Source organism: Mchenga conophoros, linkage group LG4 (assembly GCF_057382185.1).
Source record: "Mchenga conophoros isolate Kocher_MC1m ecotype Shallow Benthic linkage group LG4, M_conophoros_male_GT1.1, whole genome shotgun sequence".
NCBI classification, from domain to species: Eukaryota; Metazoa; Chordata; class Actinopteri; order Cichliformes; family Cichlidae; genus Mchenga; species Mchenga conophoros.
The window spans coordinates 4,568,411-4,711,312 of record NC_140529.1 but is presented as its reverse complement, the minus strand read 5'-3'; the positions used below and the strand labels follow the sequence as shown (position 1 = coordinate 4,711,312).

The 142,902-nt window shown below is 45.3% G+C and overlaps 3 protein-coding genes across 9 annotated transcripts; 1 reads left to right on the top strand and 2 right to left on the bottom strand.

Moving 5' to 3' along the window:
- Positions 1 to 24,325: 24,325 nt before the first annotated feature.
- On the bottom strand, positions 24,326 to 25,771 carry tmem187 (transmembrane protein 187). The gene has a single exon (XM_085269996.1). The coding sequence runs from the start codon at positions 25,597 to 25,599 to the stop codon at positions 24,814 to 24,816; it is 786 nt and encodes a 261-aa protein (XP_085126122.1). The 5' UTR covers positions 25,600 to 25,771; the 3' UTR covers positions 24,326 to 24,813.
- Positions 25,772 to 52,665: 26,894 nt separating this feature from the next.
- On the top strand, positions 52,666 to 135,058 carry LOC146575343 (syntaxin-binding protein 4). Of its 6 annotated transcripts, none has more exons than XM_085269992.1 (22): positions 72,652 to 72,776; positions 74,166 to 74,377; positions 81,468 to 81,541; positions 87,321 to 87,416; positions 89,605 to 89,674; positions 89,761 to 89,835; positions 104,970 to 105,049; positions 109,374 to 109,497; positions 110,593 to 110,734; positions 116,145 to 116,251; positions 117,494 to 117,635; positions 119,134 to 119,206; positions 121,407 to 121,495; positions 123,203 to 123,299; positions 125,230 to 125,357; positions 125,732 to 125,824; positions 128,807 to 128,872; positions 129,267 to 129,458; positions 129,743 to 129,859; positions 131,523 to 131,569; positions 131,667 to 131,794; positions 132,688 to 135,058. In XM_085269992.1, the coding sequence occupies exons 2-22, from the start codon at positions 74,331 to 74,333 to the stop codon at positions 132,741 to 132,743; spliced, it is 2,043 nt and encodes a 680-aa protein (XP_085126118.1). In that variant the 5' UTR covers positions 72,652 to 72,776; positions 74,166 to 74,330; the 3' UTR covers positions 132,744 to 135,058. The 6 variants fall into 6 exon arrangements, with proteins under 6 accessions (XP_085126116.1, XP_085126114.1, XP_085126119.1 ...); XM_085269994.1 differs by lacking the exon at positions 74,166 to 74,377 and adding an exon at positions 73,530 to 73,596 and having other exon boundaries at positions 72,726 to 72,776; XM_085269990.1 differs by lacking the exons at positions 72,652 to 72,776; positions 74,166 to 74,377 and adding an exon at positions 52,666 to 52,823 and having other exon boundaries at positions 128,819 to 128,872.
- LOC146575344 (uncharacterized) lies at positions 68,508 to 71,364 on the bottom strand. Of its 2 annotated transcripts, XR_014892114.1 has the most exons (3): positions 69,318 to 71,364; positions 68,744 to 68,910; positions 68,508 to 68,662 (listed from the first exon to the last, which is right to left on the bottom strand). XR_014892114.1 is itself a non-coding variant. In XM_085269995.1 (2 exons), the coding sequence occupies exons 1-2, from the start codon at positions 71,236 to 71,238 to the stop codon at positions 68,876 to 68,878; spliced, it is 1,956 nt and encodes a 651-aa protein (XP_085126121.1). In that variant the 5' UTR covers positions 71,239 to 71,364; the 3' UTR covers positions 68,702 to 68,875. The 2 variants fall into 2 exon arrangements, 1 of the variants encoding a protein (XP_085126121.1); XM_085269995.1 differs by lacking the exon at positions 68,508 to 68,662 and having other exon boundaries at positions 68,702 to 68,910.
- Positions 135,059 to 142,902: the final 7,844 nt, after the last annotated feature.

Below are 142,902 nucleotides of genomic sequence, written 5' to 3'. Positions count from 1 at the left end.
TTCTGCAGATCTCTGGCCAAGTGGCATGTGCAGGTTTGATCATTGGCTCCAGCTGCTACAGGTCGTTTCAGTGACCTTAGTATTGGGGTCACTGCGAATCAGAGCCAGTTTCAGACAGCTGGATCTCTGTTCACTGCCTTTTCCTGCAGAGTATGTATCTGAAAATACAACCTGTCCTGTGTGCATGACTGGCTCTGGGTGTGGCAGCTAGGACAGCTCTGGCTGAACCAGTCAGACTTGACACTGTGCTCTGTGTGATTGCTGTGTTGTGTTTGTGTGTGCGACAGTGACAGTGTGACTGCAGGAATTCAGATACAGAGTAAAGGCATTTCAACATCCACACTTTAGTTTTCGACTTTTTGATTCAGCTCACTTTATTTGTTAGTTTGTTTTCTGTTTGACATCCAGTTTTATAGAAAAAAGTGCACCTTTCCCTTTTCCTGAATACAACCTCCAGTGAGTTGTTGGAGGTTTGTAGGTGTTTATTTATGGACAGCTGTCTGCAGTCAGCTTGACGTCTGGACTGCTGCCAAACCCTGACTTTTTTCAGTCGGTTTGCTGTTGAGCTCAGGATCGTCGTCCTGTTGGTGACCTAGGTTGGTCCGAGCTTTGGCTGTGGGACAGAATACTTTGTTATACAGAGGAGTTCATGGTCCACTCAGTTACTGCTTTCCCAGGTCCTGTGGCTGCACCTCCTCCATCATGGTGACAGGTGGTGTTAGGTAATAATAATAATACATTTTATTTGAGGGTGCCTTTCAAAAACCCCAAGGTCACCTTACAAAGAGAAAAAGACATCAATAAATCAGTAGATTAAAATAGATTCTAATACATTAAAATACAAAAAACAACAAATTAAAAAGAAAAAAACAAATAAACAAGATTTGACAGCGAGTACGATCTGTATTAAAGCAAGTAAGCCAGTTTAAACAAGTAGGTTTTGAGCTGTGACTTAAATAAGGGAATCTATATTTCTTAAGACTGAAGGAAGCGAGCTCCAGCCGAGGAGCAAAGCGAGTGAGAGCTCGGCGCCCCACAGTGACGAGACGAGCAGAAGGAACAACAAGATGAGTGAAAGACTTGAGAGAGCAGGAAACAGCGGAGATAGAGGGCCAAGGTTATGGATGCAAACGTGAGAACTAAGATTTTAAAGTTGATCCTGGTTTCTATGGGCAACCAGTGAAGCAGTCTGAGTTTCTCTCTGTGCATCAGAGACTAACAATTCCACTTTGGTGTCCAGGTTTGTGCATAGCAAAGGTAATCCTGCTGCCACCTTTCAGAGGGAAGAGGCTTTTTCCTGGAAGCCCTTCCAAACAGCTGTACTTGTTTGGTATCTTTCTAATCATACTGTCATGAACTTTAACCTTTAGGCATTAAGACTGTGACATGCAGCTTTTGGATTTTGGCCTTTTCTCCGAGCATTGTACAGCCTTAGTTTTTCACACACTCGTTTTGCCTTAAAGTGGTTAAAAGTAAAAGTCGCTGTTAAGGTGCTGTTGTTCATTTGATGTTGCGTCATTGTAAAGCCCACTAAGGAATAAAGGGTTGTCATTATGTCCTGTACTTTCTTTTTACGTGACTGTACGTTTGGCTCATTTTTTGGAAAACTGAACTAACCCAACAAGACAGATGCTAGATGTTCCCAGAGTGTTACCACTGTGTACATGGACGATACGTTTGTACCCTAACTGAGCGCTCAAAGTACCAATCACACGCATACATACAAGTGCTTTTTCTACACTTAAGCAACTTATCTATCTGTCAGTAGACAACCCACTGAGGCACAACCACCCCAGATGCACTCTGTGGCTGAAGCTAATATTCAATTGCACTACAATAAAGTTCTGGGAGTTAAGTGAAAGATTAAAATAACTGAAAACCTGGAAAAGGCTGAAGCAGCAGTTTTGACCCTTAATAATAATAATACTCCTTAATAATGGAGTACAATGTGGGAGGTGTGCTCAGGTGTAAGAGCAGGTCACCTACTAATTGGAAAGTTGGTGGGTTGATCCCTGTCTGCTCCAGTCTGCGTGCCAAATATCCGTGGGCAAGGTGCTAACCCACGTTTCTCCCTGATGCATCCATCGTGCTATGAGTGTGTGTGAATGTGAGATAGGAAGCACTATAGATGACAGCTCTTGTGTGATTGAGGCATGTTGTGTAAAGTGCTTTGAGTGCTCAGAGTAGAAAAGTGATCATTAAGAACCAGTACAATGTTGTCTTAGTCTTTAGCATAGTTCTGCTTTGCATTACATGTTCAAAAGAGCCAGTAAAGTAGCTGTAATGGTTTGTGCAGGATTATTTGAAACAAAGTATCGTTCCCTTCATAGTTTGGCTGTAAAAGCTCAGAGGTTTGATAACGTGTTCTCATCTGTTGTAGTGTAAGTTTGTAACTTTTGTGTGGTAACAGGAACATTAGCATGGCCTTAGCCTTTACATTGATTCAAGTTTCACTGGCCAGGAACCAAAGGTGTTCTCAGATGGAAAGCTTTATCAGCTCATCAGTAACATGCACCTTTTTAGTACATTACAGTTTGCACCCAGAGAGCAAAAGACGTTTGCTTTCACTTACACATGTGATCTAGAACCTGCAGTAACTCACCTGAAATAGCAAGTATTATTTTACCTGGGATTATGGACAGTCTGCCTTGTGAAGATCAGCTGAATGTAGTCCTGGCCTGTGTTAACACTGTCACTTTAGTCTTTTCCTGTTTAAAGCTTTGTAAGGATTGCACAGTGTTCAAACACAGTCGGTGTTTCCATCCTTCTGGAATCAAGACGTGTCGTTCCTCTGCTGGGCTGGAAAATAAAAGCTGTTATCAATAAAAATGAGTATGTGGTCCTAAACAAGTGTGTGTGTGTGTGTGTGTGTGTGTAGGTGTGTGTGTGTGTGTGTAGGTGTGTGTGTGTAGGTGTGTGTGTGTGTGTGTAGGTGTGTGTGTGTGTGTGTGTGTGTGTGTGTGTAGGTGTGTGTGTGTGTGTGTGTGTGTGTGTGTGTGTGTGTGTGTGTAGGTGTGTGTGTGTGTGTGTGTAGGTGTGTGTGTGTGTAGGTGTGTGTGTGTGTAGGTGTGTGTGTGTGTGTGTGTGTGTAGGTGTGTGTCATTTTCCTCAACACTTCTTCCCTTTCATGAAAACTGCCAAATTTCTCTTGATGTGGCAAATGACCCACAGGTGTCACACTGACATGTTGGGAAATCCACTGGACAGTAAACATGACCCGACACACCTCCTCTCTCTCTCCAGCATCAGTCCCACAATCCTTAAAACAAAAGAACTCATAATGGACCCCACCCTCATAATCAGGCCCCACACCACACACTCACAAGCAGGGCCGTTTAGATTCTTAACAAACACGATGGCCCCACAGCCCACCGCTGCCCACCCATGAGTCTGAGCCATGGCCTCAGTAACCCCTATCATTCAGGCCACTCACACATAGACTTGCCTCAGACCAAATCCTTTCAACCTGTTCTTCTATTGTGGGCCTTTCTCTTGTTTTGTACATATTCCCCGTGTTTTGTATATATTCCTGCTGTCTTACTATTTATAGCTTATTCCTGTACAGTTGGTGTGGAGTGCCCACAATTTCCTTGTACAGGTATAGTGACAATAAAGGATTATTCTATTCTATTCTATTCTATTCTATTTTACATAAACTCGGAGTTCCAGTTCCAGAATACTTCAAGTAAGATGAAATCATTTGTATGTTTACAATCATATTTTCTTGACTCTTGATGTTTTACAGCCTTTTTTTCCTCTTTTCACCTCCACTCATGTTACAGATGAAATTAATCATGAATTACTTATCAGTTTCCATCCAGTATTTTCACAGGGCTAACACAGAGAGACCCGTCACCCTCGCTCCATAAATGACAAGCATGAGCATCAGGTGCAAAGGCAGAGCCTTCATGCTACGGGGCAGTACTGCTACATGTTTTGTAATATCATTTGTTAGATGCAAAGTTATCATTTGAACCTTCCCTAGATTATTTATTTCTGCGTGACCCATTGTCTTTCTTGCACTGTAGTTTCTTTTCAGTCGCTCAATGCCAGGTAGATTACATGTGTAACAAAAATGTATGACCTCATTCATGGCTATGGCTGTAATTTCATAATGATGTTACTGAGGTGTGAACATTTTTAGTCCAGCAGGGATTGCCCCACCCCTGGGTGGAGCCTGGACCTCCCACATTTCAGTCAGACCACCTGCACCTCACCATCCTCAGCAGCAGCCAGTACGTAAGGACAGCTCCAGGACTCAGTTTTGACCAGACTGTCTGCTCTATGTTACTCCTGTGAGCCCATTTCCTGTCTGGGACCTCACCAACTCACTGGCTCCCCACCCTCTGACAACTTCCTCCACACCTGACTAACTAACTACTAACTAACCCGTCTGACACCCCGTCACCACAGCATTCCTCTGCTGACAGGGTGAGAGTTAGAGACAGAGACGCTTAAACATGAACAACATGTCAAGCTCTTCCTGCAACTACACCTCTAGTGCAAAATGCAACCTGGAAGCACTCTGACAGCTGGGTGGATCTCATTAATTTGTCCATTTCAAGCAGCCTTCTGAGCATGTTTTATTGTAAACCAAGAAAAAGGGTGAACGACCACACTTGGCATTATTTCAGATGCTCCAGTAAGAGTTTCTTCTTCTTGTCCTTAGCGGGCGACCAGCGGCGGTGGTCTGCCGCGCAACCACTACGCTGCTGTAGGTGCCGTAGGTTCTCTTGCTTGACCAACGATTATCTTCCAAGCTTTTCGATCTAAGGCGATGGTTCTTGCCTGCTCGAGGTCAAGTCGAAGGGCCTTCAAATCATCCTGGATTTGTTTCATCCATGTCTTCTTTGGTGCATTTCGATGCACCCTCCAATCGGTGGGGTGGGTCAACCAGAGTAGGCCATGGGGGTAGCGGCTCGGGTCCATTCGACAAATGTGGCCAAACCAACGGAGTTGGCAGTGCTGGATTAGGTCGCCGATCGTCGGTTGGCTGCCGCAGCTGGTGAGGATGGTATCATTCGAATGACGGTCACGAAGGGAAACGCTGAGAATGCATCTAAGGCAACGCATTTGGAAAACTTCGAGCTTGCTCAGGTCGTGTTTGAGCATTGTCCACGTTTCTGCGCCGTAAAGTAGAATGGGCAGGATCAGGGTTCGGTAAAGGTGGATCTTTGTCGCCAATGAGATGTTGTTCTTCTTCCAAACGCACCAGCGCAGGGAAGCGAATGCTGCCGCCGCCTGCCCAATTCTGGAGTGTATCTCTACTGATGATGCCACTTTCTTCTCCTCGACGAAGGACCCCAGATATTGAAATTGTTGGACTTGTTTGATCTGCACAACGTCGAGGTGGACGATCGTTGGTGAGCTGTCGGTGGTCAGGACTTTGGTCTTCTCGGCGTTAACCTTGAGGCCGTACAGTTTGGAGTGCCGGGCGATGTCATAGAGGATGTGAGTTGCCTCGGTGTCATCTTCGGCAAAAATGGCGCTATCGTCAGTGAACATTAGATCGGTGATAAATCGATCGGTCGAGGCTTGGACTCCGCGGCGGCCCTTGAATGCTTTGCGCATTATCGCATTGATGACGATGTTGAACAACAGTAGTGACACCACATCGCCCTGCCGGACCCCTGTCATGATGGGGAATTCTTCGGACACTTCGTCATGAATACGTACCTGGCTGGTCGAGCCATCGTAGGCGGTTTGTAGTAGCTCGATGATCTTCACGGGTATGTGTTCGGCTGCCAAAGCCCTCCACAAGGCTGGCCGGTCGATGCAATCAAACGCAGACTTGAAATCAATGAAGATGATGACTGTTCGGCGTCCACATCTGATCCGTTCCTCCATGAGTCGACGTAGGGTGAAGATCTGGTTGCTGCAGCCTCGTCCGGGTCGGAACCCGGCCTGTTCTTCCCGGCTGGTCATCTCACAGTGCTTTTGAAGGCGTGATTGAATTATTTTCATAAGGACCTTGCCGACGATGGACAGTAAGCTGATGCCCGGTAGTTTTTACATTCTCGGTTGTCGCCTTTCTTTAGGATAGGAATGACAGCCGCCTTCTTCCAATTTGCTGGTATCATATTTGATGTCCAGATCAGTTTGAATAATGAGTGTAGATGTATGACGAGGACTTCTACTCCAGCTTTGAGGGCTTCTGCCGCCACATGATCAAGGCCAGCGGCCTTGTTGTTCTTTAGCGAATGGATTGCGAGTTTGACTTCTTCTACCGTTGGTTCTGCATCAGACATCGGCACCTTAGGAGGGTCGATGATGGGCGGCGCTGCAGCCGGACCTTGGGGCGGATCTTGATTGTAGAGTTCATTGAAGTATTCTTTCCACCGTTGCAGTTGACTTTACAAACGAGCCATCCACCTTCCTGATGTTATCATTCATCGTCTTGCACTTGCCACTGAGACTACGTATTGTCTGGTACAACACCCTGTAGTCTTGTCGTTCAGCCGTATTTTCAAGTTCCTCGGTGACTTTGTTCCAGTACGCCTCACGGTCTGCTTTCATCTTCAGCCGCACCTCACAGTTTAGCCGATGATACTTTTCAAAGTTAGTTAGCTTGGCCTTCTTGCATTCAACGACCAGGTCGAGACACTTGTCCGAGATCCACGGTTGTGTGCGACGCCGGGCGGGTGGGCACAGCGGCTTGGCGCAGTCCAAGATGGCTTCCGATATTGTTTGCTCTTCTTTGTTGGCATCGTCGCTCAGGGGGAGGAGGGCGAAGCGGTTCGATAATGCGATCTGGAATTCTTGACAGCGGTCATTGTTGTTGAGGTGATGCCAGCCCAGCCTGGGCAGTTTGGGTGTCGGCTTCTTCGCTCGTTGGAGCTTCAGGCGCACTCTGGCACGGACAAGATAGTGATCAGAGCCGCAGTCGGGTCCGCGCATCGCCCGGACATCTTGCAAGGATGATCGGAACCGGGTGTTGATGAGCACATAGTCGAGTAGCGCCGAGTCGTTTCCTCTTGGGTTGCGCCATGTCAGACGGTACTTGAGCGAGTGTTGGAATTGCGTGCTCCCGAGGACCAGTCTGTTGGCGGCGGCGAATGACAGCAATCGTAGCCCTTTGTTGTTCATTTTTGCATGGCCGAACTTTCCCATCGTCGATTTCCAGCCAGTGCGGTCTTCTCCGACGTGGGCGTTCATGTCGCCGGCGATCATGATCATGCCGGTTTGAGGTAGGGAGTCCAGGACGTCTTGCAGGCGATCATAGAAATCATCTTTAGATGCGTCGGAGTTCATTTCGGTCGGTGCATAGACCGCAATGATGTGTAGCTTGATTGTACCGTTGACAGTTAGGACGGCGATACGGTCAGATATGGGTTGGAAGGCCACGACGCTCGCAGAGAACCGATGGTGTACCATGAAGCCGACTCCGGTTTCTCTTTTGTCGCCGCCCGAGTAATACAACGTCATCTTTTCGTCCATGGCTGGCACTTCGAAGGAGACAGTGCCAGTTCCAGTCAGCCGAAGTTCCGATAGGGCCGTTATTGAGACGTTGAGTTTTGAAAGTTCACGGGCGATGATCTCCTTCTGCCCAACATGGTGACCAGTTCTGACATTCCACGCTGCAATGTCGATCGGCGTCTTGGGCGTGAGATGATGGAATTGATGGCCAGTAGTCCATTTCCCACCAGCGCCCTGGGTCCCCACCACACTTGCATACAGTAGCTTCTCTCAGAGTCTTCAGATAAAGACCAGCAGTTTTCAGGTTTCAGTCGTAGAGGGTTCCAAGTAGAAGATGGCGAGTCGGGTCAGCAATTTGACTAGAAGCAAATGTATTTTGACCTTTTTCCTGTGTGTGAATTTAACCCCCAGTGTGAGACTGAAAATGAGTTATACTGTGACTTTGTTATACTGTGACTTTGCCAGATTTGCCATCATGTGAGTTCTTGTTCTTCCATAAAATGAGCCTCAGTTTAAAGGATGCTTTGACTGAAGGAGGCTCAAATTCTCAAAGATTCAATTCAGTTTTATTTATGTAGAGCTAAATCACACCAATATCCACCTCAAGGTGCCTCATTGTAAGGTAAACCCTACAATATAGAGAAAGCACCAACAAGAGCAAGCACTTTGGTGACAGTGGGAAGGAAAAACTCCCTTTTAACTGGAAGAAACCTCCGGCAGAACCAGGCTCAGGGAGGGGCGGGGCCATCTGCTGCAGTTGGGCATGAAGGGAGGACAACAGGACAAGTCATGCAGTGGATAAGAGGAGTGTTTAGGACATCTTGAGAGTAACAAATGACAGCAGTGCAGCCTCGAAGTAAATGAACTAGTTTTCTGAGCTCGCTGTGAGAGGATATTCCTTATTAGAGACATCGCACAAACATATTTGCCTTACGCACATTGAAGGACATATGCCTGTTGACTCCGAGACACAGATTAAGAGTTGCACTGATTAATGTAAAATAAGAGCCATATTCATAACTTTGGGAGTATGAGTTGAACTCACAGTATCTTCAGTCTTCCCTTCAGTAATTAAATTTTTCATTAATTTTTGCTGAGTTTATTTGGTTTCTTTTTGTTTCTTTTTTCACTTTCATTTCAGTTTGATTTTATTGTTCTTGAAATGTTCAGTGTGTTTTGTTAAAGTTTCTTTGTAAAAAAAAAAAAAACCCTTACAGTGTCACTTTTCATGACTTATGACAGATTTCCTAGATGGAAAGTTTCCATTTTCACCACCATCCTCCAGTTCAGGGCTGAGTGTGAAGCAGCAGGAATGAGAATTAGTATGTCCAAGACCACAGTCCTGCTCCTGTCATATCTCAAAGACCTCATAGTACCATATTATCTAAAACAGAGCCCTTCTCTCTCAGACTGCTGGTTTATTTGTGGTTCCTAGACAAGGCAGAGCCTTCAGCTGTTAGGCCAGTCTGTCCAGTTCATTTGATCTTTTTTCTTTATCAGAATGTGACCTTCAGCATGGCTTTTTGCATATCTGTCAAACTTACATGTTTGGGATCATCGTTGCACAAAGACAACCCAAATTAATGATGTCATTCATTAAGGGACAGAAGCTTGTCCCACACAAACCTCCTGTCCTGTGTGGAACAAAGAATTCCCCCATTTGTTAAATCATGAATTGTGTGAGATTAACCACATTTTTTTGGAAAGCTAAATTCAGTCACACCCAGGCCAGATTCCTGCCAGATGAATCATGAAATCACCTAAACAGACCTAAAAGGCTAAAAGATTTCTAAAAGCAGCACATCATGCCACTATCTGAAGAAAAGTCTAGAATAAAGTGACTGACATCTGTAAGGGTAGAAAGAATTACAAAGCCCTTTGTAAAGCTTTAAGAATCCAGGAAACCACAGGAGAGCCGTTATCCACACAAGAAGAAAAGTTGGGACAGTGGTGGACCTCTTCAGCGAAGTCCGGACTAACAAGATGACTCCAAGAGTCAATCAACGATTCATCCGAATGTTTCTACGTTTCTTAGTATTGTTTAGTTTGCTTGTTCTTCCTGGTTTCATCATTCCTGGTTGTGAGGTCTTGTTCATTCCAGTCTGCGTGGTCCATCATGTATGGTTGTTTCTGTCTCCCTGATCTTTCTCCCGGGCTCCATGTTTCTCAGTTAGTTATTCTGGTCTCGTGCTGATGTCATGGCACACAGCAGCAGGTCTCCCCAGCCTTGGGAAGTGAAGTAAAAATGTAAATGTTCTCTTCAGAGATGTTTGAAAGATAAATGATAGAGTAACAGTTCTGAAGTTGCAATTTTCATAGTTTGCTTGTAAAAGCATTGACACGTGATGCATTGTGTTGTTATCAGGTGTGTTTTGTTAACGAGCATCTGTGCAGCATTACACATCTTATTTCAGAGGTCTCGTCCTTTATTTCTGTCGTGGTTTGATTATGTTCACCGTACGTCCTTGAAAATGACCCGTAGCTTTTGCTAAAGTATCCAAAGAGTTGCAGGATCCCAGCAGGGCGTAATGCTGTAGTATCCCACGACTGGAATGTCTGTCTAAGCTGCTGGACTGGGACAACGGCATTCTGATCATATGCACAGGCATGAGTCAGGAGAGACGTGTGACTGAGCACCGGGGAAACACTAAGCTTCAGGGTCAGCTTAGCCGCATGTATTTGCTTAGCTGCTAAACGGGGGTCGCCCCCTGAGCCACGGTCACCCCCTGAGCCACGGGGGCGACCGTGGCTCAGGGGGTTGGGAATCGCATCTGTAACCGGAAGGTCGCTGGTTCGATCCCTGGGCTCTCTGTCCTGGTCGTTGTGTCCTTGGGCAAGACACTTTACCCTACTTGCCTACCGGTGTTGGCCAGAGGGGCCGATGGCGCGATATGGCAGCCTCGCTTCTGTCAGTCTGCCCCAGGGCAGCTGTGGCTACAACTGTAGCTGCCTCCACCAGTGTGTGAATGTGAGAGTGAATGAATAGTGGCATTGTAAAGCGCTTTGGGTGCCTTGAAAAGCGTTATATAAATCCAATCCATTATTATTATTATTAAAGGCTAGGTGAGGAAAGAGACCACACCCCCATGCCAGCAGGTTTTCAGCTACATCAGGTTTCTGACTACTGAATCACCTGATTATCTGACCTTTGACCTTTGTGAGGAAGGAGAGAATAAAACAGCTGCTTCTCTCATATTCTACAGAGCAGTCCACACAGTGTCCTCCATCCATCCTGCTTTTCTGTCGCCACCTCAGCCAGGTGACAGATGTTTGTACGGTTCCTCATCTCAGGCCGGCTGCGAGAGAGCAGCTCTCGTCCAAGTCTGCTGAGGACGAGAAGCTAGTTTGGGACTCTTTACCATTTATTGAGAGAGCAGAAGTAAAAACTGAAGCTTTTTAATATATGGAGTCTCATCAAAAGTCTCATTAAAAGTAATGCAAATGGTATATAAACACTGAAAGCACAAAGTAAATATACCAGCCGCCTGAGGGTCTCCGTTTCCGTCGCCAGTCTTCATTCAAGCTTCGATCTCCAGCAGTGTGACTCTGAAGTGCTGCACCGTATGTTTGTATGTTTCCTCCCCAACAAACAACAATGTTGACCAAAAGTTTTGCACCGTCAAAGGCAACAGCTCATGCCTTTGCTTTCATTCTATAATACTGGACTTATTTTTCTACAACGGTTTGAACTTTAAGAGTTTAAACAAGAGAGAAAAGTGTGAAAATGTTCACGCCTGTCTGAGAAAAGTGTATAAAGTGTGTAGTGAGGGGTTTTACAGCCTAAAACATCTATAATAGTTGTAAAAAAAAAACAAAAAAACGTTGTCTACTGTGCAGGTTTCAGCTATCGCAGGTTACTTTGAGAACATAACTGTGGCGAGGGACCGCTGTAGTGCAGTTTTTTTATTATGAATTCTACAGCTGGTTGGTGTTTGGATGGTTTGTCGTAGTCTTTTTCTGTTATACACAGACATATATCTTCCCTCAGTGCTCGCTGTCCTCCTGTGTCTAGTGTCCTGTTAATGGTTCATTTGTTTGCTCTGTTTATTCCCTCTCTGTCTCATGTTTGTTTTGCTTCCTTTTCGTGTCTGCCTCTGTCGTTCTCTTCCTGTCCCTCACTTTCTCTTACTGCTCTCGGTCTCTTGGCTCGGTCTGCCAAATGTGCTATTGTCTTCCCACGTAAAGTCGTGTGTCTGAGTCTCAGTGTGTGTTTCTTGTACTTCCTGTTTTATTCTGATAGCCATTTGTCCTCTGTGCATCATGCTGTTTTGCTTCTGCTGTCTCATCAGTTAGATTATGTCCAGCCGTGTTCCCCTGGCGTTTCCTCTCTGCCCTGATTTCCTGTGTGCATATATTGTCTGCAGCTTTAGTTCTATATTATTCTGGAAGTTTAGCAACAAAGCTGCAGTGAGTTCAGCCCTGCATCTGTTTGTATTGCGGGTCCTACCCTGCTGCCTCACACAGCACAACCTGATTCACAGGATTCTAATACATACGTCTTGCATATATAAAGACATTTGGTTCAGTTCTGCTGACTATAGCGAGGAAAAAGAGGATGTGTCCATGTACAGGAATAAATAAACTGGTCACAGAAATGCAGGTGTAAGTCATGAGCCCAACTATGCTGCTACATAGAACTGAATGCTCTTCAACACTGCTGTAACAGACAGAGGAGGGCCAGGCCTTATTAAATGAGCATGACAAACCAAGATGACAAAGCATGCACGGTTAAGTCAAGTGAGATTTGAGAAGAAAGCAGAAACCTGACCCGCTGAATGATAAAACAGTTTATATTGCAGTCACACTGCACTGCAGGTATGAGGAGGAAAAACATCCATGCCTTTGTCAGGCCCACAGTCCACATTCCCCAGAGAGGTGTGACACTTTCAGGTGTGTATGGCTGTCACATTCAGGAAGGGTGGTGCTCTGCTGGAATGACAGGTATGACACCAACAGAGTTTCAAATGCGTGGGTGAAGCCAGGTGTGGTGCCATGCAGTGGTGAGGTGTTCTTTTTAAGAAGTGTAGACTGTGGTTTTATCATTTTGATAGTTTTTAAAGGCTGCTTTATAAATTATTTGTTGTATATTTTATTGTTTATTTGCTTTTTTCATTATGACATCAGTGCTTTGCTGCTCAGAGGTACATGGCGATCATGACGGAGCCAGCAGCACAGGTGAAGTTGTCCTTGGGGCCCAACCCTGCGTCTCATGAGTCCTGCTGTCTTCCCGTGGACAACGACATGGGTAATAAAGTTGGACTCACCACTCGTAGTAGTGCAAATGAATGAATTCATTCCTAAAACAATTCCACTGAATAAACCAGCGGATGGCGGTGAACCTGTGTCTTCTGGGAGCACCCTGGGGTCTAGGGTCCAGGCACCTGGCTACTTCAGCTTCCACCCTGCACGGATAACCAGGAGGCTTTTTCAGTCAGGAACCTGTAAACTGAGGGTGTGGGTGTTACTTCAGAAGTACGTCACAACTCAGGTGTGGAAAACACAGACGGATCGAGAACACAGCACAGTAGAGAAATGGTGATAAATTCTGGTAATGTTGGTAAATTGGTAGTAGTCAGCACATTACAGTAAAAGGCAAATGTTTTCTCTGTACTCATGTCAATATTTCCACCACTGTCAAGGTTTGGTTTCACATAATAATGATAAAGCAGAACATTTGAAAACAATCACCGTGTTTGCCTTCATGTAACACCTGCTTTGGGAGCTTTTTAATCTGAGCCCTGTTGTCACAGATCTAGGAGAAGGACCTTTTATGGTCATTGTGTTTTCTATACTGAAGGGTGCACTTGTCATGGTTCTGGGTCATTTTGAGCCAATATTTAGAGTTTTGTGCCTTTTTTGTATTATGTTCTAATTTATATAATTATATATCTTAGGATTCAGTTAGCTCTGTGTTTAAGTTTGGTTTCCCTGTTTAGTTCTTGTCGGTTTAGCTTGTTGTTGTCTATGCCATGTCTTCAGTGTGTGAGTCGGTCGTGTCTGTCGTGCTTAAGTCTCCCTCGTTCTTTGTGTGTCTTAGTCGTGTCTTTGTCTCCCGTGTCCCCTCGACCCCTCTGTCAACCTCGTGTTGTCACAGTCTACGTCTCACTGCGTTTCCTGTTTTATTTTGACAGTCTCGTGTTCCATGTTCAGTGTGTTTAGTTTTGCTTCCCTGTGGTGTTGTGTTGATTTGTGTCAGCCAGAGATGGGCAGTAACGCGTTACTGTAATCTGATTACTTTTTTCAGGTAACGAGTAAAGTAAAGGATTACTATTACAAAAATGGTAATTAGATTACCGTTACTTTCCCGTAGGAACGCTGCGTTACTGCGTTACTAAAACCGTGATTTTTTTTGCGAGAATGTCTCATGACAGTGACGTAAGCGAGTGCGCCGTTAGTGACAACAGCTGTGTGCAGATCAACAATGGATCACATATCGAGTGCGGGAGAGAGTATGAGCGTGCAGCGTTTAAAGCGTGGAAGTACTGACCTTACTTTGAGTTTGATTCCATAAAAAGGGACAAAAACATTAGTGTCCGCTGTGCGTGGGAAGAAAACTTCTTTTTACAGCGAAAAAACCCCTAAACTTCCAACAAGCACCGAGTAGCTACGACGTAATGGGAACCTTACAGAGAAACTCGCGGATTCTTCCACTGACCGCGGCACACCTGCACCAGGGTAACCCTCCGCCTGCCCCACTCCTGCTTTACAGGTGAAAATAGAGCAACAGGACCGCTGAGTCTTTGACTTTATTTATTTTCTGCTGTGTTTTACTTGCATCTATTTGAAAGACTGAGTGTAAACACACAAAATATTTTATTTTATGTGCTGGAATGTGCAGAAAATAGGTTTAAATGTTAAACAAACTTCTTCCAATCAGAGAATGTTGCATATAATTAAATTTTTGCTTGATGCATAAAGTTAAAAGATTAAAACTAATAAAACTATAAAAGTTTTAAAAAGAGACTTTTCCATTTGATTACATTTTGTATGATGGATTATGTAGAAAAAGTAGAATTGGGCTGAAAGATCTATCGCTTTATCACCTACTCAGGTTGTAAATCATGTTTTTAAAAAGTAACGAAGTAACTAAGTAATTAATTACTTTTGAAAATAAGTAATCAGTAAAGTAATGGGATTACTTTTTTGGGGGAGTAATCGGTAATTAGTTACTGATTATTTTTTTCAAGTAACTTGACCAACACGGTGTCAGCTGTGTTCCCCATGTGTTTTCACTTCCCTCGTTTCCCTTCTGTCTATTTAAGTCCTCTGTCTCTCAATGTCAGGTTGTGTGTTTCCCATGACTAATGTTCCAGGAGTCCGTGTCTCAGGTCCAGGATTCACATTCAGGGTGTTTCTGTGTTTAATTTTAGTTTATCCACTTTAGGGTTTTGTTTAGTTTTGCCTTTGCACTTTGTTTTGTATTTTTTTCTACCAGCCTTATTAGATTCCATCTCACCTCCACACAGTCTGCATCCACAGACCGTGACAGCACTACCGAAGTAGCATGTACCCATCAACTGTTATAAGAATAAGAATGGGTGAAGTGGACAAGGACAAGGACCCAACGACACAAGGACAAGGGCACAACGACCAAGACTGTCCAAGCTGGGGCTCGAACCAGCAACCTTCCGAGGCAAACTCCCAACTCTGTACTCCCTATATATATATATATATATATATATATATATATATATATATATATATATATACACACACCAGTTAAGTAAACTTTTTATTAAATCATATCAGGGGTTACAAATGCATCAAAAATGAAATAAAAGTGCAAAAAGTGGGACCTCACCCTGTCCCGATACTCAGAGAGATGAAACCACACCCATCTGAATTCCAGAATGGGACACAGACAGAGAAACTTTGTGACACTTTCTGCTGTCTGCTGTCTCTGACACACACACACACACACACACACACACACACACACACACACACACACACACACACACACACAGTGATGGGCGTGTGCAGCTACAGCTCATCAGGGACAGGGGTGTGCCACTTTTCAGGTTTAAGCAAACATGCTCACTTACACATCTATTCCTATTGTCACAGACACACTGAAGCACTTCAAAACTCTGCTCCACCCTTTGCTGCTTCGCATTATTCAAATAGTCTGTTGGGAACCAGGTGACTCCACCCTGCCCTTAAATATGTGGTCCTCTCTGTAAACATTCCTCCTGTCTCCATTAGTGTAATGATCAGCATCAGATTAGCACATCAGGCAACATAGCAACACAATGACAAATATGTGTTTTATTAATGTGATGAGACTATATTAGTAAATGGTAATATAAACTGTGACTCCCTTACTCCCTTTATGCTCCTCCTCTGTGGGGCAAGCTGCAGTGCTGTGACAGCTTATGGACATCTACATTCGTACTGGTGTTGTGCCAAAAAGGCACTGGTGGTGCTGCATAAATGACATGTTTTTGCCTCTTTCATCACTTTGTATGTAATAACACCTGGTGATTGATGCACTTTTAGGACTGCCTTTCACATGTTACCTTTTAGGCTTAGATTGATGTGACTTGGAATAATGACTCCTCTCGAATGTGTCAAAGCAAAGGTAACGAGCATGTTTGGAGTAGAAATGATAGATATTTGTGTTAAAATGTGGGGAGTAAATGTATCTGTACACTTAAGAAAAGTACAGATACCTGAAAATTTGACTGTACAGTAACAAAGTATTTGTACTTCATCACTTCCCACCTCTACACTTGCCCAAGGATACTTTGGCAGGCCAACTGATGCAGCCAAGGATTGAACTGCCAACCTCCTGAGCAGCAGATGGCCCTCTCAAACTAAAGCTACTCAGCTCTCATTTTAAACATACAACAGTGAAAGTCTCTTTCCTTTCACCTCAAAGCTACACACCAATTTGCATCCATCTTTTACTTTACTGCCATCTTGTGGCTGCAAGCAGTGCTTAGAAGTAAAGCTGCGTCTGTGAAGCTTCTCAAGCTGACTTTGGTTTGTAATCCTCTGGTCTCTGACAGGGGCTGATGGGAGACTACTGTGCAGTGCATGACAAGCTGGCACTGGCTCTACTTTCACAGCTCTGAGATCAGTTATTATCTGTGCTTTGTGTGCAAACAGGACTAGCATTAGCAAAGAAACAAGCTTCACTGTAGCCAAAGTTTACGTATTAGCCTTGGCCAACATGTGTGATGTAGAGGAGTGACAGTGCAGTGTAAAAACTTTATTTGTTTAGCACATTAACAAAGAAAGCCTTGATGATGGAGACGGGCACTCCTGTTTACTCACACAGACAAAGGTGAGCAGGGACGCCTGTAGCAGCGCTTCCAGATTAGCCTCTATGACAAATCACTCGACTGACTGAATGTACGCCACTGCCTTTAACCAGCGTTTGTGCTAATATACCACCTTCATTTTGAATTAATATTTTGAATCATCCACTTTTTTACAGTTAGCCATGTCACACAGTGCCCAGCTTTGTGTTGTTAATGTATCTCAATATGCTTTAAAAGTGAAGAAAGAGGCCATTTGTGTGTCTGCTCAGCTTTCTGTCAGACTCACCACATACTCCCAGTCTGCTCTCAGTCAAAACACAAGTCTTTATAGGATTTCTCATATTTCTTCACATTCTGTTGATAATTGCAGCTGTTTTTTAACTGACTCTAAGAACCTCATATAACTTTTAATAAGACAGTGTAATGAAGGAAACAGTTTGCTTACTTGTATTTCAGCTGCTGTCCTACTGCCGTAAATCCTTTAGGTGTCACGAACAGGTCATCTGCCACCATCTCACCCTATCCCAGCATCCTCTGTCACACCAGCCCTCTGAATGTCCTCCTTCATTACATCCATGAGTCTTATCTGAGATTTTCTTCCTGCCTAGCAGCTCCATCTTCATCATCCTTTGTCTGATGTACCCCCTCTCCCCCCTCTTCACACGTCCAAACTATCTCAGCCTCGCCATTCTAACTTTGCCTCGAAATATCTCAACCTGAGCTGTCCCTCTGATGGACTCATTTCTAATCCTATCCATCATGCTCACTCCCGCCTCTTACCTTCCCTTTCCTTCTTGCTGCTATCCTTTAGCCATCTCCACCCACTCCACCCTGCCTACGTTCCCTTATTCACGTCTCTTGTGCACTGTCTGTTGCTTTGGATTATCTCAGGCTTTTAAACGTATTCAAATTATTCACTACCTGTGCTCTTTGCTGGTACATCTGTCTCCCTCTCATGTATTCTGTCTTGCTTCTACGGACCTTCAACTAGTTTTATTCACTCAAACACAGGGCGAGGGAGTGAGCGTGGTAAGCTGTGAACAGAGGGAGAGTGTGGTTAGAGATGATGCAGGGGGAGCTAGACTGGAGAGGTGATATTGGAGTCTTACTTGGCAGGTGAAGCGTAAAAGGCTCTGGGGCAGGTGAATAGCCAGGTGAGCTCCTAGAGTGCTGAGCAAGTGAGAAGATTCCATCCTTGTTTTTCCAGAGATCCACAAGAGACGGTGTCAGGAGGACATGCAGGTGGAAATGGTGAATGGTGTGAACCTGAGAGGTGAAGAATCAGCAACAAAACCAGAGCCCTGCTGTGGACACCAGCATTCAGAGGATCTTGAGCTGCAGGTGAGTGGTGATGGTAGGACGAGGTGACTAAAAGCACAAAGAAACTGAGGTAAGTACGAGACTTTAACGAGGAGCATGAACCGATGAGGCCTTTTACAAGTGATGCAACGTCTGACACTGAAGCCCAGAGGCCTGTGTAGAGTAAAGGGGTTCATACGTATGGTTCTTCATATTGTTCTACTATCTGTAGTGTTCTTTCTCAGCATGAAGCCATACTGCTGCTTACTGATCATGACTTGTGTTCTGAACTGCCTCTCCCAGATCGCAGATGCAATTCCACTCACTCCATCTGTCCTTTTGCATTTCTTGTCCTTGATACAATGCCTCTTCATCTCTGCTCTCTTCACCAGTCCATTGAAGTCTGCTCCAATCATCACTGACCACTCCCCCTTAGAATATATAGGCTTGTGGGCCCTCCATGGCTGGGAATATCGGGAAAAACACTTGGAACACACAGCGCAACACAACAAGGAACACATCCAAACAGAGGCTTTTAAGATACAGCATGACCTAAACAGGGAAATGAGACAAAAGCATTAAATAGGGAGTGCTGAGGGAACAGACTAAAAATGCAACTGCAATAGGAAACAACATACAAAACTCAAACAATAAACTAGAGAACTTCTGGGAAAGTATAAAAAAGCAAGGAATACAAACAGCCTCATATATAAAAAAGTTTTCAGTTTCATTCAACTTTATTTACACAGCGCCAAATCACAACAACAGTCGCTTCAAGGTGCTTTATATTGTACAGTAAACCCTACAATAACACATACTGAGAAAAACCCAACAATCATATGACCCCCTATGAGCAGCACTTTGGCGACAGTGGGAAGGAAAAACTCCCTTTTAACAGGAAGAAACCTCCAGCAGAACCAGGCTCAGGGAGGGGCGGGGCCATCTGCTGTGATTGGTTGGGGTGAGAGAAGGAAGACAGGATAAAGACATGCTGTGGAAGAGAGACAGAGGTTAATAACAGATATGATTCAATGCAGAGAGGTCTGTTAACACATAGTGAGTGAGAAAGGTGACTGGAAAGGAAAAACTCAATGCATCATGGGAATCCTCGGCAGCCTACGTCTATTGCAGCATAACTAAGGGAGGATTCAGGGTCACCTGGTCCAGCCCTAACTATATGCTTTAGCAAAAAGGAAAGTTTGAAGCCTAATCTTAAAAGCAGAAAAGAGCTGAGGAAAGCCCCAGGCCCCGCCAAGCAGCCCCCGGGAGTGAGCCAGTACAAACCCGAACATCCAGCCCTGGACACCGAGAACCATCAATGCACCAACGGGTGAGGGCATCTGATTATTTAAGACCTTGTATGTGAGTAGCAGGATTTTGAATTCTGGATTTAACAGGAAGCCAAAACAGGAGAAATCTGCTCTCTCTTTCTAGTCCCTGTCAGGAAGACAGGAACAAAGCAGTCTTACATATTTGTTTAATATGTGCGTTGAAGGACATGTCCTGGTCAACAATGACTCCAAGGTTCCTCACAGCGTTACTGGAGGCCAAGGTAATGCCATCCAGAGTAAGAATCTGGTTAGATACCATATTTCTAAGATTTTCAGGGCCGAGTACAATAACCTCAGTTTGATCTGAATTAAGAAGCAGAAAGTTAGCGGCCATCCAGGTCTTTATGTCTTTAAGACATTCCTGCAGTTTAACTCATTGGTGTGTGTTATCTGGCTTCATGGACAGATAGAGCTGGGTGTCATCTGCATAGCAGTGTAAATGTATGCTATGTCTTCTAATGATGCTGCCTAAGGGAAGCATGTATAATGTAAACAGAATTGGTCCTAGCACTGAACCCTGTGGAACTCCAAAAAAGAAACATATCAATTTGCAGCCCCTGTTTCTTTCAGTCAAAACTAAAATGGAGCATGACTGCAAGAGACACATCAAGAAAATATCAAGGCGCCTTCTCAGGAAATACAAACTGGATATAGATATTTGTGTGTGTGTGTGTGAGAGAGAGGCTGAGAGAACGAGACCCCTAAAGCCCTGCTAGCATGGGTAAATCCCTGCAGTCAGGAAACTGCTGCTCTGTCAGTTCACAGCACTAAGCCTTGCAGAGCCATTAGTGCTCACAGTCACAGTGTGTGTCCAAACCAGCACACACACACACACACACACACACACACACACACACACACACACACATCTCATGGTGCATTCTCATCAATAAAAAGCTTCACTTTGCATTAGTTCTGTTTCTGTTACCAAATACTCACATTACTAATTACAGCACAAAAACCAATGAGGTTACTTTTTAAAGATAACAAAATGTAAAAACAGAACAACAAATGCAGCTGGAGTCCTAATGCAAACACGCGTTATCAGTGGTTCTCCCCTGAGTCACCCTGCAGTCTAAAGGCCTACAGACCTACTCACCAACCAAACACAGGGTCACCAAACAAAGCAGCATCAACAATGAGGTGCTCGCTTTGTAATGCATGCTGTGAGTAACTCGCTCTCGCAGGTTTAATCCATATCAATACTGAGTTTCTGTGTCTTACTATTAATTTGTGAAATAAACAAGCTTTGTTAAATAAATCTGTACAATTCTTTTTGTAAGACTAGCTCATTAAGTTTTATTTGATGCTGCACGAGGGCAGGCCTGCAAATCTCACTGCTCTTTTTCCAACTCTGGGGACAGACAGAAGGAAGAAATCTTGGAACCAAAGACAAAACTTCCCACACGTTTTAAAGAGCCAGCAGGTAGAATGGGAGCAGAGCAGGAGCATCCTTATAATAAGAAAGTACCAGTGACCAAGTCTATGAAATGACAAAGCAGAACATCCATACATCTTTTAATGGTAAATGGACTGACTCTTATGCAGCACTTTTCTACTCTCCAGGAGAAATCAAAGTGCTTTACACAACAAGCCTCGCTCATACAAGCACGCTGCACGCTGATCAGGTGTGAAAGCTGCGCTCTCTCTGGGATTTTACTCACCATGGGGCTTTTTGGACGCTTCATCAATGTTTCTTTTTTGTTACAATGTCTTATATTTTAGAGTGATTTCATTAAATGTTGCCATTGTTGTGCTTCAAGTTGTAAGCCTTGTCCTAAACAGCATGATCGAAGACATTCCCTTGTTTCTGTTCCCCTCCCCAGCATGTCAGATGGTATAGTGATGTTTAACTTCCTGCCCTTTATGACCTCAACTGTGCTACTCGTTCTTGAGTGAGTGTCTGTTTATCCAGCAGTTTCAGGAATATCTCTCTGACATTAAACTGCACTGACCATGTCTCCCAGTACGAGTCTTTAACAGAGTAATGAATGACTTTGCCTTTGTAGGTTTGATGTGGCACAATAGAGCTTCTAATTTACAGTAAATTCTCTGTAGAAATAACTTTGGAACTGTTATTAGGATAGTATGCAACTATAAAAATGGACAGTAGACACACGTATTTGATGGGCTGTCAGTTTAAGAAAATGACAGTAAAAGAAGAATTTAGAAAGATGTTGCAGCTAACTGCACTTTGTGCTAGAGGAACAAGAGGGAACCCAAAGTTACCTCTAAATCTGCGCTGTCATCAACAGAAACCTGACTTTTCAGGTTAAGCCTCTGGGGTCCAGGGTACCATTGGCCACTTTTCACTACTTTGTATTTCACCTTTAAATTTTCTTCTCGTGCCTTCTGTGGCATCATTCTTTTCAGCACAATCTCACGTCTGAACTTACAGTAATGTTTTCATTGACATACTGTACTAACACAATTGATCTGAAATCACATAAAAATATAAAAACCGAGTAGGAGAAAGTTCTATTTTTACTGTAAAAACCACAGACATGTTTATTGAATTATTTTCATAACTTGAAATGCAAATATAAATTGTAGATTAAGTTAGAAATAAAGTTATATTTAACCATTTACCTAAAAATAATACATCTGGCATTTTTTTGTACAGCTATTTAAAAATACTACTAACACTAAAATTAGAGAACAATTAGTTGTCACAATAAGGTGCCCCACAAATTATTTGTGCCAGTGCAAAAAATAGTTTGTCGGCCACAAGACAGAGGAGAACAGCACAGGAGTAAAGCTGCTGCATCAGTCCAGTGTTTCCACTGCCGTCTGCCTTTGGTGGCTTTCCTCATTGTTTTTGTGACAGGTATAAGGACTAGAGATGGCACGATACCACTTTTTTATGTCCGATACCGATATCATAAATTTGGATATCTGCCGATACCGATATGAATCCGATATAGTGTTTTTTAATCAACAAAACTGTTTTTTAAATATCTTGCTGCATTTTGTATAAGTTCATACTCAAGTTTAAAACAACAACTACACTAAAGCTATTCTGTTATACCTGTATACAAAAAAAATATTTCATAGTTCAGCAATACTGATCAATCTAATAAACTTAAACCTACACCATCCTCCCTATTCTGGTATTTTAAAGAGTACTTAGCGTAAATATTAAGCAACCTAACTAATAGGGTTCCAACTCCCAGCAACAACAAAAATAAATAAATAAAAAATAGGGAACCACCCCTCACGCTCCACCTCATGATGCTTAATCGACGTAATCAACCTTAATTTGATGCAGTGTGAAAAAAAATACACAGAAATCAATTATTTTTCAAGAAATATTAAATAGATTCAACATCTTTCTTCAACAAAATTGCAGACTGCACAGATGGTACCTTCCCAAAGGAAAAAGTACTATAGCTTACTAGGGTATATATATTAGACTTAATAGTCACTATATACAGTAATGGACTTCTATTCATTTTGCATCAAATTAAAACTTTGGGTGTCAGATAATTATTTATTAAAAGCTAGACATTTAAAATGAGAATAAGAAAGAAAAGTATGTCTTTGTGCCCCCTTTTCCCTGTTAATGCCCTATCGGCCCCCCTGGCTAAACTTTGCTAGATCCGCCCCTGCACAGTTACCAGCGTCAGCTACGTAGAAAAAGATCCTCGAGTAGAAAGTAATATTAAATAAATTCTAACAACAGCTGATCAAGCTTAAACGTGCTGCTGTTGTTCAGCCGCTGGTTTCCTCTTTCTGGTGCAAAGTGGGCCAAAAGCAAACAAGAGAGACTCACGACAGAAAAGCCGATCAGCTGATCGTTAAGCAGTTTCATGATTGAAGTAGCAGCCGGAGAGCGAGAGGCAGTCGCTCGTTAAGCTTAACGCAGGAATGCTTTACAAACATTCAGAGATGGACTTACACACTTGCTTTACTTCTCTCGGGGATAACTTTGTCGGAGATGAAATGCCGGGTTGCTAGCGAAGCTCCACATGCTATCCAGACCACCGACAGGTCCCGCATGCCACAGCCGCTCTATCACGTGATGCATACTGCTCCGAGTGCTAACGTCTTTCTGAGGCGAGTTACGGCGTGTTGCAAGTTTTGTGAGGTGCTTTCGTGATATTTAATGGATCGGATTACATTTTTTATTTTTCTCCGATATCCGATCCAGTAATTTAGGTCAGTATCGGACCGATACCGATACGTAATATCGGATCGGTCCATCTCTAATAAGGACTACTGCATATAAAACTATTCAGTTAATACTAATTCATATCTGTTGATATAAGGACGAAAATAATGTAAATATGGTAAGAAAATGATTAAGAGTTTATTATTTTTCATGTTATATTAATGGCTTTCATATTACTTAAGAGAAATACAATCTATACATCAGTGATCGGCTAGTAAGCCTTTTCTGGGATCGATTAGTAGTGTCTCTATTCTCCACTAGGGGGCTTTCGCGCGTTCTCCTCACTGCAATAAACGACTGCATGAGAGACGCAAGTCATAATCACTCTCGTGATTCTTTCCCCCTGTTTTCAGGGGTGTAACATTTTGACACACAAAGCTCATGACTACACTACACACTAACTACATGCTAAACGTCACAAATCTCTCACAACTCAAAAGTCGCTGTCGATATCGCTCTCTCGCCACTGTCCCAAAACTTTCCCCTCTTCCTAAATAACCAAATCACAGGTGCTGCCAAATCATGGTACATTTACACCAATAGCTGCCCCCGGAGGGTGAATAACACTCACGCAATCAATCCCCAGTGTAAGATGTGAAAAGGCTCTGGGCTGAACCATTTTAAGTGGTGGTGGGGGGTGCTATCTTATTTTAATGAACAACACTGACATATGCAAAACTAGGGTGGCACATGCTGCCCCTGTAGATCCGCCCCTGTGAGGAGGGGTGCCACATACTGTGACATAATGGGAAACCCTGAAAACTGAGCCGAACCATGCCGAGTCGATCTGAGTAGGTACTAATGGTCTGTAAGTCACAGTCAGACTAAACATCACACAGACATGTGTACTTTTCTTTATTTTAACTCAGATTGCACATGTGCACCACTGAACATTGTAAGTAAGCAGCAATCCTTCACCCCTCCTCCAGCAGAGCAGCCCTAAGGGGTGGTGAAGCTTAATGTCACATGTTTACTTCAGCTACACTGCAGTGGTCATCTTTGGTCTCAAGAGTCCACAAAAGTCCGGGGGGCTATCCTGGTGGTCCTTTTCCTGAGAGCAGCGGTTTTCTTTGTTCTGCCCTCCCACTGGCATCGTTCTGCTCATTTTTCTATTATTAGATACAGCTGATTGGAGCTGGAGCCACGTGGCTGGGGCACATCGAATGCTGCAGCTGCTCCTGTAGCTCAGGGAGAATCAATATTTATGTGGAACTAAAGTATTGAAGCTGAACAGAATCTAGAGTTATGCTAAGGTGAAGATGTGGTCTTGTGTGGAATGAGACAGAATGAACTCCCAGCTGGAGGATGCTGCGTGGATGCTGCGTGGCTGTCACTGCTGCTGCGGCTCAGTCTTGGCCCGCGCTCTGCTCGTCAGCCTGGTCAGGAAGCAGAAGCTGTAGTGGAACTGCAGCACGTCGCACACTTTGGACCAGAAGTGTCCGGTGAAGCGCTGGAACAGGCGGTACTGAGCCAGGTGGTGATCCAGCAGCTTCAGGAGCACGAAGCCTGCACACGACAGCAAAGCCAGCACGAGGTGTCTGCGCGTGCGCACATCTCCGTGCGTCCGCTGCACGTCAACCCCTTTGTACACCGCAAAGAGCACGTGACCTGCGAGCGCCGTGTCGAAGCCGCGTCGGTGTGCGATCGCCAGTCCGTAGCTGAGAACGGAGCCGAACTCGAGCGTCGCCGCGTGCGACGCGCGCCATTCGGTCCGCCTCTCGATAAAGTCGATCCACACCGGCACCCACGCGAAGATCGGTAAAGTCAGCCACTGGTCGAGAACGGCTGGAGCGCGCCGCAGCATGGCCAGGCGCGTCCACTGTACGGGGCCGTAAAAGACGGCCATGAGGGCGAACACGTGCCTCAGGTAGCGGGCGCGCTCCGACTCAGCGCCGTCCCCGCGCCACAGCAGCCAGTACAGCCCCACGCACACGTAACCCACATTGACCACGCAGTTACAGGGCATCGCCAAGAACGCGGGCAGACCGTCGACCCGCCTCTCCGCGTAGTGTTCGGAACTCAGGTCCACGTCAACGTCCGCGAACAGGCCGGTGTTCACCAGGCCGACACACAGCAGGAAGCCCACGGACACGTGCACCACGGCCCGCCTCATCATCTCCGGACCTCCGCTCCGAGACTGGAACCAAAGGTCTTAGGTGTTTTTCCGCGTTTCAAAATCACGTGGTACAGAAACTGAAGGCTTGGATTGGCTGCCTTGATCCGGGCATGAGGCCGGCAGCCTCGAAACAGACGTTTAACACTGTCACGAGCGTCAGAAGCGCAGATCTGGCAAACACTGCTCAAGGCGTGGGTCAAAACACCCAGGCCACGTGACCACGACCAGACAAGGGTTAGGTTCCTGCTTCTTGTAGAGCCAGGCGCAAGGATTCACTGTTTATTATCCGGAGTCATTTGGCCTCGTCAGCACTGAATGACAGCTTTGGAAGGAAAACAGTATCCTCAATATCTCATTATTAATTTTGATGTGGACTGTGAAGAGTCAATAAACATTATATAGATATATCAATACCAGATAAATATCTTATTCTAATGATTACTGCGAGAACGTGAGACAGACAGAGACTGCTGGGCGATCTCCATTCACTCCTATTAGCAGAGAGAGAGAGAGAGCCACACACTGCTTTCAACATCAAATGTTATTTGGTGCTCCAGCTAGTGGTGTGCAGATCAATACTGAAATATCGATTCCTCTGATACCAGTCATTTATGTTCTAGAATCGATTCTCACATTAAAATATCGATATTTTAGTAAATTTGTAGTTTATCATTAACAGGAACACAGCGGAAAGAAACTATAACATTCGGATTGTCTGCATTGGAAGGAACTACGTCCTCTTCCACCTTTCATAGTCATGTGTGAAACACGGCTGCATAAATGTGTTGCAGCCTCTGGCGTGCGCACTCACAACACTGGCTGAGTGTAAACGGAGTCATGTGTGGACGTGTTTTACCTCCACAAACAGCCGAGACGCGGTTTGTGATACATGTGGCAAGAAAGTGAAGTGTTGTGGCAACACCGCTGACCTCGTCAAACACCTCACAGTAAATCATATCACAGAATAAGACGAGCGTATGCTGAGGCGAACTGAAGAGGAGGACAGGGACAGGTGCTGCCAGGGCGAGACAGACGTCTCTCACGGAGTCCTTTAGTGCTGCAGGCAGGCAACGTGTTCAGATAGGCACAACTTCAGTTTTTTCATTTCTATATGATGAATTCTGCATTATTAAATGATAAGAACAAGTAATCTGATGTCCTGTAATCACAATGATTTGAGATACAATTAAAGATACAATAAATAAATAAATAAAATACGTTTTTGTACAAAGTATCGGTATTGGATCAGTATCGTCGATACCACCCTTATTTTTACTTGGTATCGGATCGGAAAGGAAATCAGTGGTATCGCTCATCACTAGCTCCAGCGACTTCATCCTCACTAGACCCCCGACACACACTGTGCCACCATAAGGAATACATGCATACTGTGAAAAGCTATAAAATTAATTAGACGCGACCCAATTCAATTCACATTACACATGTTTTACCATTTCCTTTTTATTCCCACTGATGCTTCTGGTGCGAGTATCTCACAAACAGCAGGAGTTATGCAGGTTCACTATGACCAAAACTCCAGACTCACAGTAAAACATCACGCCAGCGTTACAAGATACAAAATCCACAGCAGGATAAAATCAAGTTTCTTTATAGTTCAGAGGCTGCTCAGCAGAGGATCATTTAAACATGCATGCGATTGATCTGAATTTGCCCATAAATATGATAAACAGAAGGAAAACACATAGTCTTTTCATTTAAATATATATGTTTAAATTTATAAAAAATGAAGTCTTGTGATGGTGCTGTTTTTTATTATGTTGCTCTTTTTTTTGTTTGCTTTCTCTTCTGTTTTTTTTTCTCCATACAGGTGATCCAGGTGTTTTGTTTGTTTGTTTTCTTTCTTCCCCCCTTCTCACCGTCTCTTCTCCCCTTTGGTTTTCTTTCTCTCCCTCTCTTTCTTTCATTCTTTCTCCCTGTCCTATCCCCCAGTCACGTCTGTCCCGTTTGTAGCAACTGAAAATAAAATAAATTCATAATTATAATAAAGGTCAAACAAATGGACCAATATGGCAAGGCCATGATGATCCACTTGGTAAAATAAATCCGCTTGGCATCTTTCTTGGCCTCAAGACAACAATTCTGATGCTAAAGATCCAAACGGGACACAAATTAAAAAAAAAAAAAAAAAGAAGTCTTATTCTATGCCAGCTTCTAGCTTTGCTTGAGAAACTCCTAGAAAGCTTAAAAGTCAACCAAACACGTGCAAAGTTTCACATCTTTGAGCAAAAAACAAAGGTGAGTCCAACAACAGCTGTGTGGTTATTACAGTAAACCTTCCTCTGCATGCTTTGCCTTATACATCGGTTTGTTGTGAGCAACACAAATGTTAACAGAGATTTTTCTGAAGCACACTGAGCAGCACACTGCTGTCTTTAACAGTCTTTTTACTTTTCTTTCCTTGTTTGCACGACGATTTCTCCAAAACATGTGATGATTGACAGAATGATGTCATTAAGACTCATTGAGTGTGTTTAGTTTTGATCTTCATGAATCCCATGCGAGCCTCATCCTGTGCCCTCATAGGTTGAGGCTTAACTCCTAATCTTTGCAGATATAACAGAAGTACTGGACTTAAGCTTAGGTAAATGAATGGACAATAAGACAAACAGTCCAAGTTTAGTAACAATAGTTCATGTAAATACTGAGATCTGGAATCATGTGGTCAAACAAATAGGAGCATTGCGACAAAGTTGGGATTGTGTGCTGGTCTCAGGAAATATTAAACGGCCTGTATTTGTATAGCGCTTTTCTAGTCCCTAAGGACCCCAAAGCACTTTACGCATCCAGTCATCCACCCACTGGTGATGGCAGCTACATTGTAGCCACAGCCACCCTGGGGCGCACTGACAGAGGCGAGGCTGCCGGGCATTAGCGTCACCCTCTGTAGGCAACGGGTGAAGTGTCTTGCCCGAGGACACAACGACCGAGACTGTCAGAGCCGGGGCTCGAACCGGCAACCTTCTGATTACAAGACGAACTGCCAATTCTTGAGCCACGATCGCCCCAGAAAGGAAAGGAAAGTTTCAGAGTTTAAGTGGAATAGTGGTATATGCTCCATAGAAACAATAAACTTGTTGATGTAGAAAATTTATAAAGATTTTTATTTTCAGTTCTAATTTGCTGCCAGTGTGTTTTAAATAGCAGGAACTGCAACTGCTAGAAGAGAGACCAGGCTGATTTATCTTCAGGAAATATTCAGTCAATAAAATGTCTCTTTGATCTGGAAAAAAACAACTATATATCTCTGTCATTTGGCCATGGGACATATTTTGCACAGTAGTACACAGAACCAGTTAGAGGGCACATGGAAAATCAGAGCTACTGGCAGATTCCCTTGTCTCCGATGTCTGAGGAAAAGAACGGCCTACAGTTTGTACCAATTTGTCACACTTCCGTTCAGCTTGTTTAGAGGTCGAACCACATTTTAGCAAACCCGAGAAGTGTGTGGTTGGATGGAGGGAGGTACAGTGCCAGGGGTCCCTCTTTGGATGTGGGCAGGTGCACCCTCATATGAAGAAAACAACAGCCATTACATCCTATCCATCTCCTAAAGCCAAAAACTTCACAGCACTTACCAGCCCCTTGACTGCCCTCAGCTGAAATGGTGCCCCAGATCTGGTCCGGTGGACAGAGCAGAGCCAGGTGGCATTCGTGCAGGTGAAGAAACTCCCTGTGGGGAACCCCGGTGATATCTGGCCTTTTAAGTTCAAGGTGGTCCATAGGCCAGGGCTACAGATGGTCATGGCTGATTTCCTGTCCTGCTTGCGGGGGTGGGTAATAGGTTAGGTTGCATGGCTCTTTGGCCTGAGGGAGATGATGGGGGTATGTGGCAGGGTGTGATTTGTGGATCAGTTACAGGGGATGGGTGGAGCAGTGGGTTCAGGGGTGGTGTTGGGGGAGGCTGACCACCACAGGGGATCTCCATCATCTAAGCAAGAGAAGGCAGCTGACTAGCTACACTAAATCAAATCAAATCAAATCACTTTTTATTGTCACATCACATGTGCAGGCACACTGGCACAGCACATGCGAGTGAAATTCTTGTGTGCGAGCCCCACAAGCAACAGAGATGTGCAAACACAACAACACAAACGAGCAAAATACAAGAATGGCCAACCTGAAACTAATAAATATATGTACAATATATAATAGTGTATGCATTTCTGGATGTGTATACTAAATATTTTCCTACGTGTGTGTGTGTGTGTGTGTGTGTGTGTGTGTGTGTGTGTGTGTGTGTATACACATTTTTACAAATTAAATAGTAAAAAAATAAAATAATAATAATAATAAAATATATAAAATATACAGAGTTGGACATGTGCAAAACAGTGGCATTACTGTACAGTATGGAGTGCATAATGTTGAAGTTCCAGTAGTGAAGCTGAGGTGTCTATGACGTGTTCAGCAGTCTGATGGCCTGATGGAAGAAGCTGTCTCTCAGTCTGCTGGTACGGGACCGGATGCTGCAGAACCTCCTTCCTGATGGAAGCAGTCTGAACAGTTTATGGCTGGGGTGACTGGAGTCCTTGATGATCCTCCCCGCTTTCCTCAGGCAGCGCTTCCTGTAGATGTCTTGGAGGGAGGGAAGCTCACCTCCAATTATCCGTTCAGAGCACCGCACTACTCGCTGGAGAGCTTTGCAGTTGTAGGCGGTGCTGTTGCCATACCAGGTGGTGATGCATCCAGTGAGGATGCTCTCAATGGCACAGTGATAGAAGGTCCTGAGGATGCGGGGGCTCATGCCGAATCTTTTCAGTCTCCTGAGAAAGAAGAGGCGCTGCTGCGCCTTCTTCACTGTTTTGTTTGTGTGTACTGACCACGTAAGATCCTCAGCCAGGTGTACGCCAAGGAACCGGAAGCTGCTCACTCTCTCCACAGCAGCGCCGTTGATGGTGATGGGGGTGTGTACTTCTCTGCACCTCCGGAAGTCCACTATCAACTCCTTTGTCTTTGCGACGTTGAGGGTGAGATGGTTGTCTTGACACCAGTGGGTCAGGGCGCTGACCTCCTCCCTGTAAGCCGTCTCATCACCGTTGGTGATAAGACCCACCACTGTAGTGTCGTCCGCAAACTTCACAATGATGTTGGAGCTGTTAGTGGCTGTGCAGTCGTAGGTGTAGAGTGAGTACAGGAGAGGGCTCAGTACACACCCCTGTGGAGCACCAGTGTTCAGTGTGATGGGGGATGAGGTGATGCTGCCCAGTCTGACCACCTGGCGTCTGTCAGACAGGAAGCTAAGGATCCAGCTGCAGAGGGAGCTGCTCAGTCCTAGATCCTGCAGTTTCCTGTCCAGCTTCGAGGGAATGATGGTATTGAATGCTGAGCTAACAAAGACTGACAAAGAAATGGTGCAAATAAACATTCACTACTCTGCAATGCCGAGTTTGTCAGGTCCTTATGCTACATCTGCATTACTGTACATACATCATAATCAATCTAGTCCTTTTTTGTATGCTTCTAGAACTGTGATGTTTTTTACGCTTTCCTGCATCCCTCCATGCCGACAGAGCTGACAGGGCTCCATGTGCAAAACTCCCTCAGCCTTCCCAAAAGTTGATTCTGTTCTTCTGGACGTTTTCAGTGGGAGAAACATTTCGTCACTGTTCCAGGTGACTTCTTCAGTCTCAGCTAAATGGAAGGCTTCCAACCTTTTAAACAGTACATTTGCATAATGGTAATCATCTTCTAATATTGGCTTTTTTATCTTTCTCCATCTGTGTCAAAAGTTAGCTCTCTGTCTTTTCTCTCCCTGTGAAATACAGCAGCTGCGCCTTTAGCTGCAACACACTGTGTGACAAACTGCACACAAACAGTTTGTGTGTTTGCTGCATTTGAAATTACCTGCCACTGAAAAGGCATTATTGCCTGCATGGTTGCTTGTTTTCTGTAGGGCTAGCTAGATGCTGAAGTACTGCAACTGAAACTTATGGACACCTGCAGTTGTTCTGGTGTTACTGCAAGAAAAATAAAAAAACCCTTTTTATGCGACATCCCCTGGTCATTATTACACAAACAGAAATGATTTAGGATTGATACCTGAAAATTCTACTAAGTACAGTAACAAAGTATTTGTACTTTGTAACTTCCCACCTCTGTGCAACACTTTGCGAAGATGACAATATTTAGATGCTTGGGAGAGCGTCAGTCTGTGCCTAAAACGGTTGCCTACAGAAGAGTACTTCCGTTTGTAGCCATATGATCCTTGTGGCCACAAATGTAGTCGAGCCCTAGTGACTTTGATAGCATTCATAAAGAGGGACATTATTGTGAGACCTGAAAGCATCTGAGGGTTCAAAAACACTTTGTGTGAAAGCTCTTTCCACTCCGCCATAATGATCTTCGGGAGAGAGAAGCTCATAATGAGAAGAATGAGGACGATGATGGTGACTCTGAAGCTGAGGTAGCCAGCCTGACAATCATCCCTCCCCTACTGGCCTTAACCTTAAAGCAGAAAACTTACAAGCAGAAGTCTGGAAGCTTAAAAGTCTGCTTAGAAGAGTCACCGGAGCTGCAAAAGGGCTTTGAAGCAGCTGGATGATGGCAACTTCTTAGGGAGGGGCTGTATGATTAAGGCCTCTTTGACGATCCACATCCCCTGGAGAACCATAGACCGGAGGGGCAAGAGGACTGCACAGCCTGATCTGTTTGGCAAGGTAAATGCCATTATGGTCCTTTACTTACTAGCAGTGGCAGTCCTAGCCCGTTTGGCGCCCTGGGTGAACACTCCCTCTGTATCATAATGTTAGGTGTTTTCGTGTTTGTTGGTTTGTTTTTATTTTGTTTTATTGTGCGAGTTGGTTATTAGATGCTGCTCCAGCCAGCCAGAAAATCCCCCGCCGCCCTGCCCTCCCCTCCCTGTACCGCAAGCAGCAGGCGCACCTCGCAGATGGAGGGCTCCCTTACTGCCAGCAGATGGGTGATAGAAAACCGATCGGTGCCTATGCCATCCCCAGTATGCGCTGGCATGAGTACGAGCAATTTTATTTTAGTTTTTTTGCCGATGCCCGTGATGCCGCCCCCCACCACGATGCCGCCCCGGGCAACCGCCCGTGTCACCCGTATCAAAAACCGCTACTGCTTACTAGAACCTTTGCTGGAGCTGTGGAGGCAAACCTAGAAGCTAATCAAAAAGAAACAGTTGACCTCCTCAGACAGTTCAGGTTCGCTGGCCAATTAGGCTACATGTCCTTGACAGAGCATATTCATTCATTTTTCATTCATTTATTTGTTCATTTTCAGGCACAACAAATACCTATATTAAAATGCACAAAACAAAAAACAAAAATTGCCTGAAAAAGGAGTGGGACGAAGAAAACTTACTAAACTTATTAAATCCCACCCCTATACTCACTCATCAACAAAAAACCCCAATAAACTTCCCGCAGCTACGCTCATCATTGCATACAGACCCATCAAGAGCCCCGGGCACATACAAGCATCTAAACGGCAGCTCGCAAGCAACAATTAGAGCCTTCATAACTGAATACAGAATATATAAATTATAAATTGCATTACCACAGGTAACAGGCCCTTTTTGGGCCGGCCACGGCCCAAAAAGGGGGCATGGGCCCATCCTCCCGCAGGCCCACCACCCGCAGGAGGTGCCGTAGGGGTCGGGTGCATTGTGTGCCGGGCGGTGGCCAGGAGCGGAGGCCCTGGCGGACTGATCCACAGCTACCAAGACTGGCAATTGGGACATGGAATGTCACCTCTCTGGTGGAGAAGGAGCCTGAGTTTGTGCGTGAAGTTGAGAGGTACCGGCTAGATATAGTCGGGCTCACCTCTACGCATGGCTTGGGCTCTGGAACCAGTCTCCTGGAGAGGGGCTGGACTCTGTCTCAGTCTGGAGTTGCCCCTGGTGAGAGGTGGCGGGCTGGGGTGGGAATTCTAATATCCCCTCAGTTTGCTGCATGTACGTTGGGGTTCTTCCCGGTGGATGAGAGGGTTTGTTCCCTGCGCCTTAGGGTCGGGGAACGGGTCCTGACTGTCATCTGCGCTTATGCCCCGAGTGGCAGTTCAGAGTACCCAGCCTTCTTAGAGTCCCTGGGTGGGGTGCTGGAGGGTGCTCCACCTGGAGACTCTGTTGTCCTGCTGGGAGACTTCAACGCTCACGTGGGCAACGACAGCGAGACCTGGAGGGGCGTGATTGGGAGGAACGGCCTCCCTGATCTGAACCTGAGCGGTGCTTTGTTATTGGACTTCTGTGCTAATCACAGTTTGGCCATAACGAACACCTTGTTCGAACATAAGAGTTTCCATAAGTGCACGTGGCACCAGGACGCTCTAGGCCGTAGGTCGATGATCGATTTTGTAATCGTATCACCAGACTTGCGACCATATGTTCTGGACACTCAGGTAAAGAGAGGGACTGAGCTGTCAACTGATCACCACCTGGTGGTGAGTTGGATCAGGTGGCGGGGGAAGACGCTGGACAGACCTGGTGCACCTAAACGCGTAGTGAGGGTGTGCTGGGAACGTCTAGCAGAGGCCCCAGTCTGCGAGATCTTCAACATACACCTCCGGCAGAGCTTCAACAGCATTTCGAGGGAGACTGGGGACATTGAGTCTGAATGGACCATGTTCAGCATCTCCATTGCCGAAGCTGCTGCATTGAGCTGCGGCCGCAAGGTGGTTTGCGCCTGTCGTGGTGATAATCCCCAAACCAAATGGTGGACACCAGAGGTGAAGGGAGCCACCAGGCTGAAGAAGGAGTCCTATCGGGCTTGGTTAGCCTGTGGCACTCCGGAGGCAGCCGACAGGTATCGACAGGCCAAGCGGAATGTGGCTCGGGCAGTGGCTGAAGCAAAAACTCGGGTGTGGGAGGAGTTCGGAGAGGCCATGGAAAAAGACTTTCGGACTGCCTCAAAGAGATTCTGGCAAACTGTCAGGCGTCTCAGGAGGGGAAAGCGGTGCTCTACCTGCACTGTGTATAGTGCTGGCGGAGCGCTGCTGACGTCGACTGAGAAAATTGTCGGGCGGTGGAAGGAATACTTCGAGGACCTCCTTAATCCTACTGACATGTATTCCGAGGAGGAAGCAGAGTCTGGGGATGAGGGGAATGACCCGCCAATTTCTGGGGGCGAGGTCACTGAGGCAGTTAAACAATTTACCGGTTGATCTACATCCCTACCCTCACCTATGATCACGAGCTGTGGGTAGTGACCGAAAGAACGAGATCGCGGATACAAGCGGCAGAAATGAGCTTCCTCCGAAGGGTGGCTGTCCTCTCCCTTAGAGACAGGGTGAGAAATTCAGCATTCCGGGAGGGGCTCAGAGTAGAGCAGCTGCTGCTCCACATCGAAAGGAGCCAGCTGAGGTGGTTCAGCCGTCTGACAAGGATGCCTCCTGGGCGCCTCCTGGGTGAGGTGTTCCTGGCATGTCCCACTGGGAGGAGGTTCCGGGGCAGACCCAGGACACGCTGGAGAGATTATATCTCTTGGCTGGTCTGGGAACACCTTGGTGTTCCCCGGATAAGCTTGAGGAGGTGGCTGGGAAGAGGGAGGTCTGGGCTTCTCTGCTAAGGCTGCTGCCCCCGCGACCCGGGCCCGGATAAAGCGGAAGAAGATGGATGGATGGATGGATGGATGGAATTTAGCTTTAGCAGAATCAATTATACTGAACTAATTAGTTTACCCTGGGCTAATGCTGACCTTGTTCTGATCTCTGTGAGGAAAAAGGTCAGCGAGAGAACGAGCACACCCATGCCTGAAGACGTGCTTATTTCTGTGCTGAGTGGAAACCCAAATTTTTTGATTCTAAACTGTAACACAGCAAAAAAGAAGCAAAGAAAAATCCAAAACCAGTTTGCAGGTTCACGGTTTTAGCAGCACTTTGACCTTCTGGTGTCTCAACTGTGAACATCTTCTAAACCACTCATCTTGCAGAGGACAAAGGGAAGAACCCCATATTGTCAGGGGTCCTGGATCATTGACCCCGTGTTTGGTACTTTTGTACTTTGTTTATTGTTGTGATGTTTCTTGGTCTTTAGTTGGTATTGTTTAGGTTTCTTGTGAGTCATTCCACCAAATGGATGCCATTTCCGTTCCCTGGATATTATATTTGTAAGTTCTCATGAAGGTGAATGGGGTGGAGGCGATGTGGGAGGATGGAATCGAAGGGATCCGGGTGAGTAGTGATCTAGATAAAGTCGAGAAGGTACTTGGTCCAACAGCTCTGGCAGGGAGACAGGCAGGTGGAGGGCCACGATGAAGGGATAAAGGATGAAGGGTGAGTATTTTTCCCAATGTGAAGAGGTGACCGTGCCTTCGCTTCAGTCTCACCTAACCTCTGGAATAACCTCCCTCATACTATTCGCACGTCTGACTCGATCCAGACCTTTAATTCTCCATTGAAAACCCACCTTTTTAGCTTAGCCTTCCCAGCCTCCTAGAGCAGCGGTCCCCAACCTTTTTTGCGCCACGGACCGGTTTATGCCCGACGATATTTTCATGGACCGGCCTTTAAGGTGTCGCGGATAAATACAACAAAATAAAACTAGTACCATTACCGAAAAAAGAAGATTTATTCATAACACACGTGAAAAGACCCAGGAAAACCGAGTAAACGATAAAAACTGTCACGGTTCTGGGTCCGTTGGACCCAGTATTTTGAGTTTATTATGTTTTGGTTTAATTTTGCATCATGGATTGTTTTCTTGTTCTCTTGTTGTGGTTGTGATTATTATTATTAGAGTTTCATGTTTCTGTTATCCATGTTTTAGGAATTGGGGTTTCATGTATAGTTCAGTTCCATGTGTCATTTTCTGTCTCTCTGTGTTGAGTCCGTGTCTCTGAGTTGTGATTCATGTTTCCTGTTTTATTGTGAAAGTCTTTGTCTTATGTTAGTATGTGCAGCTTTGTTCCCCCTGTCTCGTTAGCCCCGATCTCTCCCAGCTGTGTCTCCCTCCTGTTGCTGATTCCCCCGTTACTACCCTGTGTATATAAGCCCTGTGTTTTCCCATGCTCGGTGTTGCGTCGTACCATCAGATTATGCCTGTGTGTTTGGTCTCAGTGTTCAGTCCTCACTTCATGTTTTGTTTTCTTGCCAGCAATAAAGCTGAGGTTTTTGAGTTGCATTCCGTTTTCCGAGTCCTGCATTTGGATCCTCATCTCTGCCTGCCCGCACACAGAGCCCTGACAGAACGACGCAACCAGTAACGGATCCAGCAGACTCCGTATGGTATCGGCGACCCACAGTTTCCACCTTCCTCAAGGAGAGGGAGAGGCAGGGGGCTAGGTGTGCCTGGGAGCACGAGTCACCATTCGATGGGTCTCGTTTGGCTCTGGGTGGGCCCCGCAGCTTCCAAACTGCGATGGCTACCGCCGTTCCATCAGCTGTTCCATCAGGGATGCGAGGGGCCAAGCGCTCTCCCTCGACGGCAGTAGCTCTTCAGTTTTTTGGTGTCACTCCACCGCTGCTCTCAGAATTCAGGCCCTGCAGGAGGGGCAAGCAGCGACGAAAGAAGGATTATGTGGTGGAGGACACTGGGCTTACTCCACTGCAATCCTTTGCTTTGTTTTTGAGACTTCCACGTTCAGAGCTACACAAACTTCCCGCCTCTTCGCCCCAGCCCGGCCCACCGAAAGACTTTCGGCCCGGTCTGCAGGAGGATTCGCAGTCTGGCTTACCTCCCTCTTCCCAGAGTGAGCGCCTCTCACGCAGCCGTCGCTCCGCTTCCTCTGGACAGTCAGCAGTGGTGAGCAACAAAGACTGTCTTTCTCATGCTCCTCCTGACCTCATGAACGTAACAAACAATAAATCCACCCCTAAGTTTCTGAAGACTACCTGCCATGCAAGTGAATCTAAATCTACTAACTTAAAGGTAGTTGAGTCTGTGTTTGTTAACCCTGTGAACCCCTGCTCTGAGGATTTAAGAACCTGTTTTCATTCTGCACAATCTGAACCCAGTGTTAAAATGACTAAGACTACTCCACTTAAATCTGGGGGGAGAAATGTTCGAACTGCTGTGAAATTTCCAGAGGCTGCAAGTTCTGTTTTCAAGTCAGCTGAAAGGGGGGTGGTTAATGTTTCTAAGCCAGCCTTTCAGCCATGTACTTTTCAGCAAGGGCGCAGGCAGTTGGTAGGGACAGAAATTGCAGGCTGTAACTTAGGCTCTCTGAAGGAAGAGGCTGTCTGTTCCCCAAGGACATTTAAGGACTCTAGTTGCACCTCTCTACAATCTATTAAGACTGTGGCTCTTCCCAGGGACTGTTCTGTGTCCCAGTTGAATGTTTCTGAGGTTGCCCACTCTGCTAAGACTATATGCCCAGACCCAGTTGGCAATATTGGGCATTTTGAGACCATTCCTGAGCTTCTCTCTCCTGTTTCTGCTCCTAGGGTAGCTCGGGCCCAGCGTTCCCCTCCACCCGTTTCAGTTCCTCGGGTGGGAGGGGTTGGTGTTCAGCTGGTGCCGGCACCCGTTCCTGTGTCAGCTGGAGGCTCAGGTGAGCCCTTCCAGCAGTTTTTCTCGTGTTCAGAAGGCTCAGGAGGATTAGCTCAGTCACCATCACAACCACCATCACTACAACCTTTATGGCAGTTCCCAGCTAAGTTTCCAGTATTTTCTGCTCAGCAGCCGCCTGTAGCTCAGTGTCCAGTGTTCCTTGCTCAGCAGCCGCCTGTAGCTCAGTGTCCAGTGTTCCCTGCTCAGCAGCCGCCTGTAGCTCAGTCACCAACTCCACCACCACCACTTTCACCTCAAGTTTATTTGAAGAGTTTCAGTCAGGTTTCAGAGCTCATCACAGCACAGAAACAGCTTTAGTGAAGGTTACAAATGATCTTCTTATGGCCTCTGACAGTGGACTCATCTCTGTGCTTGTCCTGCTAGACCTCAGTGCAGCGTTCGATACTGTCGACCATAATATCCTATTAGAGCGATTAGAACATGCTGTAGGTATTACAGGTACTGCACTGCAGTGGTTTGTATCATATCTATCTAATAGACTCCAGTTTGTGCATGTAAATGGAGAGTCCTCTTCACACACTGAGGTTAATTATGGAGTTCCACAGGGTTCAGTGCTAGGACCAATTCTGTTTACATTATACATGCTTCCCTTAGGCAGCATCATTAGAAGACATAGCATACATTTACACTGCTATGCAGATGACACCCAGCTCTATCTGTCCATGAAGCCAGATAACACACACCAATGAGTTAAACTGCAGGAATGTCTTAAAGACATAAAGACCTGGATGGCCGCTAACTTTCTGCTTCTTAATTCAGATCAAACTGAGGTTATTGTACTCGGCCCTGAAAAGCTTAGAAATATGGTATCTAAGCAGATTCTTACTCTGGATGGCATTACCTTGGCCTCCAGTAACACTGTGAGGAACCTTGGAGTCATTTTTGACCAGGACATGTCCTTCAATGCACATATTAAACAAATATGTAAGACTGCGTTCTTCCACTTGTGCAACATCTCTAAAGTTAGAAATATCCTGTCTCAGAGTGACGCTGAAAAACTAGTTCATGCATTTATTACTTCCAGGCTGGACGACTGTAATTCATTATTATCAGGAAGTCCTAAAACCTCCCTGAAAAGCCTTCAGCTGATCCAAAATGCTGCAACAAGAGTCCTGACAGGGACTAGAAAGAGAGAGCAGATTTCTCCTGTTTTGGCTTCCTGTTAAATCCAGAATTCAAAATCCTGCTCCTCACATACAAGGTCTTAAATAATCAGGCCCCATCTTATCTTAATGACCTTGTAGTACCATATCACCCTATTAGAGCACTTCACTCTCGCTCTGCAGGCCTACTTGTTGTTCCTAGAGTATTTAAAAGTACACAGCAAATCCAGCATGTCCAAATTAACACTGTCGGATTTGATTTCAACACTATTAAAGTGTCTATATGGGTCCACACCAGAGAGTGTTAATTTAACTCTTTTTGGAGAGTTGGTACGTTAACTCTGATTTAGTGTTAAACACCAAATCTGTCTGGAGTTGATAATTTAACACTTGGTGTTAAGAGTTTATCTATTAACTCTCAAAGAGTATTTTAGTTTAACTACGTAAGAGTTATCTTCTAATTCATTCTAAAAAGCAGGAATTTTACTGTTCTGAACACAATTTCAAAACATTTTCTGAAAGATGTAACAGTATACATGTTCTCACTTTCATTAGAACTTTGTTTATCAAAAGGTCTGACATGGTAAATGCAAATAACAGCATTCTCATCACTTATTTCTTCAATACAATATGCATGTCCTTCATTCATCACTTTGTGGAACTTCAACGGACTTCTGCTCTCCCCCATATTCCATCTTCACAAGCATATCCTGTGCGGAGATTGAATAAAAATTAGTTGACACTAATTAATGGCACAAATAATCCAGTAAACAATTGCAGCACAGTAAAAAAAAAAAAAAGGAATCCTCTTTGAGCCATTACTTGGGTAAAGTATTTTCCCAAAGGACAAAGACACAGGCAACAGGTAATACTGAACTAAATGTAAAACCTCAACCTTTTTCATTTTTACCTTGTGCACAAAACTCTGGAGGGATCTATGCTAACGTAGAACCCAGTCAGGACGTCAGCTACTGCTGTTTGCTCGTTTTTTTGTTTTTTTTTATGGGCGATCGTTTTCAAGCTTCAAGTAGCACCATTATACCAACATTTCACATTCTAGACATTGTTTTAGGCGTATTTGACCAAAAGTTTGACTGAAAATTCACATGCAAGCTTTTTTCAAGGCTGTGGTATTTGCCCGCAAACGATACCTTTCAGCTAACTAAAACAGAATATTATGCTATCAGCGAGCAACATGGCTAATGCCTTTCACACAGCTTTGTCTCAACTCCAAAGAGCCACAGAAGTAAAAGCTCATAATAATAATTGAAACAATCTTTGAAAAAATGACTTACCAAGCATGGCAAACAACTCAAATATGTAGAGCAAAATGTTCTGAAACGGCTTCACTTCAGCTTCGATTGGAGCCGTGCTGGGGGCGGAGTCTGTGAATTTACTCTGTTGGTGTCATAGCCCCTCTAGGAGTTCAGAGTTAAGAGGTCAAGAGTTAATGTTTCCATTGTAACACCTCCAGATTTGACATAGAAACACTCATTTTTAACACTCGATTTTAACTACTATCATTTTACACCTCAGAGTTACATTAAAAGAATGTGACTCTGCTTAGAGTAAAATTAACTCTACTTTTGCAAGAAGACTATTAACACCAAAACATTTAACGCTTTTGAATTTGCTGTGTAGAATGGGAGGCAGAGCCTTCAGTTTTCAGGCCCCTCTTCTGTGGAACCAGCTTCCAGTTTGGATTCAGGAGACAGACACTATCTCTACTTTCAAGATTAGGCTTCAAACTTTCCTTTTTGCTAAAGCATATAGTTAGGGCTGGACCAGGTGACCCTGAATCCTCCCTTAGTTATGCTGCAATAGACGTAGGATTCCCATGATGCATTGAGTTTTTCCTTTCCAGTCACCTTTCTCACTCACTATGTATTAACAGACCTCTCTGCATTGAATCATATCTGTTATTAACCTCTGTCTCTCTTCCACAGCATGTCTTTATCCTGTCTTCCTTCTCTCACCCCAACCGGTCGCAGCAGATGGCCCCACCCCTCCCTGAGCCTGGTTCTGCTGGAGTTTTCTTCCTGTTAAAAGGGAGTTTTTCCTTCCCACTGTTGCCAAAGTGCTTGCTCATAGGGGGTCATATGATTGTTGGGTTTTTCTCTGTATCTATGAAGCACCTTGAGGCGACTTATGTTGCGATTTGACGCTATATAAATAAAATTGAATTGAATTGAATTGAAAGTTCAGTCACCCATAGCTCAGTCTTCACCCCCGCTATCCATAGTTCAGTCGTTACCACAATCGGATTTTCTGCAAGCTTTGTTACAGTCCATAACCCAGTCAGTAGCTCAGTTAGTGGAGGAAAGATTAGCGTTGTCATCTGCTAAGTCAGCCACTCATCTTCACCCTCAGCCAGGGGTCCCAATTGCTTCTGGTCCTGCATCTGCTCCAGCTGGAGGGCCCAAGGAGCCCGTCCAGCCTCAAGTTTCATCAGCTGGGGGTTCGGGAGAACCCAGCCAGCCTCGAGTTTCATTAGCTGGGGGTTCGGGTGAACCCATCCAGCGTCCTGCCTCGTCGGCTGGAGGGCCTGAGGAGCCCGTCCAGCCTCAAGTGTTGTCAGCTGGGGGTTCGGGAGAACCCAGCCAGCCTAAAGTGTCGTCAGCTGGAGGGTCCGAGGAGCCCATCCAGCCTCATGCCACGTCTGCTGGAGGGTCCTGGAGGACCCAGCCAGCACATCCTCACATCTGCTGACGGTCCGGGGAAGTCTGTTCAGCCGTCACCTGCTGACTCATCCCCCGCGACTTCTACATCATCGCCTGCAGCATTCACATCACCGCCTGCAGCCGTCCCGCTGCCGTCAGGTTCCGTGTCTTCATCCACGCCTGGTCCAGCTTCAGCTCAGCGTCTTCATCCACGCCTGGTCCAGCTTCAGCTCCGCCTTCGTCTTTGTCTGGTCCAGCTTCAGCTCCGCCTTCGTCTTCGTCTGGTCCTGCCTCGTCTTCGTCTGGTCCTGCGGTTGCCACACCGCCGTCAGAGCCAGCTCGACCCGTTCCGCCTCACCTCTGCCAGCTGTTTTCCGGGCCTCTAAGTTGGCATCATGACCTTCGGGGATGGCCTCTGGAAAGAGTTCGTCGCCGCCGCTGGCATCGCGGCCGACCTCCGGACCTGCTCAGTGGCCACCACTGCCTTCCAAGTGGTCGGCCTCCTGATTGGTTTTGCCTGCGCCGCCACCGTTGCTTTCCGCACGGCCGGCCTCCACACCAGCTCTGTCACCTATGCCACCCACCTGGTCGGCCCCCGGACCGTTTGACTTATGGACTCTTGTGCCGGCAACCTCTGGGTCGGCCCCCCGACCTGTTTCTCTGTTGTTGCCGTCTTCACGGTCGGCCCCCTGAACTTTTCGTGGACTCTTGTTGAGCTCTGGTTTCGTTTTGTTTTTGATGTGCTTTCCTGCGTTTTTGGACTCTGGTGCTCCTTGTTTTTTGTTTGCTTTTTTTTTGTTTTGCTTTTATCGATTTTATCATTAAGTCTTACTTGCTTATCTGCGTACTCGGTTAAACAATGCATCCCACCTGCTAGCTCATCTGCTTTTGTACTTTACTACTGTTTTATTGGATTATGTGAAGCACTTTGGCTACCTCTGGTTTTAAATGTGCTATACAAATAAAGTTGTATTGTATTGTATTGCCCCTCCTTGAATCGCTACCTTATCGTGGTGGAGGGGTTTATGTGTCACAGGGATCCCAGGGGCTATGTTGTCTGGGGGCTTTTGCCCCCTGGTAGGGTCTCCCATGGCAAATTGGCCCTGGGTGAGGGACCAGACAAAGAGCGATTCATAAGACCCTTATGAAAAGGACATCGAGGGAACAGTTTACCCTGCCCGGGATAGGGTTACCGGGGCCCCGCCCTGGAGCCAGGCCCGGGGAGGGTGCCCGAGGGCGAGCGTCTGGTGGCCGGGCCTTAGTCCATGGGGCCCGGCCGGGCACAGCCCGAAGAGGAGACATGGGCCCATCCTCCCGCAGGCCCACCACCTGCAGGAGGCGCCATAGGGGTCGGGTGCATTGTGTGCCGGGTGGCGGCCAGGAGCGGAGGCCCTGGCGGACTGACCCCCGGCTGCCAAGACTGGCAATAGGGACATGGAATGTCACCTCTCTGGTGGGGAAGGAGCCTGAGTTAGTGCGTGAGGTTGAGAGGTACCGGCTAGATATAGTCGGGCTCACCTCTACGCATGGCTTGGGCTCTGGAACCAGTCTCCTGGAGAGGGGCTGGACTCTGTCTCAGTCTGGAGTTGCCCCTGGTGAGAGGCGGCGGGCTGGGGTGGGTATCCTAATATCCCCTCGGCTTGCTGCCGGTACGTTGGGGTTTTTCCCGGTGGACGAGAGGGTTTGTTCCCTGCGCCTTAGGGTCGGGGAACGGGTCCTGACTGTCATCTGCGCTTATGCGCCGAGTGGCAGTTCAGAGTACCCAGCCTTCTTAGAGTCCCTGGGGGGGGGGGGGGGGTGCTGGAGGGTGCTCCACCTGGAGACTCTGTTGTCCTGCTGGGAGACTTCAATGCTCACGTGGGTAACGACAGCGAGACCTGGAGGGGCGTGATTGGGAGGAACGGCCTCCCTGATCTGAACCTGAGCGGTGCTCTGTTATTGGACTTCTGTGCTAATCACAGTTTGGCCATAACGAACACCCTGTTCGAACATAAGAGTGTCCATAAGTGCACGTGGCACCAGGATGCTCTAGGCCGTAGGTCGATGATCGATTTTGTAATCGTATCACCAGACCTGCGACCATATGTTCTGGACACTCGGGTAAAGAGAGGGGCTGAGCTGTCAACTGATCACCACCTGGTGGTGAGTTGGATCAGGTGGCGGGGGAAGACGCTGGACAGACCTGGTGCACCTAAACGCGTAGTGAGGGTGTGCTGGGAACGTCTAGCAGAGGCCCCAGTCCGCGAGATCTTCAACGCACACCTCCGGCAGAGCTTCAACAGCATTCCGAGGGAGACTGGGGACATTGAGTCCGAATGGACCATGTTCAGCGTCTCCATTGCCGAAGCTGCTGCATTGAGCTGCGGCCGCAAGGTGGTTGGTGCCTGCTGTGGTGGTAATCCCCGAACCAAATGGTGGACACCAGAGGTGAAGGGAGCCACCAGGCTGAAGAAGGAGTCCTATCGGGCTTGGTTAGCCTGTGGGACTCCGGAGGCAGCCGACAGGTATCGACAGGCCAAGCGGAATGCGGCTCGGGCAGTGGCTGAAGCAAAAACTCGGGTGTGGGAGGAGTTCGGAGAGGCCATGGAAAAAGACTTTCGGGCTGCCTCGAAGAGATTCTGGCAAACCGTCAGACGTCTCAGGAGGGGAAAGCGGTGCTCTACCTGCACTGTGTATAGTGCTGGCGGAGCGCTGCTGACGTCGACTGAGAAAATTGTCAGGCGGTGGAAGGAATACTTCGAGGACCTCCTTAATCCCACTGGCACGTCTTCCGAGGAGGAAGCAGAGTCTGGGGATGAGGGGAATGACCCGCCAATTTCCGGGGGCGAGGTCACTGAGGCAGTTAAACAACTCCTTGGTGGCAGAGCCCCTGGTGTTGATGAGGTCCGCCCCGAGTTCCTGAAGGCTCTGGACGTTGTAGGGCTGTCCTGGTTGACACGCCTCTGCAATGTTGCGTGGAGATCAGGGGCAGTACCTGTGGACTGGCAGACCGGGGTGGTGGTCCCCATCTTCAAGAAAGGGGACCGGAGGGTGTGTTCCAACTACAGGGGGATCACACTCCTCAGCCTCCCTGGGAAAGTCTATGCCAGGGTGCTGGAAAGGAGAGTTCGTCCGTTAGTCGAACCTCGGATACAGGAGGAACAATGCGGTTTTCGTCCTGGTCGCGGAACACTGGACCAGCTCTTTATCCTCTCCAGGATACTTGAGGGTGCATGGGAGTTTGCCCAACCAGTCTACATGTGTTTTGTGGACTTGGAGAAGGCATTCGACCGTGTCCCTCGGGGTGTCCTGTGGGAGGTGTTGCGGGAATATGGGGTGTCTGGCCCATTGCTACGGGCCATTCGATCCCTATACAACCGTTGCAAGAGCTTGGTTCGCATTGCCGGCAATAAGTCGGACTCGTTCCCGGTGGGTGATGGGCTCCGCCAGGGCTGCCCTTTGTCTCCGGTTCTGTTCATAATTTTTATGGACAGGATTTCTAGGCGCAGCCAAGTGGCGGAGGGCTTTCGCTTTGGTGGCCTCAGAATCTCATCTCTGATTTTTGCAGATGATGTGGTTCTGTTGGCTTCATCGGGTGAGGGCCTCCAGCTCGCACTGGAGCGGTTCGCAGCCGAGTTTGAAGCAGCGGGAATGAGGATCAGCACCTCCAAATCTGAGGCCATGGTTCTCAGCCGGAAAAGGGTGGAGTGCCCACTCCGGGTCGGGGATGAGTTCCTGCCCCAAGTGGAGGAGTTCAAGTATCTCGGGGTCTTGTTCGCGAGTGATGGGAGAAGGGAGCCGGAGATCGACAGACGGATTGGGGCTGCAGCTGCAGTAATGCGGACACTGCACCGGTCCGTCGTGGTGAAGAGGGAGCTGAGTGTAAAAGCGAAGCTCTCAATTTACCGGTCGATCTACGTCCCTACCCTCACCTATGGCCACGAGCTGTGGGTAGTGACCGAAAGAACGAGATCGCGGATACAAGCGGCAGAAATGAGCTTCCTCCGAAGGGTGGCTGGCCTCTCCCTTAGAGATAGGGTGAGAAGTTCGGCCATCCGGGAGGGGCTCAGAGTAGAGCAGCTGCTGCTCCACATCGAAAGGAGCCAGCTGAGGTGGTTCAGGCATCTGACAAGGATGCCCCCTGGGCGCCTCCTGGGTGAGGTGTTCCAGGCATGTCCCACCGGGAGGAGGCCCCGGGGCAGACCCAGGACACGCTGGAGAGATTATATCTCTTGGCTGGCCTGGGAACGCCTTGGTATTCCCCCGGATAAGCTTGAGGAGGTGGCTGGGGAGAGGGAGGTCTGGGCCTCTTTGCTTAGGCTGCTGCCCCCGCGACCCGGCCCCGGACAAAGCGGATGAAAATGGATGGATGGATGGAATGTATTGTATTGATGACCAGGCAGGTAACTATGGCAGAGAGAAAACACTATGAGCAAAATTGCAAACATTAAAGGATTTCATCATGAGAGCTTGACGGCCTGGCACTGACACAGGTTAGCTGAAGATCTGGCAGAGGTCTGTTGTGAGTGCTGGTCTTAAATGCCGGTGACTTGATTGCAGTCAGGTGTGAAGGCTGATTGGAGTCTCCGCCTGAAGGTGGAGCGCAGCACTGTGGAAAAAATCCGCACTTCCCCGCACCATGACACACCACTGTCAATCTGGATGACCTTGTGAAAGAAATCACATGTGACATAGAAAACATATAGTGCATGTATGGAGAATGTTCTGAGTGCAAGGACGGAGGAGGAAAACAGTTCAGGAGATACCCAAAGATGTGCTATCAATTCCATCCACTGTGAGGATACAAATTCTGACCTGTGAGTGCTTTAATACAGAAACAACCCCCCACCCAAACGTTTAAATGTCTGTTGTTTCACTCATCGACAGACAGCAACCACAGCCACAGAAAGTTTGTAAAAAAGTCCTGAAGTTGTTGGTGAAGGTGTGTAGTGCTGACCTCTACCCAGGTGTCATCACAGGTACAAGGAAACACATATTGAGGTCTGTTGCATGCACATAACTGGGGTCAGCAGCTTCTTCTGGCCAGTTTGCTAAGACATACTGTGGTATCTCTTTGAGGACGTTTTGAGTATCATCCCACCACTGAAGCCAGAAGCCAGTCACAGCAGAAAAATATATGACAACATAATTTCATTTTGGAGACGTACAACAAGCCACCTGTTCAGAGGAATGTTTCTAATTCTTAGGCACTTGTTTATTTAATCTGTTTCTTTTTGTGTCCTTCTTCACCTGACTTTTATATCTGGTCACTCTTTCTCGACATCACATCTTCAGAGGTGACATCTGGCCTCACCCATTGTGACGTCCAGTCATGCTGTTGACATCTAATCACCCAATGTCCAGCCAAACCTTACCACCTGACTTTTCCATATACATGAATGAAACAAACGTTTAAACTTTCAAATCACTTCATTGCATGTACTTTTTTCTATGTTATTCTTGTCATAGAAAATCACATTACATATGAACATTAGCTCACTCCCTCCCATCCTACATCCTCTCAGTGATTTCATGGATTATATTTTCTTAGTTAACATACTGGATGAATTCATACATGATTTTATATTGATCAGGAGTAAGCGATTAAGCATAATTAGCTACAATATCAGCAAAATCACATGTGAATTATGGTTCTGTGTTGAACCATTACATCACTTCATGCCAAATCACGTTTAATGGATGTATTGACAACATCTTTTTATTATATTTTTGGTTAAGAATGAAGATGATTTACAATGAGCAAATACAGATACACTCTGTTATCACACTGACATTTTAAACATGAAGGGCTGGGTGTTAAGACCTCACCCTCTATCAGATGTAAGGAGTGGAAAGCCTGAACTTCAGTGTCTCTCTCAGTCCCACATTTCTGTGATAGAGTTTATAACCCCATCCTCAGTGAAGCAAATATGACAGTTTCTCCATCTAACGAGTTATCACACTGCTGTTATCACACAGCAGGGCATGCTCTGAACAGGGAGGACACAGACTGGTGTGAGAAGTCAGTAGACTTGCTAAAACTGAGCATTATGACAGTGCCCATCCTGTCACTTCACGACTCCACCCAAACCTTCTTGATCCATACAGATGTGTGTGATCTGAGCTTAGGAGTAGCCTTAATGCAGAAGGATGCTGATGGTAGGGAAGCAGCAGCAGTGTACGGGAGTTAATTTATGCAAAAAGTAGGGCACTTGGGGCACTTCTAACCCAAGTCAGGGGGCTTCATGTCACAGTCTTCATCGACCACAACAGCCTCAGGTACCTGATGGCAAGCCCCAACAACATCAACCACTTGGCCCAGTGTTCTTGGCACAGACTTTGACTTTACCATTATACATAAGGCAGGCGTGCACAAAAGGGTGCCAGAGGCTGTGTCTCGCAACCGTCTGCCTGCTCCTGAGGGTGCCCCTATGGAAATTCTGACAGAACAGAGGCTCAGAGACCTGCAGTTGTCGCCTCGTCTGAACTTGGATGACACCTCGCACCTTTGTCCAAAACTGAAGCTTTATGCTTCTATGATTCTCCTGGGTAACTGTGTGGTTACTATCATGACCCCCCACCACTTGTCATCTGGTAATCTCTAAAACCTTAGCCATAATGCAGTCTTGTTTCTTCTGGTCTAAGATTTCGGTGCAAGGGCTACGTCACGTCTTGCCAAGTTTATCAACTCATCAAGCCCAGTCACAGTAAGCCAGCGGGTATCCACAGGGGTGGGCTTACTTCCTCCACCATTTTGGGTAATGTCTACTTACTGGTGTTCGTGGACTATTGCTAAGTGGATTGAGGTATGTGCAGTTTGGGAGATGACAGCTCAAGTTAGTTAGTTACTAGTTAGTTACTCCTACAGAGGTTAACCATTCATCAGTGAACTGTTTGAGCTTGTTCTCTCCATTCTTGGGTGAACCCAGTGCCTCAGTACGGCGTATCATCCACAAACAAATCTCAAAACAGCCACAGAAGCTCAGGGAGGTCACCTACTGTCACGGTACTGGGTCATTTGACCCAGCGTTTTGTGTTTATTTTGTATTACTATTATTTTGTTGTTGTTATTATCATCCTTTGTTGTAGTTTATGCTGATTGTGCGTTTGGGTTTACACCCTTTGGTTCTTAAGAGGTTTGGTTTTGCGCTCCCTCTGTTTTGTGTCCGCCCATGTGTTCCCTATGTTCTGTCTGTACCGCATCTCTGAGTCCAATCTGTACATTTCCTGTTTTATTTTGAAGGTTTGTGTCTTTTGTCAGTGTGTTCTGTTTGTGCTCTCCCTGTCTCGTCAGTGTAATCACCGTCAGCTGTGTCTCCCAGCTGTTTCCACTTAGTTCTGTTCACCTCTTGTATTTAGTATCTGCGTCTTCCCCTGCTCGTTGTCATGTCGTACAACCCATATGGAAAAGATATATATAAATCTTATAAAGTTTGTATCTGTCTTGTGTGAAACTTTCATGAGTAAATCATATAAGCCTTATATGATTCATTATATGAAGCAAGCTAAAGCTGGTGCAAGTCTTTTATAAGTTTTTCCTGTTTCTTTTCCATCTGGGAGCCTTCACTGTGTTCCGTTAACCTGTTTGCCTGCCCATCAGTTTATGTTTTCCCAGTGTAGTTGTCTCCTGTTCAATCTGCAACTGGCAATAAAGCTGTTTGTTTTGAGTTTCACCCTTGCCTCCGTGAGTCCTTTTGGGTCCTTTTCCCTGCCTGCCTGCACATAGCCATGACAACTACAGGTTAGCTAAGTTGAAATCGTCAAAGACGCGAGAGTCTTTCATGTCGTGAACATTCAGGCCTTCTATTCCTGGGACTCAGCGCCTCCTTTGGGATGCCAACCTCCAGTCATCAAGGGCCCAGAGGAGATGGGAGCGGAGGCCCTCAACCCCCGTGGATAATGACAGAGATTTTCACCCCTTCAAGGATGTGCCTGTTTTCGATATTGGTTTCGTAATACTTATAATGGTGGCTGAAAAGTCGCACAAAACTCACGATTCAGATTTTCGGATCTGCAGGTTGACTGACGCCGATAGCTCAACGATACAACGAAGAATAACACAGGTCTGCCATCTTAAGTAGTGCTTTAATCCACTGGAATCGGCAGCAGATGTGATGATGAGCGCAGGCGCGGGGACCAGAGGCGGGAGCCCGCAATGAACACCGGCCCGGCCGAGGGAAGAGACGGGAGAGCAAAACAAAAACAAAGTCAGCCGGGGAGACACGGGGACATGACGCTTCCAGGCTTCACCCTGCTAGGAATGGGTTACAATTGGAATGTTCTCAAAACGACTTCATATCCTTCATGAGAGATATATTTGTCCTATATTTGAGAGGTTCCAGGCCAGGGCTGCCCAATCCCAGTCCTCGAGAGCTACTATCCTGCAGCTTTTAGATGCATCCCTACTCCAACACAGCTGAATCAACTGAATGGCTTGTTATCAGGCCTTTGCCAAACACGATGGCATGCTGAAGAGGTAATCAAACCATTTGATTCAGCTGTGTTGGAGTAGGGATGCATCTAAAAGCTGCAGGATAGTAGCTCTCGAGGACCGGGATTGGGCAGCCCTGTTATAGGCCAACAAATATTTATAACTGTTTAAATTCCCACATTCACTTTTTGGCACAACACTGGTGTTTAAGCTTGTACTTGTGTTTGTGGAGGTACTGAAACAGTAGCTTTTTTATGCACAAGTTTAGGTTGCATGTACAGCACATTTTATTTGACATTACTTTAGATTATTTATTTATTTTTGTATTTGAGAAAATGTTTTATTTAAACAATTACATTTTAACATGGCATGTAACTACAATGAAATGGTTTCGTTTTTGACAGATGCTGTATGCAGTTAAACTATTAAAACACTGCAGTTTCTAAAATGCAAACCACTGAGCAGTTCATTTTGAAAGACCTGTGTTTTTTCTATTTGGAATATTTATTATCGCCATATATGGGTTTATGTTAGCCAAGGTGTACGGCAGCTTTACGTCATCTGCAATAACTTTACAGCAGTAGAGTGTTCAGCAGTGAGAGTATGTAGCCGTTTTCAGGGTTGTTGTGTTTTGACTGGTCACTGCACGCTCAATAAAGCAACGTTGTAACAAAAAGTAACGCTTGATCGTTCTACAATTTTTGCTTATTAATAAGTCAAAAGTATTTTTTGCAGTTACTCGAATAATCGATGGAATAATTGGTAGAATACTTGATTACTGAAACAATTTGATAGCGTCAGCCCTAATTTCCAGGATATTTGCACTTTCTTTGATATTGTAAAAGAGACACTGCTCTAACCTTAAAACATAAATAAAAAATACATACATTTTGAACCGAAAGGTATGCTGCAAATCTAAACCACGCAATAATTCAGCTTTATATCCATACATCTTTTTTGGACTGCCTTTGTTAAGGCTTTCTAAAAGTAAAAGAGAGTTGTCAACGCTCATGTATTACGTGCGTAATTTGACTGCTGTGAGCTGGTCCAGTCGGCTAGCCTACTTCTCCCGTCAACGGCGACCCGACAACTTTTCCTAAGCAGCGTCACTGCTGCAGGGGTCGAACCCACTCACAGATGCAGGAGAGCAGTCAGACAGACGGGCTGCGGTCAGTCAGCAGGAAAAGCCCCACCTGTCCACACCACTGATGTGAGGGGGTGAGTGCTGACACAGCCCCACAGTCAGCGCACGGACCGCAGGCTCACACTGAGGAGAGCATGTCTCTGCTGAAGGAGCGCGGCAGGGAGCTCGAGCGCTTCGACGGACTGTCGCTCATTTACTGGTACGTGAACAAGCGCGTGTGCGCCCGGCACGGACTAGAGAGTGGGCGCTGTGCGCCTCTCCTGTGCGCAGAGTACGGTAGGAGACGCGCACGCCTACGCTGCGTTCAATCTCACACTGGAACAACGCATCACTAAAATGTGAATACTCGAGCGACAGTTTTGTCCTGTGTTCATACAACATTACTGATCGGGCAAGTGACGTTAAGGTGAATCTAAATTTCCAACAATAAATTCCAGAAAAGGTCGCGAGAACTTGAAAAGCCAGCTTTGAGGTCAAAGTCACAGACTTGTCAGGGGCAAAGAAGGCACGGTAAGAAAAGCTGTTGTTTTCAGAATAACATAAAATCACCACGGTCCTCTTCATGGATGCTTCTCATTAAACGGAGATATTTTTTTTTCCCTGAAATAATCATAAATTACTGTAGAAGCATGATTTCATTTGGTCCTCCAGCTAAGTATTGGTCGTGTGACCAGGTAGAGCCATCCTGCCAGTCTAACAGATGCTTCCTTGAAAACAATCCTCACATTTTATCCTTCCTCCATATATTTGTGATTTAATAATCCCAGAGAATAGTCACGTTTATCTCTTAATTAAAGCCTTAATAAGCAGCTGAAATAAACAGGTAAACAGCCAAAGCAGACACTAACAACATGTACACTGTGTGTTTCGGTGAAATGTGAGAGCATGTATGAGGTGACAGTGACTGTTTGTTTTATTTTCTTTGTCAGATGTCATATTGGACTACACTGATACAACATTCCAAATAAAAAGGACCTTTAGCATTTTCCTGAGTTTTCCAAAGGAAAGCAGATAAATATATCTATCCGGTCCTGTTTGTGGAGGACGTGGTGCAGTTTGGAGAGGAACGGTTCATTTTGTGCTTGTGTTATGTCCCGAGGGAAGGAGTCAGTCAGCTAAATGTATTTGCTGAGTGGACATTGAAGCTGGATCAGCTGGAACGCTTAAATGCAAGCTGAAGGGAGGTGATAGAACGCTGCTGTGGGCCCCCCACTCTGGATGACACCCATCTTTAGCTAGTTGTTTCTCCAAAACAGAGCCTCCCTCGAGTTTCCCTCATGATTCTCTCCTCTCAGAAGTTGCCTGAGCTCTGGGACTACTTTCTGATTTATGTCTCAGGAGCACTAGAGTTTAACCCTGACAGCGAAGACATAGACTTGGGACTGTTTCCTCTCAGGATGAACCCCACCATTAAGACCAGGTAGGTGATGCTCAGAGGAAGTATTCACAGAAGCAGGGAAAACGCATCTTCACATTGCTCCCACGACAGAGTTCGGTCAATCTGGGTTGCTTGGAAATTAATTAATGTTAAAAGGAAACAACTGATGATTTATATCATCATAATAATATAAATCTCCAGTGAAAATTATGTGGTTTTTTTAAGATATTACAAGCGTCTGAAAATTGTGTATTTTGGTACAGCTGTCACTGAGCTGGTTAGAGCTGAACCTTTTGTCTTCAGCTGGCATCCACACATGTACATGTACTTTAGCATGTACTGACAGTAATCATCAGTGTAGTGTCTCCTTTGTGTGACCAAGTTTCATTTCTCGTACTGAAGCTGTAGGAAGAAGGACATTGGTGAGGCTGACGGCAGCTCTGGCTTTATTTGAAACAGACCCCTCTATCTGCTTGGTTATCACAGACACGAGAGTGCTTATGTAAACAGCAGCTGTTGTCATTTTGTCATTTTCATGGAAAGTTGGTTGTGCATGAGTATGCATACGTTTGGTCAAAGGGTCAATTCTGTTTATAAAGTTATGAAGTAAGAAGAACATCATTAACGCTGGTTGTCATCATTCAGGACTCCAAGACATCAGCAGTCTGCTGTCATTATGGCTGCTGTCTTTGTGACATAACTGCTGTTACCAGCAGGTTCAGTCATGCAGGCGAAAGTGCTTTTGCTGAGTGCTGAAGTGCTTGTGGAGAGTAATCAGATTACCTATCAGCATTGGTGCTTTAATTAAATTCCAATTGTATTCTCTTACTGTTTGAAGCTTCTGTCTTGTTAAGAGTTGCACATGGAGCGTAAATCACAGTTGCAGCTCCTGGAAACAGAATGTTAAGACAGATGGTACACTGCTGAGCACAAGACTAATGTTTGGTACTTTTTCTCTGACACACACATCCAGCTGGTATTGTTCAGATATCACAATGTCTGCCTCACTGATATAATGCAAGGGGGCCTTTACAGGTTTGTATTGTTATCCTTTTTTTATCAGGTGACTCAAACCTTTTTTTCAGTAGTAAAAAAAGTGTTTGAGTCCCATTAAAGTCCCCCAACACAGAACCAGGCAGATGGAGGTGTGATTTTTAAGGTAGTTTCATTTTTAATCGTCTGGATGTTCGAAAAAACAGCTGAAACTTGTGGAAAGAGGAGATGGACTTAAAAAATCCATGGGTGCACTGGAAAAGATGAAAAGACTATTTTTCATCTCTGAAAAATAGAGATAATACATCCAATATTAGATTATACATGGAACAAATAAATGTCTCCCTGCTTAGTGAGAAGTGCAGGTCTCGCTCTCAGTTCTTCATGCGTCGTTGTTTGGGGGGAAGGATGGTTTCACAGTTGTGTACTGTGAGTTCAGACATTAACTTCCAGTTTGGATTCAGGAGACAGGCACCCTCTTTACTTTTAAAACTTTCCTTTTTGATAAAGCATATAGTTAGGGCTGAATCACGTGACCTTAAATCCGTCCTTAGTTACACTGCACCGGCTATAGGCTTCTGCGGGTTTCTCGTGATGCACTGATTGATCTTCTTCACTCACCTTTTTAAACAACACTCTGCCTTTAATAATTAGTTATTATAAATCTCTGGCTCTTTTCCACAGTCTGTCTTTGTGCTGTTCTCCCCTCACCCTCAGTGAGTTGCGGCAGATTGAGCCTGGTTCTGTCAGAGGTTTCTTGCTATAATTTCAGAACTGCAGGTGCTGGAAACATTCCTCAGAGAATTTGATCCACGTTGATAGTTGTTGATGATGATGATATTCATACAGTTGTTGTAGTTTCACTACATTTCAAGGCCATGTGAGTACAGTGAACATCGTCCTGTTCCTGAAACCAGTTAGACATGATATGGGATTTCTAACATGGTGTGTTATCCTGCTGGAAGGAGCCATCAGAAGATGATACACTGTCAGCAGCAACACTCAGGTCGGACTGTGGAATGTAAACAATGCTTCGTTGATATTACGGAGGACAAAGTGTGCCAAGAAAATGCTTCAAGTTGCTACCATATACCATATTAGCAAGTGGAGTCCTTCAAATTCCTTGGTGTCCACATCTCTGTGGACCTCTGCTGGTCAGCTAACATCATGGCCCTAGTCAAGAAGGCCCAGCAGTGGCTACACTTCCCAAGGGTGCTCAGGAAGGAGTGATTAAACACCCAGTTGCTGGTGACCTTCTACAGATCCACTATCGAGAGCCTGCTGACCTATGCTGCATGGAGGCAAACAGGAAGAGACTACAGAGGGTAGTAAACACAGCACAAAGAATCATCAGCTGCCCTCTGCCCTCCTTGTCTGCCATCTATAACTCCCTTTGTCTCAGCAGGGCCAGAAACCCCGGCTGCCATCTTTTTAACCTACTGCCGTCTGGCAGGCGCTTCAGATCCATACAGGCCAGAACAGACTCAGGGACAGCTTCTTCCCTAAAGCTATCACCATACTCTACTTAAACTTGCACAAAAAATAATCTGCACTGAAATATCATCAATTCTCTGCCTGTCTGTCTCTGTCATCCAGTACTGCAGTGTGTATTTATACTTATATTAAATGTATAGTTAAATTATTGTATAGTTTTTATAATGTTTTAAAGCATGTGTGCACTTTTGTTTCGTTATACTATGTATAATGATAATAAAGGCTTTCAGTTCAATTGAATTCAAATCTCTGTCCAGAAGAAGAAGTCCTAGGAACAGTAAAGATACTGCACAGAATCATCAAGTTCCCAGGCCTCTGGTAGAGGACCCGAGCTTGATGGATAAAGTCCGCCTGCAGGGGGGCAAGAGGGGAATTTTAAAAATATATAAAAGATAAAAGATATAAAAGTAAGAAAAAACAGAGATAAATAACAAGGAGGATTCAGTGCAGAGAGGTCTATTAACACATAGTGAGTGAGAAAGGTGACTGGAAAGGAAAAACTCAATGCATCATGGGAATCCCCGGCAGCCTACGTCTATTGCAGCATAACTAAGGGAGGATTCAGGGTCACCTGGTCCAGCCCTAACTATATGCTTTAGCAAAAAGGAAAGTTTTAAGCCTAATCTTGAAAGTAGAGATAGTGTCTGTCTCCTGAATCCAAACTGGAAGCTGGTTCCACAGAAGAGGGGCCTGAAAACTGAAGGCTCTGCCTCCCATTCTACTTTTAAATACTCTAGGAACAACAAGTAGGCCTGCAGAGCGAGAGCGAAGTGCTCTAATAGGGTGATATGGTACTACAAGGTCATTAAGATAAGATGGGGCCTGATTATTTAAGACCTTGTATGTGAGGAGCAGGATTTTGAATTCTGGATTTAACAGGAAGCCACTACAGGAGAAATCTGCTCTCTCTTTCTAGTCCCTGTCAGGACTCTTGCTGCAGCATTTTGGATCAGCTGAAGGCTTTTCAGGGAGCTTTTAGGACTTCCTGATAATAATGAATTACAGTCGTCCAGCCTGGAAGTAATAAATGCATGAACTAGTTTTTCAGCGTCACTCTGAGACAGGATATTTCTAATTTTAGAGATGTTGCGCAAATGGAAGAAAGCAGTCTTACATATTTGTTTAATATGTGCGTTGAAGGACATGTCCTGGTCAAAAATGACTCCAAGGTTCCTCACAGTGTTACTGGAGGCCAAGGTAATGCCATCCAGAGTAAGAATCTGGTTAGATACCATATTTCTAAGATTTTCAGGGCCGAGTACAATAACCTCAGTTTGATCTGAATTAAGAAGCAGAAAGTTAGCGGCCATCCAGGTCTTTATGTCTTTAAGACATTCCTGCAGTTTAACTCATTGGTGTGTGTTATCTGGCTTCATGGACAGATAGAGCTGGGTGTCATCTGCATAGCAGTGTAAATGTATGCTATGTCTTCTAATGATGCTGCCTAAGGGAAGCATGTATAATGTAAACAGAATTGGTCCTAGCACTGAACCCTGTGGAACTCCATAATTAACCTCAGTGTGTGAAGAGGACTCTCCATTTACATGCACAAACTGGAGTCTATTAGATAGATATGATACAAACCACTGCAGCACAGTACCTGTAATACCTACAGCATGTTCTAATCGCTCTAATAGGATATTATGGTCGACAGTATCGAACGCTGCACTGAGGTCTAGCAGGACAAGCACAGAGATGAGTCCACTGTCAGAGGCCATAAGAAGATCATTTGTAACCTTCACTAAAGCTGTTTCTGTGCTGTGATGAGCTCTGAAACCTGACTGAAACTCTTCAAATAAACCTCTGCAGATGATCTGTTAGCTGTTTGACAACTACTCTTTCAAGGATGTTTGATATAAAGGAAGGTTGGAGATTGGCCTATAATTAGCTAAGACTGCTGGGTCTAGAGATGCTTTTTGAGTAAAGGTTTAACTACAGCCAGCTTGAAGGCCTGTGGTACATAGCTGATCATTAGAGATAGGTTGATCATATTTAAGATTGAAGAATTAATTAATGGCAGGACTTCTTTGAGCAGTTTTGTAGGAATGGGGTCTAAAAGACACGTTGATGGTTTGGAGGAAGTAATTATTGAAGTTAACTCAGAAAGATCAATTGGAGAAAAAGAGTCTAACTTAACATCAATGGTACTAAGAGTAGCTGTAGATAATATTACATCTGTGAAAACTACAAACAGCTGGAGAACTACTGAAGTTAACTCAGAATAAATAAAAGAAAGTCTGGCTTTTTGGAAGAAAAATATAAAGAAGAAAGGGGAGGCGCAAGATGCTGATGATGTTGAAAATCATGTATTCAAATAAAACCTTCAGGAGTTATTTGATCATTAAGTTGTCTCATTTTAGAGAAGCTGTTGGTTAACCTTTGTATATAGTTCTGTGTTGTTTGTTTGACCTGATGTCCTTCACCCTATCTTCACTGTGAGTTTGACCCCAGGCTGTGACAGGTGTGACTGGATGCACTTTGACAGGTTTCGCAACTCATGTCCTGTGGAATTCAGGCCCCTGGTGGCAGCAGACATCACTTTGCTGTGACAAAGGAAAACAACATGCTCTCATTTAGTCACCTGGTCTTATCATCTTTGTCTGACACATTGGTAAGATGTGTCCTTCATTCACTCTTGTGTCAAGGTCATTATATTGAGCACAGCATGGCAGCTCATAACTGTGTTGGAGCTTCAAGTCTGTTTTTGGTGCAGCTGGCTCTCTTTTTACAAGGTAAATCACCTTGGTAATGTAGCTGAACACATAACCTGGTAAGCTGCAAGTTATGCTCAGAGCTTTGTCTAAAAAGCACTGCTTCTCTTATTTACAGTGTGCTTTAAGTGCATAATTGCCATTTATATATGGAAACCGTTGAGTGGTACGTCCCTCAAAGACATAATAGATTCTATAAGTACAGACATGTACACACTAAATATACATATGTATACATATACATGCACACAGAAGGTGCATTATGCATGAATTACACGGTCACAGCATTGCTTTCTTCTCTTAACTGCAGAAAGTGTTGCTTTTTTATAATAGATTCCCATAACCCGTTCCTTTGATAATGTGTCTGATTGGAGTAGATGGTGCTCAGGTCACTGATTTTGTGAGGAAGAGAAATTAGATGCAAATCAAATGCCCTCTTTTATGTGAGCATACTCAGAGCAGGAAGTAGGAAACCTGGGACGCAAAGGAGCTAACATTAGAACAAGACCGAGAGGGGAACACTGAGGTTGGTAGAGACAACAGGAATCACAATGAAATCAAAGCAGCTATGAAAGTCAAGAAGACTAAAACTCCTAATACAGAACTCAAGAGAAGAATACAAAAATGCACCAAACACAAAAATCCAAACTTTGGCACAATGTCACGGTTCTGGGTCAGTTTTGACCCAGTATTTTGAGTTTTGATTGATTAGTTTATTTTTGAATGTTTGTTGTGGTTTTGGGCGCTATGAGTATTATTATTATAATGATTATTATTATTAGAATTCTATGTTTCTGTTTATTCACGTTTAAGGATTTGTTCTCGGTTGTATCTCACGTTTAGTTTAGTTCAGGTTCCATGTGTCATTCTGTCTGTCTGTCTCAGTGTCAGGTCTGCGTCTTGGTGTAGTGTTCTCGTTTCCTGTTTTATTGTGAAGGTCTGCGTCTCATGTGAGTGTGTTCAGTTTTACCTCTGTCTCGTCTTGTTGATTATTCCCAGCTGTGTGTAATTCCCCTGTGTTTCTCTGTGTATTTAAGTCGTGTCCTCTGTCATTGTAGTTGCTGGTCCGTCTGTGTAGCCACCATGTCTCACCCGTGTGTTCTCCCTGCTGTCCATCGTCATTCTCCTCTGCTCGTTCTCATTCAGGTTTGTGCTCTGTAGTTTAGTTGTTTTCCAGTATAGTTTAGTTTGTCTTCATTTGCCATTTTTTCCTTTGCCATTTATTCAATAAACCACCTTCACATCTTCACGACTGCCTGCAATTGGGTCCTCATTTATTATTTTTATACGGCTTATCTCACTCGCCGTGACAGTACGGACCAGCCAGATATGGATCCAGCGGCAGTCACCCCACCCAGGGAGCTTCAGGAGGCCGTTATCGACTCTGCTTCTAAATTAATTTACCAGTGGTTAGAGCATGAGGGAGAAGCCTCTCTTTACTCGGTGGAAGCCAACCTACAACACCTTATTTCCGGTTATCCCTTGCTATTGGACTCTCTACATCCGCTCGTGCAGAATTTCGTTCTCCACGAGCTTCACCTACATCCCCCCCCCCCCCCGCCGCTACTGCTCGCCCACTTGCTTCAATGGAGGACGTGCCGTCCGTACCGCCGGATGAGGAGTTACCCGGCCCGTCGGAGCCGTCTCCACGGAGGAAGCGACGTTCGTGCCGCCGGCGCGGCACCCCACAGCCGGATTTCAGAATGTCAGAGCAGCTGGCTGTGGTGAGTGAAAGGGACACTTTTGTTGACTCTGTTGCTTCTGTGACTGTGGTTTCTGGGGCAATTTTTTGTGTTTCTACTGAGGATAACAATGATTTCTCACCCATGGCCATAGCTTCTAAGACTGCCTGTTCTGAACCCTCGTTCCATGTTTATGACTGTGTCCGCTCCATTGTCCCATCCTCGCTTCCATCCCAGTCAAATGCCAGGCCTGCCGCGCTGCCCTCAGTTCAGCCAGCAGCCGCGCTGCCCTCAGGTCAGTCAGCCACTCCACCACTTATTAGGACTCCACTACAATCGTCTCCACTACCTGTAGGTCAGTCTGTAGCCGCTTCGCTGCCTATTGCTCTGTCGCCACCAGTTCAGCTGTCTGCCAGCTCATTTACTCAGCCCCTATCCTCACTGTCTCATTCAAAGCAGGGAACACACTTCACCACAATATCTGCTGGTTCTCTTAAGCTGGCCATGTCAGAGACAGTTGCTCCCTCAAGGGCCTCCCCAGAGGCTGGGTGTCAGTCACCAGCCAACTCTGGACCCCTAGAGGTCAAGACGCCAGCGCCAGCAGCCTCACCGGAGAGCTCACCAGAACAGTCTCAGCTCTCAGCACCCCCTGAGAGTTCAAGTGAGTTCACCCGTCCGCCTCCGTCCTCTGCTGAGTGTATTGGGGAACACTTTCAGCCCTCTGAGGACTGCATCCCACTGTTGCTGCCTGAGTCTAGCCACTGTGCTGCTCAGTCCCAGCCAGTGTCCACACTGGCAGAGATCTCCGTACCTGCTGCTTCAGTGTCTGTTTCCACTGGAGGGCCCGAGGAGCCCGTCCAGTCTCAAGCCATGTTAGCTGGGGGTTCAGGTGAACCCAGCCAGCGTCCTGCCTCGTCGGCTGGAGGGCCTGAGGAGCCCATGCTGCCTCAAGTTTTGTCTGCTGGGGGTTCGGGAGAACCCAGCCAGCCTCAAGTGTCGTCAGCTGGAGGGTCCAAGGAGCCCGTCCAGCCTCATGCCACGTCTGCTGGAGGGTCCGAGGAGCCCACCAAGCACCACGCCTCGTTAGCTGAGGGTCCTGGAGGACCCAGCCAGCACATCCTCACATCTGCTGACGGTCCGGGGAAGTCTGTTCAGCCGTCATCTGCTGAATCATCCCCCGCGACTTCTACATCACCACCTGCAGCATCACCGCCTGCAGCATCGCTGCCGTCAGGTTCCGCAGCCGTCAGGTCCAGTCTCTGTGTCTTCATCCACGCCTTCGTCTTCGCCTGGTCCTGCCTCGCCTGGTCCTGCGGTTGCCACACCGCCGTCAGAGCCAGCTCGACCCGTTCCGCCTCGCCTCTGCCAGCCGTTTTCCGGGCCTCTAAGTTGGCATCATGGCCTTCGGGGACGGCCTCCGGAAAGAGTTCGTCGCCGCCGCTGGCATCTTGGCCGACCTCCGGACCTGCTCAGTGGGCACCACTGCCTTCCAAGTGGTCGGCCTCCAGAACTGTTGGCCCGCCGTTGCCGTGTGCACGGCCGGCCTCCAGAACTGTCTTGGTCTTTGTGTTGTCGACCCCCGGGTCGACCCCCTGAACTTTTCTTGGACTCTTGTTGAGCTCTAGTTTGGTTTTGTTTTTGATCTATTTTCCTGTGTTCTTGAACTGTTGTCTTGTGTATTTGGACTCTTGTGCTCCTTGTTTTTTGTTTCGTTTTAGAGCTGCACCCATCAATTTCCAGCCTCCGTAGTCCGGCCGGTCAGCCTCCCATATCTGTAGTTATGAATCCATGCGTTTCATTCATATATAACACACACAGCAGCACAGACAAGCAGCCATACACACTCAAAGCCAGACATCAACCTCATGTTAGCGTTAAACGTAACATACCATGAAACATTGATGATAATAATAATAATAATAATACATTTTATTTGAGGGTGCCAAAACCCAAGGTCACCTTAGAAAGAGAAAAGACATCAATAAAACAGTAGATTAAAATAGATTCTAATAAATTAAAATACAGAAACCAGCAAACTACAACCACAAACAACAAAATAAAAAAACACAATTTGACAGCAAGTAAAATCTGTATTAAAGCGAGTAAGCCAGTTAATGGAGCTCATAGTACCCTATCACCCCTACAGAGCACTTTGCACTTTCTTCTTCACTCACTATGTGTTTAAACACTGCTCTGCATTTGATCATCAGTTATAATTAATCTCTGGCTCTATTCCACGCTGTGTCTGTTGTCCTGGCTGCCTCTCCTCACTCCTAATCAGTCATGGCAGATCACTGTGCCTCATTGAGTCTGGTTCTGCTGGAGGTTCCTTCCTGTTAAATGAGTTTTTTTTCTTCCCACTGTCGCTAACGTGCTTGCTCTTAGGGGTTCATATGATTCTGTAGGTTTTCTCTTGATCATTGTAGGGTCTTTACCTTACAATATAAAGCTCCTTGAGGCAAGTGTGGTTGTGATTTGGTTCTATACAAGTAAAATTGAATTGAACAGAGATGGATCCGATTACTTTTTTCAAGTAACGAGTAAAGTAAGGGATTACTATTGCAAAAATGGTAATTAGATTACCGTTACTTTCCCGTAGGAACGCTGCGTTACTGCGTTACTAAAACCGTGATTTTTTTGCGAGAATGTCTCACGACAGTGACGTAAGCGAGTGCGCCGTTAGTGACAACAGCTGTGTGCAGATCAACAATGGATCACATATCGAGTGCGGGAGAGAGTATGAGCGTGCAGCGTTTAAAGCGTGGAAGTACTGACCTTACTTTGAGTTTGATTCCATAAAGAGTGACAAAAACATTAGTGTCCGCTGTGCGTGGGAAGAAAACTTCTTTTTACAGCGAAAAAAACCCCTAAACTTCCAAGCAAGCACCGAGTAGCTACGACTTAATGGGAAACTCACAGAGAAACTCGCGGATTCTTCCACTGACCGCGGCACACCTGCACCAGGGTAAACCTCCGCCTGCCCCACTCCTGCTTTACAGGTGAAAATAGAGCAACAGGACCGCTGAGTCTTTGACTTTATTTATTTTCTGCTGTGTTTTACTTGCATCTATTTGAAAGACTGAGTGTAAACACACAAAATATTTTATTTTATGTGCTGGAATGTGCAGAAAATAGGTTTAAATGTTAAACTAATTTCTTCCAGTCAGAGAATGTTGCAGATAATTACATTTTTGCTTGATGCATAAAGTTAAAAGATTAAAACTAATAAAACAAGTTTTAAAAAGAGACTTTTCCATTTGATTACATTTTGTATGATGGATTATGCAGAAAAAGTAGAATTGGGCTGAAAGATCTATCGCTTTATCACCTACTCAGGTTGTAAATCGTGTTTTTAAAAAGTAACTAAGTAATTAATTACTTTCGAAAGTAAGTAATCAGTAAAGTAATGGGATTACTTTTTGGGGGAAGTAATCAGTAATTAGTTACTGATTACTTTTTTCAAGAAACTTGACCAACACTGTAATTGAATATGTTTCTTCTATCAGCCGTATGCTCCTGTTGACTGATGGCTATATATGATGGAAAACCAGCATGTCTTCTTGTTGCTGTTGTGGAAACGTGTGCAGGTGCAGTATACACATGGTGTGTGTCCCACTTTATGTGGGACTGGAAACGTTTTTATCTCTTGTCCCCCTGCCACACATTGAGATAGTGTACCAGATATCACCATATTTAATGAGCATTAATAACACGTCCCCCACACGTAGTTTGGCCAGTGTGCTTACTTTTAAACAATATGTGGATGAATATCGCAGAAAGAGTCACTGAGAGCTGCTTGGTGAAATGCCTCAAGGTTCTCTTAGGGCCACGTTGTAGGTGTTGTGACAGCGGCCATGCATGCCACTCAACTGCACAAACATATACATCAGTAATGGTATCCTCCCACACTTTGATCTTCCAGAAAATGCAGTGCAGCTCCCTTTCTGTAGGGGGCAGCCTTGTAACTGGAAATACTTGACAAGGATCAACCATCCTTTTAGTTTTCCTTGTCTCTTTCTGTTACATACACTCGTGCTGTCTCTCTCACTCCGTCTGTTATACACATAAACACACATGCACATGCCATCATGATAACAAAAGATGTACAAATATGTGTGGTGGAGCACGGGTGCGTATGTCTCCCAGTGATTGGGTCCAGCCTGTTTGATTTCTCAGTGTGGATTGGATAATCTCCTAATCTGATAATGACCCACTGTGGGGATTTAGTGATTAAAGTTCCAAGGCAAATGGTCGTTGCCATGGCAAAAGAAGATGAAACTGTTTGTGTGGCTGCACAGAACAGAACTGTCACATGTAATGTTGCATGGATATCAACATACGCATCTATGCTAGAGATGTATTGTCAACATGAATTCTCTTTGAATTCACTTTTCTATTGTCAGATGTTTTAGCTTTCAGGACTGAGGGCCAAACTTTTTGATGGACAAAGTGTTGGATTTTCGTCTTTTTATAGAAGCTCATGTTTTCATTTTCAGTTTTTTTTGTGATGGTCTCTGTCTGGAGTTCCAGTTTTCTTTACTCAAACACTGTTTCACCTTTGTCTGTTTGCAGTCTGGCTGTTTTCCTTGTGAGTGTTCACAGCGTTTCTGCTGTGGTCAGGCTCATCTCAGGAGGACATGTACATTTATAACAGTTATCATCATCCTTGATTGCTGTACATAACAAGGGAGACACTTCCTGTTCTTCGAAAAGTTCCTCCAAGAACAATATAGGCACTTTTGGACCTCTTGTTTACATGCATGAATCTCTTTTAATACTTCAACTCACCAGCAGTTAACAGACAGACTCTCTAATGGAAGACAAAAGAATGCTGACATGCCGAAAGTGCAAACATTATGAATCAAAGGTATAAAAGTTTGCTTTTAACAGGTTTTTTCAAATAATGTAATGAAAAAAAACCCAGAATCTCAACATTAAACTCACCAAACAGACAAAAGCCATTCGCAGCCTGCTGCTTTTAGTCCAGTGGCTCAAAGAACCCTGAAGTTCTTCAAAGCATCTTTGGAAGATGCTTTGAAGAACTGCTAAGCTGCTCTCGCTATTAGATTAAAACATGCAGGATTCCATGTGTTATGCAATTCAGCTGCTGATGAAAGTGAACAAGTCTCATTTAGGTGGATTACCCAAAACATTGCTTTGCCATTTGAGAAATATGCAAAAAAACAAACAAACAAACAAACAAACCAATGAAACATGGATATGAGAGGAAATGTAAGAGTCCAGAGCAGGCAAGTCATTTCCCAGTGAAGATGGGACAACAACCAACTGCACCATTAATTCAGTTCATTCATTCATTTATTCAAACCGCACTCTGTACGTATGTGTGCGTGAGCTGTAGCACAGCCAATCAAATTAACCAGATTTTTTTAAGAAGAAAAAAAAACACTCAAAAATGCTGCAAAGAGTTTTTTTTTTCAGGTACATAAACTATGAAGTAGTCAACAACAAAAAAATGAAATGCAATATGCAAAACATGCAAGCAGAGAATCACAGACAGAGATGGAACAACTTCCAACTTTGTCCGACAGTTGAAGTTGCATAAAGAACGTAGGTGGTGCTTCTCTTTGGCTACGATGAGATAGCTGACTTCATCTAACTTTGTGATCTCAACTAACTTTAATGTGTGTGTTGTCCTGCTATTTTAAAGCCGGACGCATCCAAGAATAACATGCAGCTTATCTCAGAATTGTGGGTAAAAATTATTCTTGGAGCTAGGTTTAATTGAGCTGCATTTTAAAGAGGTGCAATTTCACAATTTGTGTATATTTTCTAAGTCCACTATTTCGTCATGTGTTGAGAAAAACAGAGATTTAAAAATCACATGGTCTAATATTTACATTTAGCATAACTGCAACATTCTTCTTTTGTTTTTTTTAAAGACTCGAAAGGACTTGAAGTTCAAAGTTTCAGACTTGTGACTTTACTCGACTTTTACACCAGTGACTTGAGACTCGACTCTGACTTGAGGATAAAGACTTAAGACTTACTTGAGACTTGCAAAACAATGACTTGGTCCCACCACTGCTCTCTCGTACTTTGTGTGTTAGTTAGAAGCTCCTCTGTTTGTACACTGGGCTTTTGTTTCATTTTAGATTGTGCTTCTGCCAGGTTAAAGCTCTTTACTCATCGTGGCCTCATGTCCTGGATTTGGAGCCTCCTCTCGTCTAACTACACAACAATGCAACTTCCTCCGTGTGCTGATGATTAGTCCCATGTAAGGCCTTGGTCATCCATGATTTTTTTCTCTTCCTTTCACTGGTACAATGAGCTACAGTAAGTTATCAGGGTTGAGCTGCTGTTGTCTTCCATCGTTTATTCTGTCCTGGAGCTATTATTTCAATGACAAAACAACCTTTATTAAGGTGGAATTCAGAAATTCAAAGGCAAAAAATAGAATCCAAAGTGCCACAGCTTATGCAAAGCAGCCATGAGTCGGGATAATGAACACAGACACTCTGAGCCTAAAGTGACTTTAGATACACAGGAGGTAAGAAGGGAAGTGGAGATACCTGGGGAACCTCGGAGCTGAAGTCAGTCAGGACGATGACAGACAGGAAATAAAACACCAGACAATAAAGTAAGACAGGAAGTGACTGACAAAGCTGACCTGCACACAGGTGAACAGGCTATGTGATATCTTATCTCACTTTAAACAGATACATGTAATGAAAAATAGAATTCAAATAACTACTTCTGTCAAGCTTAAAGGTTCCTTGTTACTCCTGGGAGAGATGTGGGGGCTTTACATACTATTTTATGTGTGCTGCAACATTACACAGCATTATAAAGAGACATACATAATAAAGTAAAAGCTTAATTCTGGTGTTACAGAAGAACACAAACACGATGGAACCAAAGACATTAGATAATTAACACAAAATAAAATCATTTCTTTTCTGTAGACTCACATTGTGTTCATTTGTTGGGAAACGACGACACAAAGAGACACAACAGTGTGTGCGTATGTATAAACAAAGGAGAGCGCACATCGCTGACATACTCGCTCAGCTGCTCATGCTCCCAGGCAAAAAAGAAACCAATAAAACACTGTGAGAAGCAACAAGAAGTGCAGTGATGTCCCAGCTCTTTTATGACTCAGATGTGCAACTTTGCATCTAATGGGATGTTTTAGTGAAGCATGCAGTGTGTTTACACCAGTGTTTCCCAGGCTTTTGGAGCCACGGCCCATATTTCACATTAGAAAAATCCCACAGCACACCACCAAACAGACATGTCACACAAAGCATACGGATCATTCTTCCACCAAATATAGCAGAACTGGCTCGGTTTGTCCCAGTATACCTTTGTTGCTTCCTTCTGACCACTACTCATGCTAGGGCCTTCATCTGGGTCGAGTTTTCTCCAGGACCAGGTCAGACTGAACACTTTTTCTTTTTAAACATCGTCTCACAGCATGACTGTTATTTAAGTTCTTCTTCGTCTTCTTCTGTTTTTACTGCCGGTTGGCAACACATTTATTAGAGCAGGTGGTTGTACTGCCCTCTAGTGGAAGAGAACGTCATTGTTCTGCCCGTTACTCACGCCGTCGCTTAGAGCACCAATCAGGTTGGCCAGTACTAATAATGTTCCACGGCACACCTGATCATTTCTCACAGTGGTTGGGAAACGCTGGTTTACACTGTGTGCAGCGTGGAAAGGGGAGTTAGTGATGAGAGCCTGTTACTTTAATCAGCTGCTTAAATCAATTTCCACTTTGCTCACTGGGATAGGACCGTGTCTCTTTGTGTTTTGTGGAAAGTGTCTGGGACTGTGAAGCCTTGCCTGGTGCAGGCTCTAAAGGATGAGATGCTTCACATTTGGAGACAAATCTCAGGTTGGCTACGACTGCAGTCAAGCATTAGCCAAGCTTACATCTGTGCTCCCAAAGCCTGCCTCTGGAGTCAGTACAAGACCTCAGGGTTTGGTAAGGGCCTGGAAAGACTCCAGCTTCTTTAATCCCAACAACTGGAAAACATCACAAACCTTGTCCTGGCTTTAGACAACTCACTGCTTTAACAGTTTTGAACTGTTTTTACTGTATCTCCGCTGTCACTGTAATAATGGTTTATTTTATTGAACCAAAAAACTGATAGATTGAACAGAAATGTTCCTTTTTGTTTTAATAACAATATCTTTAACCAGGTCTTGTAAACCTAAATGTGTAATCACATACGAGTCCATGTGATAGTCAGACTGGGCTCGGATCAGTTTTTTAAAAGCTTAAAAGTTGGATTTACCGGCACGGACTGAATTCATGAATCCAGCGTGTAGTCTGAACAGGATTCAGAGAGCGTCAGGGTCGATAACCACACTGCTGTCCTTTTAAAAAATATGATGTGGATCCACGCCAGATTAATCTGCTCGACAGCTGGTTTTAAATTTAGCTTGTTTATGGCATTTTGTTCATGGACAGACAGAACCTTGTACTATAACACACCCTAATATCAGCTGACTGGTTTAAATCTTAGTCACCTGCACAGAGAAGGCTAGTCCCCATACTGCACCAGTAATAAGGATAACTGTTTCTAAGTTACAGACCTGGGTTCATTTGTCAAACTTGCCATGCTGGTTCTCTCTGGGCTCCTGCTTGCCCCACTGAGCACAGCTATTTACTGTGTCTAATGAACCCATGCAGGCGATGTGGGATCTCCGCACAGCCAAGCCTCAAACATGGACCTGGATGTGAAACTGTAGTTCATAGCTTGGCTTTTTACCCCATCAGTGACATCTGAATCACAATGGGGACTGTCACGGTCTGGGGGGCAGACCGTGGGGGATGTTGGAGAAAGGACCCAAACGCTGGACTTAATGAAATGAACAGTGGGTTTATTTACAGTGAGGTAATTGTACACCACACATTAAATCTCCAAAAGTGCTCCCTCGACTCCCGTGACGTGTCTTCTCCCAAGTGCTGGTATCCCGTGCTCTCTGCCCCTGTGCCTTCACACACCCCGTGTGTCTTGCAGTCCTGTGTTCCACTCTACTGAGGAAAAAACACAGACACAGCCGTTATGGCACCAACTCCAGCAGGCATACACTGACCAGCACTACAAACACTGACATGGAGTCTAACTCAACGATCCTGCGCCGGAGGAAGCTCCATCGCTCTGTTAAGTAGCTCCCCCGACGATCCTGATCAGAAGCAGGTGTGTGGTAAGCTAGGCGTGACCAGCAGCTGGCAGGGCCACACCCATCAGGCCTGCAGGTGGCTGTCCTTCATCCTCCAGCCTCACACACACACACACACACACACACACACACACACACACACACACCAGCATGGAACACAAGAGCACAGTGCAGCAAACATACATCCAATACACTAATAACAATAAAGGTCCACACTGTTCACGAACCCCGAGTCCCCGGCACCGGGTCCGTGACAGTACCCCCCCCCAAAACAAAACTACAGAACAACCAACCCAGGGCGGGTGGCGGGGGGTCCAGGACGGAGGGCCCCAAAACCACTCCGCTAAACAGCCACCACAAAGCAACAAAAGAAAAACACAGGTCAACAGTTCAATCCCCCGGTCCAGTGGCAGCAAACAGTTCTGGCGGCCGATCTGCAGGACGGCAAAACAAGCGGGACCCGCTGCGGGTTAGGCAGTGGCGGCAAAAAAGTTCAGGTGGCCTACCTCTAACCCCGTGATGGAAGCAGAACGCTTCAGGCGGCCTGCCACGGATCCGGTGGCAACGGCGTTGCAGCTCCGGCGGGCGGCCACGGGTCCGGTGGCGGCAGTGTGACTGCTCCGGCGGGCGGCCACGGGTCTGGTGGCGGCGGCGTTGCTGCTCCGGCGGGCGGCCACGGGTCCGGTGGCGGCGGCATTGCTGCTCCCGCCTCAGCACAACCCATGATTCTCGATGTACCGGCCGGGCTGCAGGACGTGGCGGCCGGGCTGCAGGACGTGGCGGCCCCTCCGGCACGCCGACCTCCAGCTCTGGCTCAGTGGATCCCTCCGGACCTCCGAGCTCCTCCGGTGGCAGCGCGGGCTCACCAGGCTCGCTGAGCTCCTCTGCTGGCAACGCCGGTCCCTCCGGCTCGTTGAGGTCCGCCAGCAGCGGTGCGGGCTTCTCAGTGGGTGGCTCGCTGAGCTGCTCCAGCTCACAGTGCTCCTCCGGCATTAGCTCGCTGGGCTCCCCCGGCTCACAGTGCTCCTCCGGCATTAGCTCGCTGGGCTCCCCCGGCTCACTGTGCTCCTCCGGCTCGCCGAGCTCCTCCGGCTCGCTGAGCTCCTCCGGCTCGCTGAGCTCTACAGCTGGCGACGTGGGCTCCCCTCGCTCGCTGAGCTCCTCCGGCTCGCTGAGCTCCTCCGGCTCGCTGAGTTCCACAGCTGGCGACGCGGGCTCCCCTCGCTCGCTGAGCTCCTTCGGCATGCTGAGCTCCTCCAGCATAAGCTCGCTGAGCTCCTCCGGCTCACAGTGCTCCTCCGGCATTAGCACGCTGTGCTCCTCCGGCACGCTGAGCTCCTCCGGCACGCTGAGCTCCTCCGGCACGCTGAGCTCCTGCTCGAGCATGCTGAGCTCCTGCTCGAGCATGCTGAGCTCCTGCTCGAGCATGCTGAGCTCCTCCGGCTCGCCGAGCTCCTGCTCGAGCATGCTGAGCTCCTCCGGCTCGCCGAGCTCCTGCTCGAGCATGCTGAGCTCCTCCGGCTCGCCGAGCTCCTGCTCGAGCATGCTGAGCTCCTCCGGCTCGCCGAGCCCCTGCTCGGGCATGCTGAGCTCCCGCTCGCCGAGCCGCTGCTCCCGCTCTCCGGGCTCCAGCTCGCAGGGCTGCACGGCTGGCCGTGCGGGCACCTCCCGCTCCCTGAGCTCCTGCTCCGCTTCGCTGAGCAGCTCCTCCCGCTCTCCGGGCTCCTGCTCCGGCTCGCAGGGCTCAACAGCTGGCCGTGCGGGCACCTCTGGCTGCGCTTCAGCCACAGATGGATGATCCGGAGGCGAAGATGGTGATGCGGTGTCCGCAGGTGGGGAAGGTGAAGGTAGAGCCGGTGAAGAAGATGGCCGAGGGGTGACTGCATGCGGATGGGATGATGACGGCGCTACAACCGCAGATGGTGAAGCCGCCAGTGGCGTGGAGACTGCTGAATGAGGCCACGCTAGTTGTACTGTTGGCCGGCTTGCAGCAGCGTCAGCGGTGTCACCATCCACTGAAAACAAAAAAGCAGATGGGGTGAGAAATGAAAAAGTGTCCTTATTACTCACCACAGCCGGTTCTTGAGATGTCCGGGAGGGCGGCTGCGGTGAGGAACGCCGGCGGCGCGAACGCCGTTTCCGGGTAGACGTCGGGGCCGGCGTATCAGGCTGAAGAACCTCAGGCTGGCCGAGTGGGGGGGCAGCCTGGATCGGAGAGTGGAGGTGAAGGGTGTTGAGCAGGAAATCCGCCACAATCGGAAAAAGATTGTCCAACACCCAGGGAAAACAAGTCAGTGTTTCCTGCAACCGCTTCTCCACAGCACAACGTAAACCCTCCGCGTGCGCTTCCAGCCACAGTTCACATAGACGATTTACTTTGTCTGTCACCTCCCTCCTGAACCTCTCCGAAAAGTCCGCTGGGTCCATCTGGCAGGATCGTTCTGTCACGGTCTGGGGGGCAGACCGTGGGGGATGTTGGAGAAAGGACCCAAACGCAGACTTAATGGAATGAACAGTGGGTTTATTTACAGTGAGGTAATGGTACACCACACATTAAATCTCCAAAAGTGCTCCCTCGACTCCCGTGACGTGTCTTCTCCCAAGTGCTGGTATCCCGTGCTCTCTGCCCCTGTGCCTTCACACACCCCGTGTGTCTTGCAGTCCTGTGTTCCGCTGTCCTCCTGGGGAAAAACACAGACACAGCCGTTATGGCACCAACTCCAGCAGGCATACACTGACCAGCACTACAAACACTGACATGGAGTCTAACTCAACGATCCTGCGCCGGAGGAAGCTCCATCGCTCTGTTAAGTAGCTCCCCCGACGATCCTGATCAGAAGCAGGTGTGTGGTAAGCTAGGTGTGACCAGCAGCTGGCAGGGCCACACCCATCAGGCCTGCAGGTGGCTGTCCTTCATCCTCCAGCCTCACACACACACACACACACACACACACCAGCATGGAACACAAGAGCACAGTGCAGCAAACATACATCCAATACACTAATAACAATAAAGGTCCACACTGTTCACGAACCCCGAGTCCCCGGCACCGGGTCCGTGACAGGGGACATTAAGCTAACATAGCAGCTTAGTGCTGGTAATGGTAACATCAGTGATAGGGTTTATGCTTCAAACATCATCAATGTGTTATTTTTGCTGAACAAATCTGGGTGTCTTTAGTTTATCTGTTGTTTTTGTTTTGTTTTAATCAATTTCTGATCAAAATTACAGATATAAACATGGACCCGGGCTGTGTTGATGCTAACATGGACAAAACTCCGCTCAAAACAATCTATGTTGTACAGACTAAAAGTTTAAATGTACTTTCCAGGGACATGCAGGTTGTATATGAAACACACTGAGGCAAATACAGGACTATACACATAAAGTGAATGCTAATGGTGGTTAGACACAGGTGCACACAATCAACACAGTCACAGGCAGGAAGTAAAGCTAAATGCAAAAACAGAAGAAGGAAGAAGCTCAGAGACAGATGTGAAGTTAAGAACTAATAAACGTTAGTATGCACAGTAGCTAGAACTCAAAGAGTTAAGAAGAAAATGTAAAGAAGCAGGAATGAAAGAGAAAATATGTAAAGATAATTAGGGCAGCTTTAGTGTGAAGTAATAGCCATACAGACTGAAGCAAAGCAGACAAGAGCAAGAAAACCCCACTGAGCTGTAAGCAACTCCGTGTGTGTCATACAGTCTGATCTGTGCCTGGAGTATTTGAACAGCCTTCTTACAGAGGCCTATATTTAGCACGTGCTTGTGCTGTATGGATTTGTGTGCATAAGCTTATCATCACTTCATCAATTGGTACTCTCCATATCTGCTGGCAGCTGCGGAGCATCGTGATTGGAAATATGCAGAGCATATGTTAACAACCACAAGCTAACATCCAGGCTTTTGCACCACAGCACAGACATGCTTCAAAGACTCAAAGTGCCTCTAGGATTTGCCAGGTAGGTTTTCAGGTTTTCAGCTGTTTCAGTGTCTCAGGCTGAAGCTGAATATCTCAGCACCCGGTGCTCCAGGAAACGTTCCTATGAATTTTCCTGTTATTTATTGTTTGTGTCAAAGACCTCCTGCAGCCTCACGCCCGTGTCACTCAGAACGTTTATTTGGGGGCAGCACTTTTTAATACAGCACACAAATAATGGTGTAATTACTGACCAGTCACCATGCATTTCTTTATTCGTGTAGGGGGGTAACTTTCAGCAACTAGAATTACCATATGAGAAAAATGTTTATGTATTTTCTAATTATTACGTGCCTTTGGGCAATTTGCAAATGACACTGTAAGGATCTACATGTAATAACAATGTCAGGAAATTCTAGAAGCAAGAACCTTAAAAAATATACTTAGTGTATTCTTTCTATTCAAACCTCCACTTGTGCTGTACCTGCCAGTGAGGATATTTTACTGATAGAAAATTACACCTCAAATCTAGAAAAGTTACGCACCAAACTGAATCAAAAAGAAGCTACAGAGTGTACACTGGAGCGCTCCCCCATTTATGAATGTAGTGTAACAGTGAATTCAAACACAGGCAGGTTCAGCAGGTTTTACCTGTGTCCGGTGGGAGGGGCACAGTCATGTTGCTGGGTGGAAACACACAAGAAACAGCTCAGTTACAGTCACCAGTGTTGTATCTTTAAGCGCTGTTGCCTCCATTTGATTGATTGATTTTGTCTTTGCATTAAATTCATTTTAGGGATCATGGATGAGGCTGTCTCTAACAAAAAAGCTTCCTAGCAGCACTGAGCTGAGACAGCACTGTGGTAACTTTTCTTTTTCTTTCTCGCATTTTTGTAACATTAGCTGATCAAAATAAAGCCAAAATGAAGAATCGTTGTTTGAGTAGTGAAGATGACAGCATAGACGGTCTGAATGCTAAAGATGAAGGCAGAGTAATGGATGTCATCTGGGGATTAAATTGCAGTTCCTAAATGGAGAGCAGGGCACTTGTGCATTAATGTGTTTAAAGGCTCGTAAGCCCCTCCTCTCTGGCTCAACAAGAACTTGTTAGCGCAGTGGCCAATATCGTCTTAAAAGAAGCTGTGGTTGATACAAATGGAAGTGTGGGTAGAATCTATGGAAAGACTCATGTTCACGCGTAACGAGGCCAAACACAATTAAACACGTTACCATCAAAGTAGCACAAACATCCAGAGAGAGGGGGAAAGGCAGATTCCGTTGAATGGAGCTGTTCCCAGCAACAAATAAAGCCGCTGCACAGCCACAGCAAGAGAAAATGACAGGTAGGGTGAGAAATGTGTGCGAAACAAACCACCGAATCATTTCCAGCCTCAGAGGGTTTTTTTTTTTTTTCATTTTCCGCCGACTTTAGTTATGTAAGAGATTAACCGTGTGGCTGAAGGTGGAGATGTTTGGAGCGCACAGGCTGCTTCGCTGGAATTAGTGCCTGTGCACCATCATGTGGCTGCTGGCTGAAGGCTGAACGCTGCGACCGAGCCTCCGCCTGTCTCACCAGAGAACCGGGCTCCATGTCAACATGCCAACGTTTTCAGTCATGTACAAAGGAGCGGTGATCATCAGCAGGTAAAGGCGAGCGGCTGCGTGTGCAGGTAGAGGTTAGTCTGTGTGACAGCAGCGGTGACACGATGCTGACAGCTGAACTCTGGAAACACGGAGATGCGTTTACTAACCATAACTCTGTCCCGTGGAAACCAAACACACCGCGTGTCTTCTCGGTCTTTTTCTGGTAACCGTGACGCTGACTGTCCGTCTGTAACACAGGCGCGTGGATCTGCTTCGTGTCTCACACGGAGCTGTGCTTCGTGCTCTTCTCTCAGGCTTATCGATATGTTCTAGTTTTCCGCGTGAAATGATGCAGTGATCTTTCTTGCATGCGCTACAAACGGATGAGCTCCACATCAGAGACCAAGTGCGTCCCAAGTTTCCTTTGAAAAGAGCCTCTATGAGGCACTTTATCGGCTCTCATTAGCGGGTTCCATTGTGGACATTTAATGTTCAGTCTGTGCTTTTACTGTGTGGCTCATTGATTTTGTAAATGTTGCTGATTTGATGATCCGTGTTTTACCAAAGTTGGAACATTTACTGACAGACGTTTGGAAGCTTGTCTCATCGACATTTTATCCGTTAGGGTGAATGATGCAGTCGGCAGTGTGGAGCTGCTTCAGTTATGTTTACAATATGTTTCTCATGCCACAAGTTATACTTCATCCATGTGTGTCTAACAACACAACCACTGAGTTTTTTGAATGGCACCAAGCTTCAGCGAGTGTATTCGTGACTCCGGTCATGCCCATAGACTGTATGAACCTTACAAACAAATAAATAAAATGTTATTTATACAGCACCTTTCTAGACAGTGTCACAAAGTGCTGCACATAAGATAACAAATAATAAAAGGAAAAAAAACAATATAAAACAGGCAAAAATTAATCAAAAACAGTTAAAAAGGTGAGTTTTGAGTTGTTTTTTAAAAACAACGACTGAGTCCACAGTTCTTAATGTTTGGGGGAGAGAGTTCCACAGTCTCGGGGCCACAGTGGCAAAAGCTCTGTCACCCTTAGTTCTCATCTTAGTCTTTTTAATAGCAAGTAAGCCCTGATCTGATTACCTCAGGGACCTGCTAGGGACATATGGCTGTAGCAGATCAGAGATGTAGACTGGTGCCAGTCCATGCAAGGCTCCGAATGTCAAGACCAGGAACTTAAAATGGACTCTAAATTCCACAGGAAGCCAGTGAAGCTGAGATAGCAATGGTGTCACATGTGAATTTAGGATGACCTAAAACCAGAGACCATCACAGAAAAGGATCGGTGATGTAGATATGAGGAGAACCACTCTAAGGCAGTTCCAGATACACCAACCCAGTGTTGAAGCCTTTCAAGGAGGATGTGGTAGTCAACACTGTCAAAAGCCGATGTGAGGTCCAACATAAGTAGGACAGAGTATTTTCCTGCATCATTACTCATCAAAATGTCATTTGAGACCCTAAGAAGGGCTGTTTCTGTGGAGTGAGCTCATTTTTGGCATTTATTAGACAGAGATTGAGCATTAAAAAGCGCCATATTCAGCGAGGTAGAAGCCTCAGTATTTGCAGGGGCTCGAGTTACAGGACATAGATACTTTTGAGTAGTGATGGGTCGTTCGCGAACGAAATGGCTCTTAGAGCCGGCTCCTTATCTCGAGCCGTCACGTGGGTTTTTTGTTTTTCTTTCTCTCAGCCTCTCTCTCGCACTTTTTCCCGCTTCACTCTGCACGCGAGCCTTGTGCTTTACGCTGGGCAGAGGGGGGAGGGGCGGTAGTTACACTCAGTAGCACAGGAACAGAGCCAGAGAGAGAGAAAGAGAGGCAGGGACAACAACATTAGAAAGGTATAGTAATCATCCACAACTATTTTCGGTTGCAGATGATAAAGGATTGAGAAAGTTTATTCATGCAGGTCCATATGACAGAGAATATGCATGTTCTTTTAGTTTTCATATTATAATTTATATTTAATTGTGTTGTGGTTTGCAGTGTTTTGTGTTCTTTTCACTTTAAATTTGTGAAAGGAAAAAGCTGAAAATTTAAATAGTTAAAACTTGAAATGTGAATAGTTGATTTTTGTATTATATGATTTATTTATTACATTTTATGTGGAGTGAATAAATAAAAGTATATTTACGGTGGCCCCTAGAGACAAAGCACATACAAACTTCAAATCACGTACGAACTCTGAAGCATGTACAAACTCCAAAACACGTAAAAACACGTACAAACTCCAAAACACGTAAAAACTCCAAAAACACGTAAAAACACGTACAAACTCCGAAGCACGTAAAAACTCAGAAGCATTTAAAAACTCAGAAGCACATAAAAACGCAAAACACGTACAAAAGACAACAGAAGTGCTCCAGGATGCTGGGCGCAGTGTTGAGCCTTTGTTATCTTGTGGCTACACAAGCCAGCAAGTACCAACGACCGGATTTGGTGTGTGGTAATAACAGGTAAATGAACTTTTTTTTAAATTATTTGAATATATATGAGTGCCTGTGTATAAATACACAAACAATACACACATGCTTTCAATTGTGTAATTTAAGTGATCTAGTAGCTCTGCTTTGGAAGTTCAGTTCATGCTAGAAATGTGTTTTGGAGTTTGTACGTGTTTTGTCTCTAGGGGCCACCGCATATATTTATATATAAACATATATAAATAAAACCACTTGTTTTTACGTTAGTAATTCCTTTTGTGCATAATTTTATATTATTGTTAATAATAAATTAATTAAAGCAACAAAACAACCTGAAGAGCCGGCTCTTTTTAGTGAGCCGAACCGAAAGAGCCGGATCTCTAAAAAGAGCCGGAAATCCCATCACTACTTTTGAGTATCTACGTTTGAGCCATCACGCTCGTAGAATCCACTCACCGAGGGAATAAAGGGCCAGACGGCAGAAGAGTCTGGATAAACCCTCCTCAGACAGGGAAGTGGAAGACAAGTCCCCCTCCATGGAGCTTTTCCGAGCACAGGAGACAAGGTCTGCTCGGCGTTTCTTACCAGCCAAACCCCGCCGCCAGTAAAGCCTGAGCTTTACCCAAATACCTCCTCTTCTCCCTCTCCTTCTCCGTGGTCTAGAGGAACCGCCGAAAGTGCCTAGCGAGGCTCCAGCTGATGGAGGCGGGTGGAAAATACCGGCGGAGGACGAAGAGACATTGTGAGGCACCATAGAGGATTGGATGGATAGCAAAGCCAGACGATCATACACCAAGGCAGCCAATACATCGTTAAAACTAAGTGAGAACAGCAGAGCAGAAAAAAATAACACAAAAGTAGCAGAGCGCGACAAACTGCACCCGGCAGCGGCAGAGCCAAACACAGGCGCCATCATACCTTTCTTTTCAAAAGGCCAGCAAGGGTTAACGGCTATAGTTGCATAAAAACTGTATGTCCTGTAGTGTTACATGGGTAATCTGCTGTCACCTCTGGAAACACACAAGGCATTAACCAATGAGCGGGTGGTTTCATGGCTGGATCCACCCCTCACTGCCATATCCAGGTTGGAAACAAGCAGTCGGTGATTTCACATTGGCCTCATCCATCTTTTATGTTGTCTGTGGTTATGCCTATGGGTTTAGCTTTTGCCACTGTATTGGTCTGAATGTGATATAACTCAGTGCACTCAATTTTTTTAGGACAATTACTCAGCTTGCCGTACACCTGTAGACCTGAGGGTTAAACTGGGACTGGGGAAAGGGGGGAACCTTTGTAGCTGTTCAGTGGCAGGAAATGACTAATCAGCTGACCCGTGCTGGTTCTGAGGTTTAATGCTCTTTGTGGATTTTACCAGCTGCATTCTAAAATATATGTGGAGATGTTACGTGAACCATCATGGCTGCTTTCCAACTCCTGGCCAATGTGACCTTTGTACAACTACAATTCCAAAAAAGTTGGGATGTGGTGTAAAAACATTTTATTCAGAATAGAACATAGAGAAAGCATCAAATGTTTCAGCTGAAACATTTTACTGCAGTCCTGAGCAAAACTTTAAGACCACTTGAAAAACGGCAAAAAATCCTATTTTGCATGTTTGGATCTTAACAAGGTTCCAAGTAGAGCTTCAACGTGCAACAAGGAGGAATGGGAGTGACACGAAACATTTTTGGATCATGCAATTTATTGAAAACAACACTTAAACTGAAACAGGCTGTTTCACAGCTGATCAAAAGTTTAGGTCCACATGCCTTAAGGCCAAATCTGTGTTAAAATGTGGATTCATCATTTTCTGTCAGGTAGTCTCACTGTCATGACGTTCTGATGGCAAAGGCAAAAAACGTTCCCCTTTGAACGTGGTCGGGTTGTTGAACTGCATGAGCAGGGTCTCTGACAGCGCGCCATCGCTGCTGAGGTGGGGACGCAGTAAGACAGTCATTTGGAATTTCTTAAATGATCCTGAGGGTTATGGAACAAAATAGTCAAGTGGAAGACCCAAAACAACTTCACCAGCACAGAGCCGAAGGATCCAACTGGCTGTCAAGACACTGGAAGATCCTCGACCCAATTTAAGGCCATTACTGGTGCCGACTGCAGCCCCATAACCATCAGACGGCATCTCAGACTGAAGGGCTTCCAAAACAAGAAAGGTCTTCAAAGGCCTCGTGTCCTTGGACGCCACAGAACTGACTGTTTGGACTTTGAGCGCCAAACATGGGACATTGAAAGGTGGAAGAAAGTTTTATTCGCTGATGAGAACACATTTAACCTTGATGGTCCTGTTGGTTTCCAACGTTACCGGCATGACAAGCAGATCCCACCCGAGGTGTTCTCTACGTTCCACAGTGGAGGGGGGACCATAATGGCCTGGGGTGCTTTTTCCTTCAGTGGAGCTTCAGGAGGTGCAGGGGCGTCAAACAGCTGCTGGCTGTGTCCAGATGTTGCAGAGAGTGTCCCTCATGACTGAGGGCCCTCGTCTGTGTGGTAACCACTGGGTTTATCAACAGGACAATGCTACAGTACACAATGCTGCAGGACAAAAGACTTCTTCTAGGACAATAACATCACCCTGTTGGACCATCCTGTGTGTTCCCCTGATCCAAATCCAACTGAGAACCTTTGGGGATGGGAAGTTTACAAAAACGGACAACAGATCCAGGCAGTAGATGCCTTCATGCGGCCGTCTTCACCACTTGGAGAAATGTTCCCTCTCACCTCATGGAAACACTTGCATCAAGCATGCCACAACGAATTTTTGAAGTGATCAACAATCACTGTGGAGCGACTCATTACTGAGTTCATGTTTGCAACATTGATTTCTGTTTTGGTGGGTTTACAGGTTTTTTGGAGGTGTGGTCCTAAACTTTGATCAGCTGTAAAACAGCCTGTTTCAGTTTAAGCATTGTTTGCATGCTCAAAAAAATGTTTTGTGTCACTCCCATTCCTTCTTGTTGCATGTTGAAGCTCGACTTGGTACCTCGTTAAGATCCAAACATGCAAAATAGGATTTTTTGCCATTTTTCAAGTGGTCTTACAGTTTTGTTCAGGACTGTATTTCATGAAAATGGCATCAACATCTTTCAAAACAATTGGGTCAGGGCAACAAAAACCTGGAAAAGTAAGTGGTGCTCAAAAGAAACAGCTGGAGTAACATTTAGCAGCTAATCAGGTTAACTAGTAAGTAACACAACTGGGTATGAAAAGAGTGTCGTGGAGAGGCTGATGAAAAAACTGCCAACAAACTGTGGTGCAGTTTCACAATTTTTTTCATTTTCTTTTTTTCATTTGTTTGTGTGATCTTTGGTCCTTCAAGCAGCACTGCATTAACAACAGACACGATTGTGTGGTGGAAATCGATGCATGGGCTCAGGAACACTTCCTGTGCTGTCCACACATGCAGGTTAAAGCTCCACCCTGCAAAGAAGAAGCCATATGTGAACATGATCAGTGATTCTCTGGACCAAAGCTCATTTAATTAAAATGGACTGTAGCAAAGTGGAAACCCGCTCTCTGGTCCAAGGAATACAAATACAAATTAGCATTTCCAGTAGGAGAAACGTTTCGTCACTCATCCAAGTGCAGGTTTCCCCAACCTTATAAACAGTACATTTGCCTAAAAACTGAAACTAGCACCACTGAACAACGGGCTGTGAGCTCAGTTTCTTCATCATTAATATGCAAATTGTCATGACCATTAATCAAAGACAGCCCAAAGCAGTAAAATGAATCCAAACCACAAAAATACAAAAATCAACAGTGAATCCCGCTGTTCTAGTGTGAGACTGTATATCCATCCTTAACAGATGATTTTGAAAGGTCCAGCTCCATCCTGAACGTTGCATCTTTGTGTTATCAGCCAGTGTTTCTTTCGAAGTTCAGCCTCATTGTTGTTACTGACAGCAGTGGCGAACCCTCTGCAGCTAAAATATTGATAGTCCTTTTTGTCATTTGGGTGTAGACAGGAAGGGAACTGCAAACTAAAATAAAGTGCTAAAAAGACATCATTCCAGATACCAAAAAAGTGACATTTATGGTTTGTTCATTTGCAGTATTCTGCATTGTCTTTAGTAGTGTCTAATGAGGGAAGCAAAGGGATGCTTTGCAAGTGTTAGATGAGGATTAGTAAAGAGGGAAAAGGGGAAAGCTGCAGTGTGCAGTCCTCTTGTGCAGCATTATTGCATAAGACGAACAACATGTGTGCCAGCCCTATCTCTCAGAGAATTGCTCACTGTGTGAGATCTTACCAAGATGCTTTGGAGTTACCCAATGCTGCCGTCTCATTTCTGCTTCCTCTGCTACTGTCACAGCTGTATTTGGTCTTGTCTTCAAACAGCAGTGTGAGGAAAGAATTCTTTTGTGTTCATAATTTGAGAAAGATTTTTGACAGTACCATGAATAGAAGACTAATTTTCACAATGAAGTATCTGCAGCACACACTGAAGACACACTCCTTGCCTTGTGTGTGGTGACAAAGTCTCAGGCCTAGACAGGAGAAGCTATCTGAGGTTAAGTTCCCAATACTATAGTTCTCCTATGTGATGGATGGATTCTGACTGTGTAGCAGTGCAGCCTGTGAAAAAAATAGTTAGATTTGGGGTTTTTTTCCTATTTCGTCATCTTTTTCTCCCTCACTCTCTTTCCTTTCCCTGCTTCCTGCTTCCTTTTTATCCACTGACCTCTAACAGGACACTAATGGGTCCATACGGAGTTGACCGGGCTGTTCATTCCATGGAGTTTACAGACTGTGAGAATGGCCTAGGTAAGTCTTTTCATACTTCTGTCCCCACACACCTCAACACTCGACTACTCTCCTTTGTGTTTGCAGAGGTCACATGTGTTGCTGCTTGTAGATGTTGCTCTGGCTCTTTAACTTCAATAAGATGCTCAACTTAAGTTCTTTCATTTTTTTCACTCGCACTTGTCTGACTGCTTACACAGCTCACGTCTGACTTAGGATCCGCATTCAAATAGTGATTACTTAAAAAGTAGCCAGTACTGTACTGTAACATATTTAGTAAAAAAATGTCCATGAAATGACGTTGACTTTAGTGATCCATTAGTTTGTGGACAAAGCACAGTTTCCATAAGACATTAAAGGAGAAGAACGATTTTGGAAGTTCCACATATGGCAAACAAAAACTTACCAACACCTACAGTAAGACCGCGCCATAGAAAACAGAATCAGCTTCACCCCGCCTCACCACCACATACAACCAGGGTTTGTACATCAAAATATGGATGTGCCATGGGCTCCCCAGTGTCAGCCATTGCAGCCAGCCTTTATAAGGAGGAAGTGGAAAGTAAAGCTTTTGGTTCTTTCAAAGGAACAGCCCCTAAAGACCGGCACAGATATGTGGATGACATCTGGGTCAAAATCAAAACCCAAGAAGTAGAAGAATAATAGTTTGCCATTTCTGGACTGTGCTGTATGCATTGAGGAAGATGGAAACCTCAACACTGAAGCTCACACACACAGACTAGTACCTACTCTTTGACTCCAAACATCCTGTGGAACACAAATTTGGAGTAATCAGGACCCTGCAACACCAGAGAGAAGAGAAAGAAAAGGAACACGCATGGATAGAAAGTTCTTAAAACATGTGGTTATCCCAACAGGACCTTCGTCAAATCAGCAAAGATGCATAGGAAAGAAGGTCAGCTGCGTAGAAACTGAACGACAAACGGAAAAACATTGTCATCCCTTGTGTAGCAGGTTTATCAGAGGAGAAGCTTCTCCAAGCACGACATCCACTTCAGGCTCGGCCACACACTCGGACAAAAACTTGTCCTCGTGAATAAAGCTCGTGCTTTCTGCAGGTGTGTCAACATAACCTGAGTTCTGAGAGAAACTGTTCCCCTCACAGGACGTAGTGGTCTGACACTTTATACCCAATAGTTGACCAAACACATACAAGCTGAGATGAAGCCATGGATTTAATAAAAAAACAACATTTTGGACCCAACAGAATTCAGTTCTTTACACCAAGTCTGAATCATCTACATAGCCTTATTCAACCATCCTCCACTAACCACTGGCGATGGAGCATGACAATGAGTAGATTAAATAATATTAGTCTGCGTTTTAAAGGGATTTGCAGAGTAGGTATCATGCTACAGATCACTGTGTTTGCCAAGCAGGGGAAGTAGGTCAAAGCCATAACCTACTTAACTGAGTGGGGTTAAGAATACAGGAGCTGCTGTTGTTTTTATCCTCCACTTCCACTGTCTACTACGCACTATCACTGTGCTGCTGCAACTTGTGCCTAAGCAAGAAAAAACAACTCATGTCCATGAATGCAACTACTGTCAAGCTGCCAAACATCACAGTGAAGCAAAACTGCTTTATATAGATATATTTATGTCCATATTTATACGTCCACACATATATATTCATGAGGTTGTGTAAATCTCCTCAGAACAGAACTGTATTACTCTATTATTGCTGACATGTCCAAGATGATGTCTTACATGATTTGATGTTTAGTAACGTTTGCAGAAGCTGATGGCATAAAGAACGTGTGCACTGCTGAGGCAACTTGTGATTTGGCAGTATATAAATAAAACTGAATATGTTTAAGTTCTGAACATACAGTTTGTAATTATTCTTGAAATGTAACATTTAAAGCAGTAATAAATATTAAATAACAGAATTCAGAGAGTCAGAGTACATAGGGCAGCTCTGTTTTCTCATTTATTTTGACAAATAAAAGAAATGCACACAATTTGTGTGCATTTTATATGCTTTTGTAAAGTGCGTACATGTATGTTATGCAATATATATTTGGCTAGGAAAATGAGAAATGGGTCCAGTGATTTACTGAGAATTTGAAAGTGAATATTTGGTGTGAACACCTTTATTGTTCTTCACTGCCTGAACTCTCTCAGGCAGCTGACAGACTGAGCATGACTCTGACTCTGTCATTTCTTTAAGTGTTCCTCAGGAATGGTTCTCCAGGCTTCTTGATGGATAGTCAAAGCTCTTCTTTGGATGTTCTCTTAAGATGACCCTCACTGCTTCAATAATGTTGAGGTCCGGGCTTTGAGGAGTCCAGTCCATAACCATCGGTCATGAACTGGCCACTGTGAGGGTTTTATTTTCTATCCAGTTATGCTTTTGGCATAACAGTGATTTTAAGTAATTGGTTGTGCTGTATTTATACATATGTGTCAGTGTCAAAGGTTTTTTGACTTACTGGAAAGCCAAAAAGTCTGAAGAATGAAGATGCGTAAAAGCCAACCTGTGTATCAATATGTGCACGCAGGTGAGAAGCAAAGCAACTAATTCCCATCCAACCTGAGCACATGCAGGTGAATACAGTGTTCTGATACATATATTAAAGTCTTAAGGCTTCCTTAGTGCACACATGTAGCTTTCAGCAGGGAGAAGGGCTGCTGTACACACTGTAGCATACAATCGCATATGGAGGACAGCACTTTTGAATCTCTCTGTTAGTGCAGCTGAAAGCAGCACAGCATCAGCCTGTGGGCAGGGGACGGTGTTTGCAGTGAAAATCGTGTCCGTCACAGTTCATTTTGTTGACATGTTGGCAGTATCTGCAGCTTGTGCTTTAAAGAAGACGGTTTTCAAAACTCACTCTCCCTACTCAACAGACATTTTATATTTCATGTTCTTGTGTTATCTGGGGAATAAGAAACCATTTTAAGAACCTCTTGTAATCACACTGAATAACCCCACATTTTATTTAGATCTGGAACATTCAGTTCTTGTGTAAGAAATATGCCCTTGACTCATTGTGAATGGGAAGTAATGATTCGGAAAGTAAATGCAAAGCTGAATAAGAACAAGGGATGCAAGTCTTTCATATTTGCTCCAGCTGCATGTTTTTCTTATCTGATGATAGATGAGGGGAGGAGACTGCTTTGAGGCTTAAAAGAACAAGAAACTGTTTTCCTCAGAGAAGAGTATAAAAGGATGGGAGGACTGAGACAAGGAACTTTAAAACCCCACTGTTCCACCAGGCGATAATTAACTCGAGCCCTTCACTCCAGACCCAATTAGTTGTAACACTCTGTGTTGGCTCCAGCAGGCCAGTGGAAGCCTTAAGCTAAAGAAGGCCTGATTTCAGCGTTAACTCTACTATATTCTCTGTGGAGTGCAGTGATGAAAGATCCACGTGCAGGAATCAGATGGGCTGTTGGAGCTGTAGAAGCTGTGTGTGTAAAGTGTGCATAAAACACATGAACGTGGAATCATTTTGTCCACTGATTCAGTTATAGTTACTGTTGCTTAAATTATTTACATTTAATTGGTAGTGATAAGATTATTACAATTATTATTATTCGTTTTCTATCCACATTGGAGTTTTGCTCCTTTGCATCATGCCGAAGCTGGAAACCTGGGTCCTCTGTAGCCAGTTAGAAAGATTACACAAGTTACCCTCTGAAGGTCTACTAGAAGCAGCACTTGAATGCAGCACTATAGACAATCCCTACTGCAACCATCACTGAGACTAATCAGCTGATCTGATCAGTATGATTCACGCCTACTGGCTGAAGAAGCTGACTGAACTCAATGAGGCTGCTAAAGGATGAAACGCACCCAGAATGGCTAACAGAAGGCCGGAAGGTCCTGATCCCCAAGGATCCCCAGAAGGGACTGGTCCTATCCAAATACCAGCCAATAACCTGCCTCGGTACCACATAGAAGCTCCTGTCAGGCATCATAGCAGCTAAGATAAACAGGCACATGGCTTGACACATGAGCAAGAATACCAGAGGAGAAACACTGGCTTCTGGTAGACATAGCAGTCACCTGAGACTGATTACCAGAAGGCCTATGACTCGATGCTCTACACATGGATCCTAGAACTATATAAGATCAACGGGACCCTAAAAGCCTTCATCAGAAACTCAATGGGGATGTGGTGTACAACACTAGAGGCCAACTTCAACCCAATAGCACAAGTCACCATCCATCATTTAGACTGGAGAAGTGTAGTCTGATGGTAACAAGAGAAGGAAGGTAGTCAGAGGGGACCATGCTACCAGAAGGCAACATGTAGACACTGAGGACAGCTACAAGTACCTGGGGATCCCACAGGCAAATGGGAAAGACTAGGAAAGCTGCAACCACCAAGTACCTGCAGAGGGTCAGGCAAGTCCTGAGGAGTCAGCTGAATGGTCAGAACAAGATCTAGGCTGTCAACACCTACAACCTGTTGGCGATCAGGTACCCTGCTGGGATAATAAGGTGACCAAACGAGGAGATAGAAGCCACTGACAATAAGACAGGGAAGCTCCTTACCGGGCATGGAGGGCTTCACCCCAAGTCCAGCATCCTGAGACGCTAAGTGGAAGGAAGGAGGCCCGGGACTACTGAATGTCAGAACCACAGTCCAGGATGAGACAACGAACATCCACGAGTACATCAGGAAGATGACTATAACTGACCGCGTGCTTAGTGAATACCTCAGTGCCGAGTATAGCCTGGAAGTCCTAAGGTCAAAATGGGAGACGCACCCTAGGGCGGTCAAGAATGACTGAGCTAAGATCCTGTGGGACTTCTAGATACACATGGACAAACTGGTGATGGCAAACGAACCAGACATAGTAGTGGTGGACAACCAGAGATGGCCGCAGTAATAGATGTAGCTATTAGAGATGGACTGATACCGATACGTAATATCGGATCAGTCCATCTCTAGTAGCTATACCAGCAATGTCAGGAAGAAGGAACACAAGAAGCTGGAGAAGTACCACCGGCTGAGAGAAGAACTCGAAAAATGTGGAAGGTGAAGCTAACAGTGGTTCCAGTGGTAACTGGAGCAGTGACTCCCAAGCGAGGCAAGTGGCTCCAGCAGATCCCAGGAACAACATTGGAGATCTCTGTCCAGAAGGATGCTGTCCTAGGAACAGTAAAATACTGAGCAGGACCCTCAAGCTCACAGGCCCACAGGGGCATTTCTTCTGTTTGGAATTGAATTGCTTCTTACTGTGGAAATGGTGTGGAACAGTGACATAGTGGTGGAGTGGTGATTTAGTGTACGGGGGAAAGTGCATTAAAGTAAGAGTGCTTTACATAAAGCTTGATCTGGTCATAAAGACTTTCTTCTATGCTTAGTGGTTGCAGTGGCACAGGTTTCAGAGACAGGAAAACACAGTCTAAATGCACACAGTCCAACCAGCTCGTTTTGTTTCAGAAATTCAATTAAGTTTTATTTATATAATGCCAAATCATAAGAGCAGTCACCTCAAGGGTAAAGACAATAATGCAGAGGGAAGCCCGTCAGTCAAATGAACCCCTTTGAGCTGTAAGAAATGTAACCAGGTCATAGATGGAAGAAATCTGACAACAGTGTGCCAGGAGACATGAACCTCTGTCTGTTGTGCTTGAGCAGGTTTTTGCAGGACTGTCATTAACCTGGAAATCAGAGTGTTCCCTATGATGCATTGTTTCCAGGCAGTGACTCCACTGTCATCATTTTTTACAAGGCACAAAGTGGCTGGAGGGCAAAAAATCATTAAAGAAACACTGGAAAACCCATTAAAGTACTCTTTTTCTATCTCTCTCTCTACAGGAATTAAAGTGATAGGTGGAGTGAAGGAGCTAACAGGAGAGGAGTTTGGAGTCTACGTCAAACGGATTTTACCAGGTGGCCTTGCTTCAACTGATGGTAAGACTTGAAATCCAGAAACCTTTGGTCAGACTGTGCTAGAACAGCACAGTCTGAATTTAGACTAGTTACTTTGACCCCCAACACAGAAGATAATATTTCTAGAACAAAGGCAGTAAAAGTTTCGACTTCCGCCTCTGAATTGGGGCGATAAGAAAAAGAGAAAATACTTGTGGGACTATAAATGTTCAGTCATTCTCCAACATCTCTGTTGGAGAATGACTGAACATTTATAGGCTCTATGTGAAGCAGTATTACTGAATGGGTAATTCCTGAATATTTCCCAGAAAGTTCAAAAGAGGTGAAGAGGACCAAGTTGGCTTGGCCTATAGAAAAGCCACATAACAGTACAGCAGTTATTTGTGGACATTTCCATTGTCTCCTCCGATATTTCACAGCAACACCTTGAACATGTCTGTTGAGACCAAGCATGCAGTCTGCAGCAGTGCTGGTGTTATTTTAAATGCACAAATCCTTTGTTTGTGCCTTTACTACATAATGTAGAAATTTAGCGAGCCCTTGTGCTAAATTTTCCCATTCATGAAGATCATGTGAATGACTCCAAAAGCCAAAGAATAGAAATGAACGTTGACAGTGGCCTGACTGAAGACCTTTGCAGTGAGAACAAGTATTTTTGGAGCATATCTCCTGTGAGTATTAAAACATGAATAATATACACCACAAGATTGTCTTGGCCTACTTTTTGTGTATCGCACCATGAATGATGGATATAGGGCAAAGAGAGAAGTGTCTGTAAAAATTGTTGTTTGTTTCTTACAGCTTGTCCAGAACACCACATATGCTTGACTTTAGTTAGGCCACATTCTTCTTCAGTTGCTGGTATACAGATCAAAGGGTTTTGCTGTATTGTCGCAGTGCTGGTCTCTTCCTGACCCACCAGTCTGACATTTAAACTGCAGTCAGAAGAGCTGAGCTCACAGTTCACATCCCCGACTCCTCACTAAGATTTTCATGTCAATTCCAAGTGAGTTCACACTAAAATGTGCAAGATGCTGCTGTTTAACTCATAACTGAGTCTCATGTTGGTTTAAAGCTGAGGTACGCAGCATGTTTGGTGTCACTAGAGGGAAAAAAATCCATCATAACCATTCAGCATGTCTGTCAGACATCTAACTCAGTGAACACAGTCTTTGAAGTGGCCAGATAAATGTTACCATGAGCAGGTTCAGACTACGGCACACAATGTGCAGAATCAAAGTCCTCAGCATCAAACGGATGGTCTTTAATCCCAGTGGAACTCTCTACAGTCTTCTTGTTCTCATTTACTGTACAAGGATATTTGGCCTGCAGACTAGGGTGGAGCCACGGATCAAACCACTAAGTAGATGTAGATGACTTGCTCTACCTCCTGAGCTACAGCCACCCCCCATGGCTGGATGGACTTCATATCATAAATCCCTTTTTCTGTAAGACACATTCATGGGTCCTATAGGATATAAGGCAAAAAGAGAGTTCATTTAGTTCCAGCGAATTTGAAAGGGACTATTTGGGAATATTTCTTCTTCAGCCCAGCCTAAACTCTCTGAGGCAGCTTTCTGTCATTTCTTTCAGTAGTCTTCAAGAATCGTTCCCCAGGCTTCTTGAAGGACATTCAAAGCTCTTCTTTGGATGTTTTTGCCTTTTGGTCTGTTCTCTGTCAAGATAATCTCACACTGCTTCAGTAATGTGTGGGCTTTGGGGAGGCCAATCCATGACCGAAACAAAACTTTGAAAGAAGCTCGTATAATGGAACAAGGACTCACTCTGAGAGTGAAAACCTCAGCCAAGCAGCTCACTTTCTGGGTAATATTTCATTTGAAGTGAACAATGTTGTATTTTGTTTTCTATGTTCTTTTTAAACTTACTCTAAGACGTTTGCAGAAGAGTAAAAATCAGATAACTCTAGCAAAACTGAGGTTTTCTTCGATTACACAAACGTGATACAGTAATGGATAATTGTTATTGATTTAGAAATAACTGAGCATGAATAACTTGAGCTTATTATATAATATTATATTGCATTATATATAACTAACCTGGCAGCTCATTCTCTTGACAACACTTTCTTTAAAGATATAACACGTTTTGGGGTCAACCCGAAAGAAAGAAACATCCAAAATGAACCACTGCTGTCCAGCTGACAGCTCCCCTCTGCACTTGCATGTAATCTGTGTTTAACCTTTCACAGGAAACCTGATGCCAGGGGACCAGATCTTGGAAGTGAATGGGGACAGCCTAGTAGGTGTCACAAGTGAAAGGTAATCTGCTAAAGTCACTGCTCTCATGTTAACAGTAGTGATGCTGGAAGACAATCTGTGTAAATGTGTTTGCATGTGTTTCACAGAGCTGTGGATATCTTGAGAGCAGCCTCTGCAACCAATCACATGCGACTTCTTGTAGCCAGAGATGAGGAAGCAAAGTAAGCAGAAGTCTGTCTACAGTCCTGTGTGTTAATGCCACTGTTTCTCTGCAGACTATAAAAATGAGCTTGTGTGTGGTAGTCAAAATCATTTTTTTTGCCCTAAACAGCAGTAATGCCCCCTAAATGCTGTTCAAAAAGGAGTACTGTCTTGGTTTACTGTAGGTCCTGCTTTTGTAGAGGGCCCAAAGGTTCTGTGAGTGATGTGAGGGAGCCAGGCTATTAAATGATCAGTTCTCAGGCCTTGCTGTCTAGTCGAGCAGTGGAGTATTTGGGTGCATTTCATGATGCCTACAGAAAGACCATGAACTTGCACCTGTACAACTGTTTAAAGGGAATCAAACTCCCAGCAGGTTTGAGAGTTGATTATTAAATCCTTCCTTAAGCCACAAAGTTTCGTTTCTGTAGTGCTGGCAATGCAGAGCAAGTGCCTGTGGTTTGTGGCTGGATTAGTGATGCAGCCACAGGCCGATGTATCTGGTCCATCAAGAATCCCTTTTTTATACTGTCAACAAACAAAAAATCCACTTTGTGGACAGGGGTGGTAAATGGTAAAATGGCCTGTATTTATATAGCGCTTTACTAGTCCCTAAGGACCCCAAAGCACTTTACACATCCAGTCATCCACCCATTCACACACACATTCACACACTGGTGATGGCAGCTACATTGTAACCACAGCCGCCCTGGGGCGCACTGACAGAGGCGAGGCTGCCGGACACTGGCGCCACCGGGCCCTCTGACCACCACCAGTAGGCAACGGGTGAAGTGTCTTGCCCAAGGACACAACGACAGAGACTGTCCGAGCCGGGGCTCGAACCGGCAACCTTCCGATTACAAGGCGAACTCCCAACTCTTGAGCCACGATCGCCCCGGGTGTCACTAGGGGTGGGTTTAAAAAAATCAATTTCCCTGATTTCATTTTGAATAATGCATTCATTAAATCCTGAATCGATTTTTAAATATTTATGTATTTTACCAGAAATGCCAGAATCTCAGGTTAAAGCTCACAAAACTGTTTCAACAATCACCAAACAGCTAAAACAGTAAATGAGAGCAGGTAAACAAGTTCCCTTCAAAAATGTAAACACAGAGCGTGGAGCCCCCCCGTTCTACTCACAGATTCTGATGCTGCAGGTGTTGGGTCTGTGTTTCCACAAGCCCCGCTAGTTTAGAAACGTATTCTCGTTAACGACAAAAACAAGACGAACATCTTTTACTTGCTAGCAAGGGAGGCCCCGGCCGGTGTCTCAGAAAGCTCTCTGAATCCTACCGTAGACTGACCCCAACAACGGCCTCCTCTTGCTGCCTTTTATTGGCATGACAGTTACAATACAACACAAGCACCTCCCACCTAAAACCCCCAAATGGTTCTAAGACAAGGCACTGTGTGTGTGTGTGTGTGTGTGTGTGTGTGTGTGTGTGTGTGTGTGTGTGTGTGTGTGTATTTGAGTGAGTGTGTGAGAATGTGTGTCTCTCTGTGTGAGTGACTTCCAACTGTTTCTTTCTTTTTTTTTCTTTTTTATTAAGGATGAAGTTTTTATCCACGTTTTTATTTTATTCTTTTTTTTAGTGAAAAAGGGCACTTAAAAAGAGAAGAAGAGAAAACAAGCAAAAAAAAACAGAGCAACATACTAAACACAACACCATCACGTTAATCTAGCTAAGTGTAAACAGCAGTAAATACTAAATACTGAATGTTGTTGATAGAGGTGTAGTTTATGTCTATGAACAGTGAACACCCGTGTGCACACTTGTGTGGATCAGCGCGCTTGTATTCAAAAGGTTTCCCCATGTAATGGTCTGCTAGAGCAGACTCTGTATTCCTCGTCCACACGTAAATGCAAAAAGGGAGTTTTAAAAAAAATCTCAGTTTTCGGTGATTCGAAACGTCGTTTATGTGGACGAAACAGCTGCGTTTTCAAAAATACCCATGTAGGTGTGGACGTAGCGTAAAAGAGTTAGTAGTTTATTTTCTTACTACCTGTAATTTATTGCAGATTACTTGTATTTGCTTAATTGTTTACTAAATGTTTGAGGTGTGAAATAAACCGCAATGGAGCAAAATATGGTTGTGTGTGGTTGGAGGATGTGCGCGTGCGTGTGCTTGCACGCGGGGGGGCGCGAACATTTTTCTTGTAAAACAAAGGGGGGCCCAGCAAAAAAAAGTTTGGGAACCACTGTGCTAGAGGATGTAGAGAGCCATAGCCCCGTCCCCCAGGGCATGAAGCAGGCATGGAGGCAATCCAGCCTCCAGACATCCAGAGGCCCCAGAGTGCGAGAGCCCAAGGGGGACCACCGGAGGGGCATCTGTGCCACCCTCCTGGGAAGAGCTGAGGAGAGCCCCAGATGAGGGGTCACCCAGTAGCCACGGAGCAGAAGCCAGAGGGGGCTGCAGTGGCGTGCCCGCTGGCCCTGCCGGCAGCCAGCTGTGCCAGAGTGAACCGAGCCGGAGGCCCGAGGGCCCCCTTTGCCCCAGGAAGAGGCCTGACCGACCAACAGGCACCAGGCCCCACCAAGTAGTCACCGGGAGTGAGCTGGTACATACCTGAGCGCCCAGCCCCGGACACCAAGAACCACCAACGTACCGACCCCTGAGGGCATCAGTTACCGGCAGGGAGTTTGGTGAGGGGAGATAGGCCTTGGAGGGCCTGGGAGTTCCCAGAGAGGTGGAGTCTAAGACCCGACCTGACATATAGACACAGACAAACCGGCACACACAGACACAAACATGCATTACCACCCTCATGCACACATATACAAATACTCAGCATTCACTCAACGTAGGGATAGACATACATGGACACTGTACACACAATCACACTCCCCAAACAAACTCTATACCCCAGGTCCAGGTACCCTCACCCCTGGAGGGGGAAACGGCACCTAGACCCAGGAGATGTTACCCTTTCCCCCGGGGTGGAGGCAAGCAGACCGCCCCAGGCTCCACAGCAGCAGGGAGGCCCCGCATCCCAGATCCCAATCGGACGGCCAACACCTTCTCCCAGCCCCAGATGGCCAGCAGAGAACAGGGGTGTGTGAAGACCCCATACCTCCCCCCTCTCGCTCAAGGTGGATTTAAAACACGGGAGAGCATGGTGCTGCTGCCAGAGAGCAGCAGGTGTTAGCACGGCCCCTCCCGAGAACCCTCAATGTCTACATGGATTTAAAATTGAGAGGTGGGCACCGGCGCCAGAGGTGGGGTTGAATACACAGACCGTCCACTGGACGCTGTTAACGTGCCCACCCTCAAGGCCCTATATGTATGTGTTATGAGACTGTGAGTAATGTGGATGTCTGAGTTGTGGAATAAAATTGAGGCACAGGTTGCCAGAAGGGGACGGGGGGGGATGCCTCCCCTGCACCCTGGTGACACACCCGCACCCCAAGGCCCTACTAGAGTGGGTGGGTGCGTTGGAGCGGGAAGAGGGAGGCAGCCTGGGATGGGGAGGAAAAGAAGGGAGGAGCAAGATGCCCCTCCCTGGGGCCAGCTCCCCCGCTGACCCCAATAGGCACCCCCGTCCTTCGGCACCCACCAAGGCAAGGGAGCCCACGCCCATCAAGATCTGGGCCTACGGCAGCAGGATCACCCAACCCCACAGGACCCGGGGCAGCCCACCTGACCCCACCACAGAGGAAACTGTACCCACCCTAATATTTAATCATCTCCCAGACTGCACAAGACAGTAGACACCCAGGTTAAGTTTATTCCCCACCTCTCCTATACTCTCCCCCACCTGCAGAGTGGACTCCTGCAAGGATGGAACAAACTCCCTGTCAGTTAAAGAGCCCCCCAGTTAGGCAGATGCGCCAGAGGCCCCCTGCGCCAAGGCTGAGCCCCCGTGCACCCACCCGCCCACAACCTCGGCAACACACCAACAGGGACCTAAGCCCCCAAGGCCCAGCCAGAGCCCCAGCACGGAGGCGAAGCACCCCCGAACCCCAAGCCCCCACGCCTGCCCCGGATTTACTCAGGGGCAGCCAGGCTACCAGGCCAGTAACCTACGTCCACCAGCACAGACCCTCCCCAGCCCTGCTGCACGCAGCCACAAGGAGAACACCCTCTAAGAGCAACCAGAGCCACTAACCAGGTTATGACCACAACCCCTGGGTTAAGCCCTCCAGGGATAACGTCCCTAGGGATTCTCCAGACGCCCTAAGCCCGTCCCTACCTCCACATCAACCACAATGGCGAAGGCGGGACCAAACAATGACCCCCCACCCCCGCTAGGTGATGGCGCCTATCTGGTTATTCCAGATAGGTGTACGTTTGCATGGGATTAATGAAGACTCCGTTATTTTTAGAAACTCCCACCATGCTGTCAGAGAAGAACTGATGTTGATGCTTTTGAACCATTCATGTCTTTTGATGTTTGAGCTGATAAATGGTAGGTCTGAGATCTCTAGATCATTGCATAGTGCCTGTTCAACATCTAGCCAGGGCTCATCTAAGAAGGTACGTTTTAACCATCCTGAGATGAACTGAAGCCTGTTGGCTAAGAAATATTGTTGAAAATAAGGTAGTCTAATCCTCCTTTATCCTTGGTTCTTTGAAGTGTTTTTAAGATGATACGCGGGGGTTTATCTTTCCAAAGGAATTTAGAAATATACGAATCCAGAGATCTGAACCAATCTTGTGATGGTTTGTTAGGGATCATTAAAAATAAGTAATTTATTTTTGGCAAGTTCATCATTTTTATAGTGGCGACCCTTCCCATGAGTGATATGGGTAAAGATTTCCATCTAGTCAGATCGCCTTCTACTTTCTTTAGAAGTGTGATGTGGTTTAATTTAGTTAAGTCTGAAAGCTTAGGAGAGACATTAATACCTAAATATTTAATATTTCCAGATTGTAGTGGGGCAGAAGAAGAATTATGGAAGGAGCAGTTAATTGGAAGAACTGTAGATTTTGACCAGTTAAGTGAATAATCTGAAACACCTGAAAACCAGTTTATTAGAGTAATTACCTCAGAAAGGTTGGTTTGTGAGTTTTGGGGAAAAAGCAACACATCATCCGCATAAAGGCTGATTTTATGTTCCACGTTCTTGCATTTTATGCCCTTAATTACTGAATTCCGTCTAATTGCTGCTGCTAGTGGTTCAATAAAAATTGCAAACAGTGAAGGGGAGAGTGGGCGTCCCTGCCTGGTGCCCCTCAGGAGACAGAAGCTGGAGGATGTCTGGTCATTTGTTCTGACACAAGCTGTTGGGGAATTATATAATATTTTTAACCAGTTAATGAAAGAGGTTCCAAAACCAAATTTGTTTAAAGTTGCAAATAAAAATTTCCAGTTAACTCTGTCAAATGCTTTTTCTGCGTCTAGAGATAATATTGTGGTTTCAATGTTTTTACTGTATGAGTAGTCTATTAAATTAAGTAATCTACATGCGTTTGTTGATGAGTGCCTACCTTTTATGAAACCAGTTTGGTCAGGATGAATTAAGAGGGGGTTTATTTTCTCTAATCTTTTTGAGAGAGCTTTGCAGATTATTTTGAGGTCTACATTTATAAGGGATATTGGACGATAGCTTGAGGGAAATAAAGGGTCTTTGCCTGGTTTTATCAGGAGACTAATGTTGGCAGAATTCATATTTGGTGGTAGTCTGCCATTTTCCTTGATTTCCTGCAACATTCCGTGGAATACTGGTGCCAGAATTGTCCAGAATTCTTTGTAGAATTCTGCAGGAAAGCCGTCTGGACCTGGAGCCTTATTATTGGGCATACTTATCAGGGCTTCCTGGAGTTCACCCGATGTCAGTGGCGAATCCAGTGCCATTGCTTGACTGTCTAGTAATTTTGGAAGAATTACGTTGTCAAAAAACTGATCAATTTCATTTTTAGATGGGTTTATTTGTGGTGAATATAGAGTTTCATAGAAATCCCTAAAAATGTTGTTTATTCTTCCAGGGTCATATATTGTGTTTCCTGATAAATCTTGAACACCCAATATAGTTTTTTTCTTTATTTATTTTTAACTGGTTAGCTAGCAATCGACCTGATTTGTTACTGTGTTCAAAATTCTGCAAGCGAAGTCTTTAAAGTAAAAAGTAAAGTGTGCGTGTTAGTCCCCAGAGGGAAATAGTTCCTCTGCATTTAACCCATTCACTCAGTGAAGCAGTGGGCAGCCACCAGTGCAGCGCCCGGGGAGCAGTGTGTAGGGACGGTACCTTGCTCTTTGTACTAGGAATTGTGTTTTTTATTAATAATTTAATTTAATTCTAGTTTTGTTTTGCGTATTTTGTTCATTATTTCTTTATTCTTGGTCGCACGCGTAGGTTTCTTCTAAGGATTTGATGTTTTTTTCTAGTTCCTGAATATTTTTGTTTTCTTCTTTCTTTTTGTGTGATGAGAAATAAATTATTTTACCTGTCATCACAGCTTTCCCTGCCTCCCATAGAACAGAAGCTGATGTTTCGGGAGTGTCATTAAAGTCTAAATATGAAGTCCACTCTTTTTTAAAATATTTGATAAAGTCTTCATCTTTGAGCAGCAATGTATTGAATCTTCAGTTTTTACTTGGTGTAGCGTTCTTCTTATGTATTAGTGTTAAAGATACAGGAGCATGATCGCTGACAGCTATAGGGTGAATCTCAGTGTCTGAAATGTCGTTCAGCAGTGAGCTGCTGACCAAAAAATAATCCAGACGAGAGTAAGAGTGATGGACATGTGAGAAGAAAGAATATTCCTTACTGGTGGGGTGAAGGGAGCGCCATGCATCGCAAAGACCAAAGTCGCTCATATACTGTTTGATTATATTTGTGGACTGCCAGTTACGCTGAGTTCCCGCTGTATTGAGCCTATCCATGTCTTCATTTAGTCCAAGGTTGAGGTCACCTCCAAGAACAAGTGTGCCATCTAAGTGTTCAGAGAGTGCACTGAAAAAACCGTGAAAGAATGAGGGATCATCAACATTTGGACCATATATACTTACAATACATAGCTTTTTGTTAAATATTGATAATTTAATAATAAGGATTCTGCCCTCTGGATCTATAACTGTATCGAGTACTGTAAAATTAACATTTTTATGTATTAAAATTGCTACTCCCCGTTGTCTAGAATTATAACAGGCTGCAAACACGTTAGGAAACTCAGGTGTTTTAAGTTCGTTTAAACCTGTGACAGGTCTGTGAGTTTCTTGTAATAAAACAACATCTGCCTGTAGTTTTTTAAGCTGGTAAAATATCTTTAACCTCTTTCCTCTGTTGCCAGCTCCATTTACATTCCATGTGACAAACCTTAGTGTTCCCATAATTGTGTGTGTACGCTGGGTGTTTCGTTTAGACAGGTGGAGAGAATGTGGAAACATCCCTTGTTTGTAAATAGAAAGAGAAAGAAAAATGTGTGGTGAAAGGCTCCATAAGTCTGACTATGTGTGTGAATATTCACTAATATGAACAAGCGTGGCTTGCGTGTGTCCTATAAGTCTGTGTGCGCTGTGAGGCTGGTGTAAATGTGCTGCCGTTGAGCGCATGTGTTTGCGTGATCGTGGTGTGTGAATATGCAGAAATAGAGGGTGTTGTTTGTAGGTGAGTGGGGAAGTAGGTGATCACAGCAGTGAAAGACATGAGAAAGGAAAAAAAAACACGAGAACGGTGAGCGTTAACAAAAAAAAGAAAAGAAACGGAAACATTCCAATTAAAGCAATGATGGAGGGTGACGATGTTATATCTGCTATGACATCATACTGATATTACTAGGTTAAACCCATGTTAAAGGAGAGAGTGTGAATGAATAAGAAAAGAGTGTAGCGGGTTCTTATCTGGAGTGCAGTCAATATAACCACGGAGTGGTGTCGGGGTCGCGGTAGAGCTGTCCGTCCACGTAGAGCCGGTCCACGGCGAGCCGGTCCACGGCAATGACAGCGCGGGAGCCTCTCTGGATGAAGCTACGTCGAACTGGGAACAGGACCTTGCGTCGTTCCAGGATCTCTTTGGGGAACTGGTCGTTCACGCTGAAGTCCGTTCCTTTCAGCTCCGCCGCGACTCTTCACCTGTTCCTTCTGTTTGAATTGGCCGAATTTGGCCACAATTGGACGTGGTCTCCCACCTCACGGCCCCCAAGCGATGCACTCTTTCGAAGGCAATGTTCTTTACAGTGTCCTCTGGCAGCTTCAGGTGGGTTTTAATGAAGCTTTTCACCGTTGCTTCCCCGTCCTCTCCGGCAGATTCTGGAATACCAGAAAACACAAGGTTGTCTTGCATGCTACGGGCTTGTAGGTCGATAACGGACTCTTTTATTTTTTTATTTTCTATGTTTAACTGGGTCACGTTATTGGTGAGAGATTTGACCGACTCCCGTAGCGTTGACTCCAGGATGTCTGCAATGTCTTTGCCAGCAGGCGATGTTATGCTGGGGGAGTCTGCCGGGCGACATCTCTTCGATGACGGCGTCTCAATTTTGGCCGGAGAAGATGCACTCTGGGCCTTCTTCATTACTAAATCTTGGAAGCACCGGTCGATGTAATCTTGGAGAGCGTCTAAACTCTCCCCGTTGTCCTCCAGGGTTTAGAGATGATAGGACAGATGTTGTTAGTTATATGACAGTTGGTTAGTTTATTTGGTAATACTGAAGCTTAAAGAAACTTTATTAAATTTTACGCTACCATTCGCTTTTTTTCCGCCAAATCTCCGGCGTCTGACGTCACCTACAACATGGGTCGCTTACCTTTTCCGGTCACTTCCGTCACTTACCTCTTGCAGTGTTCCTTCCTTACCTCCGCAGTGTTCCTACTTCCAACTGTTTCTAACAACATCCTTAGTCATAAAATGGCAATCTCCCCCACACCCAATATATGGTTCAATTCCTTCACACAGTGAAGCCATAAAAAGGGCAGGAAGCTTACCAAACATCAAACAACCCTTCACAAGGATGTGCTTGTGAAGGGACCTCGAGAGGCTGGGGAGGGGGACAAAGGAATTCCTTTCATCACAGAGTTGAAACAATGTAGAGATGGTAAGCATAAAAATGACAGCATTTAACAATTCACTTTAACAGCAGGTTTCGTTACTCTCCGACTAAAATTCACTGAACCAACAGCAAAAGAAGATCAAACTACGCTTCACGTTTGAAAACCATCATCATGAATTCTCTCTTACTGTTTTGCTTCCACCACAATGAAATCACACTTCCTGCACAGCTCTCTCTGTACTTCAAGACTAGTTTACCATCAAAAATCTGTTTTCTGCATTCTGCACCAGTCTACTGTTGTGTGCAGTGTTGTCGCCCGCTGTTTTGTTTTTTTTTGTTTTTTAAAATGACCTTTGACAAGAAAGTCTCATTTCTGCTGTTCAATACCAAAAAAATATAAACTTTTACAAATGATGCCAAGTTGCAATTCTCTTAGCTGTGTCTCTAATCAAACCTCTGTAACTTTGCTCTGCTTCACTTCAGCAGCATCAGGTGATGTTCAAATGTTGGTTCATGCTTTTCTTCAGTTTTTGTTCTACTGCAGAATATTTTTAAGGTTATCTGCTAAAAAAAAGCCAGGCCAGGAAAGTCGCCTTCATGTTTCTCTCCCAACGCTGCTTAGCTTCTGAGATCACAGCCATAGCACCCTGAGATCGCCCGATCTCGTCTGATCAGTTACTTTGACACAAAGGCATCCGCTGTGGCCTGGGTGGGTGGTTGGTGAGAAGTTCAGCCATCCGGGAGGGGCTCAGAGTAGAGCTGCTGCTCCTCCACATCGAAAGGAGCCAGTTGAGGTGGTTCGGGCATCTCAATTTCAATTCAATTTTATTTATATAGCGCCAAATCACAACAAAAGTCGCCTCAAGGCGCATCTGACAAGGATGCTTCCTGGGTGCCTCCTGGGTGAGGTGTTCCGGGCATGTCCCACCGGGAGGAGGCCCCAGGACAGACCCAGGACACGCTGGAGAGATTTTAATCTCTCGGCTGGCCTGGGAACGCCTTGGTGTTCCCCTGGACGAGCTGGAGGAGGTGGCTGGGGAGAGGGAGGTCTGGGCTTCTCTGCTTAGGCTGCTGCCCCTGCGACCCGTCCCCGGATAAACCGGAAAAAGATGGATGGGTGGATGGATGGATGTCGTCCGCTGTGATGCTCACACCTCTGATAAAGTCTCACAGTGTCAGCTTTCTTTTTATACATAGATATAAAATATGGATATGTGCTGATAAATGATCAGAATTATAATCTTTCTGACTGAAAATTGAATTAAATTGAGACCTTGTGAATCAGAATTGAATCCGTTATAGAAATCAGTGAAATCACACAGCATCTTGAAGCAAACTCAACCACTACCAAATGACACCAAATGAATTTTAGGTGTAGAAGCAACGAACAACTTTCTTTGAGTGGGTTTCATGTCTCACTATTGAGGCATCTGCCAGTGTTGTCACAGAGTTATGGTTACATTAGGGATACATGTCCAAAAAAGGCGTTCGTCTTGGGCTCAATTTGGGTCAGATCTAATGGACTAAAAACAGTTTTTGATGACATTGAACTAAAAGAAATTGTGGGTGTTCCAGTTGCAGCCTGAACAGCAGTGTTTTCTGGCCTGTTTGTTTTTGTTTTTGGGGGGGGGGGGGGGGGGGGGGGTACATGTGCAAAGCAAACTAGCACCAAAAAAGATGGATCCAGTTTTATTCCTTTTGTTTAACACACCAGCTCCACTCAAACAACTCGTGAATAACAAGCTCAAAATGAGTGGAACACATGATGCCTGAACTGTGCTGACAGTACCATACTAGCATTACTCCTGGCTGGTAGTATTAGTGTTGAACCAGCTTTCTAATCTGACTATGGCCAGTCTGAGTGAAAACAAGGTCAGTGCCAGCTGTCAGCATTGGCCTTGTCTTCCCTTCAAATCCACTGCACACAACGTGATCCGTGACAAAGGTAGTAGAGGATTTGCATATTTAAACAGCGAGACTTTGCACACTAGTGTCAGCCATGAGCTTTACTTAAAAATGCAATATTCTGCGTGTTCAGTGAAGACAGCGTGACAGTTGGGATTTATACCTCGGCTGTTGGAGAAGATACATGCCAGACTGAAGTCATCACTGGCAGAGTCCTCATATACAGGGTGGATATGTAGAATTACAATGTTGTGTGTAGTGTAGTACCTATTTCTCTGAGGCCAAGCTGTGTCAGCAGTGAGGTTGCCTCAGCCACTCTATCCTCCCTTCTCCATCTCTTTGTGTTCTGCGCAGAGGATGTGACAGCAGAGTCGGGGAGGGGGAGAGCTTAACGGAGACGATGCTTTGGATGATGAGCATTGTATGTTAATCTGCACTGTGTGCTTTAACTACCCTGCAGCCCAGAGGAGCTGGCGGGCAGACAGCAGTAGTGCTGGGGACTGGGAGTCGGGATTATTCGTCTCTATCTTTATATCTGTCTACACCCCCACCCCGACACAAATACAACCCAGATGTGTCCCAGCATGTGCTGTTTGCTTACCGTCAGCAAATTACAGTTAAAAGGAAAAACACTTATTGATAAGTTAAGCCTTTTCATCTGCAGCATTGTGCTTTGTGAGAAGCATTCTGTAAACACGTTTTCATGTTTTAGTGAAAGAGAACAGACGGCAACACAAACTAACCCAAAGTTCAGTTCAATCCATGACTCTGAGATCACAACAACAGCCAGCTGAAGGTGACTGAGCCTAAATATGTCTCTCTCTCACAAAGACGCACGCACGCACTCACACACACACGCAGAGACACACGTACATGCAGAGACACACGTACATGCAGAGACACACGCACAGACGCACACACATGCAGAGACACACGCACATGCAGAGACACACGTACATGCAGAGACACACGTACATGCAGAGACACACACAAAGACGCACACACATGCAGAGACACACGCACATGCAGAGACACACGTACATGCAGAGACACACGTACATGCAGAGACACACGTACATGCAGAGACACACGTGCAGACGCACACACATGCAGAGACACACGTACATGCAGAGACACACGTACATGCAGAGACACACGCACATGCAGAGACACACGTACATGCAGAGACACACGCACAGACGCACACACATGCAGAGACACACGTACATGCAGAGACACACGTACATGCAGAGACACACGCACATGCAGAGACACACGTACATGCAGAGACACACGTACATGCAGAGACACACGTGCAGACGCACACACATGCAGAGATACACGTACATGGAGAGACACACGTACATGCAGAGACACACGTGCAGACGCACACACATGCAGAGATACACGTACATGCAGAGACACACGTGCAGACGCACACACATGCAGAGACACACGCACATGCAGAGACACACGCACAGACGCACACACATGCAGAGATACACGTACATGCAGAGACACACGTACATGCAGAGACACACGTACATGCAGAGACACACGCACATGCAGAGACACACGTACATGCAGAGACACACGCACAGACGCACACACATGCAGAGACACACGTACATGCAGAGACACACGTACATGCAGAGACACACGTACATGCAGAGACACACGTGCAGACGCACACACATGCAGAGATACACGTACATGCAGAGACACACGTACATGCAGAGACACACGTGCAGACGCACACACATGCAGAGACACACGCACATGCAGAGACACACGCACAGACGCACACACATGCAGAGATACACGTACACGCAGAGACACACGTACATGCAGAGACACACGTGCAGACGCACGCACATGCAGAGATACACGTACATGCAGAGACACACGTACATGCAGAGACACACGCACAGACGCACACACATGCAGAGATACACGTACATGCAGAGACACACGCACATGCAGAGATACACGTACATGCAGAGACACACGTACATGCAGAGACACACGCACAGACGCACACACATGCAGAGACACACGTACATGCAGAGACACACGTACATGCAGAGACACACGTACATGCAGAGACACACGCACAGACGCACACACATGCAGAGATACACGTACATGCAGAGACACACGTACATGCAGAGACAGACGTACATGCAGAGATACACGCACAGACGCACACACATGCAGTGACACACGTACATGCAGAGACACACGTACATGCAGAGATACACGCACATGCAGAGACACACGCGCAGACGCACACGCAGACGCACGCACATGCAGAGATACACGTACATGCAGAGACACACGTACATGCAGAGATACACGCACATGCAGAGACACACGTACATGCAGAGATACACGCACATGCAGAGACACACGTACATGCAGAGACACACGCACAGACGCACACACATGCAGAGACACACGTACATGCAGTGACACACGTACATGCAGAGACACACGCACAGACGCACACACATGCAGAGACACACGTACATGCAGTGACACACGTACATGCAGAGACACACGCACAGACGCACACACATGCAGAGACACACGTACATGCAGTGACACACGTACATGCAGAGACACACGCACAGACGCACACACATGCAGAGACACACGTACATGCAGTGACACACGTACATGCAGAGACACGCGCAGACGCACGCACATGCAGAGATACACGTACATGCAGAGACACACGTACATGCAGAGATACACGCACATGCAGAGACACACGTACATGCAGAGATACACGTACATGCAGAGACACACGTACATGCAGAGACACGCGCAGACGCACGCACATGCAGAGATACACGTACATGCAGAGACACACGTACATGCAGAGACACACGTACATGCAGAGATACACGCACATGCAGAGACACACGCGCAGACGCACACACATGCAGAGACACAGAATTGCTTAATAAACATATATTTTGTTTATTTGTATTTTATTAGTATTTTCCTTAAGTGTGTCAAATATATATTTTCTCATCTAAATGTCCACTGAGCTGTGAGCCAGGGGGCGGTAATGCCCCTTAACATTGGTTGCCAACCATGAAGAAGAAGAAGCTGTGAGCCAGGAGGGAGGGGGTGAGTGAGTCCTGAGTGATTCGTTCGCTCTATGATTCAGCACAGGAAGGGAGGGGGTGAGTAGCTCAAATGTGTTGTTAGCATGTTAGCAGCGCGATGCTACTCTGAACCGAGGAGCTATTTTCTTGATGTGAGCTTCTACTCAGGGTTTTTCTTCCAGTTCAGAGCAGAAATGCTTTTGTTACGAAACTGGCTGTTGTTTCCCCCCCACAATTTTAATTATAAGCTAGATATATTTCTACTAATGGAATTAGTTTGCTAACAGCAACAGGGATGAGTCAGTGAGTCAGTTGGGCTTGTGAATCATGATTCACGAGTCAGTAAAGTGATTCTCGAGTATTGAACGATTCGTTCACGAATCGAACATCACTACTGTGTAGCATCCCTGCTTCCATAATGGTCTGTGAGCTAAGGAGGATTCTCAACAGTCCCAGCTCTTCTCTTTGTCTTTTTCATTTCATAAGGCTCTAAATGTTCTCAGGTGGTGAAAGGTCTGGACTGCAGGGAGGCCAGTTCAGAAGCAATGCTGTTCTAATAGCTGCAGTATTCAAATATGAAGGCCTTCATTTTTGTTTTTCATACCTAGTTGTAGTTTTTTAGTTTAGTTGTGGTTAACTAATATAACTGTGACGTGTCATTAAAGCAATCTTATTCTAAAATTGTTCTATTGTTCTTTACACAATGATGCTGCTGACCTGTTACCAGTTAACATGATTAGCTGCAGCTGTTTCTTTTGAGTTGTCCAGCATTTCGTGACCCTGACCTAACTTTGTTGTTTTGTTGCCTTCAAATTTAGTATGTGCTCATATTGTTCATGAAATATAAAAACCTCTCAATGGAAATATGATATGTTTATGTTTTGATAAAATATGTATTGATGAAGCCTAAAAATAATCACATTCTGTTTTACATTTACGTTTTACACAGTGTCCTGATGTTTTTGGGTATAAAGAAGGGCTGCAAAAAGTACTCAGCAGAATGATTGCCTGCCATTCATTTGAATTGTTTCTGACATGTTGTGATTTTCCTGGAGTATATGACTTAAAAGAGCTTATATGTACCTATATCACTTCCCAAAGCAAAGCTGTCCAGGTCTACACAAATCATTACAACATCATTGGCTTTAACATGTAACATGCAGTCATCCTGTCATGTCTCAACATCTGTTTCTCTTGAAAAGGAGAGAATTTGCTGATCTGCTAGAGAAATATGGATCTAATGGCAGCACTGGATCAACACGGAACTCTCCGATCCAGCAAGGTAGGGATGTTTCTGCTTAGCTCTGCTTGGTGAGTTCCACTTTCATTTTCATTTCTTTCTTAATAGAAAGCTGTTGCTGCATTTGCATTAGAACAAAGTGTTTTTGTCATGCACGTGACACAGTATTGCTGTAATAATGTGTTTGCATGTAGAGAAGCATGTTTTTCTCTGCCCCTCTGCTTTGGATGAAGACAACACGGTACAGTCTTTGCAGTAGATCAAACTGCCTTCCTGACAGAGACAAAACAGCTTTTCTCTGTTATGTCTCTGTCAGAAAGCTCAGTCATTAGGTAACAATAATCAATAGACTGAGAAGTCACTTTCTGATGGACTTTTTTCATTAAGGCCATTTGTTTCCATGCTCCCTAGGAACACCATACTCTGTTTGTGCCGGGTGGACTGATTTTTACTGCTGCATGTTTTGGGGTTTAAAAGATTAGATTAGATTAGATTAGATTAGATTAGATAGAACTTTATTAATCCCTCGGGTGGGTTCCTCTGGGAAATTCGATTTCCAAAAAAGCACAGCACCGACAGAAGTTACAGAGTTACAGAATATTATATATATATCAGAATCAGAATCAGAATACTTTATTGATCCCTGGGGGAAATTATTTTTTGTTACAGTGCTCCATTTTAAACCAACATTAAGACAAGACAGACAATACACTAACTAAGAATAGTACAATATATACATATATATACATACATACATACATAAGTCACTTATAAATAAATATTTGGAAAAGAAACATGTGTAGCTGTAGCAGCAAACAGTGTGTTAAGTGGATGCGTTGTACAAGGAGATGGCCACAGGCAGGAATGATTTCCTGTGTCGTTCAGTGGTGCATCATGGGTAATCTCAGTCTCTCACTGAACGAGCTCCTGTGACTGACCAACATGTCATGGAGTGGGTGGGAGGTGTTATCCAACATTGTCTTTATCTTGGACAGCATCCGCCTCTCCGACACCACCTTGAGGGAGTCCAGCTCCATCCCCACAACATTGCTGGCCTTACGGATCAGTTTATTAAGTCTGTTGGCATCTGCGACCCTCAGCCTGCTCCCCCAGCATGCAACAGCATAGAGGATCGCACTGGCCACCACAGACTCATAGAAAATCCTCAGCATTTTCCGGCAGATGTTGAAGGACCTCAGTCGCCTCAAAAAATAGAGACGACTCTGGCCCTTCCTGTAAAGTGCTGTGGTGTTTTTAGCCCAGTCCAGTTTATTGTCAATGTGTACTCCAAGGTATTTATAGTCCTCCACAATGTCAACACTGACCCCCTGGATTGAAACAGGGGTCAAGTGTTTCCTGGTCTTCCTGAAGTCCACGATCAGTTCCTTGGTCTTTGCCACGTTGAGCTGCAGATGATTCTGCTCACACCACGTGACAAAGGAGTCGACCACAGCCCGGTACTCTGTCTCATCATCCCTGCTGATGCATCCAACCACCGCAGAGTCATCAGAAAACTTCTGAAGATGGCAGGTCTCTGTGCAGTGGCTGAAGTCTGTGGTGTAGAGGGTGAAGAGGAAGGGGGAGAGGACAGTCCCCTGTGGTGCCCCTGTATATATATATATATATATATATATATATATATATATATAATACACACACACACACACACACACACACATATATATATATATATATATATATATATATATATATATATATATATATATATATAAATACAGAGACAAATATAAATAAAATATACAAAGGGGATAAATAGAATAAATAGGAATAAAAAATAAAAATACAAGTGAATTGCACATTTCAAGTATTGAGTCTATTGCACTGTTGACTATTTACAAAAAGTATTGCACAAGGTATTGTACAGTGAGGTGAAGAGGCACTACAGCTTAGTTGTTCCCCCCTCCTTTGTCCTCCTGTTTCCCCTCCCTCTCCCCTCCAGAGAGGAGTTAAACAGTCTGATGGCGTGTGGGACAAAGGAGTTTTTAAGTCTGTTAGTTCTTGTCTTTGGGAGAAGCAACCTGTCACTGAACAGACTCTTCTGGTTGTTAATGGCCGTGTGCAGAGGATGTCTGGCATTGTCCATAATGTCCATCAGTTTCTTTAATGTCCTTTTCTCTGCCACTGTCACCAGAGTGTCCAGCTTCATGCCGACCACAGAGCTAGCCTTCCTGATCAGTTTCTCCAGCCTGGATGAGTCCCTCTTTGCTGTGCTGCTCCCCCAGCACACCACAGCATAGAAAAGTACTCCAGCAACCACCGACTGGTAAAACATCCTCAGGAGCTTCCTGCAGAGAGATGCATCTTTTAGAGAAAATCAACTGCTGCAATACTCCTGACACATACAGGCTCACTACAGGTTTTCGCTTGGGCAGCGGTTGTCCTTCTCTCCTGGATCGGCTGGAGCTTTCTTTAGGAGCCTTCCCAGCTTTGACAAAAGTCCAGCTGGGATAACCACATTTACTCAGGGCCTTCTTGATGTTCTTCTGCCTCCGTGGCTGCTGTGTCAGTGGGGATGGTGTTCGCTCTGTGTTGTAGCGTCCGTATGTGTAGGTTTACGGTACACATCAGCTTTTAGATGTCCCCCATTACTGATGGAAATCTTGCAGTCTAAGAAGGCTAACCTGCCACTTTTCATATCCTCCCTGGTGAATTTGATGTGTCGGTCCACTGAGATGATGTGATCTAGTAAATTGTGGTAAGTCCTGAGATTCAATTTTCACCCTGGTGTCATCCACATACCTGAACCAATGACTTGATGGTGTTTGGTGGTTGTGGTTTGGATTAACATGCAGCTTTTCAACAGTGCTGTCCGTTTCTTAGGGAGCCTGGTTAGCAGTCACACCATGGAAACAGTGGAAAATGGCCTTAAAGTCCATGAGAAAGTCATGTCTCACTCTATTGATTATGCAAATATTATTTTATTATTATTTGGTATTATTTTCCTGATCAGTTTGTGTTTAAAAAGTATACTTTCAGATATTCTTCAAACTGTTGTCCAATTTCTAAAGCAAAGACCAACATGACCTTTAACATTTGAAAACGAAAATAGAAAACAACCGTTCTATTTTAGTCAGAGTACTCTGCCTATAGGCAGGAAGGAGTAAGTCGACCTTAAAATGCCTTACGACAAGTGCACATTTACCAACATCTGTTTGACTTGGAGAGGAGGCAGCCAGCTGCTGCAGAGCTGTTAAACAGAGCTCCAGCATGTGAGCAGTGCTGCTGACACATCAGGCTTCAGCTCCAGAATAAAGAGAGATAGCACTATAATGTGGTTTGCATTAAGAATTGTTAGTATGGATGGTTCACAGGAATATACTGCAAGAGCCTGAAAGTCTCTCTAGAGACACAAGAACAGCGAGAAAAAGATCCTCACTAACAGCAGTGATGAGCTGGTCCATGCTGTTGGCTTTGCTGCTGTAGGCTGCATGGACCACTCCTCGCTTGGTGTAAAAACACTTGTTTATGAGGAGAAATTTGATTGTGAGGTGTCTGGTGTGCTAATCTAAACAGCCCTCACTGATGCTAAAACATTGCACTGAGGTCTTTAAGCTAGGGTTCAAGTACAAACTAGAAGAAAAATAACGTTCTAAAAACAGGGAACACTTTGTTATATGCGTAGTATGAGACCAGTTTGCTCGTGTTAAATATTTATAGGAATTAAGAGCGACTCAAGTAGAAATAATGTTCTAAAAGGAAAAAATGCAAAATGGGGCAATTTAATGAAGACATACTACGAGACAACTTTTATGGAAATTAATTTAAAAAGAGCAAACTGACTAAGACGTGATCCTGATTTTTGCAGAGAAATTTGAGAGTAGAGAGCAGGTGGAAGAGAGCCTTAAGAGGTGGAGGTATGCTCTGGAGACTGGACTAATGAAAGTCTGTACAAGCCAGACAGAATACTGGAGTATGGAGGGAGATGGGTGGAAAGGTCACCATGAAGGTGCAAAGGTAGTGAGTTTAAATACAGGGATCAAGCATCCAAAGCAACAGGCAGTGAGGTGGAGTGGGTGGAAGTGAGTTCAGGGGTTTGGGATGGTTTTGGAAACAAGCAGAGGAGGGAGAGTGGATATATCGGACAAAGGAAGCTGAAGATGAAGCTGCTAGGCAGGAGGAAAAGAGGAAGACCTCACAGACTCATGCATGTAGTGAAGGAGGATATCCCGAGGGCCGGTGTGACAGAGGAGGATGCTGGGATAGGGTGAGATGGAGGCAGATGATCTGCTGTGTGCTAAAGGGAGCAGCTGAAAGTCTGGACTGCTAACTGCCCTTTCCTAAAATAACTGTAATCTGGGTTATCTCTCTCATGTAATTTTTGTTTGTTTGTTTTTCAAATCCAAAGGAGGTCGCTACCTGGATAGCACATCATCCGGTTCCTCGTCACGCTCCCAGAGTCCTTTGCTGTTGAGCCCAGCAGGCTCTCAGAGTATGTACAACAACAGTGGGCCCATGCTGCGCTCCCTCAGGTAAGAGTTCATATTTAATACAGGCTCACTGTCAACCCGACCATCAAGAAGTCTTGGAGCTAAAATAATGAGTTCTGGTTGGTTAGGTTGGGATGAACAAAGTGGTTGAAAGTGAACCACTTTTCATTAAGGGAAGATGTCAGCAGGGCTAATGTAATTAAAGTCAGAACATCATAATAATGAAACAAGAAAATAAAAAGAAAATCGTATCTGTGTTTTGGGAAGCTGCAGGACTTTTTCCAGATTGTTTAGGCTCCATTCACACAAGGAAAGCTGTGACTGGAGACAGAAATGACAAAACTCTTCCACAGATCATGACAGAGCTGCTGGTTTATGTAGGGATAAACCCAGAATATAACCAGCTGATCTGAGTAGCCCCTACTGCAAAGAGACACATTGCAGATGAATTGCACTTATCTGTGATCAGTCTCAGTCTGTCTGAGTTCAAATTCCTGTGTATGATGTGTACGTATGGTTTTTGACAACAAAGCTTTGACTCTGATGTATACCAATGATCTAACTGCCTCTGCCATGATGGACACATGTTCTCCTTTCTGTTCTCCTTCAAACGTTGTGATCAGAGTTCATCCTGGTTTCATCTGTCCAAAGACATTGTTTTTCCATTTCGAGAGCAAAGTCTTGTTTCTGTCAAAGTCTAATCTGGCCTCCAGTGTAACCTGTGGTTTGCACCTTGTTGTATTTCATTCATTCATCTCTTGATTGTACACTGTTGCCAATGATACACCTAAATCCTCGAGTGAGTCCCTGAACTATGTTAAGCTGTTTTTCTTAACCATGGAACTACTTCTGCCATTATCCACTCTTGAATCTTGCGATCAGCCTTTATTGTGTTATTTGCATCATTTCCCTGTGTTTCTGTCCAAAGGCTTATACGTTAGGTTGATCTCATTCTAAATTGGCTATAGGTGTGGACTCAAGCTAAATAAAAACCCTCCGAGTTGCCAGTAACACTGGACGCAATTTTAGTTCTTGTCTTCCACCCAGCTGTTAGAAGCAGGTCCTGTAAGTTGAGGTGTACCACAGACCCCTTTTCCTAACTTCCAGAATTGATTATCCGTGTCTTTGTGTTCTTAGTCATCCAGGTGAAGGGGTGATTCAACTTATTTCAATAGCACGATCCGGCAGTCTAGGCATCACCATTGGAGGAGGTTCCAACAGGCCTGACGGCCCTGCAGTCTTCATCCAGGAGGTCCTGTCAGGAGGAGACTGTCACCGGGTAAGAAAAGAGGAAAGCAGCCTCAAATAAACCTAAAGTGCAATGAGAGGGAAAGATGAGCGGTGTGATGAAGTGGAAGACATGCCATCATGGAGTAAAGCCTTTGCTTATTTAAATCGCAGTTTGTGTTACAGTTTCTGTTAGCTAAAGGTCCTATCACCTTTCTTTTTACACAAACTGCAGAACAAGACGTACAAACTACACTTACAGCTAACAAATCTCCTACAGTGAGACTTTGCCATCATCTTTGTCAACATTCAGTTTCAGCATGCTTGCTTGAGCCCTCACTCCTTGATCTCTGAGTGGAAGGCCATGAGATAACTGAATGAAACATGAGTAGAGAGGAAGAGGAGAAATGAAGCACCGTTTAATCTCCTTTTCCTCGCTCTTCCGCTTTCCTCATGCTTTATCCATAAGAATAAGAAAGAAGAAATTGAGGCGTGCATATGCAGACTAGTCATAAAGTGTTTTGAGCGGACAGTGTCTCAGCAAATCAGAGACTGTACCCCCTCCCTTGACCCCCACCAGTTTGCTTGCTGTGCAAATTAGTCCATGGAGTATGTTGTTCCCATCACCCTTCAGAGAGCGCTGAGCCATTTGGAGAACAGGAAGCACTACATGAGGATGCTCTTCTTTGACTACAGCTCAGCCTTCAACACCTTACTACCAGACATCCTCACCACCAAACTGATCCAAACTGATATGGAGTTCCACAGGGTTCATTGCTAGGACTAGTTCTTGGAGATCATTTTTCTGAATTTCAGGAGCAGGACCTTCACACACACCCCTTCTTTGTCTATACATGACCCCCTTCTCCCCCACTACAAGCTGTTCGTTCGTGTTTTCTTTCTCTCATTGTTTACTAGAAATGCTGTCAAACCTAAAATGAGTATGTGGTCCCGGCTAGTAAATGTCTACATTATACATGCTTCCCTGAGACAGTAACATTAGAAGGCATAACATAACTTCTAAATTCAGATCAAACTGAGGTTATTGTACTCAGCCCTGAAAATCTTAGAAATATGGTATCTAACCAGATTCTTACTGTGGATGGCATTACATTGGCCTCCAGTAACACTGTGAGGAACCTTGAAGTCATTTTTGACCAGGATATGTCCTTCAATGCACATATTACACAAATATGTAAGACTGCTTTCTTCCACCCCTCTGAGAATGAGAATATCGTGGTGGAGGGGTTTGTGTGTCCCAGGGATCCCAGGGGCTATGTTGTCTGGGAGCTTTTGTCCCCTGGTAGGGTCTCCCATGGCAAATTGGTCCTGGGTGAGGGACCAGACAAAGAGCGATTCAGAAGACCCCATCAAGGGAACAGTTCACCCTGCCCGCGATGGGGTTACCGGGGCCCTGCCCTGGAGCAAGGCCCGGGGAGGGTGCCCGAGGGTGAACGTCTGGTGGCCGGGCATTAGTCCATAGGGCTCGGCCGGGCACAGCCCGAAAAAGGGACATGGGCCCATCTTCCTGCAGGCCCACCACCCGCAGGAGGTGCCGTAGGGGTCGGGTGCAAAGTGAGCCGGACGGTGGCCAGGAGCGGAGGCCCTGGCGGACCGATCCCTGGCTACCAAGACTGGCGATTGGGACATGGAATGTCACCTCTCTGGTGGGGAAAGAGCCCGAGCTAGTGCGTGAGGTTGAGAGGTACCGGCTAAATATAGTCGGGCTCACCTCAGCGCATGGCCTGGGCTCTGGAGCCAGTCTCCTGGAGAGGGGCTGGACTCTGTCTCAGTCTGGAGTTGCCCCTGGTGAGAGGCGTCGGGCTGGGGTGGGTATCTTGGTATCCCCTTGGCTTGCTGCTGGTATGTTGGGATTTCTCCCAGTGGACGAGAGGGTTTGTTCCCTTCTGTGCTTATGCGCCGAGTGGCAGTTCAGAGTACCCAGCCTTATTGGAGTCCCTGAGTGGGGCACTGGAGGGTGCTCTTCCTGGGGACTCTGTTGTCCTACTGGGAGACTTCAATGCTCACATGGGCAACAACAGTGAGACCTGGAAGGGTGTGATTGGGAGGAACGGCTTCCCAGATCTTAACCTGAGGAGGTGCCGTAGGGGTCGGGTGCAAAGTGAGCCGGACAGTTTGCACAGAAGTCTTTGTTATTGGACTTCTGTGCAAACCACAGTTTGGCCATAACGAACACCATGTTTGTACATAAGAGTTTCCATAAGTGCACGTGGCACCAGGACACTCTAGGCCACAGGTCGATGATTGATTTTGTAATTGTATCACCAGACCTGAGGCCATATGTTCTGGACACTCGTGTAAAGAGAGGGGCTGAGCTGTCAACTGATCACCACCTGGTGGTGAGTTGGATTAGGTGGCAAGGGAGGACGCTGGACAGACCTGGCGCGCCCAAACGTACAGTGAGGATGTGCTGGGAATGTCTAGCAGAGGCCCCAGTCCGCGACATCTTCAACGCACACCTCCGGCAGAGCTTCAACAACATGCCGAGGGAGACTGGGGACATTGAGCCCGAATGGACTATGTTCAGCATCTCCATTGCCGAAGCCGCTGCATGGAGCTGTGGCCGCAAGGTGGTTGGTGCCTGTCGCTTTGGTAAACCCCAAACCAAATGGTGGACACCTGAGGTGAGGGGAGCCACCAACCTGAAGAAGGAGTCCTACCGGGCTTGGTTAGCCTGTGGGCAGCTGATAGGTACCGACAGGCCAAGTGGAATGCAGCGCGGGCAGTGGTGGAAGTAAAAACTTGGGTGTGGGAGGAGTTCGGAGAGACCATGGAAAAAAACTTTCGGACTGTCTCAAAGAGATTCTGGCAAACGGTCAGGTGACTCAGGAGGGGAAAGCGGTGTTCCAACTGCACTGTGTGTAGTGCTGGTGGAGCGCTGCTGACTTGGACTGAGAAAATTGTCGGGCGGTGGAAGGAATACTTCGAGGACCTCCTTAATCCCACTGGCACGTTTTCCGTGGCGGAAGTTTGGGGACGAGGGGGATGACAGCCAATATCTGAGGTCGAGGTCACGGAGGCAGTTAAACAACTCCTTGGTGGCAGAGCCCCTGGGGTGGATGAGGTCTGCCCCGAGTTCCTGAAGGCTCTGGATGTTGTAAGGCTGTCTTGGTTGACACATCTCTGCAATGTTGCCTGGGGATCAGGGGCAGTACCTGTGGACTGGCAGACCGGGGTGGTGGTGGTGTTTTGTGGACTTGGAGAAGGCATTCGACCGTGTCCCTCGGGGGGGTCCTGTGGGGGGGTGCTCCGGGAGTATGGGGTGTCTGGCCCATTGCTATGGGCCATTCAGTCCTTATACGACCACTGCAAGAGCTTGGTTCGCATAGCCGGCAATAAGTTGGACTCGTTCCTGGTGGGTGATGGGCTCCGCCAGGGCTGCCCTTTGTCTCCGGTTCTGTTCATAATTTTTATGGACAGAATTTCTAGGCGTAGCCAAGTGGCGGAGGGCTTTCACTTCGGTGGTCTCAGAATCTCATCTCTGCTTTTTGCAGATATTGTGGTTCTGTTGGCTTCATCAGGTGATGGCCTCCAGCTCGCACTGGAACAGTTCGCAGCCGAGTGTGAAGCGGTGGGAATGAGAATCAGCACCTCCAAATCTGAGGCCATGGTCCTCAGCTGGAAAAGGGTGGAGTGCCCACTCCAGGTCGGGGATGAAACCCTGTCCCAAGTGGAGGAGTTCAAGTATCTCGGGGTCTTGTTCGCGAGTGATGGGAGAAGGGAGCGGGAGATCGACAGACGTATTTGTGCAGCGGCTGCAATGATCCGGATGCTGTACCGGTCCGTCGTGGTGAAGAGAGAGCTGAGTATAAAAGTGAAGCTCTCAATTTACCGGTCGATCTACGCCCTTACCCTCACCTATGGTCACGAGCTGTGGGTAGAGACCGAAAGAACGAGATCGTGGATACAAGCGACAGAAATGGGCCTCCTCCGAAGGGTGGCTGGCCTCTCCCTTAGAGATAGGGTGAGAAGTTCGGCCATTTGGGAGGGGTTTAGAGTAGAGCCGCTGCTCCTCCACATCGAAAGGAGCCAGCTGAGGTGGTTCGGCCATCTGACAAGGATGCCCCCTGGGCGCCTCCTGGGTGAGGTTTTCTGGGCATGTCCCACCGGGAGGAGGCCCCGGCGCAGATCCAGGACACGCTGGAGAGATTATATCTCTCGGCTGGCCTGGGAATGCCTTGGTTTTCCCCCAGATAAGCTGGAAGAGGTGGCTGGGGAGAGGGAGGTCTGGGCTTCTCTGCTTAGGCTGCTGCCCCCGCGACCCGGCCCCGGATAAGCGGAAGAAAATGGATGGATGGATGGATGGATGGATGGGTGCTTTCTTCCATTTGTGCAACATCTCTAAAGTTAGAAATATCCTGTCTCAGAGTGACGCTGAAAAACTAGTTCATGCATTTATTACTTCCAGGCTGGACGACTGTGATTCATTATTATCAGGAAGTCCTAAAAACTCCCTGAAAAGCCTTCAGCTAATCCAAAATGCTGCAGCAAGAGTCCTGACAGGGACTAGAAAGAGAGAGCAGATTTCTCCTGTTTTGGCTTCCCTTCATTGGCTTCCTGTTAAATCCAGAATTCAAAATCCTGCTCCTCACATACAAGGTCTTAAATAATCAGGCCCCATCTTATCTTAATGACCTTGTAGTACCATATCACCCTATTAGAGCACTTCGCTCTCGCTCTGCAGGCCTACTTGTTGTTCCTAGAGTATTTAAAAGTAGAATGGGAGGCAGAGCCTTCAGTTTTCAGGCCCCTCTTCTGTGGAACCAGCTTCCAGTTTGGATTCAGGAGACAGACACTATCTCTACTTTCAAGATTAGGCTTCAAACTTTCCTTTTTGCTAAAGCATATAGTTAGGGCTGGACCAGGTGACCCTGAATCCTCCCTTAGTTATGCTGCAATAGGTGTAAGCTGCTGGGGGACTCCCATGATGGATTTTTCCTGCTCTCACCCTTTCTCACTCATCACCTGTTTATACACCTCCCTGCATTTCATCATTAGTTATGATTCATATCTGTCTCTCTTCCTCAGCTTGTCTTTCTCTCCTCTCCCCTATCTGGTCCCCGCCCCTCCCTGAGCCTGGTTCTGCTGGAGGTTTCTTCCTGTTAAAAGGGAGTTCTTCCTTCACACAATTGCCAAAGCACTTGCTCATTAGGAATTTTCTTTGATTTGTCTGTATTATTGATCGTGCCTTACAGAACAAAGTGCCTTGAGCCAACTGTTGTTATGATTTTGTGCTATATGAATAAAATTGAATTGGATTGAACTGAAATACATGTTGCAGTTATGTTCCTGCAGTTGAAAAGAGCTGATAATGACTAGACTTGGATAAGTACTTTGATTCTTAGAAGTGGCCCTGACAGTTTATTGTACTTTTAAATAAGGAGAAACAGGGCTTGTAGCCTCCTGCTCAGTGGGAATAAAACTGTCTCCCTGTTGTGCAGGATGGACGGTTGAGACCGGGAGATCAGCTCATTGCTATTAACAAGGAGTCCTTGATTGGTGTGACACATGAAGAGGCCAAAAGCATGCTAAACAAAGTGAAATTCAGGTGAGTGGTGTTCATGTTAGAAATGAATGTACCAAAGTAAGTCTAGTGTGGAACAATGAGCCAGTGTATACACAGTGCTACAGTATAAGCAGTTTTGATCTTAGTGTCTGTGTGTTTTTGGACATTGACATGATTTCTTTGTTATTTTTACTGTTTTCCAACACATATTAAGTTAGAGTCAGATAATGAATGTTTTCCCAGTTTCAGTTTAAAGATGTACCAAACAAAAGTACTGCAGTACCCACTGAAACAGAGTTATTCCTATACACAGGGTTGGACAGCTGACAGATGCAGGCAGGATAGATTTTCAAAGCTTCCTCATAAAGAAATAAGATCCAAGGTCTGGAACTGACTCCAAGTGTGACACCTGCAGTTGGAAGCACAGAGCATAAAGTCAAAAGACATCTCAGTACAATAGAATAGAATAGAATAGCCCTTTATTGTCATTGTACATATACAATGAAATTATGGGAAACCAGGCAGACAGTGAGAGCACATGATTCAGGATTTTGGCACATTCTATGAAAAAAAACAAAAAGTCATTTGTGAGATTGACATTATATGAAGGGATGAAATCCCTCCCCTTATACGGAAATCCATGTAAAAGGCTTTTTTTTTGCAAGAGTGGTGGCCTTTTACATCAAGCAGCTAGATAACAGCACTGCAGGACAGCTTCACAAACCAGTGATCAGAATAGCAAGGCCAGATTAGACTTAAGAAAAAGTCTCACGGTTTTGGACACATTGTAAAGAGGATGGTGGATACTATGATGAGTATAAGTGTAAAACATTGTCTGTAAAAGACATAAAGCAGTGTGATGGCATGGATATACACTCTCTCCAGTTCACTGGGTTACATGTAGATCATTAAAATCAGTTCAAACTGAGAAAAGCTCATATCACTCTTTTAGTTTTTCTTGTAACAGTTTAAGCTAATAACTTATAATACTTAAATAAATAAAGTTGTGCAGAAACCTTCATACTGTGGAAACATTATCTTCTACAGCATCTTCGATCCTGGGTTGGAAAAAGCAACCTGATTTAAGCTTTGTTAAAGACTGCAACCAAATGACTTTTACACAAACTGCCATAGACCCACCTGTAAATACAGTGTCAAAGCTGATACTACACTTTAAGCCCAAAGTTGAATGTGTTTTTGTAAATGGGTAAACAAAATGTCCCACATACATGGACCACGCTTTGTGTGCCAACACTGATCACATGCTTATGTGTTTGTCTCTAGCCAAGATACTGCTGTGGACATAGCCTTCATCCCGGGTAAAGGACTTTTTCCCAGCAGCACGTCTCTTCACAATGGGCTCCAGCGAGCCTCGGGCAACAGCTACAACTCTGGACGCTTAAAAGTCCACATCCGATCACCCGAGGTCAGCTCCACCACATACACGGCTCCTACAGGTCATTCATAGAAGAAGTGGCCTGTTATTCTCACAGCAAACTAGAAGTTGCAGAAGAAGCAGGATTTCCATGTAAAAGAAAGATTAGAGTTGTATCTTCTGTACCTATATCAGCACACCGACTGCAGGATAAAAAAAACAACCTGACTGAGCTCTGGGAAACAGAGTTACTGTTGCTATTTATCCTCATTCAAAAACACAAAAAACACCAGGTGTCCTTAAATGTGTCAGCTGGCTGAGTCGATTATGTTGTTTCAAAAATTGCAGGTTAAGACTACATTTATTCTTTGAGCTAAAGTCTCATATTGTACTAATGTCGTCAAAAAAATGCTAAAAGATCAACCAAATAACTTTGAAAAGGCCGCTGTACTTTGGTATAACTGAGGAATAAACATAGTCCAATAAACACACTGATTAATGAACCGTTATTGACTAAAGAGTAGTTGTACTTCTCACAGTATATAGCATGTTACATAAGGTGGGTCAACATCAGAGTGATTTTACAAAGTGAAACTGTAGCCAGTTCAAACTCTCTGACATGTAAAATGTTGAATTAAATAATTATGATTTTTAACCTCCTAGGGCCTGGCGTCCACATATGTGGACGTCACATTTTGGGTTATTTAGACCAAAATACTCAAAAGGGCCTGATATCCACTTACGAGGACATTATGCTGCTGCTGTTCTATCACAATTGTAAACGAATATCCTCAGATGTGGCTATTATTTTTCTTAAAAGCAAAAATAAGGTAAAAAAAAAATCTGGTAATTCTTTATTTTTACATTCATTGGGCCCCAGTATGCCCAAATATCAAAGAGAAATTAAAATGCATGCCATGGAAGAGTTCGGGTCTTAGAAGGTTAAAGAAAGTTGGAAGAAATTCATTTCTTTACTTTCTCATTTATAGAGTTTGGTCCACAGTTACCACAAAGAACTTAGAACTGTTGTGTTTAATGTCAATATAGAGACAGCCAGAACTGGAGCTAGACCATTGCATCATCTAGCTTCAGTCCCAGTTCTGCTACTACCAGCTACTAAATCTAATAAATCTAATAAGGGAAAGACCATCTCTGAATCGAGGAGGGGGCCTAAGGGTCTATCTGTCACCATCTTACAATGATGTGATTGCAGCCATTCCCCAACTCTCTGTGAATGGTACTCATAGCCATTGATCAGCGGTCATGACAATTTACATATTAATGATCAAAGAACTGACCTCCCAGCCCATTGTTCCTTCAGTGGGCTGGTTTCAGTCATTATGCAAATGTCCTGTTTATAAGATTGAAACCTGCAGTCAGCTGAGACTGAAGACGTCACCTGGATGAAACGTTTCTCCCACTGAAAACACTACGTCTAGATGAACAGGATCCACCTTTGGGACAGCAAAATTATTAGCTACACTAATTAACTCATTGGTCATTAGTATTGGAATTCTATTTAACTATTTTCCTTGTGTTATTGGTATAGATCTGTGCAGAGGAGCCAGCCCCACCTTCCTCACCTTCTCCTGACATCTGTCCTCCAGATATTCATGTTTCAGGTGAGACCTCTGTGTTTGCACTCAGACTACAGTGCTGTGGAAGAAAGCCAGAGATTAACATCAACTAATGATTCAATACATAGTTCATGAAAATGGTGACTGAAGAAGAAACACTCTACAGCCTACGTCTATTGCAGCATAACTAAGGGAGGATTCAGGGTCACCTGGTCCAGCCCTAACTATATGCTTTAGCAAAAAGGAAAGTTTGAAGCCTAATCTTGAAAGTAGAGATAGTGTCTGTCTCCTGAATCCAAACTGGAAGCTGGTTCCACAGAAGAGGGGCCTGAAAACTGAAGGCTCTGCCTCCCATTCTACTTTTAAACATTGTAAATATTGATCACTGAATAGTTTTGTGAGGATGAAAATAATGATGAAATGGTGACTCTTATTAGTGCACTTCAGTCACCACAGTTCAGCTGAACATCTGTCTCAGTCCTGAAGTAAAGCCAGAGAAGTGGAGACTGGATCTCAGATCAGTGAGGCTGTACTGATGCATGCGGTGGCTCAGCATGTTACATAGAAACATTTAGATAACACAGATAAGAGCAGTCTTTAAGTGAATGGACGTATTCACAGTTCATATTCATTTCAACATATTTTTGGCTCGCGTTATGTCTGCTGTTCTTTATTTTTGGTGCAACAAATGCCTCTCAGCAGAACATCACTTTGCCAAAGGAAACTGAAAACGATCTGAAGCAGTCCAGTTGTCGTCATACTGAAGGACTGCTTCAGACCAGCAGCTGTAGTGTCATAGGGCTGCTCGTGGCTCTCGGCCGAAAGCCACTGGACAGCCTTTCCCAATCCAATTGGCTGGGATTACCCAGCCAAGGTTATTTTCTAGGTACTCTAATCATTTCACTCCCTGCCAGCCTCTAAGCCAGTTGCTAGCTGTGACAGATGTCAGCACTTTGTAGTGAGGTGAGCGCACACACAAAATATAATGTTCCAGAATTATGATCCAGGTTAAATATGGTTCACTGTGACAACATTTCGGATAAATACTCCTCTTAAATCAGTTAATCTACAAAATGACTCCACACTATGAAGACAATGTAAAACAGTAACATGAGTGTAAACAGAGTTTAAAGTCAGAAGAGCAGAGCAGCCATTCAAATCTGGGACAGAAAAACGCATCATATGAATGGCTGGCTGCTCCCTCCCCTCGCGTCTACATAATCATCCACTTTTCTTCAGTTCCTCTCTTTTTAATCATCTGCTTTTCCCTGTACCATCGCTCACAGTCACAAAGACCTGCTTTAAACCAGCAACACCGACATCAGGTTGTCTATTCAACTCTGATATGACAGATTATATAACGATATTTCTCCTGCTGTTCCTCACTCCTAATTACACTTTCAGTATTCTGTTAAGAGGCCAGTGCAGGGGTCAGCAACCTTTAACACTCAAAGAGCCATTTGGACCCAGTTTCCACGGAAAAGCAAACACTGGGAGCCGCAAATACTTTCTGACATCTAAAATGAAGATAACACTGTTATTGTTTTTTACCTTTATGCTTTGTATAGACAACTAAGGTGTGTTGCTTATGAAATCCATGAAGTGCTACAGAGAAAATTACATTTTATTTATGTAATGAACACATTTTGAACTCTTAAAAAATACAGCAAAAAGGAGATGCACCCAGGTGAAGGTCTCTTTTAAATGAATTACAAAGCTGTAAAAAAGGACTGTAAGCTGTCGTCTGTGAGGCGTGAGCGTGTTTGTTGTTACCATAGTTCATGGAGGAGCTGCTCACATACGTATGTGGATGCATGAGGATCCATACTTGGCCTGCCTGGGTTGAAAGTCTCGACAAACGCACAGCATTTCGGCTGGTATGGTTTATGTGAATGTGATGCTTATTGTGAGAGATGAAAAATAATAACATCATTTTATTTTTATATTTCAAGATCACAATAATCTTCCAATTTAGAAGCACAAGTTAAAAACGAACTAACACAAATAAAATACACTTCAGTTAAATACTTTGTTTTCCAAACCACGTGGAGCCGCAGAGCTAAAGAGCGCAGGTTGCCGACCCCTGAGCTAGTGCTTCCTTGTTCTATGTACCACACATCTGTGTGTATATACGCAGTCTACTTAAGAAAGGATTTTTTTAAACAACCCAAACTTCTGGTTTCGTTTTTTTTTCTTTTTAACCAAAGTCAGTCCTGATTTTCTTTTCTTCATTTTCTTTCTCCAGGTTCAACCAGCCAGAGATCCCCGACAGGAGCAAAACCTAAGATAACCCTGGACCCTTACATTCGCCTCAAATCAGACAAATTAGACTTGGTGAGTCCTGACCTGCTCGGGTAGGCTTCTTTAGACCTATGCTGCCTGATACACAGTTAAGTGGACACTCATACTAAAGAAATCACACAGATTATGTGAGAGCGATGACACATGTGAAGGCATATATGGTTGGTGGTTGAAAGGTGTATGTTGTTGAAGTCAGAAACTGGATCGAGGTTTGTGGGTGATCCTGGTCGACAGTGTTGAATACCTACCAAGCAGGTATGTGAGAAACGAACTAGGAAGTGATGTCAGCTTCCTGGAAAATTCCCTTATGAGTCTGATTTGCAGCAGCTCAGGGCTGAGACGCTAAGCGTTGCATGCAGAAACACCACCGTGGCAGGATGTGGTGGACCGAGGTCGTTTTGGTCCTTTAAGCGATTGGCTGCTAGAGAGGCACTTTCTACGTGACCTGCCGCTTGTGGCTGAGTTGTCGTCTATCCCAATTGTTCCCCTCTGTGTAATACCACTAAGAGTTGATTGTGGAATATTTAGTAGTGAGGAAATGATTGCAGACAGCATCCTATCATGGAAGCACGCTGGGATTCACTGAGCTCCTGAGAGCGACCCGGGATTGTACACACCTGGGCCATGGAAGTGATCGGAGCACCTGGATAATAGATGATTTGGATGGATTAGTGTGCACTAATGTCCCCCACTTGCCCTCTGGGTGCTCTTTATCCTTCATGCTTGGGCCCTCTACCAAAGGCCTGAGAGTCTGCGCTCCTCCCTGCAGAGATGTCGTTCCTGGATCTGCTGGAGCCACTCGCCTAGTTTAAGAGTCACTGTTCCAAGTGCTCCGATTACCACAGGGACCACCGTTAACCACGGCGTCACCTTTCTCATCTTCTGCAGTTGCTCTCTCAGTGAGCTTCATTCTCTTCCTGATTTTGGTATTACTCAGTATAGCTCCCACCCACTCTGCACCTTTTCCTATGTTATTTCGCCTTTTCACTGCTTCTTCCTGCAGTGCACTCATCACTTTCAGTCATCAGAAACTAATAGAAACTGGCCTCAGCCCGAACCCAGATTTGACTTCAGATTGGACCCACAGTATCCCAGTACTCCCAGCCCATCATCTTTATGCATCCAGTTATTAATCTCCCTCTTACAGGCCTGCCCTGCCTGCTCCATTGCATGTGGATTATTTTTACCCTGTCAGCAGACTCTGTCCCTTCAGCTTTACGACTCTCTCTTTGTACAGTTGTTACTGTTATTTAGGTTGATTTTAATGTTGCCAACATTTTGCTTGGGCATGTTGATCCAGGGATTAGAGACACAGTGAGTTTAAACACTGGCAACATTCTGTCCTGATTTGTTGGCTCTGCAAAGGAAAACGAACAGGCAGTGTACAAAACTCTATTGAAAACAAAGGAATTACACACGTGTTGAACAGAGCAGTGTCTGCTTTATGACTGCGGTGAATTTGCTAATTAAAGAACTCTATAATCGATTTATGAAAAACACATTACTCAAAGTGTATGTAGGCAGTTTTTGTACTTTCTTCTACTGCATCCTGTCCTGGTAGCTCAGGTGTATCAGTATGTCTCCTAGACAAGCGTCCTCTTTGCAGATGCTTTGTGAAGTAACTTTAGGCTAATATTTGTAATGAAGTATAATTTTACTTGGAGAACAAAGTGTGATATGCAGAGTGCAGTTTGATGACAGCATACAATGCTTCATGCTTCATGCTCCTGTCTCTCTTAGGCCTTGTCCTTCCTTGGTTTGGATGTCACAGAAGAGAAGAAGAAGCAGCTGCGACAGAGTCTGACCACAGACCCACAAGGCACCGTGGCCTATGGAGGTGACGTGCATGCAAGCAGCACACGTACACTCACTGATATGAGCCGCACACATTTGTAGTCGTGTCAGCTGTTGGGTGGAAGATCTGTGCTGAGGTCCTGTCAAATCATGTGACAGCAGCATGTTTCTTATTGGTTGTGTCACTTGTGTAAAATGTCAGATTGTGTAACCAGCTGTGACTACATGTTTCCAGTCGTTTGGAGGGCCAGCGTTTACATCGTAGGGCTAAATTCACCTGCGTGTACCTGTTAATGCTCACTGACAGAAAGGACTGGATGATAAAGGGTGTGCATGATATTAAACTGTACAGGCAGCTTAGTCTTTAGACTGCAGGTCAAACATGAGATCCCATCCTGACACATGCCTCCATGCCACCAAGCTTCCAGGATGCTTTTCTGTGACAAAGCAGTTGCTGTAATGCTGATGACAGCCGCACAGTTTGAGTGTGTAGGGTCCTATAGGTGAGCTGAGGAACATGAATGCTGCAGTGATGAGTCACCTGGCAGGCAGGTTGTTCAGCGTCTCGAAGAACAGATCAGGTCTGTTGCCTTTTCATGTAACTCTGTGATGCTGAGGAGCGTACGACAAAGTAATGGCTTAAAGATGTATGTTACACCTAAAGTCAGTTTTCAGTGTGACAAAGAAGCTTTTTAACCTCGCCACACAACTGTAGTAACTGCCGCAGGTGATATTCAGATGCACACTGATGCACACTGCTGAGCTATACCTCAGAAATACCCCTGACTAAAGCTATGCAGCCACGTCATAGCAGTGCAGTGTCTGTCCTGTACAGTCAAAGAGAAGATGCAGAAAGTGCATAAATGTGTTTCTGCCGTGTCTGGCTTCTGGAGCGTTGACCCAGCGGAGGGTCTTTGGATATTTGGGCTCGCTGTTGTTGTCAGTGCTTTTCTTTTATGCTTTTGTGACACACACTAATCCCAAAATGTAAAGGAACACTTTTTAATCAGAGTATAGCATCAACAGTTTAACCTTTGGGATGTTGCAGTTGTTCATCAGTTTGAGCTGCTTTGGTATCGTTGACATTAACAACAGGTCCACTAGAGGGGCGACAGTAGTGACTTTACAGATGAAGGTCGCTGACATTTTTCTCTCCTCATCTTTTCTGACTGTTTTTTCACTAGTGTCGCATTAGGCTAGACTCAGTGTTACTACTGGTAGCATGAGGGGATACGCCAAGATGGCACATCAATATGTGCTGTTTCCAGAACGTTTCTTAAGAGCGTGGAGGAGCTTCCAGGAGACAGGAGATTACTCGAGGAGAGCTGGACCAGCATCTGCTCCTTCGTGCAAGGAGGAACTGTCAGAGCTACAAAATAACCTGCAGCAGGCCGTTGGTGTGAATGCATCCTAAGGAGAGTGGTCAGAGGGCTGGATGTCCTCTAGTGGGTGCTGTGCACACTGTACGGTACCATGGAGCCCAACTGGCATTTATTCACAAAATACCAGGAGTGGCAGGTCCACCACTGGTGTCCCGTGGTTTTAACAGATGAGTGCAGGTTCACCCTGAGCCATGTGACAGACGTGAAAGGGTCCAGAGCCTGTAACGCTGTTGGAGCCAGTCTATAATTTCATATACAGTAAGGTGTGTGTGTCTGTGTGTGTCTCTCTTTATGGGGACCCAAATGCGTGAATAGATAATTCTTGCTAGCTTGGGAGTTGTGGTGGGTGGAGCTAACCCTCTTCCCTACTTTGCATTTGGTTGTAGGAGCTGGAGTGGGCAAGTTAATTACTTGGAGGTCTTTCTTTCTTTTACCTTTCTTCGCTTTGACTCACAGATTTTTATAAGGTGTGTGTGTGTGTGTGTGTGTGTGTGTGTGTGTGTGTGTGTGTACACATGACCCTGATTGTTTGCTTTTCCTTGTTTTTCTGTTAAAACAATGAATCCCATCTGTTTTGGTGTGATGGCTCAGACTTTGTGGAGGCAACCCGGAACATCTTCCAGGAGAACCTGGAGGAGCTGGGCTTGGAGACGGGTCCCTTCACATTCTCCTACCATGAAGCAGCTAGTCTGATGGATACCTCAGCCTTCCACTCACCTGTAAGCAGCTCTCACAGCCGCTCATATAGACACAAAACAGCAGACTCTGTAATTAATTAAGACTCAAGAAGTTTATTGTATGATGTTACCCAGCCTGAAACCAAATACTGTTTCTCACCAGCCTCTACAGTGCAAGAAGCAATACAGTTTAAAAAGAATAAATACAGTTTAAAAGAATGACTTTTAAAAAAGAGCAGCAAAAAAGGCATAAATAGCATAAAATCTAAGCTTTAAAACAAACTCCAGTCACAATTAATCTAATATTTTAAAATTTCCACCCAGAAATGAAGGGCTAACTGTGTGTGTGTGTGTGTGTGTGTGTGTGTGTGTGTGTGTGTGTGTGTGTGTGTGTGTGTGTGTGTGTGCGCGTGCAGACATATGAATCAGAGTGCAGCTACAGCAGTGAGGAGATGGAGCAGTTTCAGACTGAGGTGAAGCAGCTGCAGACGCAGATGAAACAGCTCAAGGTGAAAACACACCTTTGTTTGTCCCTCTTTGGTCAGTGGTGAGGACTTCCAGCTGTTATGTTTTCTCTTAGTATCTTTACTTTTACTTTTCTTTGACTGTGTCTCCCTCTGTCCCACAGTGTCTTTTATTATGTCTACTGTCTTGTTTCGTATCTGTCCTGTGGTCTTTACTAAGAATGAAGTCCAACACACTCAGGCTAATTTACCTTAGCTGGCTCGACAAACCCGAAGCCCCAGTTAGAGATGATGAGTATCATGATGATGGTCAGGAGCTGTCTCTGTTAAACTGGGCGTCACACTCTGAGCACACTCACATAAAATGATGCCCATGATCGGCACCTACACGTGTCGCCGTGTATCGATAAAATGGTGACAAAATGATTCAAATTTACAGTGAAATGTATCACTGTGAGTAAGAGCACAGACGATTGCTGCATTGTCCTGGTGGTTTTCTGGCACAGAGCTGTAACAAACATTTTAACTCCAGTGGTGTCGTGGCTGAGTGCGCTCTCAGTGCTCCTGTTTATTATGGCTGCACATTACAGCTCCTTGGAGGACAGGACCAGCTTCACCCCGATCAGACCTGCACACTGTTAGACCTCTGCCTCACCACTACATATTTCAAGTACAACGAAGGCTTTTACAGACAAAAACATGGCTGTGCCATGGGCTCCCCCGTGTCACCTATTGTAGCCAACCTTTACATGGAGGAAGTGGAAAGGAAGGCTCTTGGCTCTTTCAAAGGAAGAGTACCCAGCCACTGGTACAGATATGTGGACGACACCTGGGTCAAAATCAAGACACAAGAAGTGGAATCCTTCACTGCGCACATTAACGCTGTGGATAAAAACATCAAGTTCACCAGGGAAGACACAAAGGACGACTGTTTGCCTTTCCTGGACTGCGCTGTGCACATTGACGAGAACGGCAAACTCAACATCGAAGTTTACCGGAAGCCCACACACACGGACCAGTACCTCCTCTTTGACTCCCATCACCCTCTGGAACACAAACTTGGAGTAATTAGGACCCTACACCACCGGGCAGAACATGTTCCCTCTAAGCCTGAAGGGAAAAAGAAGGAACACACACATGTAAAGGAAGCACTCAAAACGTGCGGCTATCCTAAATGGGCGTTCTTAAAGTCAGCAAAGAGGCACAGAAAAGAAGACCAGACACCAGCGAGGGAGGAAAAGAAGGACAGACGCAACAACATTGTCATCCCCTATGCAGCTGGTGTATCAGAGAAACTCAGGAGAGTTTTCTCCAAGCATGACATCCCAGTGCATTTCAGACCCAGCAACACACTCAGACAAAAACTGGTTCACCCGAAAGACAAAACTGCAAACCACAAACTTAACAATGTGGTGTATGCTGTACAGTGCAGCGAGGAATGGTCAGACCTCTACATTGGAGAGACCAAACAGCCACTTCACAAGCGCATGGCACAACACAGAAGAGCCACCTCCACAGGACAAGACTCAGCATCCATCTGCATCTAAAGGTCAAAGGTCACTCTTTGAGGATGCCAATGTTCACATTTTGGACAGAGAGGACAGATGGTTTGAAAGAGGAGTGAAAGAAGCATCTATGTCCACTGTGAGCGACCATCTTTGAACAGAGGCGGGGCTTACGACACCAACTCTCTGCCATCTATAATCCAGTTTTGAGATCCTTCCCAGACGCCTTAACGCCCACTCACATCCTGGGCCATCTGACCTCAGGAATTCGCATGATAAGGTGGGGCCAGGTTTCACAATGAACACACCCGAAACTCTGGCTGATTGGGACCCACACCCAGTTTCACACTTTGGCTCAGGCGATTAGAGGATCATCAGGGGGTCCTTTTGTCCCTCTGTGGGGGGTCACTCCCACTAGGTTTATATCTGGGACTCTCCACCATTTGACCTTAGAACTGAAGAAGCTTCTCGGATGAGAGGTGAAACGTCTTCAAGCAACTTAAAGAAGTCCAGACACTTTTCTTTCCAAGCTCCTTAAATATTCAGAATATTACAGAGATTAACTATATATGATGTAAACTGTAAAACTTTGTTAATTTCACTATAGAGGATGTACCCTACAATAATATAAAACTCCAACAGTCAAATAATACCATATTTCTAAGATTTTCAGGGCCGAGTACAATAACCTCAGTTTGATCTGAGTTAAGAAGCAGAAAGTTAGCGGCCATCCAGGTCTTTATGTCTTTAAGACATTCCTGCAGTTTAACTCATTGGCGTGTGTTATCTGGCTTCATGGACAGATAGAGCTGGGTGTCATCAGCATAGCAGTGTAAATGCAAGCTTGTATAATGTAACAGAACTGGCACTAGCATTTCAGCTGCATTAGTCACAGAGTTAGAACGATGGAAAAAATGGATTTTATTCTGAGCTGATAATAAATGAGTGACATAATTACTGTCGTTGTTCTTATATACTGATGACAGAATAACTGTAAAAGCACTCAGGTTAACTGTTTCTAAAAATCTGCAGTTGAATTCGCTCCGTGCTCTGACAGCCACTTTGGAGAATAAACAGGATGGGAGGAGTCGGAGGAAAGTTCAGGAAACACGAGTTTTCCTCGTCTCAGAGTTGACTCGGCATGGCTAGCTAAACCTGCTTCCTTCAACAGTGCCCAGAAATATGGTTTAATAGGCACATTTACACTCTTAGTCTCAGTCATCTCTTTGGATCATAGACTAGGGCTGGAGCGGGCGTTTTGGTGGCATTTCTTTGGCTACCAAGTGAAGTAGTGAGAATACGTTTTGCAGTTTAAAACTAAACACATAGAATCCTGTTTCCACACTTAGCCAACAAACACACACTCAGTGGGAAAACCACAGACGAAGCCCAACGTCCCAACCTCACCAAGATTTAGCTGCTTTTTCTCCTCACAGTTGTGTGTCTGTCCTCTGAATGGAAAGGTGGGGTCTTTAACAGTCATACAGGAAGCTGCCACTTCATCTGCTGCCTCTCTTGGCAGGTGATGCTGAAGGACATGGAACACAGCAAGAAAACCCTCGAGGAGGAGTTGCAGAAGACCTCAGAGGTCAGAGGCCAGCCTGCAGCCTGTGGAGACGCGCAGTCTCAAGTTACATCTTTATAACTGTGGGATATGAGCGTGGGGTCAAAGTTGAATGGAAATTATTTTTGTAGTGAAACTAATCAAACTGAGTCTGCTGATAATGCCGGCTGTTTTTTAGTTGATGAATGATTAGAAATGGTGTTGTTGTGCAGCTTCTCGATGTCGTAGGACAGTTTAAGTATGAGAACCAAGAATGTAAAGATTTCTCAGCTGGTAAAATGAAATAGCTAATAACATATTCATATGATCATCCTGTTGTATTTAGCAATGTAAAATACGTCTCACTGGCAACTGAATCATCTGAAAACATGGACGAAGACTGAAGGCAGCGAGTGAATCCTTCTGTCATTTCTCCTAGAAAGCCTGTCTGACTGTAGAGGAGAACACTCGCCTGAAGAGTCGTCTGCAGGCGTCTGAGGCGGTGCATCGGCAGGCCGGCAGTGCTGAGCAGGACTATGAAGAAGTCATCCAGCTGCTGGAGGCTGAGATCAGAGACCTGAAGAGCCAGCTGGCCACCAAGAAGCAAAGACGGGGAGCAGAGTCCATGCAGGTACAATGATGTCAGAGTCGTGGCCCACAGCCTTGTTCAGGGCCACTGACAGGAGAGCAAGAAAACCTCATTTCAGCCTTGAAATTTGGGGAAACATCTGTCTGAACATCTGTCTGTATTTTTAAATGCATCTTCACAGTACTCTACATCTTACACATCCAATATGTTCAGGCATTAGGTCAAAGGTCATTGTACTGTATAGTGATACATGATGCACTCATGCACCCAAAGAGTTGTCTACGTGACACACGTACACAAGCTGAGTGTGTTGGTGTGTTTGTCAGGAGGAGGTGGGCGAGCTGAAGAGGAGGCTGACGACTATCGACTGCCAGCTGAAGAAGTCCGAGCTGAGCAGGAAAACGCTGGAGATCTCCAACAAGAAACTGCTAGGCTTTGCTCAGGTACTGGTGTTCCTTTGGATGCACACAGAGCTGTGAACAGGCAGGAAGCAGACTGAGTCCACTCTGTATACCAGAGTGTTGTATTGGTCTCACAGCTAAACCTCGGTCCGAACTGGGACAGGACAGCGATCCGAAGCTCTTAACATTGCTTCTTCTTCTCAAAGTGTTATCATAGCTTTCTACAGTTGTTTTGCACAACACACTCAATTCAGCCTTAAGTATTAATAAAAATACAAATTCTACAGAGTGTTAATGTGGGGAATATAATCTTATACTGATTGATAAGAACTCAGTTATCAAAGCTGAAGACTGTGTATCTCTAAAATAGAAGCTTTTAACAGGTTCAGGAAAAAGTGCATAAAAATATATGAATAAAAACTGAAACAGCTGAATGAAAGGCTTGAGCGCTGCGTGACGTGGTTAACTGTCAGCATCTACAAAGAGATTCAATGTCGTTGAAAAGTGAAGGTGGTGAAGCAGCAAAACAGCTCGCTACACAACTGTAGTCACTGAAGCAGGTGACAGTGTAATCACCACATTCTCGCTGGTTATTTTTCCAACAACTTGTTATAAGAGCTGCACACACTTTGATGGAGAGGGGAGCTGACGTCCCCTCTCCATCAAAGCCTTTCTTTGCTAATGTGCTAAAGCTGTTAAATATCCCACGTTAGGGGGAAGACGATCAATAACTGAGCATCCACACAAAACTGCAGAATGGTCTCAGACGTCGGTTCTTCTGATTGTCAAACAAACACACACGTTAGCTTCCGTGATAATAAGGATGCAGTTTGTGCCATCTTTCCCTTTAGTTGTGGTTAATCAACAAGAGTGATGTGCTCGCCACCTGTTTGTATTTCCTGGTCTTCCCTGCAGACACACACACATACAGACTGAAGGTTGTTTGGCAAAAATGCTATTAGTAACTGAGTGCCAGTACAGAAATGATGTCGTCATTCAAACTTATTAACAGCTCAGTGTTTCCCCCAGGACAACATTCAAGTGTAAATGTCAGAGAAAAACACATTATGGGACCCATGTCAGCCACTGTGCATGTGATGGTTTATTTTGCAGTTAAGACTATTTAAGCGAACCTGTAGATTTATTAGATGAAGTAGGAAAATGCATAGAGCTGTACATAACTGTTGCATTATTTGACCAAAGGCTTGAGCGTTTCCTTCCATGGTGTGCGGCAGATGATGTGGAGGCTGCATGTGCAGCTCTGAGATTTCCAGATCTGGTCTTTAAATCTAGTGACAGGAAAATAAGCTGATGGAGTCAGTCTGCCCCCAGTGATGGAAGTGTGCTACAGCTCTGTCCACAGCCATAAACCAGCTGCTGCACAGGCTGTTCCACCAACATCTGTCCGAGGAGAATTGGCTGTGGGTGGATGTTTCCTCATATCCATCGGTGATGGTGGAAGGATGCAAGGTGCAGGAACCAGTCAGACACAGGGGTGTGCACAAAGCCATCAGCATAGAAACCAGTTTGAAAAACACAACGAGGGGAAGGTGCAGCCTGTGGCTGATAACACTAATAACTGACGAGGTCCAGCAATCAAGCTCTTCTCTCTGGTTCGCTTCATCCTGACAGCACAGAGAGACCCGGTGTGTGTTACTGCTGCCAGCGCTCGGCCTTACAGCTGTCACATTATCTCTCTTTACAGAACGTCCACAAAGTGCTGACCACGCCCAGCCTATTTGGAGAAGGGGGGTAAGAGAGCGCGACCTTCACCTTACAAGCGCCTTACAGCTTTGCAGTCGAGTTCCTGCTCCAACTGTCCTTCTGCTTGTGTGTCTGTCTATATCAGGAGTAACAGGTCATCTCCTGCCACGGAAAGCCCCGACATCCCATCACCAATTCCTGACCCAGCCTTCCAGCTGGCTGTGGAAGCCAAAGAGCTGGTGGAGGGGGTGTGTACTCTCACAACTGATAAAGGTACAGAGCTCACTAACCCAGAATAAAAAGCCTGAACACTGTGTGCATACAGTACGTGGAAACACCATGTTTGGAAGGAAGGACAAAGGTTCAAACTGCAAACACTTTCAGATAATGTGATGAAAATTAGTTTTCTTTTGCCACGGCTTAAGAATTGATGAACTGATTATGAGCCATCCTTTAGCAAGAACTCTGCTATAATGCCGTCAGTATAAAATATATATACAAAGTCTTTAGTGCCAAATTACTCCACACGCTTCACCTCATACAGTATAACAGATGTGGATGTAACCTGCAGCCTCAAGGCAGTGACATATTAAAGCAGCCAGTGTGCAACCACTGCTGTCCATCGTTCTGCAGCAGATCTGAAGTGGAGCAATGAAACATGGATAATATCTCATCCTTACTCATCAGGCCGATCCGCTGAAGTTCCTTTTTCACAAAGGTAGAGAAAGCAGGGTCCCAGGACATAAAGTGGTGATGATGATTAAAAGCTGTTTCTTTAGAAGCTGAAACTGTTCTGGCTTCATGTTCAGTTCTTTTTAAATACAGCTGAGATTGAAATCCAAGCTGTGACCAAAGCAACACTGTTTCAAATGAGTTACTTTGTGTGTAAGTTTTCAAAAACACGGCTTTGAGGCTTACCTGTGACAGAAGCATCGCAGCACGGGTCAAAGGGAAGCAACAGCTTGTGATTCAGACCTGCAGTGACAGTGTGAGCCACTAGCTGCTGCCCTCACTGCTCACAGCTGAAACAAAGACCTGGTATTTTCCCTACCTCTATTTGTGTTTGCTTTATCCAAAGGGTTGTCTTTCCCGCTCGCAGCAGGCACCACTGCCTCCTATTACCATACTGCTATAGACTCAAGTCTTTCTATCCACCTCTTCTACAGAACCGGTGAGTGCAGATGCAGCTTCAGCTCCAGATGTCAGTCCTCACCATGTGTGAACAGCACCAAGCCAAAGAGGACTGAGTCCAGACCTGGGCCGGGCAGAGGACCCCCAACGAGCAGCTGACCTCGCCATGCACTTCACCACAGTCCGCAGCAAACACACCATTCTACGACAGGACACGACGACAGCGACAGTTAAACCCTCACTGGGACAGACTGACCACGTTTTAATGCCAAAGCCTGTTTGTGCACATGAAATTAGTGTATTCCCTCCAGTTACTCCAAATGCTCCTCACAGGGCTCAGCAGTGGGATCTGCTGATTCGGTCTCATCCTGTCAGCAGCACATCACATGTACTGAAGTCTCTGTGAGAAGTGCTGCTGCAATTCTCTAGTGTGTTACTCTTACAGCAGGTGGTACAGGTGGAGCTGCATGACCAAGTCCTCCACACACTCCCACAGTGTCACTGCTGTAAACCTTGTTAATACTCTTGCCAACCTCTTTTCTATCCTCACAAACACAAACTCATCTCCACTCCGTAAAAGGAGGACTTGTTACTTGGAAAGCTGATGTGTACAGCGTGTCCCCCTGTGTCAGAAACTCCATGACAAATTAGCTCGTCTGCTCTAACACAACATCTGCCATGCTTCCTTCCCTCGCGCCCTTACTCACACTGTCATGGAAGACAAGAAATGAAGGTTTGAAGTAGAGATGGCACGATACCACTTTTTTATGTCCGATACCGATATCATAAATTTGGATATCTGCCGATACCGATATGAATCCGATATAGTGTTTTTTAATCAACAAAACTGTTTTTTTTTTAATATCTTGCTGCATTTTGTATAAGTTCATACTCAAGTTTAAAACAACAACTACACTAAAGCTATTCTGTTATACCTGTATGCAAAAAAAAATATTTCATAGTACAGCAATACTGATCAATCTAATAAACTTAAACCTACACCATCCTCCCTATTCTGGTATTTTAAAGAGTACTTAGCATAAATATTAAGCAACCTAACTAATAGGGTTCCAACTCCCAGCAACAACAAAAATAAATAAATAAAAAAATAGGGAACCACCCCTCACGCTCCACCTCATGATGCTTAATCGACGTAATCAACCTTAATTTGATGCAGTGTGAAAAAAAATGCACAGAAATCAATTATTTTTCAAGAAATATTAAATAGATTCAACATCTTTCTTCAACAAAATTGCAGACTGCACAGATGGTACCTTCCCAAAGGAAAAAGTACTATAGCTTACTAGGGTATATATATTAGACTTAATAGTCACTATATACAGTAATTGACTTCTATTCATTTTGCATCAAATTAAAACTTTGGGTGTCAGATAATTATTTATTAAAAGCTCGACATTTTAAATGAGAATAAGAAAGAAAAGTATGTCTTTGTGCCCCCTTTTCCCTGTTAATGCCCTATCGGCCCCCCTGGCTAAACTTTGCTAGATCCGCCCCTGCACAGTTACCAGCGTCAGCTACGTAGAAAAAGATCCTCGAGTAGAAAGTAATATTAAATACATTCTAACAACAGCTGATCAAGCTTAAACGTGCTGCTGTTGTTCAGCCGCTGGTTTCCTCTTTCTGGTGCAAAGTGGGCCAAAAACAAACAAGAGAGACGGACTCGAGACAGAAAAGCCGATCAGCTGATCATTAAGCAGTTTCATGATTGAAGTAGCAGCAAGAAGAGGCAGTCGTTTGTTAAGCTTAACGCAGGAATGCTTTACAAACATTCAGAGATGGACTTACACACTTGCTTTACTTCTCTCGGGGATAACTTTGTCTGAGATGAAATGCCGGGTTGCTAGCGAAGCTCCACATGCTATCCAGACCACCACAGGTCCCGCATGCCACAGCTGCTCTATCACGTGATGCATACTGCTCGACATGCTAACGTTCTGAGGTGAGTTACGGCGTGTTGCAAGTTTTGTGAGGTGCTTTCGTGATATTTAATGGATCGGATTAAATTTTTTATTTTTCTCCGATATCCGATCCAGTAATTTAGGTCAGTATCGGACCGATACCGATACGTAATATCGGATCGGTCCATCTCTAGTTTGAAGGTGCAGCGTGGATCATCTTCATCTCATTGCCTGGTTCATGTTGCTGTGTCTCCTGCGTTCAGGAGTAGTGTACCTGTTGCTGTAGCTCCAGCTGTGTAAAACTGTGTTTGGTATTCTGTGTAGGCAGACCTCAGTCTTAGGCTACATGTTGAACATAGATTTGATTTCTACAGACATCTACAACTGCAGTGACAATAATGACATGTCCTTCAACCAGATTGCATCTTTGGTGTGGCCTCATTCTTTCTGTTACTGTTTTATATTAAAGGAATAACTGATGACCGGACTGGTGTCGAGTTCGACTTTTGTTCAGCATCCAGCAAACAGTGCTGCTCACAGGGGGCGATTTCACCACAACTGCTTCCCACAGAAGCCCCTCAAAAAGCAGGAAACCAGAGCTGCTCACAGTTTGTGCACGAGGGTGTTCAGGAAGCGGATACTGACTAATGACGTGACGTTCTAGGGTCATGTGTGGAAATCGTGGTTGCAAATGAGGGGGCTGTCTTGATCTCTGGCTCCTCCTGCAGGCATTTCTAGTTATATTGATGAGTTACCCCTGGGAAGATAAACTAAACACAAACACACAGCACTGTGCTTTCAGTGTGAATCATTTACTGTCATCAATCAACAAAATGCAGTGAATGAACCAAAGAAATCGCATCAGTGTTTGGTGCAACCACCCTTTGCCTTCTTCTAGGTCCACGTGCACAGTTATTACTCGGCGGGTAGTTTGCTCCAAACATCTCGGAGAACTAAGCACAGATCTTCTTTTGCACAGTGCTGTATGTGCGGATGTTAAGTTAAAAGTACTTGAGCATAGGGGGGAAAGTGTTTATATGAATGAGGCTAGTAGTAAAAAAGTACTCAGAGAAGTCAAACTGAGTGGAAAGGGAGTCCATCTACCATTTAAACCCTCACAGGAAGTCACTGTGGGGCACTTACACAGCACCAGAGACATGTGAGGCAATGACCCAGTGTGTGTGGTTTTGCTTCTTTACTGTCATGTGCAGGCAGGAAAAGGACCCAAAAATACACAGAGGGAGCAATCAGGGAATGGGAAACAGGAGGGAAACACAGCTGGGGCAAATCAGGGCTGACGAGACAAAGGAAGCAAAACCAGACGCATTAACATCAGACACGGACTTTCAAAGTAAAACAGGAAACAGACTGAACTTACAGACACACAAGCAGGCACTGCAACAGAGGGAACAGAGACGTGGGACCAGGGCGGACACAGACTCTGACTGGACACAGAATAGAGGGAGTATGGAAACCAGAACCTGAGAACAACATAAACACCAAGAAGAGCTGGGGAAAATAGAAATGCAAAACAGAAACCAGAACCTTCACAAAAATAAACCAAGAGAACACAAATAAAGGGTACAAAACAGAAACCACTGAGTCAACGACCCAGGAACCCTAACATTTACATATTCACAGTGGATTTCACAACAAACAAGATGCGACTGAAAGTAACCAGGACAGGTCCCCACCTTATTCCATGACAACCTGAGCCCCATAAAAACAGTGAGTGCTCATGTTCATATCACTGATTCATTGATACAATTCGCTGTATCAGGGTGTTGTCCTTCAGAAGAGCCCACTGCCATCAGTATAGAAATCTTCCTTCTAGGGATGTTGCTAGGATCAATATTGGGCCTTAACCATGAAATCTTTGGACTGTTCACTGAAGTTGTTTATTATTGTTATAGTAAAGGATTAGCTCAAGAACAGTGCATAGAGAGCTTCGTGGAATGGGTTTCCATTGCCGAGTTGCTGCATCCATGACTTACATCACCCAGCGTACTGCAAAGTGTGTGTGCTGTAAAGCACCGCCCCGCTGCATTATACAGCAGTGCAGACGTGCTCTCTGCAGTGACCGGTCTGGGTTTGGTGGTTACCAGGAGACTGTGCTTATCGGACTGCATTGTGCGAACTGTTAACTTTGGTGAATGAGGAATTCTGATGTGATGTTTTGTTTCAGGCGTGGGCTCGCCCCCTTAGTTTCAGTGAAAGGAACTCTTCAGCATGCCAAGACATTTTGGACAATTTCATGCTCATGATTTGTGGGAACAGTTTGGGAATCGCTCCTTCCTGCTACAACATAACTACACACAAGTGCACAAAGCACTTCTATTAAGACATCAATGAGTGAGTTCGGACATGACCGGCTCTCACAGAGTCCTGACAGAACACCTTTGGGATCATTTAGTGCTAAATAGGCCTCCTCATCTAACATCAGAGTCTGACCTCACACATGTGCTTCTGGGAAAAAGATCAGAAACACACACACAAACACACTCCTAAATCTTGTGGAAAGTCTTCCAATAAGAGTTGAAGCTGGTATAGCTGCAAAGGTTGGGCCAACGTCCTGTTAAACCCTGATGTCACTCAGGTTTGTGTGTGTGAAGGAAGAAGAGCGAACACTTTTGGCATTGTAGTCAGTGTTGGGAAGGTTACTTTTAAAATGTATTCCACTACAGATTACAGATTACATGCCCCAAAATGTATTCTGTAACATATTCCGTTACGTTACTCAATGAGAGTAACGTATTCTGAATACTTTGGATTACTTAATATATTATCATGCTTTTTACAGCTACATGAATGTGCTATTCATGTGATTTATTACTGTTACTGAAGGTCCGCGGCTCCGAACCGTAGTAAAGGGGCCTCTGACTAATACGTCGGGTTTATGTCGGGCTCGTAGCTGAAAACTAGCTTTACTTTGTTGTGTGGGTCAAGTTTGCAGCGAGAGACGGAGAGAGACGTTGAAAGGCTGCTGCAACAGAACTTATTGTTTCGGAGGAAAACACGAACACGGTGTACAGTCGAGTCTTAATAGTGTACTTACTCTTCTTGGCTGCAGTGGTTATTATTATATTTACATGCTTCCAGCTCCCGTTTCTGCTCGATGACAGCTCGTACTTCCTTTTTCTCCCTCCCTCGCTCACTGACACATCACGGGTATGACAGTCCATCCTCCCTACAGCACGGACTACACTGCCCATCAGGCTACATGCTTTAGGGCGATGCCTGTAACACTCTGCCTATTAGCTCAGCACAACAACATCAACAACAACAAAAAGGCGCTCTCTCACCCAGGAAACACACAGTCAGAGAGGCGGCACCCTGTAACCATGGCAACTGTAACGCTGCCGCCTGGAACAACAGCACGTGTGACAGGTTGAAGGACTACTGCATATAAAACTGTTCAGTTAATACTAATTCATATCAGTTGATATAAGGACGAAAATAATGTAAATATGGTAAGAGAATGGTTAAGAGTTTATTATTTTTTTATTATTAACACTGATTATAGTGTACCTGCAAATACAGTATAGAAGGCACAATCAAACTTTGTACAGTTTCAGTGAATGTGAAAGTGAATATTGCGTGAGAGCACCTTTATTCTTCAGCACAGTCTGAACTCTCTGAGGCAGCTTTGTCATTCAAGTATCTTCAGGAACAGTTCTCCAGACTTCTCGAAGGACATTCAAAGCTCTTCTTTGGATGTTTCTGCTTTTAGTTCTGTTCTCTATCAAGATGATCCCAGACTGCTTTAATAGTGTTGAGGTCTGGGCTCTAGGGAGGCCAATCCATGACTGATATTGTTCTATCCAGGTATGCGTTTACTGCACTGGCAGTGTATCTGCGAGCGCTGCCATCCTGAAATTCATTCATTTGGACAAGATCTCCAACAAACCCTGACAGCTCACCTTGCTCATTACCACCTCATGTTGACAATGATTTGAACTGGGACGTGAAAAAAAAGTGAAAAGGGATAAAGACTCGGGTGGCATGGTGGTTAGCACTGTTGCCTCACAGCAAGAAGGTCCTGGGTTCCCGTTCCTGTTATACATGACTTTTAGGACCTTCAAGCCTGTAGTTATATTCTTTATCAGTTGGAGCCCCCCGCATTCTTCTTCTTCTTTGGTGCAACCCTATAAATACAGTGCACCCCTTTGGCCTCTCCCCGCTTCTACAATTCCCCTGTGGGAGAGGTGGGTGTCATTTCTTTCCAGACACCGTACAACACACATATAATGTATATTTAGCCACTGTGGATAGCACTATGCCTGATCTGTTCTCTGCGGGGAGTAATGTGACTTTTGGTTTGGGGAGGGGTCATCAGATTGCTCCAAGGTGTTTTGGGAGGGGTAGGCCAGCAGTATTGGTGCCCGCATGGATGGGCAGCTAGCTCCACACCAACTGCTTGCAAATGGCAAACACACACCCAAGCTGTCACTACTGACATGTTGAGCAGCTTGATTACTGATTTAGCAAAGCAAATTGGGGAAAATATCACGTCCTCCCTTAACTCCATGCACCACCCAGCCACGGTCTCCCCAGAATGTGCCCTCTAGCTGCAATGACCAGTAGTGATGTGTCGGTCGCGAACGAAACGGCTCTTAGAGCCGACTCTTTGAAGTGAACGATGCAAGCCATGGGTTTTTTTTCCCTTTCTCTCACCCTCTCTCACCCTTTTTTCCGCTTCACTCTGCACGCGAGCCTTGTGCTTTGCGCTGGGCAGAGGGGGGAAGGGCGGTAGTTACACTCACAGTAGCACAGGAACAGAGCGGGAGGGAGAGAGGAACTCAAAGGTGCACTCCTCAGCTGTGCGATGCTGGCACATCCTGATTTTGAGAGGCCATTCATCCTTTCAACTGATGCTTCCATGGATGGGCTGGGTGCTGTCTTATCCCAGGTGCCAGCTGGTGAGGAGAGAGCAAGACCTATAGCCTTTGCTAGTAAGTCTCTCAGCCGCAGCCAGGCCAAATACCCAGCACACCTGCTTGAATTTTTGGCTCTGAAGTGGGCTGTGTGCGATAAGTTCAGCCACTGGCTCAAGGGTCACCAGTTCACTGTCTGGACTGATAACAATCCTCTCACATACATTCTGACTAAGCCAAAGCTGGATGCCTGTGAACAGCGTTGGGTCTCTAAGCTTGCACCATACTGCTTTGAGATCAAATATGTTCCTGGAAAGCTGAACATCGTGGCAGACACCCTGAGCAGGGAACCGTTTGTGAGGCCGTTGGCCCAGCGCCTCCTGTCGGAGCCATACTTTGAGCTGCTAGAGCAAGTCAGTGATGTGAAAGATGCCAGTGTCCAAGATGGCTTCTGTTTGACCTGTCAGCCTCAGTCGATACACAGTGCTCCACCATCTGCTGTGCTCGATGTGTCTCTGTCAACTGATCACGTCTCTTCTATCATGTCCTCCCTCTGTGAGTGGGAGTCTGCTTCTCACCAGCGCTGCTCACCTGACCTCCATTAGTCCACCTGACTGTGATGTCTCTCATGTGATGGCTCGTCAGTGTTTCTTCTGGTATGATATGGAGAAGGATGTGCGCAATCATGTGAGAAATTGATATCCCATGCTGATCTCCTGGAAGAGAGATCCTGTGATCTCCAGAGTAGCCTGCTATGTTGACCGTAAGCGCAGGCCCTCCTGACATGAGCGCTATCACGAGAACCAACATACATTGCAGCTTCTAAAACAATGGGATAAGCTCACATTCCTCAATGGTGTCCTCTACAGAGTTGTGAGGGACCCACTGACCAAACACAAGAGATTCCAGTTTGTGGTACCTGACTCCTTAAAACAAATGGTGCTGTCTGGCATACATGACAACGCTGGTCATCAAAGTCAACCTCGCACACTCTCCTTGGCTCGTCAGCGTTTCTTCTGGTATGATATGGAGAAGGATGTGTGCAATCATGTGAGACCCCAACAAGACCCCAGAGCCAGCAGCTAGGGCCCTGTTGGAAAGCATTAAGACCTGTGCTCCACTGCAACTTGTAATAATAATAATAATAATACATTTTATTTATAGGCGCCTTTCAGACCCTCAAGGTCACCTTACAGTAACACGTAAACAATACCATAAAAAACATAAGAATAATGTATATATAGCAAACATGGTAGATAAAATTTAGACATAAACAGCCATAAAAGTATGAAAGCAAATATAAAAACTGAGCAAGGTAAAAATGGCCTAAGACAGATCTGTTGTATGCAGTTCTAAACAGATGGGTTTTGAGTAGTGAGTTAAAAGTGGTGAGACAGTGTGTGGTCCGTAGAGCAAGTGGAAGTGCATCCAAAGTCTCGGGGCAGAACAACTAAAGGCTCTGAGTCCCGTGGTAGTCAGGCGAGCAGGTGGAACTGACAGAAGGGAAGCTGAAGAAGAGCGGAGTGTACGAAGGGGCGAGGATGTGTGGAGAAGATCGGATAGATATGGAGGAGCGAGGTTATGAAGCGCTTTGAAAGTGAGAAGCAGGATCTTGAAATTGACACGGAGGTGAACTGGGAGCCAATGGAGCTGTTTAAGAACTGGTGTTATATGTTCAGTGGATCTAGTTCTGGAAATAATACGAGCAGCTGTGTTTTGAACCAACTGCAGTTTATGGAGAGATTTATGAGGTAGATTTGTGTAGATTGACTTCTGGTCAGCTGAGGACAGCAACAACAAGTCTGTGGATGTCCTTGTAATCACTGACCACGTCACAAAATTAGCACATGCATTCCAATGCCAGGATCAGACAGCTAAGAGAGTTGCTAAAAAGCTTTGGGACCAGGGACCAGGGAGCTAGTTTTGAGAGCGAGCTGCTTGCAGAGCTTCTGGTTTTGGGTGGCGTTGCCAAATCTCACACTTCACCATACCACCCCATGGGTAATGGTGCCACAGAGAGATTTAATCGCACCCTTGGAAACATGTTACGGTCCCTCCCCCCCAGATCTAAGCAGAAATGGCCGCAGATGATACAGTCCATGACGTTTGTGTATAACTGTACAGCACACGAGACCACCGGCTGTGCACCTTTCTACTTGATGTTTGGGAGGGTCCCAAGGTTGCCAGCTGACCTCATGTTTCGGGATGTCCTTCATGATGACAACATTTGTGACTATGATACCTATGTCAAGTCACTGATGGATGACCTGCGTTCTGCCATGCTCTAAGCCCAGGAACTCAGCACAATGGAGCAGAGACACCAGTCTGACCAGTACAACAGAAAGGTGAAGGGTCTGCCTCTTTCACTGGGAGACCAGGTGTTGTTGGCAAACAAGGGAGTCAGAATGAAAAGGAAGCTCCCTGACAAATGGGAACCTGTTGTGTACACGGTAGTCGACTTGGATCCTGCTCTTCATATCTGCTGTATCAGAGACAGACAAGGTGCATCGCAACCTGCTCCTTCAAGTTAACTTTTTGCCCTTGGACACAACTTTGAATGACGACGCTGCACATCCTGCTGTGAGCGTTGTCAGTGGCCCCCTTGAGTCTGACCTGGATGGGTCTGTGACATCTCTTGGGGACACAGGAGCTGTACCTCCGGCCACCCATACTGTCGATACCGTCTACAGCATTGGCAAGAGTGATGACCGCACACTATCATGGATTCTTCTTCTTCTTTGGTGCAACCCTATAAATACAGTGTACCCCTTTGGCCTCTCCCCGCTTCTACAATTCCCCTGTGGGAGAGGTGGGTGTCATTTCTTTCCAGACACCGTACAACACACATATAATGTATATTTAGCCACCCTGATGTTTCTGATTGTGTGTCTTTAGTTCAATTATTGTCATCATTGTGCCTGACTTTGCTAGATGCTGTAAATGTAAATGTGTAGTACGTGTGTGCCACATATGTGTTATAGGCACAGTTAATGCTAGCGTGAATAGATAATTCTTGCTAGCTTGGGAGTTGTGGTGGGTGGAGCTAACCCTCTTCCCTACTTTGCATTTGGTTGTAGGAGCTGGAGTGGGCAAGTTAATTACTTTGTCTTTCTTTCTTTTACCGTTCTGTCAGTGCGCCCCAGGGCAGCTGTGGCTACAACTGTAGCTGCCTCCACCAGTGTGTGAATGTGTGTGTGAATGGGTGGATGACTGGGTGTGTGAAGCGCTTTGGGGTCCCTAGGAGGGACTAGTAGAAGCGCTATACAAATACAGGCCATTTACCATTCATTATCAGGTATGTCGGATTTCGTGTTGGTGGTTTTTTTTAATCTTGTGTCAAATGTAAGTTTGTACTTTATGTTTAATGTAAAAAAATAAATGCAGGCCCTTTTCTACAATTCCCCTGTAGGAGAGCAGCTGGAGTGGGCAAGTTAATAACTTGGAGGTCTTTATTTCG

What these genes read in the sequence shown, in the direction of transcription:
- tmem187 (XM_085269996.1), bottom strand. Translation starts at nt 25,599, where the DNA reads ATGATGAGGCGGGCCGTGGTGCACGTGTCCGTGGGCTTCCTGCTGTGT.
- LOC146575343 (XM_085269988.1), top strand. Translation starts at nt 52,681, where the DNA reads ATGATTCTCTCCTCTCAGAAGTTGCCTGAGCTCTGGGACTACTTTCTG. An exon ending in TCCACATCCGATCACCCGAG is followed by an intron (nt 117,636 to 119,133) that starts GTCAGCTCCACC and finishes TTATTGGTATAG; the next exon opens with ATCTGTGCAGAGGAGCCAGC. An exon ending in CGCAGATGAAACAGCTCAAG is followed by an intron (nt 125,825 to 128,806) that starts GTGAAAACACAC and finishes CTCTCTTGGCAG; the next exon opens with GTGATGCTGAAGGACATGGA.
- LOC146575344 (XM_085269995.1), bottom strand. Translation starts at nt 71,238, where the DNA reads ATGGACCCAGCGGACTTTTCGGAGAGGTTCAGGAGGGAGGTGACAGAC. An exon ending in CTTCCATCACGGGGTTAGAG is followed by an intron (nt 68,911 to 69,317) that starts GTAGGCCACCTG and finishes TGTGTGTGTGAG; the next exon opens with GCTGGAGGATGAAGGACAGC.